Source organism: Pristis pectinata, chromosome 3, assembly GCF_009764475.1.
Source record: "Pristis pectinata isolate sPriPec2 chromosome 3, sPriPec2.1.pri, whole genome shotgun sequence".
Lineage (NCBI taxonomy): Eukaryota > Metazoa > Chordata > Chondrichthyes > Rhinopristiformes > Pristidae > Pristis > Pristis pectinata.
The window spans coordinates 3,036,651-3,138,929 of record NC_067407.1 but is presented as its reverse complement, the minus strand read 5'-3'; the positions used below and the strand labels follow the sequence as shown (position 1 = coordinate 3,138,929).

Sequence of the window (102,279 nt, the reverse complement as noted above, 5' to 3'; positions counted from 1 at the left end):
GCCCCACGGCATCGGTGACGTCACGGCGACAGCCTGTCAATCAGCGCTCCCGGGCACCGCCGGGGATGCGGGAGGAGTTGACACGCACTCTTCGAAACTCCCAGCGCCAAGTTTTAAATGTCGCCAAACTGGGAAGCAGACCATGCAAAGTTGCAAATGCACATTCTAGCTCGGGTCAGGCATCGGGACAGACAGATCTAATTTAAGCTCACAGCCTTAAACACAGCAGTAAAGCTATCAGGGATGCCAAGAGACAATACCAACTCAAAATAGAGTCCCTGACCAGCCGCCAGTTATGGCAGGGCTTACAATCCATAACAAGCTACAAGACGAAGTCGGGCTGCATAGCTAACAACAGTGCATCCCTTCCTGATGAACTTAACGCATTCTATGCGCGTTTTGAACAAAAAGGAAGTTGATTGTCACCATCCACCCTGACAGCCACCAACGCAGCTGAACCTGTGATCACAGTGGAGGACGTAAGATCAGTCTTCTGGAGAGTGAACACGAGGAAAGCACCTGGCCCAGATGGTGTCCTGGGCCGCGTGCTCAGATCTTGTGCTGATCAGCTGGCAGTAGTATTTGCGGACATATTCAACCTCTCCCTGCTTCAAGCTCAGGTTCCCTCCTGTTTTAAGACCACTATCATCCCGGTACCAAAGAAAAGCAAGGTAACATGCCTCAATGACTACCGACCAGTGGCTCTGACATCCACCATCATGAAGTGCTTTGAGAGGTTGGTCATGGCACACATCAGCTCCAGCCTACCAGACAACCTGGACCCATTGCAATTCACCTATCGCCGAAACAGGTCTACAGCGGATGCCATCTCCCTGGCCCTACACTCAGCTCTGGAACATCTGGACAGTAAAGACATCTAGGTTAGACTATTGTTTATTGACTACAGCTCTGCCTTCAATACAATAATACCAAGCAAGCTTGTCACCAAACTCTGAGACCTAGGACTCAACATCTTCCTCTGTAACTGGATCCTTGACTTTCTAACAAACAGACCGCAATCAGTGAGGATAGGCAGCAATTCCTCCGGCACGATTATTCTCAACACTGGTGCCCCACAAGGCTGCGTCCTCAGCCCGCTACTCTACTCCCTATACACTCATGACTGTGTGGCCAGATTCTGCTCTAACTCCATCCACAAATTTGCAGATGATACCACCATTGTAGGCCGTATCTCAAACAGTGATGAGTCAGAGTACAGGAAGGAGATAGAGAGCTTAGTGGAATGGTGTCATGACAAAAACCTTTCCCTCAATGTCAACAAAACTAAAGAGCTGGTCATTGACTTCAGGAAAGGGGGTGGTGTACATGCACCTGTCTACATCAATGGTGCTGAGGTCGAGAGGGTTGACAGCTTCAAGTTCCTGGGGGTGAACTCACCAACAACCTGTCCTGGACAAACCACGTGGATGCCACGGCCAAGAAAGCTCACCAGCACCTCTACTTCCTCAGGAGGCTAAAGAAATTTGGTTTGTCCCCTTTGACTCTCACCAACTTTTACCGATGCATCATAGAAAGCATCCTATCAGGATGTATCATGGCTTGGTACAGCAACTGCTCTGCCCAAGACCGCAAGAAGCTGCAGAGAGTTGTGGACACAGCCCAGCGCATTACGGACACCAAGTCTCCCCTCCTTGGACTCTGTCTTTACCTCTCGTTGTCTTGGTGAAGCAGCCAGCATAATCAAAGACCCCACCCACCCGGGACATTCTCTCTTCTCTCCTCTTCCATCAGGTAGAAGATACAGGAGTCTGAGGGCACGTACCGCCAGACTTAAGGACAGCTTCTACCCCACTGTGATAAGACTATTGAATGGTTCCCTTATACGATGAGATGGACTCTGACCTCACGATCTACCTTGTTGTGACCTTGCACCTTATTGCACTGCACTTTCTCTGTAGCTGTGACACTTTACTGTTATTGTTTTTACCTGTACTACATCAATGCACTCTGTACTAACTCAATGTAACTGCACTGTGTAATGAATTGACCTGTACGATCAGTTTATAAGACAAGCTTTTCACTGTACCTTGGTACAAGTGACAATAATAAACCAATACCAATACCACTACTGTGGGGGTGATGGAAACAGAATTGACTGGGTCTATAGCTTTAAGGAGAGGTTGCACAAACTTGGGTTGTTTTCTCTGGAGCGATGGAGGCTGAGGGGAGACCTGATAGAAGTTTATACAAATTATGAGAGGCACAGATAGAGTAGACAGTCAGGGTCTTTTTCCCAGGGTAGAAATGTCAAATACTAAGGTGCTTTAAGGATAGAGGAGGAAAGGTTAAAGGAAATACATAAGGTATGTTTCCTTACACAGAAAGTGGCAGGTGTTTGGTAGCGATAGTGGCATCTAAGAGGCATTTACACAGGCCCATGAATGTACAGGGAATGGAGGGATGTGTATCGTGCAGGCAGGTGAGATCAGTTTAATTTGGCATCGTGGTCGGCACAACATGGTGGGCCGAAGGGCCTGTTCCTGTGCTGTACTGTTCTGTGTTCTATGCTCTGCTGGAACAGCTTTGCTTTAAGTTGAGAGGGGGGAGTTTAAAGGAGATTTACGAGGTGTGTTTTTTTACACAGCGAGTGGTGGGTGCTGCCAGGGGTGGTGGTGGAGGCAGATACAATAGCAGCGGTTAAGAGGCTTTTACATAGGCACATGAACAGGCAGGGAATGGAGGGATACGGACTGTGTGCAGCCAGATGGGATTAGTTTGGACTGGCATTATGGTCAGTACAGACATTGTGGGCCGAAGGGCCTGTTCCTGTGCTGTACCCTTTGTTCAGGTCATTTAGTAGAGAGATTGGAACTTCAAAGAAAATAATTGACAAGGATGCGTGTGACTGGGACTGAATCAATTGCCTACAGGGTGCAGTCATGAAATTGATGGGCTGAATGTTCTCCTTTTACGTTGTAGCAATTCACAATTAGTATTTCAACATATTGTTTTGCATTTTCTTGCAACTTTCAACCCAGCCCTCTCCAAATGTTCTGAGAGGAACTGATGGGCTGGAGACCAAGAGGCTCTTTCCCCAGCTGAAGAGCCTGGAACTCAGGGAGAGATTCTCAGCAGGTTGTCAGTCATGTTTTAAAATTCATTTGTGGGTGTGGGCTTCACAGGCTGAGCCAGCATTTAATTGCCCCTCCCTAGTTGCCCTTGAGAAGGTGGGAGGGAGCTGCCTTCTTGAACCACTGCAGTCCTGGAGGTGTGGGTGTACCCACCGTGGTGTTAGGACTGAGATGTGGAGAAATCGCTCACTCAGAAGGTTCGGAATCCAGGGGGAAGGTGGTAGAAGCAAATACAACAGCAACGTTTGAGGCATTTAGCCGGGCACATGAATGGACAGGGAAATGGGATATAGATCAGGTGCAGGCAGATGGGATTAGTTCAGATTCAGCTTGGTTTACTGTCATATACACCAGGGTGCAATGAAATTACTTGCTCACTTGAAGTTTTGATTGGCAGCATAGTGGTCACGGACAGCAGGGGGTGAAGAGCCATTTCCTGTGCTGTACTGTCCATGTTCTTTTGGAACTCTCTACCCAAGAGACCTGCAGACTCTTGGTTGCTGAGTATATCTTCAAGGCTGACGTTGGTAGGTTGAAGTCACACAGCGTGCAAACAGGACCTTTGGCCCACTGAGTCTGCACCGACCATCAGGATGAATACTATTTTATTCCCTCCACGTTCCCATCAACCCTTCCCCCCCCCCACCCAACAGATTCTACTCCTCACCAACATACAATCAGTGGCCAATTAACTGACCATCTCGCACGGATGTGGGAAAAAAAACGCTGCCTCAAGTAGGCAACATCAACCATCAAAGATCCCCACCATCCGGGCCGTGCCATCTTCTCGCAGCTCCCATTGGGCAGGAGGTACAGAAACCTGAAGTCCCCACACCACCAGGTTCAGGAACAGCTACTTCCCTTCGAACATTCGGTTCTTGAACCAACCGGCACAACCCTAATCACTGCAGTTTAGCAACACTAGGGCCAGTTTGATCACTTTGCACGAAAATGGACTTTGTATTTTTTGTTCCAATTGTGTTCTTTCTTGTAAAAATAGTGATTAATGTATGTTTTTCTTGTGAATGCTGCTTATCTGATGCTCTGAGCCTGTGATGCTGCTGCAGGTAAGTTTTTCATTGCACCTGTGCACACATGCAAGAAGCAATATGTTGGCAAACTAATATATACGACTAGATTAACCAATGCAATATACACCTGCAGTAAAGGTCACTTTAAAAGTCTGTTTAGAAACTTTTATTTCAAACCTCCGGACTGGAACGCCCCGTCTCCGGAGTCTGCGCGGAGCGCGTGCGCGCCCTCCCGAGGGCTGTGATTGGCTGAAAGTCACCCCGGCCGGTCGCCGGCTCCTAGCAACGCCCCTGGAAACGGAGGACGCCGGAAGGGAGCGAGGGGCAACAGAGCGGGGCGGCGGCGGCGGGGTCAGGATGAATGTAAGTGTCCCGGGGACACCGGCCCCCCGTGTCCGGCCGTCCCCGCCATGGGGGTGGAGGGGGATGAGGAAGGAGGGGAGGAGGATGAGGTGGGAGGGGAGGGGAGGGGAGGAGGATGAGGTGGGAGGGGAGGGGAGGAGGATGAGGTGGGAGGGGAGGGGAGGAGGATGAGGTGGGAGGGGAGAGGAGGAGGATGAGGTGGGAGGGGAGGGGAGGGGGGTGAGGTGGGGGTGGAGGGGAGGGGAGGGGGGTGAGGTGGAGGGGAGGGGAGGGGGGTGAGGTGGAGGGGAGGGGAGGGGGGTGAGGTGGAGGGGAGGGGGGTGAGGTGGGGGGGGAGGGGAGGGGAGGGGGGTGAGGTGGAGGGGAGGGGGGTGGGGGTGGAGGGGAGGGGGGTGGGGGGGGAGGGGAGGGGGGTGAGGGGGGGAGGGGAGGGGGGTGAGGTGGGGGGGGAGGGGAGGGGAGGGGGGTGAGGTGGAGGGGAGGGGGGTGGGGGGGGAGGGGAGGGGGGTGAGGTGGGGGGGGAGGGGAGAGGAGGGGGGGGGAGGGGGGTGAGGTGGGGGGGAGGGGAGGGGGGTGAGGTGGGGGGGGAGGGGAGGGGGGTGAGGTGGGGGGGGGGGGAGGGGAGGGGGGTGAGGTGGGGGGGGAGGGGAGGGGAGGGGGGTGAGGTGGGGGGGGAGGGGAGGGGAGGGGGTGAGGTGGGGGGGAGGGGAGGGGGGTGGGGGGGAGGGGAGGGGAGGGGGGTGAGGTGGGGGGGAGGGGAGGGGGGTGAGGTGGGGGGGAGGGGAGGGGAGGGGGGTGAGGTGGGGGGGGAGGGGAGGGGAGGGGGGTGAGGTGGGGGGGAGGGGAGGGGAGGGGGGTGAGGTGGGGGGAGGGGAGGGGGGTGAGGTGGGGGGGGAGGGGAGGGGAGGGGGGTGAGGTGGGGGGGGAGGGGGGTGAGGTGGGGGGAGGGGAGGGGGATGAGGTGGGGGGGGAGGGGAGGGGGATGAGGTGGGAGGGGAGGGGGATGAGGTGGGGGGAGGGGAGGGGGATGAGGTGGGAGGGGAGGGGAGGGGGATGAGGTGGGGGGGAGGGGAGGGGGATGAGGTGGGGGGAGGGGAGGTGGGGAGGGGAGGGGGATGAGGTGGGGGGAGGGGAGGGGGATGAGGTGGGGGGAGGGGAGGTGGGGAGGGGAGGGGGATGAGGTGGGGGGAGGGGAGGTGGGGAGGGGAGGGGGATGAGGTGGGGGGAGGGGGAGGGGAGGGGGATGAGGTGGGGGAGGGGGGAGGGGAGGGGGATGAGGTGGGGGGGAGGGGAGGGGGATGAGGTGGGGAGGGAGGGGAATGTGGGGGGAGGGATGAGGGGGAGGGGAGGGGGAATGGGGATGAGGTGGGAGGGTGGATGAGGGGAAGAGGTTGGGAGAAGAGGGGAGGGAGGATGAGGGGAGGACGAGGGGAGGGAGGATGAGGGGAGATGGGGGACAGGGAGGGGGATGAGGGGGGATGGGGGAGGGGTAGGAAGGGGTGGGGTGGGGATTAGGGGGCAGGGGGAGGGAAGAGGAGTGGGCGAGGGGTAGGGGAAGAGGGGAAGGGGAGGACTAGGGGGAAGGGGAAGGGATGCGGTTCATTCCAAGGGTTTAAGTGACGCCACTGCCAGACAGCCCAATGGCTCTGTGGCCGGGTCTCCCTGCACTCCGGGATCAGATCCAATGTCAGGCAGGAGGCCGGCACTGGATGTGACCTGCAGTGTCTCTCTCATTCCCTTCACGACAGCCTTGACATCCACTGAAGGAGCCTTGGTTATAGTTACTGCTGCAATGTGGGAAGCGAGACAGCCAGGTGGTCCACAAAATGTAATAATGGCCGCATAATCCGTTTTCATTTTGGCCTTTTTAGGACATAGAACATAGAACATTACAGCACAGCACAGGCCCTTCGGCCCACGGTGTTGTGCCGACATTTTATCCTGCTCTAAGATCTACCTAACCCTTCTCTCCCACATAGCCCCCCCATTTCTCTATCATTCATGTGTCTCTTAAATGTCCCTAATGTATCTGCCCCAACAACCTCTGCCGGCAGTGCGTTCCATGCACCCACCACTCTCTGTGGGGAAAGAAAAGCTTACCTTTGACATCCCCCTTGTATAGAGTGAGCCCTAGCTCACTCAACCTATCTTCATAATACATGCTCTCCAATCCAGGCAGCATCCTGGTAAATCTCCTCTGCACCCTCTCTAAAACTTCCACATCCTTCCTATAATGAAGCGACCAGAACCGAACACACATCGGGGTTTATAAGATTGAGAGGCATAGACAGAGTTGACAGCTGGTATCTTTTTCCCAGGGTCGAAATATCTAATACCAGAGGGCATGCATTTAAAGTGAGAGGGGGAAAGTTCAAAGGAGATGTGCGGGGCAAGTTTTTTACACAGAGAGGAGCAGGTGCCTGGAATGTGCTGCCGGGGGTGGAGGCAGATACGATAGAGGGGTTTAAGAGGCTCTTAGATAAGCATTGGTATTGGTTTATTATTGACACATGTACCGAGGTACAGTGAAAAACTTGTCTTGCATACTGATTGTACAGGTCAATTCATTACACAGTGCAATTACATTGAGTTAGTACAGAGTGCATTGATGTAGTACAGGTAAAAACAATAACAGTACAGAGTAAAGTGTCACAGCTACAGAGAAAGTGCAGTGCAATAAGGTGCAAGGTCACAACAAGGTAGATCGTGAGGTCAGAGTCCATCTTATTGTTCAATAGTCTTATCACAGTGGGGTAGAAGCTGTCCTTAAGTCTGGTGGTACGTGCCCTCAGGCTCCTGTATCTTCTCCCTGATGGAAGAGGAGAGAAAGGAGAATGACCCAGGTGGGTGGGGTCTTTGATTATGCTGGCTGCTTCACCAAGGCAGCGAGAGGTAAAGACAGAGTCCAAGGAGGGGAGGCTGGTGTCCGTGATGCGCTGGGCTGTGTCCACAACTCTCTGCAGTTTCTTGCAGTCCCGGGCAGAGCAGTTGCCGTACCAAGCCGTGATACATCCAGATAGGATGCTTTCTATGGTGCATCGATAAAAGTTGGTGAGAGTCAAAGGGGACATACCAAATTTCTTTAGCCTCTGAGGAAGTAGAGGTGCTGGTGAGCTTTCTTGGCCATGGCATCCACGTGATTTGACCAGGACAGGCTGTTGGTGATGTTCACTCCCAGGGACTTGAAGCTCTCAACCCTCTCGACCTCAGCATCATTGATGTCGACAGGTGCATGTACACCGCCCCCTTTCCTGAAGTCAATGCCCAGCTCTTTTGTTTTGTTGACATTGAGGGAAAGGTTGTTGTCATGACACCATTCCACTAAGCGCTCTCTCTCCTTCCTGTATTCCAACTCATCACTGTTTGAGATACGGTCTACAACGGTGGTATCATCTGCAAACTTGTGGATGGAGTTAGAGCAGAATCTGACCACACAATCATGAGTGTATAGGGAGTAGAGTAGAGGGCTGAGGACGCAGCCTTGTGGGGCACCAGTGTTGAGAATAATTGTGCCGGAGGTATTGCTGCCTATCCTCATTGATTGCAGTCTGTTTGTTAGAAAGTCAAGGATCCAGTTACAGAGGGAGGTGTTGAGTCCTAGGTCTCGGAGTTTGGTGACGGGCTTGCTTGGAATTATTGTATTGAAGGCACATAAATGTGCGGGAAATGGAAGGATATGGACATTGTGTAGGCAGAAAGGATTAGTTTAGTTGGCCATTTGATTACTAATTTAGTTAGTTCAGCACAATATTGTGGGCCGAAGGGCCTGTTCCTGTGCTGTACTATTCTATGTTCTATGATTAAGCCAGAGTATGGTGGGATTTGCAGTTGAGGGCAAAGAGATTTGGCAGATATCAAGATAATGGGATAAACGTACTGTGGTGCAACAAACAATCTGCTGGAGGAACTCAGCGGGCTGGGCAGCGTTTGTGGGGGGAAAAGGGATTGCTGAAGTTTTGGGTCAAAACCCTGCATCAAGACTGAGAGTGGAGAGGGGAGATGGCCGGAATAGAGAGGAGAGGGGAAGGGGTGGGGAAGGATTCTGAGGTGATTGGTGGACTGAGGAAGGGTGTAAGGTGACAGGCAGGTGGTGCCAGGTAAGGGAGGGGAGCGGGGGTGGAGTTGGGAGACAGTGGCAGGTGGATGATAGATGGAGGCAGACAGAGAGAGAGGGAAAAGGGAAAAACACAGACGTAGCGGGGAGTGGGAAGAGGAAGACGGCTGTTGCAGGGAGATAAGGTGGAACACAAGGAGTTACCAGTGCTGGACTTGGTCCACTAAAGGAGGGGAGAATGGGAACCATTGGGGGAGACATGTATTGGCAGATGGAACCAGGTGGGGGGGGGGGGGGAGACCTGTGTGTCATGGGTGGATGGAACCAGCAGGGGATGAAGAAGGGTTAAAGGGGGGTGTGGGAAAGGGGACAAAATGGGAGGATCAGAGGAGGGGGGAGAAACGTATCGTGGTGTCAGACTTACCACCTCCCGCCTTAGAAGCAAGTCAACACTGTGGAAGTTCTCTGTGCTGTTAATAGTAAACCTTTCCACTGCGTGAAGAAGGGAAGAGGGAGGAAACCGGAATTATCCAAATTAATGAACAGGAAAATTCCGATAATCCGCTGTCTGTCTGTTCACTTCCCAGGGTCCCAGTTCCTCTGCTCTCTCTCAATCCCCAGGACCCTGGTTCCCTCCTCCCTCGAAACTCTCTGGTTCTGTATCCCACACTCAATTGGAACGCACCAGGACCTTGTTACCTGGTTCACTGGAAGCTTTATTATTCTACTTTGTAACATTGGAAGAGAACACTCAATTAGAAGTGCTAGAGTATTAATGGAAATAACATCCAATTGTCTGGAAAATCTGCCCATCCAGCATCACCAAAGTGCTGAGCTTGCCGGATTACCAGAGTTTTACCATCGTTTTACACAAATGAAAACCATAATAGAAAATTCTGAAGCCTGTTGATAATCTCCCTATTGGTATCGGTTTATTATTGCCACTTGTACTGAGGTACAGTGAAAAGCTTGTCTTGCATACCGATCGTACAGGTCAAGTCATTACACAGTGCAGTTACATTGGGTTAGTACAGAGTGAATTGAAGTAGTACAGAGTGAATTGAAGTAGTACAGGTAAAAACAATAACAGTACAGAGTAAAGTGTCACAGTTACAGAGAGTGCAGTGCAGGTAGACAATAAGGTTCAAGGTCACAACAAGGTAGTTCATGAGCTCATCGTACTAGGGAACCGTTCAATAGTCTTATAACAGTGGGATAGAAGCTGTCCTTGAGCCTGGTCGTACGTGCTTTCAGGCTTTTGTATCTTCTACCTGATGGGAGAGGAGAGAAGAGAGAATGACCCGGATGGGTGGGGTTTTTGATTATGCTAGCTGCTTCACCAAGACAACGAGAGGTAAAGAGGGGAGGCTAGTTTCTGTGATGCACTGGGCTGTGTCCACAACTCTCTGCAGTTTCTTGCGGTCCTGAGCAGAGCAGTTACCGTACCAAGCCGTGATGCATCCAGTTAGGATGCTTTCTGTGGTGCATTGATAAAAGTTGGTGAGTGTCAAAGGGGACAAACCAAATTTCTTTAGCCTCCTGAGGAAGTAGAGGCGCTGGTGAGCTTTCTTGGCCATGGCATCTACGTGATTTGACCAGGACAGGCTATTGGTGATGTTCACTCCCAGGAACTTGAAGCTCTCAACCCTCTCGACCTCAGCACCGTTGATGCAGACCGGTGCATGTAGTTGTAGTGTATATATTGATGTTCAGGTTAGGGGATGAGCTTGTGGAGTCCTGTGTGTGGCAGTGTCGATCCCATTAGCCCGATTACTGCTGTATCTCTCTGCTCCCAACTGCAAATAGAATGGAAGGACCAGCCATTGATGATAGGTTTTGTCGTTTGATCGGTGCTTTACTCATAGCCAGGATTTGCTATATTGACCAACACACAAGATGCTGGAAGAACTCAGCGGGTCAGGCGGCATCTGTGGAGGGAAATGGACAGTCGATATTTCAGGTTGAGACCCTTCATCTGGACTTAGAAGAAGGGTCTCAAGTTCAGACCAGATGAAGGGTCTCGATCCAAAGCATTAACTGTCCATTTCCCTCCCTGGATGCTGCCTGACCTGCTGAATTCCTCCAGCATCTTGTGTGTGGCTCCAGATTCCAGCATCTTCAGTCTCTTAGAGTCATAGAGCAATACAGCATGGATACAGGCCCTTCAGCCCAACCAGTCCATGCCGACCACAGTGCCCACCCAGCTAGTCCCAATTTCCTGCGCTCGGCCCATATCCCTCCAAGCCCGCCCCTCCATGTACCTATCCAAGTGCTTCTTAAATGATACTATTGTACCTGCCTCACCCACTTCCTCTGGCAGCTCGTTCCATACACTCACCACCCTCTACGTGAGAAAGTTGTCCCTCAGGTCCCTTTTAAATCTTTCCCCTCTCACCCTAAGCCTATGCCCTTGTGTCTCCAATTGGGTATACTGACGACTGACTCCATAATGATTGATGTTTGTCCCTATTACTGCGATTACCAGCACCATCACGTTTTATCCTTGCACTCCACGTTTGGTCTCTAACTTGCACTGCATCTGTTCCCACAGCCTGAAGTGAAGAAAAACGACTCTCTAATTTTGAGGCCTTCAACAGCCAAAGATCTGAAAGCACTCATGAAACATGCGGAGAGACCGAGATCCAAAACATCATTAAAATCAGCAAGGAAAGCCAAATCTGCCGGTGAGTTCACTGAGGTAATGCCAGTGAAATGGATCTTCCCTCTAATTATACAGAAACAAAGGGGCAAAGATCAAGGGAATTCCACAGTCCTTGGATTGGCTGGAGCACAGATTCACGAATGATACCAGGAATATATGGGCTGGATTATAAGAATAGTTCACGAGTTTCTTTTGTACATCTTTAGGCAGCAGAGTGTACAGCTGATAGAGCCACTGCCTCACAGCTCCAGCGACTCACGTCTCTGTGCGGAGTTTGCACGTTCTCCCTGTGACTGTGTCGGTTTCCCGCGGGTGCTCCGGTTTCCTCCCACATCCCTATTCGGTTCTTGAACCAACCAGGACAATCATACCTCAGTACGGCAATACTATGGCCACTTTGATCACTTTGCACTACGATGGACTTTAGAACCTAGAGCAATACACCAGGGATACAGGCCCTTCAGCCCAACCAGTCTGTGCTGACCACAGTGCCCACACAAGTAGTCCCAATTTCCTGCATTCAGCCCATATCCCTCTAAGCCCTGCCCCTCTATGTACCTATCCAAGTGCTTCCTAAATGATACTAATAGACTTTTTTTGTTCTAGTTGTGTTTTTTCTTGTAAAAATTGTGTATAATTTATGTTTAATTCATGTTTTTCTTGTGAATGCTGCTTATCTGATGCTCTGTGGCTGTGATGCTGCTGCAAGTAAGTTCTTCATTGCACCTGTGCACACATGGATTTGTGCAGATGACAATAAATCCGACTTGGATTTGACTAGTCGGTCATCATAAATTGTTCCCAGTGTGTGGGTGAGGGGTAGAATCTGGGGGGAGTTGATGGGAGTGTGGGGAGAATAAAATGGGATCAGTGTAGGGTTGGTGTAAATGGTTGGTTGATGGTCAGTGTGGACTTAATGGGTCAATGCCGTGTGACTAAAGAGGACTAAATGGATATCCAGTGAGGTGCTTAAGATATTCAAAGAACTAGGAAGGAGAGAGAGAACAAACCTGCTTGCTGTAGTCACTGGTGGCTACAAACCCAAAGAGCAGAACCAGTTCATTCAGTGAGGGTATGAGCAGGACCCCACCCAAGAGAGAGCTCAAACCTGCCACACTCTCCTTGACAGAACTGTTGAGATAAGATCATTGCTGATCCTGCGTCTGTACTGAAGGAGCACCACACTGTGGGAGGGGTGGTACTGAGGGAGGGTCACACTGTGGCAGGGGTAGTACTGAGGGACTGTCACCTTGTGGGAGGGGCGGTACTGAGTGCACTCTCCCATTGAACTGAAGATGTGATTGTATAAATCCAAAGGTGCAGTTGTGTAGAATGTTGGGTGGTAGAAGAGTGTGGTTTTCATCTTGAGCGGTGGGCTGGAGCAGTTTTCTTCTTAGAAGGACTCTGTTCTGCCAGGTGTTGAAGTCTGTGTTCCGAGCGCTGTGGGAGGGACGGCGCTGGTGTTTCATCATATGGACTGACCTCTTATCTGGAGAGGACTCCCACCTCTCCTTTCTCTACACTGCTCCTTTATGGGACTAATTACTGGTGTGCCCTGCTGGTTGTGTCATTGTTTATCACACCAGTAGTGTTTTGTGATTACTGACTGCGTAGTGCCTTGTCACGGCGGCTGTAAAAGCTCTAAGATGGCGGGGCATTGGTCCTACGCAGCAGTTGCAGCTCCTGGAGGCATAGCTCCTGCGAAGTCGTCACCTTTCAATCTGTTGTCTTTGTAAAATGCTGTGCGCAGTTCTGTGCCTCCGTCAGTCGGTCTGGATGGTGGTTTCCAGGCCATGTCCGAGGCTGTGTGGGGGGTGGGGGTGCGAGGCGAGTGTTGTTGCGCTTACCTAGATGTTTGGTAGAATTGTGTTCTTTTTGCGGTCTGTGATGGAAGTTAATTTGTAGTGTGTGTGATATGGAATGAAGGCATACTAATTGTATAAAGAAAATAAGAGTGGTACTGAGGGAGTGTCCCACTGTGGAAGGGGCGGTACTGATGGTCTGCCAGCTGGACACGCCGTAGCAGTCCGTCTTGCCGGCGGAGGTCTCTCTACACGGGAGTCCTCCCGCTGTACGTCGGGGACCTGGGGTGGAGGGTGTTGCACCGGGCCGTGCCGTGCAACCATTTTCTGAGCCGGTTCATCGACACCCTGGCCGCCTGTCACTCCTGCGGCCGGGACGAGACGGTGAACCACGCGTACGCGGAGTGCGAGAGGTTGCAGCCCCTTTTTGCGTATCTGAGGGGGCTGCTGCTGAAGTTCTCGCTGCACTTCAGCCCGACGCCGTTGGTTTACGGGCACCTGGTGCGGCGCGGGGCGGGTCACGCGGGGGATCTCCTGGTGGGTCTCCTGCTGGGCCTGGCCAAGCTGGCCATCCATGAGACGCGGCGGTGGGCGGCCGAGGATTCCGGCAGGTCGGCCTGCCTGCCCGTCTTCCGTGCTTACGTGCATGCACGGGTGTCTTTGGAATGGGAGCACGCGGTCTCCATGGGCACCCTGGCTGAGTTCCGCGCTCGGTGGGCCCCTCGGGATTGCGTGCGTCATGGACAGTTCCAATGCGATTTTGATCTGAAGTGTTGTGTGTTGCGGTAGCGGGTGTAGTGTTATATGTGTTTCGCAGGTATTGGTTTGCTTAGTTGTTTCTTTCTGTATTAGCTGTACTGTATTTGATATTGGTTGGTTCTTGTAGTGCTTTTAGCGAATAAACGTTTTGTAAAAAAAAGGGGTGGTACTGATGGTCTGCCGGCCGGACACGCCGAGGCGGTCTGTCTTGCCAGTGGGTGGCGAGGGGGGGTCCCCAGTGGAGGTCTCTCTACGTGGGAGTCCTCCCGCTGTACATTGGGGACCTGGGGTGGAGGGTGTTGCACCGGGCCGTGCCGTGCAACCATTTTCTGAGCCGGTTCATCGATGCCCTAGCCGCCTGTCACTTCTGCAGCCGGGAGGAGACAGTGTACCACGCATACGCGGAGTGCGAGAGTTTGCAGCCCCTCTTTGCATATCTGAAGGGGCTGCTGCTCAAGTTCTGGCTGCACTTCAGCCCGACACTGCTGATCTACGGTCACCCGGTGTGGCGCGGGGCGGGTCACACGGAGGATCTCCTGGTGGGTCTTCTGCTGGGCCTGGCCATCCACGGGATGCAGCAGCGGGTGGCCGAGGGTTCTGGCCCGTCAGCCTGCCTGCCCGTCTTCTGTGCTTACGTGTGCACGCGGGTGTCTTTGGAGAGGGAGCACGCGGTCTCCGCGGGCACTCATGTTGAGTTCTGCGCTCGGTGGGCCCCTCGACATCGCGTGTGTCGTGAACAGTATGAACGTGGTTCTTGTTTGAAGTGTGCATGTTGCTTTAACGGGTGTAGTGTTGAGTGTGTGTTTCATTAGTATTCGTTTGCATTCTCTACTGTAGTATGTTGTTGCTTCGTTTCTTCTTTACTGTATTAGATGTCGTACATTGACACTGGTTGTCCTAAGTAAAAGAAAAAGGGGCAGTACTGAGGGAGGGTCGCACTGTGGGAGGGGTGGTACTGAGAAGACATTAGATTCATGCCCACCTGCTTTCTGTACTCCACATTAAAGATTGCAGAACCCGTTTTGAGGAAGAGCGAGGAGCACTGAGCAGCTGGCATCCCATGACCAATACTCACCACTAAACACAGGGGAAGTGACCACTTTCACGTTGCTAGTCGAGATACTTGTGTTATTTGTGTGTTTATTGTTTGCCAAATTTCAACAGTGGCTGCACCTCATTGGCTGGAGACATTGCAACATCTGGGAAGGCACTTTGTTAATGAAAGTTTTCAGTCCAACCCAGCTGCCAGTTCCAGGAACAGGGTTGTGTTCAGTCATTCTCCCGCTATGTACCCATCTGAAATTAACCTCCATCAATTAAGTGGCAGGTTTTGAAGTAAAATGAAGACAAATGTAAATTCTGGGCTCTGTAATACTCACAGGCACTGGAAATAATCCAGAGCAAAAAGCATTTTGGCTCTGCCACTACCAACACAATGCACCTGCCCCCCTCTCTCCTGGTCTTATCAATGCATCATAGAACAAAGAGCATAGAAGATAACACAGAACAGTACAACACAGGAACAGGCCCTTCGGCCCACAATGTCTGTTCCGACCATGATGCCAATTTAAACTAATCCCATCTGCCTGCACATGGTCCATATCCCTCCATTGCCTGCCTGATCGTGTGCCTGTCTAAAAGCCTGTTGTATCTGCTTCCACCACCTCCCCTGGCAGCACGTTCCAGGCACTCACTGCTCTCCGTGTAAAAACAAAGATTGCTTTATAATCTCCTTTAAACTTCCCCCTCTTGCCTGAAGGCTGGGCCCTCTGGTATTTGACGTGTCCACCCTGGGGAAAAAGCCTCAATCATTGTTCTCACATTCACAGCTAGGTGGCAGGTTCTTCAAGCAAATCTGGGCTCCTGTTCCTTCATGACCAGCCACAAGAAGATCTCTGCTGAAGTATACCTGGGGATCTCATTCTCTCGTGATCTGAGGAATCACCATATGTTGTGGAAATTTCCACCAAGCCTCCAGCTCATCCCCAACCACCCCAACCACCAAGGTCACAGATTGGTCACAGTATAAGATCTTTATTAGTCACATGTACATTGAAACACACAGTGAAATACATCTTTTTGCGTAGAGTGTTCTGGGGGCAGCCCGCAAGTGTCGCCACACTTCTGGCGCCAACGTAGCGTGCCCACAACTTCCTAACCTTTGGAATGTGGGAGGAAACCGGAGCACCCGGAGGAAACCCACGCAGACACAGGGAGAATGTACAAACTCCTTGCAGACAGCAGTTGGAGTTGAACCCAGTTCGCCAGTATTCCAGCCAGGCCAATTTCATTGGCTCAATGAGCGTTCCCACTGACAGGAGCCAACCCTAAGTATTAGAGGGAGGAAGGATCCTGTGGCTGTTCGAGCTGCAGTGGTAATGCTGGTTGCTTTGAGACATCCTGGCTGGTGTCAATGGTAATTGGTTAATTATTGTCACATGTGGAAAGTTTATGTATACATGCTATCCAGACAAATCATTCCATACATCAGTACATTGAGACAGGACTAAAGGAAAACAGACTGCAGAATCTAGTGTTACAGTTACAGAGAAAGTGCAGTGCAGGTAGACTATAAGGTGCAAGGGCCATGACAAGGTAGATTGAGAGGTCTAGAGTCTTTCTTTATCGTACAAAAGATTCATTCTAGAGTCTTATAACAGCGGGATAGAAGCTGTCCTTGAACCTGGTGGTATGTGTTCTCAAGCTTTTGTATCTTCTGCCCAGAGGGAGGAGAGGGAATAACTGGGGTGAGAGGGGTCCTTGATTATGTTAAACTATTTCCCGAGGCAGTGGAAAGTGTAGATGGAATCAATGGAGGGGGGGCTGGTTTCCGTGATGTGCTGGGCTGTGTCTACAACGCTCTGCAGTTTCTTGCAGTCATGGGCAGAGCAGTTGCCGTACCAAGCCGTGATGCATCCGGATAGGATGCTTTCTGTGGTGCATCTGTGAAGATTGGTGAGGGTCACTGGGGACATGCTGAATTTCCTTAACCTTCTGAGGAAGTCGAGGCACTGGTGTGTTTTTTTGGCTGTGGTGGCTACATGGCTGGACCATGGATAACCATTCCTCCCACAATCCCATTCCTTCACTTACCTTTTCCATAAGAGTAGAAGGGATTGGATCCAGACGATGCCATTTGGCCCCTCGAGTCTGTCCACAGATTCCTGCCTGATCCCCAGATTCTCCAAGTTTTTTCCAATATTTCCTAACGATGTAAGAGGCCATTTGGCCCATCAAGTCTATGCGGGATGTCAGAACAATTCCATTTCCTTAGCCATTCTCCCACACATGGTCATTGACTCTCCTCGGATTTTCCCTCCTACCACACCTGCACACGGAGTCACACAGCATGGAAACAGGCCCTGATAAGACAACTGAACGGTTCCCTTATACAATGAGGTGGACTATGACCTCACCATCTACCTTGTTGCGACCTTGCACCTCATTGCACTACACTTTCTCTGTAGCTGTGACACTTTACTCTGTACTGTTATTGTTCTTACCTGTACTACATCAATGCACTCTGTACTAACCCAATGTAACTGCACTGTGTAATGAATTGACCTGTACGATCGGTATGCAAGACAAGTTTTTCACTGTCCCTCGGTACAAGTGACAATAATAAACCAACACCAATACCCTTCGGTCCAACTCGTCCATGCTGACCAAGGTGCCTACCTGAGCTAGTCTCATTTGACTCACATCCCTCTAAACCTTTCCTATCAATGAACCTGTCTAAATGTCTTTTTAACATTGTAATTGTACCTGCCTCCACCACTCCCTCTGGCACCTCGTTCCACACACCCACCACCCTCTGTGTTCTATATTCTACATCCCCCAGCAGAGCGAGGAAGTGATTACTGTCCTTAGGAGAACTGAGTATCTCCATTATCCACAGCATATCTTTCCCATGGAGAAGGATAGTTGGAGTTATGGCTGGGTTGACCCAGGAGCTTTCTGCTCCCACTGCTTTTACACCGATGTGATTCTGGCCAACAACCCCGATCTGTGGCATAGTGAGCAGTGGAGGATGGACTTCAACATGGTCTCATCCTTTCTACCAGGACTGAAACCCATTGAATTCTAGTCCCGGCGCAGTTCCCATGTTACTGCCACTGTGAATTGATCCATTGCAGCTTAATTTGTACTCTGCAATTTGGTTTTCTCTGGAATTAGTCTGAAACTCTGGGTTACTCATCCTGAGGTTCAGCTGCATTTAATTTGGAAGGTGCTTAGAAGAGAAGCGATTTTCTAGGCTGTCCCTGGGTTACAAATGCCCAACTTATGGACACCCCTACATACAAATGAGATCCTATAATATTATTACATTCAAAAGTCCGATGTATGTTCGTTTCTATGAACGGTACAACCAGTTTCCTCTCACTGTCTCCACTTTTAGTAATTGGTAAATTAAACTAAATTGGTAAGTTGGTTTATTATTGTCACTTGTAACAAGGTACAGTGAAAAACTTGTCTTGCATACCGTTCGTACAGATCAATTCATTACACAGTGCATTGAGGTAGTACAAGGGAAAACAATAACAGAATGCAGAATAGAGTGTAACAGCTACAGAAAGTGCAGTGCAGGCAGACAATAAAGTGCAAGGTCATAACGAGGTAGATTGTGAGGTCAAGGGTCCATATCGCTCTAGGAAATCATTCAATAATCTTATAACAGTGGGATAGAAGCTGTCCTTGAGCCTGGTCGTATGTGCTTTCAGGCTTTTGTATCTCCTGCCCAATGGGAGGAGGGAGAAGAGAGAATGTTCGTGGTGGGTGGGGGTCTTTGATTATGTTAGCTGCTTTACCAAGGCAGTGAAAAGTGTAGACAGAGTCCATGGAGGGGAGGCTGGTTTCCGTGATGTGCTGAGCTGTGTCCACAGCTCTCTGCAGTTTCTTGCGGTCCCGGGCAGAGCAGTTGCCATAATAAGTCTTATGTGCTTTTGATGCCATTCATTACAATACCGTGATGGTATGGTTACCATATCATGGACAAAATGGACTTAAAGACATCCATAAAAATGGAACTGGTTCTTTACCACAAAACAATAGATACCACAAAAGATCTCTGTCTTTGTTTACAGTGTTCACCGAGGCAGTGGTTCCTCTCTTCCTCACCTCCAAGACTCAAGAAATCTTTCATTGTGTGATTGACCACGATGTCACCCAGGAGAAACCATACAAGCTCATTAAAAAGGAGTTCATTATAGATGACATGAAGACCAGGGCAGCTGTGTCTGATTTCCATCCATACAAGCACCCGATCATGGTTGGTACTGAGTTGAATCCTGGCATTGTTGAACCACAGGGTGGTGTAACTAGAGGGTATGCAACATTTCCAATTGTCACTCAACTGCTCATCAGTGACATAATGTTTATAACTGTCCAAAATACCACACAGTGTTCAGTCCTGTCATAATCTAGACTGTCTGGGGTGGGTTTGATTTACTCGTTCTTTGAAAGTATCAGTGTTGCATCAACCATATTACATCACTATAGAGTCAAGTCTTCCATCAGTATCATGGGAAGTAAATACCCATCCACGTATCACCCACTGGTGGTTAATGGAGTACGTCGGTTTTGTGGTTACGTCACTGTACAAGTAATCCAGAGGTTTCGATGAATAAGACGCTGGTTCCAATCCCACCATGGCAACTGAGGAATTTAAATTCAGACTGCAGTCCCTTCTGTGGTGATCTTAAAGCTACCCAGATTGTCATAAAAACCTACCTAGTTTTCTGATGTCCTTTAGGCAAGGAGGCTTGTCTAAAGGCCAGTGACCTGGAGCAATGTAGTTGATTCTGACTGGCCGAGCAAACCTTTCACATCAAGGGTAATAATGCTGGCTTTGCTGACGATGTTTACAACCTGTCATTGAATAAAAGAATAAATTTCTCAAAGCCTTTATAAATGCACCAAGATTAAATTTAGCAGATGACTGAGCAGAAGCATTGAATACTATGAAATAGAAACTGGAATGTTTTTCCTGTCGATGTATGTACTTTCATGTATCTTTCTAGGAATTTTACTGAACTATTAAAACTGCTTTAATACTAATTATTCCGTCAACCCAGGACTACCAAGGAGATGAACTTCTAGTCGTCTATGATGTCAATTCCACGTACGGACAGAATTTCTATCTTGCACTAAATGAGATGATGAAGGAGATAATCTTACAGGTAAATTAATCTTATTACTTAGGAACAGAAGGAAGAAATTTAACTCTCCATGTCTTTCAATGAGATAATGTGTGATCTGTGATAACACACTCCAGATATTCTGGTTCCATCTGGTTCTGTAAAATTAACTAGGAAAGGCTTACTGACATTAAATTATTAATTAAGTCCAGATTTGCAGGTTTGCAAGTAGGCTTCAGCTTTAGAGGGGCATTTGATTAAAAACTGTTATCTGGTTCCTGTATTCGACTGCTTCAGAGAGAGAGAGAGAGAGAGAGAGAGAGAGAGAGAGATCCACTGTCCACCACCTCGTGTGTCAGCTAGTGTTCCCTAACTCCACTCCGGGATGGGATAGCTTGGATATTATTGCAGAACCTGTCCTATACACCAAAAACAGTTTCTCGCTCTCTACCCTATAAATTCTTTCAGAGTAATAAATAGAGGCAAAGACTGCAAAAGCAGAAAGGGTCATGTTGAGCTGTCATACAGGACTCTGTGGATGCTCAGTCAGTGGGGTATGTCATAGAGTAACATGGCACAGAAACAGACCCTTCGGCCCAACTCTCCATACTGAGCATTGTGCCCACCTGAGTTGTTCCAATGCATTTGGCCCATATCCCCCTGAACCTTTCCTGTCCATATACTTGTCCAAATGTCTTTGGCTTTGGACAAATAACACCCCATCTCTCAAAAATAAGACAAGACAAGATCTTTATTAGCCACATGTACATTGAAACACACAGCGAAATGCATCTTTTGCGTGGTGTTCTAGGGGCAGCTCACAAGTGTTGCCACGCTTCTGGCACCAGCATAGCATGCCCACAACTTCCTAACCCGTACGTCTTTGGAATGTGGGAGGAAACCAGAGCACCCGGAGGAAACCCACGCAGACACGGGGAGAACGTACAAACTCCTTACAGACAGCAGCCGGAATTGAACCCAGGTCACTGGTGCTGTAATAGTGCTACACTAACCGCTACACTACCACGCCTGCCCAGGAAAAGGGAATAACGCAATGATATCAATATGGCTGAGAGCAATAGGCTTCGGGACTTGGAAGGAAAGTGGGAGTCAGGCAGGAACATGGATGAGGTGGGTGGTCTGCTGTGATCCTGGTGGTGTGCTGCAGTGACTGTGTGCATTGCTGTCCTCGTTTAGGAATGAGCAGACAGCCCTCTCTTCTCTCAACTTGACTGAAAACAGATGGAGACACAAGAGACGGCAGATGCTGGAACCTGGAGCAACACACAATTTGCTGGAGGAGCTCAGCCGGTCGGGCAGCATCTGTGGAGGGGAAAAGGAATTGTCAACGTTTCAGTCGAATCCCTGCATCAGGGCTCATCGACAGTTCCTTTCCTCCAACAGATGCTGCTTGACCTGCTGAGTTCCTCCAGCAGATTGTTTGTTGCTGTACTTTGGTCTGCCTGAAACCTGTTGGTCTTCCAGTGTAAGGAGATGTCTGTAAGTGAATGCTGTCAACCTGCACATTCCAGGGTGCAGGAATCCATGCTGAGGGTCGCACTGAAGCTTGGTGCAGCCACTGCAAAGGCTCTGTGGGGGAGGACCACAGTCTAGGGTCCTACCACTGGACACTGAGGGGCTGGGTCCTGTGTAACACCCTCTCAACACTTCCCAGGTGTGTATAAGGAGGAAACCTGAGTGGTGTTTGCACGTTGTGAGAGAATGTATGGAATTGATGGTCAACAAATGTGGAGAAAGACTTGTCCTGATCAGATTTACTGGACAATCATAGAGTCATACAGCACAGAAACATTCCCTGTGCCCATCACATCCATGCTAGCCCATCTAACCACACTGAGAAAAAGACTGTCTACCCTATCTGTTCCTCTCATAATTTTATAAACTTCTATCAGGTCTCCCCTCAGCCTCCAATGCAACAGAGAAAACAACCCAAGTCTGAGGGGAAAAAAAAGAAAATGGACAAGTTATTTGGTCTTTTCCATTTCTGCAGATTCCAATGCAAAAGATAAAATCCAAGCTTCAGAACATTCCAGATTCAATTACCGGTACATAATTAATTACCAGGGCTACATTGATCTGTTGCATCCTCAACCTGAGGAGGACATGTCGAGGAGGTGTACCTGAGGGTGTGTATATGTGTTGGCCAATCCAGAGGCCTGGATGAATGACAGTAAGAGATAAGTTTGAATCCAATCACATCCACTGAGAATTTCAAATTCAGTTAAGTAAATAAATCTGAAAACAATCATTAATGGCAACTAGGAAATGAGTGGATTGTCATTAAAGTCCAGCAGACGTTGCCAGGACTTGTGGGACTGAGTTACGGAGAGAGGTTGAGCAGGTTGGGACTTTACCAGTCCTGATGAAGGTCTCAGCACGAAATGTCAACTGTTTATTTCCCTCCATGGATGCTGCCTGACTTGCTGAGTTCCTCCAGCACTTTTTGTGTGATGCTCCAGATTCCAACATCTGCAGAATCTCTTGTGTCTTGGGACTTTTTTCACTGGAGAATGAGGGGTGATCTTATAGAGTTGTATAAGATCATGAGGGGCATAGATAGGGTGAATGCATTCAGTCTTTTTCCCAGGGTTGGGGAATCAAGAACGAGAGGTCTCAGGTTTAAGGTGAGAGGGGAGAGATTTAATATGAACCTGAGGGGCAAATTTTTCACCCAGAGGGATGAGCTGCCAGAGGAAGTGGTTGAGGCAGGTACATTAACAACATTTAAAAGGTATTTGGACAGGTACATGGATAGGAAAGGTTTAGAGGGATATGGGGCAAAGTTTAGATGGGAACCTTGGTCAGCATGGTCCAGTTGGGCTGAAGGGCCTGTTTCCATGCTGTATGGCCCTATGACTCTATGACTCTGTGATTCTATTCATTTCCTCAAGAGAAGGAAATCTACCATCCTTACTTCATCCAGCCCATGTGTAACCACAGCCCCACAGTAATATAGTTAAAAGCCCTTTAAATATGCCCTTCATGTCAGTTGAAAATGAGAGGTGGAGAATTACCCGTCCTTTATGGATTAGTTGGATCTATGATTGAACAGCTGGACAGTATCAGATGCCTCATCAGCTCCAAGAGACGATAGCTTTGAACGAATGCATCCATGAGGGGAGACGTTATAGAAATGTTTAAAATTATGAGAGGCATAGATAAGGTGGATGGTAACAGTCCTTTCCCCAGGGTAGGGGAGTCCAGAACTAGGGGGCATAGGTTTAGGGTAAGGGAGGAAAGATTTAAAAGGGACCTGAGGGGTAACTTTTTCCCACAGATGGAACGAGGTGCCAGTGGGTGAGGCAGGTACAACAGTATCATTTAAGAAGCACTTGGATGGGTACATGGAGGGGCGGGGCTTGGAGGGATATGGGCCGAACGCAGGAAATTGGGACTAGGTGGGTGGGCACCGTGGTCGGCATGGACTGGTTGGGCCGAAGGGCCTGTATCTGTGCTGTATTGCTCTATGACTCTATATCCCAAGAATAAATAAAAAGAAAATAATTTGTCAACCTGAGTTTCCTTAACTACTTGAATAGCCTGGTGAACCTCTTCTGCACCCACTCCAAAGATTGCGCCCCTGGTCCTAAAGTCGGGGAAACTTCCTCCTGCGTCTGTCAAGCACTTTAAGAATGTTGTATGTTTTGAGGAGATCTCCTTTCATCCTTCTAAGCTTGAGAAAGCACAGGTACAGTCTACCCAACTGCTCCTCATACAGCAAGGCCACACATCTGCGCTGCACTGTCTCTGTGGCACCCGGTAGAGTGTAGGAAGGATCCTGGAGCAGTTACAGTCCTTGAACAGAGTTATATCACAGCTGATTGCAGCTCAATTCCATGTGGCTGAGTTAGAACCTAGAACAATTACGGCACAATTCAGGCCCTTCGGCCCACACAGCTGTGCTGAACATGTCCCTACCCTAGAAATTACTAGGCTTACCCATAGCCCTCTATTTTACTCAGCTCCATGTACCTATCCAACAGTCTCTTGAAAGACCCTATCGTATCAGCCTCCACCACCATTTCTGGCAGCCCATTCCACACACTCACCACTCTCTGAGTAATAAACTTACCCCGACATCTCCTCTATACCTACTCCCCAGCACCTTAAACCTATGTCCTCTTGTGGCCACCAATTCAGACCTGAGGAAAAGCCTCTGACTATCTATCCTATCAATACCTCTCATCATCTTATACACCTCAATCAGGTCCCCCTTCATCCTCCGTCTCTCCAAGGAGAAAAAGCACAGTTCCCTCAACCTGCTTTCATAAGGCATGCTCCGCATTCCAGGCAGCATCCTTGTAAATCTCCTCTGCACCCTCTCTATGGCTTCCACATCTTTCCTGGAGTGGAAATATTACAAGAATGAGGAAGTCTTGTTACAGGTGTGTTCCGTCCTGGTGTGACTGCACCTGGAGTATCGTGGACAGTCTGGTCTCCTTGCCTGGGAATGGACGTAATTGCCACAGAGACAGTGCAGCGAAGATGTGGTGGGTTTGCTGTATGAGGAGTTGTTGTTGGGTAGACTGGACCTGTGCTGTCTCGAGCTTAGAAGGATGAAAGGAGATCTCCTCAAAGCATACAACGTTCTTAAAGTGCTTGACAGATGCAGGAGGAAGTTTCCCCCACTTACGAACCAGGGGCGCAATCTTTGGAGTAGGTGCAGAAGAGGTTCACCAGGCTGTTGCCTGGATTAGAGAGTATTAGCCAGAGGGAGAGGTTGGACAAACTTGGGTTGTTTTCTCTGGTGTGTTGGAGGCTGAGGGGAGACCTGATCGAAGTACATAAAACTATGAGAGGCATACATAGGGTAGACAAACAGAGTCTTTTTCCCAGGGTAGAAGTGTTGAAAACTAGAGGACACAACTTTAAGGTGAGAAGGGGAAAGTTTAAAAGGAGATGTACAAGAAAAGTTTTTTTACGCGGAGGGTTGTAGGTGCCTGGAATGCGCTGCCAGGGGAGGCGGTGAAAGCAGATACGACAGCAATGTTTAAGATGCATTTAGACAGGGAATGGAGGGATAGGGAGATGTGCAGTTTAATTTGGCATCATGGTCAGCACAGACATTATGGGCCGAAGGGCCTGTTCCTGTGTTGTGCTGTACTGTTCTCTGCTCTATGCATCTCAGAATAAGGGGTGGGCCATTTGGGATTGATATGAAGAGAAGTGTCTGACTGAGAGTGATGAATCTTTGGAATTCTTTATCCCGGAGGGCTGAGGAAGCATTCATTATGTTCAATTAAATCAGAGGTGGATAGATTTCTGGGGATTACAGAGAATAGTATTGGAAATGGGGGTTCAACCATGACCTTGATGAATGGTGGAGCAGGTTCAGAGTGCCGAATGGCCACATCCTGCTCCTAATTCCACCCCTTTTCATCCCCTTCCCAAACATGATCCCATCAATTCTGACATTGTTCATAACCGCCATCCCACCACCTCCTTCTCCCCCAGTGTCCCAGCACTGACACTTTGGGGGACACTGGTCTCTGATGAACCTGCTCCTGTCACCAAACTCCTCTTGTTAAAAAGGCCACTCGGCCCATCCATTCTGCCCCACCATTCACAGAGACCATGGCTGATCTGCCCCAGGCCTCCTCTCGTCTTCTGTGCCAGATCCCTGTAGCTTTCAGCTGATGGGAATATGGGGAGAATGAAATGAGTTAGGGTAGGATTGGTGTAAAAATGTGTGCTTGATGGCCAGTGTGGAATCAAAGTCAAAGTCAAAGCCAGGTTTATTGCCACGTTTGGGTCATTGGTCCATATGGTCTAGCGTCCCATATGGTCTAGCGGTTAGGATTCCTAGTTTTCACCCAGGCAGCCCGGGTTGGACTCCCAGTATGGGAATTACAATTTGGACAGGCACAGTAGTGTAGCGGTTAGCGTAACGCTTTACAGCGCCAGCGACCCAGGTTCAAATCCGGCCACTGTCTGTAAGGAGTTTGTACGTTCTCCCCGTGTCTGCGTGGGTTTCCTCCGGGTGCTTCGGTTTCCTCCCACATTCCAAAGACGTATGGGTTAGGAAGTTGTGGGCATGCTATGTTGGCGCCGGAAACGTGGCGACACTTGCGGGCTGCCCCCAGAACACTACGCAAAAGATGCATTGCACTGTGTGTTTCGATGTACATGTGACTAATAAAGAAATCTTACCTGATGTGCACAGGTACATGTATGCACAGGTGCAATGGAAAACCTTTTTTTCTCTCTCCTTACCTGTGACCTATCCCCCGGTGGATCTGCTCTCCCCTCCTCCCCCACACCTGCCCATCACTGTCTCTTACCTGCATCTCCCTATCACCACCCTGTGCCCACCCCGCCTCCCCTCTTTTGTCCACCTATCACTGCTCTGCTTTTCCCTCCTATACATTGGGCTTCCCCTTTTCCTATCTTCAGTCCTGAAGAAGGGTCCTGACCCGAAACATTGACCGCCTGCTTTTCTCCATGGATGCTGCCTGGCCTGCTGAGTTCCTCCAGCATCATTGTGTTTCTCATTAATGAAAAACTTACTTGCAGCAGCATCACAGCACAGAGCATCAGATAAGCAGCATTCACAAGAAAAACATAAATTAAACATAAATCATACACAATTTCTACCAGAAAGAACACATTTAGAACAAAAAAAGTAACTTTTAATGCAAAATGATCAATGTGGTTATAGGGTTGCTAAACTGTAGTGATTAGGGTTGCGCTGGTTGGTTCAAGAACCGAATGGTTGAAGGGAAGTAGCTGTTCCTGAACCTGGTGGTGTGGGACTTCAGGCTTCTGTACCTCCTGCCCGATGGGAGCTGTGAGAAGATGGCACGGCCCGGATGGTGGGGATCTTTGATGATGGATGTTGCCTTCTTGAGGCAGCACCTCCGGTAGATACTCCCGATGGTGGGGAGGGATGTCCTCCTGATGTATTGGGCAGAGTCCACTACTCTCTGCAGCTTCTTGTGTTCCTGCACATTTGAATTGCCGTCCCAGACCGTGATGCAACAGGTCAGGACACTCAGTAGGCCGCAGAGCCTGTTTACATGCTGTATCTCTCTGACTCCATCTCCCGATCTTTCAAAAGGATGCAAGTATTTTAAAAAAAAAATTAGTAACCTGAAAGGAATTGATTCCAAATCTTTGTTTCTTTTTTCTTTCAGTCTGTTGAACCAAACCAGGATCAAAGTACAGCCAAAGATTTTGAGGTCGTCGGTGAAATTAAAAGAAAGACCTGGATCCATCTGGGTAGTGGCGTTGAAATTGAACAAGAAAAGTTTGAGGAAGCACCAACCAAGGTCAAAGCTTACATTGATGTGCATGTCTACTGGGATGGAGATTGGTCAGTCTGTACTGACCATTAAAGTGGTCTGCTCTTTTGTTATTTTGGCCAATTTCCAACCTCATTCTCTGCATCAGTACAAGCCCTCATTGCACTTGGACGACAGGGTTAGGTCATCTGTTTAACTCCTTGACTCAAAGGTTTGTATTCTTGCCTCTGAATCAACAGGTTGTAGGTTCAAGTCTCACTCCAGGGACTTGGTATAAAAATCTAGGCTGATGCTCTAGTGTAGTAGAAAGAGAGTACTGCACTGGTAATTGGCAATTGGTTCATTACTGTCACGTGTACCGAGATACAGTGAAAAGCTTTTGTGTGCGTGCCATCCAGACAGATCATTCCATACATAAGTGCATCAAGGTAGTAAACAGAATACAGAATATAGTGTTACTGTTACAGAGAAAGTGCATTGCAAGTAGGCAATAATGTGCAAGGGCCACAATGTGGTAGATTGAGAGCTCAAGAGTTTATCTTTTGGCCTATGAGAGTCTGATAACAATGGGATAGAGGCTGTCCTCGAGCCTGGTGGGACATGCTTTCAGGCTTTTGTATCTTCTGCCCAACGACAAGGGGGAGAAGAGAGTATGTCCGGGGTGGGTGGGGTCTTTGATTATGTTGGCTGCTTTACCGAGGCAGTGGGAAGTGTAGACAGAGTCCGTGGAGGGGAGGCTGGTTTGCATGATGGATTGTGAATGTCAGATCTACATCTAGAAAGAAAAGCAGCAATATGAATCAGAATCAGATTTGTTATCACTGAAATATGAAGTGAAATTTGTTGTTTTGTGGCAGCAGTACAGTGCAAGACACAGACCATAACATGGACTCTTGACCTCATAATCTACCCCGTTATGGCCTTGCACCTTATTGTCTGCCTGCACTGCACTTTCTCTGTAACTGTAACACTTTATTCTACATTCTGTTATTGTTTTACCGTGTACTACCTCAATGCACTGTGTAACGAATTGATCTGTATGAACGGTGTACAAGACAAGTTTTTCACTGTGCCTCATGACATGTGACAATAATAAATCAATTCCAATTCCAAGTTACTATAAATTACAAAAATAAATAGTGCAAAAAAGAATAACGAGGTAGTGTTCATGGGTTCATGGACCGTTCAGAAATCTGATGGCGGAGGGGAAGAAGCTGTTCCTGAATCATTGAGTGTGGGTCTTCAGGCTCCTGTACCTCCTCCCTGATAGTAGTAACGAGAAGAGGGCATGTCCTGGGTGGTGAGGGTCCTTAGTGATGGATGCCACCTTCTTGAGACACCGCCTCCCCACCATTGAGGACATCTTTAAGAGGGTTGTGCCCGTGATGGATATTTGTGCAGCCTACAACATCCTTTCATGTTGTTACAGATGAAATTCATGATATCCTGTGTCCGAAGGCAGTTTGGGGCGCCGCTGACTCTGTCCGATCGCAACGATGCTGAAACCAAGGACAGCTACGTGGAGTGTGCGTCCTATCAGGATAAGAGTTTCAGCATCAAGAAGCTGGAGAGGGATATTGGTATACAGGCCGTGTCAACGTCACAGGAAGGCAGCACGCAGACAAAATGGTGAGCTGTCACATGATGTTAACTAGTGCGTGGCGAGCCATAAATCGCACACTGTGGAATGCAGACCGAACCGCAGTGGGGATGTGCATTCTACTGATTGGAGAGTCAGTAACCAAGATAACCTGGGGCAGGTACAGGGTAACTCGTACAGTAACCAAGGTAACATGAAGCAGGTGCAGGGTAACTGACACAGTAACCAAAGTAACCTGGGGCAGGTACAGAGTAACTGATACAGGAAACAGAGGGTTGGGGAGTTTGGTGGAAGGTTTAATCCAGTGAGCTATTGCAGTCTCAACTGAACTGGCTACAAAACTAAGGAAAACACATCTGATGCTGCGGGGAGAATACGGAGGAGATGTATGGGAGTTGTACCAAGGGTGAGGGTTTTCGGTTATGTGGAGAGACTGGACACGTTGGTGTTCTTGGAGTGATGTAATAGCGGCTTTTGAAATCACATGAGTTTTCGAAGGAGTAAATCTGAGTGAGTTTCCAAGATCAGGGGAGCAGAGGACGCGGAGTGTAGGGGGTGGTCAGAAGAACCTGGGGGAGAGGAGGAGAACGTTCCCGCACTGAGTTGCCGGGATCTGGGACCCGCTGACTGAAAGGGTGGTGGGAGCGGATTCAACAGAAACTTGCAAAATAGGTTTTTATTGGGCTGTCGGGAGTATCTACAGGAGGTGCTGCCTCAAGAAGGCAACATCCATCATCAAAGATCCCCACCATCTGGGCCGTGCCATCTTCTCACAGCTCCCATCAGGCAGGAGGTACAGAAGCCTGAAGTCCCAATCCACCAGGTTCAGGAACAGCTACTTCCCTTCAACCATTCGGTTCTTGAAACAACTGGCACAACCCTAATCACTGGAGTTTAGCAACACTGTGACCACTCTGATCACTTTGCACCAAAATTCACCTTGTTTTGGTTTTGACTTTATTTTTTTGGTTCTAATTGTATTCTTTCTTGTGCAATTCTTGTATAATTTATGTTTAACTTATGTTTATCTTGTGAATGTTGTGCCTCTATGTGCCTGTGATGCTGCTGCAAGTAAGTTTTTCATTGCACCTGTGCACACATGGACTTGTGCAGATGACAATAAACTTGGCGAATGTATTAATTCAGAGGATGTCACCAGCAAGGTCTACGTTTATCTCCCATCACTCCTTCTCCCTGAACTGAGTGGCTCCCTGGGCCATTTCAGAAGGTGACCAATTGTTGACACTTTGACAGAGGTGGAACGGGCACAATGGACCGAATGGCCTCCTCCTGTTCAATAGTTTCACAAGATAGAGTGGTGAATGCTGCTAGGAGTTCGGTTTGAGCTTTCTCGTTGTTAAAGCTGTTATCCATCGCTTTCCCAGGACCTACCCAAGGAATGCATGCACCCAGTACACCCCCAGAGAGTTCACCACGGAGGAGAAGGAGCGGCTCATGGAATCTGAAGTCCTCGCCAACTTCATCAACTCAGTGGCCTCAAGGTTCCTCTCTTTCTTCTTTGTTCATAGGCAGTGGAAATCATCAGTATTCATTGCCATCCCTAACTGCCCCCAACCTGACTTGCTGGGGCATTTCAGAGGGCAGCTAAGTGTTAACCAGATAGAGTTTGGAGTCACATATAAAATTGGTAAATAAGTTTATTATGGTCACATGTACTGGGGCACAGTGGAAAAATTTTGTTTTGCATGCCGTCCGTACAGATCATTTCATCACATCAGTGCATTGAGGTCGTACAAGGGAAAACAGTAACAGAATGCAGAATAAAGTGTTACAGTCACAGAGAAAGCGCAGTGCAGGCAGACAATAAGGTGCAAAGGCCATGATGAGGTAGATTGGGAGATCAAGAGTCCATCTTATCGTACTAGAGGACCGTTCAATAGTCTTATAACAGCAGGATAGAAGCTGTCCTTGAGCCTGGTGGTACGTGCTTTCAGGCTTTTGTATCTTCTGCCCGATGGGAGGGGGGAGAAGAGAGAATGTCCGGGGTGGGTGGGGCCTTTGATTATATTGGCTGCTTTACCAAGGCAGTGAGAAGTGTAGACAGACTATAAAGCAGATAAACCATATATACCAGACCGAGTAATGACATTGGTGAACCAGATGGGTTTTTAATGACAATCCTGGTTAACATTAAAAGCTTTAATTTTAATTACTGCTGTATTTAATTTAATAATTTTAAATTCCCCAGCTGCTATGCTAGGGTTGGAAATTACATGATCTTACTTCAAGATACTAGTCCAGTAACTTGACTACTGTATTGCTATTGCCTGAAGATACAGGTTATGCATTGGTTGACCATTGGGTCAGGGTGTATTGTCAGAGATTTCATCTCCAGGCCTTGTTAACAACTACCCCTCTTGCTTCTCTCTGTCTCCCACACTATCTGTAGTACAGGAATGAGCAAATACAATTTCCCAGTGGTTTATCTCCCAAGTTTTTACTTGCAGCTGTTCCCAGGGGAATAACATTTTATTCCTGGGGAATCACTGGACATCTGACAGCCCCATTGGCATAATGTAGAGGATATATTGGTCTTGAGAGGAAGGCAGCAAAGACCCCCAGAGTTTTCCCAAGGTTCCAAGGGTTCGGCTCTGAAGCCAGGCTTGAGTTCCTCAACACTGGAGAACACAACAGGAAAGTTTGACTCAGATGTTGAGAATTTTGAGAAGAATTCTTCGGGTAAATGGGGAGGTGATTTTCCCCACTGGAGGGGGAGTCCAGGGCAATTGTGTGCAGTTGTGGTTCCAGGCTGTAGGAAGGGTGTGATCAAGTTACAGAGGGTGCAGATATTCACAGGGACGTTTCCTGGACTGGAGGGCTTGAGTTATAAGGAGAGACTGGATAGACTGGGACTGTTTTCCCTGGAGTGAAGGAGGCTAGGGGTTTATAAAATCATGAGGGGCATCGATACAGTGGATGGTTACAGTCTTTCTCCCAGAGTAGAGGAGTCTAAAGCTGGAGGACGTAGGTTTAAGATGAGAGGGGGAAGATTTAAAGGGAACCTGAGGGGGAAGTTTTTCACCCAGAGTGTGGTGGGTGTATGAAACGAGCTGCCAGAGGAAGTGGCAGAGGTGGGTACAATTACATTTAAAAGACACTCGGACAGGTTCATGGATAGGGAAGGTTTCGAGGGATCTGAGCCAAACACAGGCAAATTGGTTTACCATAGATAGGCATCTTGGTCAGCATGGACGGGTTGGGCCAATGAGCCTGTTTCTGTGCTGTATGTTCTATGAATCTATGACAAAGTGATGTAACAAAACCAGAATTAAGCTGTTTCTGAGGAAATACTTCCTCACTTAAACCATTAGTACTGAGGGAGTGTCATACTGTGAGAGGGGCAGCAGAACATAGAACATTACAGCATAGTACAGGCCCTTTGGTCCACGATGTTGTGCCGACGTTTTATCCTGCTCTAAGATCCATCTAACCCTTCCCTCCCACATAGCCCTCCATTTCTCTATCATTCATGTGCCTATCTCTTCAATGTCCCTAATGTATCTACCCCCACCACCTCTGCTGGCAGTACCACCCACCACTCTCTGTGTAAAAACCTTACCTCTGACATCCCCCCATATCCTCCTCCAATCACCTTAGAATTATGTCCCCTCGTGTTAGCCTTTGTTGTCCTGGGATAAAGTCTCTGACTGTCCACTCGATCTATGCCTCTTATCATCTTGTACATCTCTATCAAGTCATCTCTCATCCTCCTCTCCAAAGAGAAAAGCCCAAGCTCACTCAACCTTTCCTCATAAGACATGCTCTCCAATCCAGGCAACATCCTGGTAAATCTCCTCTGCACCTTCTCTAAAGCTTCCACATCCTTCCTGTAATGAGATGACCAGAACTGAACACAATACTTCAAGTGTGGTCTAGCCAGAGTTCCATAGAGCTGCAACATTACCTCACGGGTACTGAGGGAGGGTCACACTGTGGGAGGGGCGGTATTGACGGCCACCTGTCACTTCTGTGGCCAGGAGGAGACGGTGTACCACGTGTATGCGGAGTGCGAGTTCCCTCTTTGAGTATCTGCAGGGGCTGCTGCTTAAGTTCTGGTTACACTTCAGCCCGGCGCTGATGGTTTATGGGCACCTGGTGCGGCGCGGGGAGGGGCGCGCGGCGTATCTCCTGGTGGGTCTCCTGCTGGGCCTGGCCAAGCTGGCCATCCACGGGATGCAGCGGCGGGCAACCGAGGGTTCCGGCAGGTCGGCCTGCCTGCCCGTCTTCCGCGCTTACGTGCACGCACGGGTGTCATTGGAAAGGGAGCACGCGGTCTCCTCAGGCGCCCTGGCCGAGTTCCGCGCTCAGTGGGCCCCTCAGGGGATCGCGTGTGTGGTGGACGTGACGGATGCGATTCTGGTGTGAAGTGTCGTGCGTTTTGCGGTTGCGGGCGTAGTGTTGCGCGGGTATTGGTTTTGGCCGGGTTGTGTCTTCTGTACTCGATGTAGCATCTTTGCTGTTGGTTGTTTTTGTAGTGTTTTTTAACAAATAAACATTTTGTAAAAAAAAAGGGGCGGTATTGACGGCCACCTGTCACTTCTGTGGCCAGGAGGAGACGGTGTACCATGCGTACGCGGAGTGCGAGAGGTTGCAGCCCCTCTTCGAGTACCTGCGGGGGCTGCTGCTTAAGTTCTGGTTGCACTTCAGCCCGGCGCTGGTGGTTTACGGGTACCCGGTGCGGCGCGGGGAGGGGCGCGCGTCGGATCTCCTAGTGGGTCTCCTGCTGGGCCTGGCCAAGCTGGCCATCCACGGGATGCGGCGGTGGGCGGCTGAGGGTACTGGCCGGTCGGCCTGCCTGCCCATCTTCCACGCTTACGTGCGTGCGCAGGTGTCTTTGGAACGGGAGCACGTGGTCTCCTCGGGCGCCCTGGCTGAGTTCCGCACTCAGTGGGCTCCTCAAGAGATCGTGTGCGTCATGGACGATACCAATACGATTTTGATATGAAATATTGAGTGTTGCAGTACCAGGCATAGTGACGTGTGTGTGCTTTCACGGGTGTTAGTTTACAATAATCTCTGAAGTTATGTAGTTGATTAGATGATCCTTTCTGTATTAGATGTATACATTTGTTATTTGTAGTCTTTTGTAGTGCTTTTAACTAATAAATGTTTTATATAAAAAAAAGGGGCGGTATTGAGGGTGGGTCACTGTGGGAGGGCGGTACTGAGGGAGCATCACACTGTGGGAGGGCGGTACTGAGGGAGCATCACACTGTGGGAAGGCGGTACTGAGGGAGCATCACACTGTGGGAGGGCAGTACTGAGGGAGCATCACACTGTGGGAGGGCGGTACTGAGGGAGCATCACACTGTGGGAAGGCGGTACTGAGGGAGCATCACACTGTGGGAGGGCAGTACTGAGGGATCATCACACTGTGGGAGTGGCAGGACTGAGGGAACAGCACACTGTGGGAAGGGCGGTACTGACATTACTACCCTACGGAAAAGACCCTGACTGTCTACCCTACCTTTGCCTCTCATAAATTTATAAACCTCCATCAGGTCTCCCCTCAGCCTCCAATGCTCCAGAGAAGACAACCCAAGTGTGTCCAACCTCTCCCTATAGCGAATACTCTATAGTCCAGGCAGCATCCTGGTGAACCTCTTCTGCACCCTCTCCAAAGCCTCCATGTCCCTCCTGTAATGGGGTGACCAGAAATGCACACAATGCAGCATAACTAAAACTCTATACAACTTAGGGTGTTTATGGTGGTGGATAGGGTGCCAGTTAAACAGGTTATTTTCCCTGGATGGTGCTGAGCTTCTTCAGTGTCGAAACTGCACTCATCCAGGTAAGTTCCATCACAGGTCCTTGTGTCTTGTAGATGGTGGAGGTGTCAGTAGGTGAGTCACTCACCGCAGGGTCCCCAGCCTCTGACCCGCCTCTGCAGCCACTATATTTATGTGGCTGGTCCAGATTAGATCATAGCAAAATATCCCATCCTCAAGGAAATACACCCTCAGTCTGGGCAACCTGTCCACAGAATTTAACCCTTCAGAGATGCTGCTGAATCTGCACAGTTGCAGCTCCAGCATCCAGGCCAGGCATCCATCCTGGGTGTAGCGCAGGGAGCCTGAGGTCCCGCCGCAGACTGTTAATGCCAGGGGTGCTGTGTGTTGATGACAGGTTTGAGTCAGCTCTGCAGCAAAATGAGATCATGGATGTCTTTTACGACGACTGGAAGGAGCTCTCAGAGGAGGACAGCACCTTTGGGGGAAAAACGGACGGCCACTTGAAGGAGTACCAGTCATTCACCGACCTACAGAAGAGCCAGGGGAGGCGGATCAGCCACATCGAGTGGCACCCAGCAATCCTTGGTGAGGGCCATCCCACAGAAAGCACTGTACACATGGAGGTAGTCGCGGTACTGTAGGAGGGTCACACTGTGGGAGGGGCAGTACTGAGGGAGGGTCATGCTGTGGCAGGGGCGGTACCGAGGGAGGGTCACACTGTGGGGGTGGTGATACTGAGGGAGTGTCACGCTGTGGGAGGGGCAGTACTGATTGCAGCCCCCCTTTGCGTATCTGAAGGGGCTGCTGCTCAAGTTCTGGCTGCACTTCAGCCCAATGCTGTTGGTCTACGGTCACCCGGTGCGGCGCAGGGCTGGGCGCGCGGAGGATCTCCTGGTGGGTCTCCTGCTGGGCCTGGCCAAGCTGGCCATCCACGGGACGCAGCAGTGGGCGGCCGAGGGTACTGGCTGGTCTGCCTGCCTGCCCATCTTCTGCGCTTACGTGCGCGTGCGGGTGTGTTTAGAGAGGGAGCACGTGGTCTCCGCGGGCACCCTAGCTGAGTTCTGCGCTCGGTGGGCACCTCAGGGGATCGCGTGTGTCGTGGACGGTACAAACGCGATTCTTATTTGAAGTGTTACGTGTCGCATTAATGGGTGTAGCGTCGCGTGTGTGTTTTGTTAGTATTAGTTTGCATTGTCTACTGTAGTATGTCGTTGCTTAGTTTCTTTTCTGTATTAGATGTCGTGTATTGACACTGGTTGTCTTTTGTAGTGCTTTTAGCGAATAAATGTTTATATTTAAAAAAAGAAGGGGCGGTACTGAGGGAGGGGCACACTGTGGGAGGGGCAATAATCCATTGCATGGTGTATTGACCCCTCCCTGTGGCATTGCAATGAGCCAGGTCTGGGGGATAAATTGAAACAGATCCAAAGGTTGCTCCCATTTTGAAAGTGTCAAACCTTTGTTTTGGAGTTGTTCATAGCAGTTTTATCTGCAACTTTTCAGCTAAGCTCAGAAATCCCCCTCTTTTTTTCCCCAGGGCTGGTGGCTGTGTCCGTTGTGGATGTCATTACAATGGAGGACCGGATAAACTCAACCAACAGATCACTCCGCAGTCACTCCTACATCCTCTTCTGGAATTTCAGTGACCCAATCCACCCACAGGTACCTGAAGATCTTTAGAACAATACTCGTGAAGTACCTGTCCAAAGCCTGTGGCCAATGGCCTTTCATCAGATCTGAAGCATTAACCCCGCTTCTCTTTCCACAGAAGCCGCCTGACCTGCTGAGAGTTTCCAGGGTGGTTTGATTTCAATTCCAGCATTTGTGCTTATTTTGCTTTTCGACTAATAGAGTCACAGAGTTGTACAGGATAGATACAGGCCCTTCAGCCCAATGCATCTATACTGACCACCATGCCTATCTACATTAATCCCACTTGCCTGCATCAATTCCACCTCCCTCTGTGCCCTGCTCATTCAAGTACCTGTCCAGATAGCTCTTAAATGTTGTTTCTGTTCCTGCCTCCTCCACCTCCTCTGGCAGCTCGTTCCAGACACCAGCTACTCTGTGAAAAATCTACCCCTCAGATTCCTTTTAAACCTTCTCCCTCTCACCTTCAATTGATGTTCTCTAGTTTTAGACACCCCCCCCCCCCCCCCCCGTGGGAAACAGACTCTTGGCTATCGGTCTATGCCTCTTATAATGTTATAAACCTCTATCACGTCACCCCTCAGCCTCCTTCGCTCCAGGGTAAACAGTCCCAGCCTATCTAATCTCCCCTGATAACTCAAGCCTCCAATCCAGGTAACATCTTCGTAAATCTGCACCTTCTCCAGCTTAGTCACATCATTCACGTAATGTGGTGAGTAGAACTGCACACGTGCCCAACCAACACTGTAACATGACGTCCAAATTCTTTATACTCAATGTCTCAGCCGATGAAGGCAAGCATGCCATACACCTTCCTCACCACCCTGCCTACCTGTGTTGCCATTTTTGGGGAACTATGTACTTGTACCCTGAGGTCTTTCTGTTCTACAACACTCCTCAGGGCCCTGCAATTCACTGTGTATCTCCTGCCCTGGTTTAACTCCCCAAAATGAATCACTTCACACTTGCCTGCGTTAAGTTCCATCTGCCTCCCTTGCCTACTTACCCAGTTGGTCCAGATCTTGTTGTAACTTTGATTGCCAAATTGTTCCCAGTATTTAATTGTCAAGGGGACGTAACTCGAGCTGCAGGACACTGGAACTACAATCCTTCAGCTGTGCTCTTCAGATGGATGAGCTTTGCTGGGGTTATTCAGCAAGTCAGGCAACACTGCAGAGAGAGAAATAGTGTGAACGTTTCAGGGCAATGACTCATCAACTGGACCATGATGATAGGCTGTCAACCAGAAACGTTATCTCTGTTACCCTGCTTGACCTGCTGAATATTTCCAGTATTATGTGGTTTTGCTTCAGATTTTCATGAGTATTTTTTTCCCTTTTGTTGATCTTTTGCAATTGAACCACTAGATGGGGACACAGCTGCATCCTGATACTGTCTTGATGCAGGAATTCGACCTGACATGTTGACAATTCCTCCCCGCTCCCCCCCCCCCCCGCCCACAGATGCTGCTTGACCCACTGAGTTCCTCCAGCAGATTGTGTGTTGCAAACCCCGAAATGGGGTTCAGTGTATTTACACAGCAGAATACTTCCCGATGTTTACAGGGAAAGGCCAGGGACACAACCGGTGGCTCAGCTGGATGTGACAGTGATGGCTACGCATCTGGATGTCCCCCTTAGCCCTCATCAATTTTTACAGATGCACCACAGAAAGCATCCTATCTGGATGCATCACGGCTTGGTGTGGCAACTGCTCTGCCTGAGACTGCAAGAAACTGCAGAGAGTTGTGGATGCACCTCAGCACGGAAACCAGCCTCCCTTCCTTGGACTCTGTCTACACTTCTCACTGCCTCGGTAAAGCAGCCAACATAATCAAAGACCCCACCCACCCCAGACATTCTCTCTTCTCCCCCCTCCCATTGAGCAGAAGATACAAAAGCCTGAAAGCACGTACCACCAGGCTCAAGGACAGCTTCTATCCTGCTGTTATAAGACTACTGAATGGTCCCCTGGTACGATGATGGACTCTCGACCTCACAATCGACCTCGTTATGACCTTGCACCTTATTGTCTGCCTACACTGCAATTTCTCTGCAGCTGTAACACTTTATTCTGCATTCTGTTATTCCTTTTCCCTTGTACTACCTCAGTGCACTGATGTGGTGAAATGATCCATATGGATGGCATGGAAAACAAAGTTTTTCACTGGACCTTGGTACACGTGACAATAATAAACCAATTTCCCAATTTCACTCCATCACTGAAATTGGGTTTCATTGTCCCTCATTCTTCTCAATGCTGCTCCTCTCCACAACCCCTTGAGGGAGTGAGATCAGAACCTTGTGTGCTGTCTTTAGCTCAGCTCACTGGTTAGACTCAGTGTGGGCTTGTGCCTGAAAGATATTCAACTCTCTCAACCTTATACGTGTGGGCAGTTTGATCCCCCTAAAAGGGCAAGCCTCCCCCTGAAAGATCACTGCAAAGTAATAAACCCAAAGTGCAAGAGTGGCAATTTACCCACTGTCCTTACACAGGTATCTGAAGAATAGAACTGGTACACATCCCATTGTCAAATCCAGAGCATGCCCAGGATTACGAATGCACTGAATTAAAGCTGAGGTAAAGGGAAAGCAGGAGTCAAACTGAAGAGGACAATTGCCCCGATGTCTGAAAACAGGAACTTGATCCTGACCCCTATCCCCACCTCCAATCCCCAACCCCAAACAATATTCCTACCCCAACTCTAACCCAAACCCCAACCCTATTTGGAGTGCATGCAAATAGTACCAGCAGATGGACTTTGGACACCCACCCTCACACTAACCCTCACCTTCCCCGTGTTTTTCAGATAATGCTAGAAGCTCCAGATGACATCTACTGCTTTCAGTTTTGTCCCACAGACACCAACATCGTGGCGGGCAGCTGCATGAATGGCCAGGTACTGACAGACCTGTGAGTGAGTTACGAAGGCTCAGCCTTTCACCAGAACATAGTTATTTTTTTAAAAGTGGAATGTATCACTAAGGTGACTGGTGTTTAAGGACACAATTGGCTGTAAGAGACCTGGATTGGCTGTGGATCAATGTGTTCCACTATTGACTGCCAGGGTTCCAGCTCCCTTTACTGATGACACCTCGACTTTCAAGGTCTTATTGTTTTCTGCTCCCCTCTTGGCCTTGTCCTCCTCCCTGCAACCCTCTCTGCTCCCCCAGTTCTGGCCTCTTTACCATTCCCGATATTAACCTCTTCTCCACCGTCGGGGACTCCTCCGTAAACACAAAGTATAGAGGCAGAAGTGAGCCAATCGGCCCCTTGTGCCTGCTCCACAGTTCAACGCTTTAGTCCTGATGCCGGGTGTCGACCCAAGATGTCAACAGTTTCTTTCCCCCCACAGATGCTGCTCGACCCGGAGTTCCCCCAGCAGATTGTTTGGAGTTAATGAATGTCGTTTCCTCTATTAACCCCATAACACCACCTCAGACAATATCTTTTTCTCTCCCTCTCAACCTGCACTAATGTCGTTATGTTTATTTTGTTATGTAAGTTATCTATAACATCTTACGTAAGTTTATCTTATGTTTGTCATGTCTGTAATAAATCTTCATGGCATTCGTTCCCTGTGAGCATAAATCTGAACTTGATATCCCTGTATATTCAAACAGCTATCAATGTCTGTCTTCTTATACTTGCAACAACTACCAAGAAGGCCACTCGGTCCATCAGCTCCATGCCAGCTCCCAGGGTGACAACCTTATCCGTCCGATCCCACTCTGTTTATTTCTCTTTACCCCTTCAGCTTGTCCTCTCTCACACACACCTATCGACTTCCCTCTGGTTCTTTGTCCGGTAACCTTCACTGAGGGCTGATGTACAAACTTTGGGATGTGGGGGGAAACTGGGGCTGGGATTGAACCTGGGTCCCTGGAGCTGTGAAGCAGGAACACTAACCGCCACACCACTGTGCAACCAGGGCCTCTTGGACAAACAGCGCCAAAGATTCACCATCCTCTTTGGGAAGAAAAATGTCATCTCTAATAAAAACTGAAAATGCCAGAAACACCTATCAGGTCAAAGTCAAAGTCGAGTTCATTGTCATCTGCACAAGTCAATGTGTGCACAGGTGCAATGAAAAACTTACTTGCAGCAGCATCACAGGCACAGAGCATCAGATAGGCAGCATTCACAAGAAAAACATAAATAAATTAAATATAAATTATACACAATTTTTACTAGAAAGAACACAATTAGAACAAAAAAAAAGTCTATTTTATTACCAAGTGATCAAAGTGGTCACAGTGTTGTTAAACTGCAGTGATTAGAGTTTTGCCAGCTGGTTCAAGAATCGAATGGCTGAAGGGAAGTAGCTGTTCTTGAACCTCATGGTGTGGGACTTCAGGCTTCTGTACCTCCTGCCCGATGGGAGCTGCGAGAAGATGGCACGGCCCGGATGGTGGGGATCTTTGATGATGGATGTTGCCTTCTTGAGGCAGCGCCTCCTGTAGATACTCCCGATGGTGGGGAGGGATGTGCCCGTGATGTACTGGGCAGAGTGCACTACTCTCTGCAGCTTCTTGCATTCCTGCGCATTGGAATTACCGTCCCAGACCGTGATGCAACCTGTCAGGATACTTTCAACAGGCAGCATCTGAGGAGAGGGAAACAGGGTTAATCTTTCGGGTCTGAGATCCTTCGTCAGAACTCCCCCCCAGTTTTAACTGAAGGTCTTTGACCTGAAATATTAGTTGTTTCTCTCTCTACAGATGCTGCTCAACTGCCAAGTGTTTCCTGCATTTTCATTTTTTATTTCAGATTTCCAGTGTGTACGGTTTTTGTTAACTTCCCATTTCTGTCCTGATGGTTGACCCCTCATTTTGAGACAGTGATTCCTGCTTCTCAGCCAGAGGAAACTTGATCCCTGCATCTACCCCAGAAGGTCCATAGAAAAGTTCCACCTCCTTTAACATGTTCCTCCCTGACCTAGGGCAGAGGTTTAAAGTGAGAGGGGAAAAATTTAAAGGAAACCTGAGGGGCAAGTTTTTCACAAAAAGTGTGCTGGGTACATGGAACGAACTGCCAGAGGAAGTGGCAGAGGTGGCTATGATAAAAGTGGACTCTTGATCTCCCATTCTACCTCGTCATGGCCCTTGCACCTTATTGTCTGCCTGCACTGCACTTTCTCTGTAACTGCAACACTCTATTCTGCATTCTGTTTTCCTTTTGTACTACCTCGATGTACATGTGAATGGTGGAAATATCTGGATGGCATGCAGACAAAGCTTTTCACTGTTTCTTGGTACATGTGACAATAATAAACCAACTGCCAATTACAATTACAATGTGTGAAAGACATTTGGACAGGTACATGGAAAGGATATGGGCAAATGGGACTAGCTGAGATTGACATCTTGGTCAGCATGGACAAGTTGGGCCAAAGGGCCTCTTTCCACGGTGTATACCTACAACCAGGGTTTTTGGGCCACAGGACAACCAGCCTGATTATAATCACTTGGCAATGCTCCTGTGAATCCCCCGGGATGGTGTGTACCAGGTTGAGGGGGTTGCATGGCAGGTTCCCATGATTACTGATGTTTGCTCTCTATCACTGAGCAGGTGGTGCTGTGGGATATCAGCGAGTTCACGGAGAGACTGCAGGGCTACCTTCCAGCCGCAAAGCCAGAAACCCACACATCAAACCTCCTGGTGAGTAAAGGTGGAAGCCACAAAACAAAATAACCTGAGATCGAGAGAGGGAGGTTTGGAAGGTGAGAGAGAGGGGCCATGTTCCACCATGGGGAGCGAGGGACAACTGCCCACCACAGGGAGAGAGGGGGGCCACGTCCCACCACGGGGAGAGAGGGGGGGCCACGTCCCACCACGGGGAGAGAGGGGGGGCCACGTCCCACCACGGGGAGAGGGGGGGGCCACGTCCCACCACGGGGAGAGGGGGGGGCCACGTCCCACCACGGGGAGAGAGGGGGGGCCACGTCCCACCACGGGGAGAGAGGGGGAGCCACGTCCCACCACGGGGAGAAGGGGGGGCCACGTCCCGCCACAGGAAGAGGGGGGCCACGTCCCGCCACAGGAAGAGGGGGGCCACGTCCCACCACAGGAAGAGGGGGGCCACGTCCCACCACAGGGAGAGGGAGGCCACGTTCCACCACAGGGAGCGAGGGGCCGTGTCCCACCATGTCCCACCTGAAGAATAAAAACAAGGCACAAAAATCAAAACACTGCAGATGCTGGAAATCTGAAATAAAAAGAGGAAATGCTGGGAACGCTGAGCAGGTCAGGCAGTGTCTGTGGAGAGAGGAACAGTTAATGTTTTAGCTCCAGGACCCTTCATCAGAATCGATAAAGAGAGAAAACAAGTTAGTTTCAGTAGGAGAGAAGGTAGGGGAGGAATGGATAGAATAAAGAGATGTTGGGGGACAGGGAGAGTTTGTACAAGTCTTTCCATGAATATTGGGCAGTTGTGCTCAAGTGAGATTAGCTCGGCGGCACTGTCCGTTTAATGGATCAGCTGAGGGTGTTAACTTGGTGACAGACTTCTCCTAACGTCAGTTCAAAATGCTTCCAAATTGTTCCAGTTAAAATCTGTCACCGAGTCAATCAGTCATACAGCACAGGCCCTTCGGCCCACTGACATAGACTGACCATCGAACATCCATTTTCACCAGAACCTCAGAATCAGGTTTATTATCTCTGACTTATATGTCATGAAATTTGTTGTTTTGTAGCAGTAGGATAGTGCAAAGACATTAAATTACTATGTATTACCAAATAAGTAATGCAAAAGGAAAAGGAATAACAAGCTAATTCATGGGTTCATGGACTGTTCAGAAATCTGATGGAGGAGGGGAAGAAGCTGTTCCTGAATCGTTGAGCATGAGTCCTGTACCTCCTGATGGCAGTAACAAGAAGAGGGCATGTCCCGGGTGGTGAGGGTTCTCAGTGATGGATGCGGCCTTCTTGAGGCACCGCCTCTTGAAGGTGTCCTCGATGGTGGGGAGGGTTGTGCCCGTGATGGAGCTGGCTGAGTCTACAACCCTCTGTAGCCTCTTGTGATCCTGTGCATTAGAGCCTCCATACCAGGTGGTGATGCAACCAGTCAGAATGCTCTCCACTGTACATCTGTAGAAATTTGCAAGAGTCTTTGGTGACATACCAAACCTCCTCAAACTCCTAACAAAGTAGAGCCGCTGGCATGCCTTCTTCGTGATTGCATTGTGATTGTGACTGGAACAATTTGGAAATTTTCTGAACTAATGTTAGAGAAGTCTATCACCAAGTCAATGCCCTCAGCTGTTACCGTTAACCAGACGGTGCCCAGGGAGCTAACCTCACTCAAGCTCAGCTGCCCAATGTTTGTGGAAAGACTTGTACAGATCCTTAACATCTCTGCCGTGCCAGGTTGTCTTCCAGTGGTGAACCCACCTCTCCCCTAGTGTGTGGGCAAGGGGTAGAATCTGGGGGAAGTTGATGGGAATGTGGGGAGAATAAAATGGGATCTGTGTTAGTGTAAATGAGTGTTTGATGGTCGGCATGGACTGATGGGCCGAAGGGCCTGTTTTCATGGTGTGTGACTCTGTGACTCTCAGGTAGATTTAAGGGGAAGCTGGATAAGTGTACAGAGGGAGAAAAGAGAGAGGGATCAGGTGGTGTGGGGAGATGGAGGAAACACCAGCACAGTACAGATGGGCCAAATGGCCCATTTCTATACCGTACGTACCTGCCATTTCATGCCTAGCCTGAATTCGGAGGGACAGAAGTCTTTCCTTTCCTCAGGATGGGCTGGATTCAGCCTCAAATACTGGACCTGAAAGCACAAATAGATGCCCCATCGTTCGCCAAAGTTCAGCTGGATTGTACTTAAAAAGCTTTGCCCGGAGTGGATTTTTGAGTAATAAACTCCAATCTTCCCTGCACACAGCAAGACCAAATGATATATTGAACATCTATAAGATAAGATAAGACCTTTATTAGTCACATGTACAGGTACATCGAAACACACAATGAAATGCATCTTTGCGTAGAGTGTTCTGGGGGCAGCCCGCAAGTGTCGCCACGCTTCCGGTGCCAACATAGCACGCCCACAACTTCCTAACCCGTACGTCTTTGGAATGTGGGAGGAAACCGGAGCACCCGGAGGCACATGGGGAGAATGTACAAACTCCTGACAGCGGAGGGAATTGAACCCGGGTCGCTGGTGCTGTAATAGCGTTACACTAATCGCTACCATAGAACAATACAGCACAATACAGGCCCTTCGGCCCACCATGTTGTGCTGACCTTCAAACCACACCGAAGACGATCTAACCCCTTTCTCCCACATATCCCTCTATCTTAAATTCCTCCATATGCTTATCTAACAATCTCTTGAACTTGACCAATGTATCAGCCTCCACCACCACCCCAGGCAGCGCATTCCATGCACCCACCACTCTCCGGGTGAAAAACCTCCCTCTGACGTCGCCCTTGAACTTCCCACCCATTACCTTAAAGCCGTGCCCTCTTGTATTGTGCATTGGTGCCCTGGGAAAGAGGCGCTGGCTGTCCACTCTATCTATTCCTCTTAATATTTTGTACACCTCTATCATGTCTCCTCTCATCCTCCTTCTCTCCAATGAGTAAAGCCCTAGCTCCTTTAGTCTCCCCTCATAAACCATACTCTCTAATCCAGGCAGCAGCTGCACTACTGTATCCATCTTGTGTGGATTTACAGTGAATCGGTCTGTACTCCCAGAAGGAGAACCCTCCGAGGACATCTCATCCCGTCTCTGCCAGATTGGCCAAGTTCTTATTCATCCAGTTAACCATACTAGATTCTCATTTCACTTTCCCAGAGTGAGTTGGCCCAAACTCCAGCTTCAGGGACACTCTCGTAAGCCTTGGCCTGTTTCTCCTCAAGAAATGAGCAAGGCAGATGTTAGTAAATGCAGACATTAGTGAAGCAGTTCCAACTGATTCCCCCAAGCCAATGAAAACAGAAAATGGAATGGGAACTCTGGGCTAGAATCACTACACAGCCAAAACAGCAGCTAAACCATTCAGAATCATCACTGGAGTTGAGCACGTCTGCCAGACTTGGAGCAGAAGTCTCTCAGATCTTCAGTCTGGTTGGATGCAGCCCCCAAGACCAGAGGTGAAAGCACCGATCACTAAACTGTTCTCTCACCTCGCAAGCGCCTCATCCTATCATGCATCTGTCCCTTGATCCTCTCCACCTCCCCCCTTCCTAATGTGACTCTAAGCTTGCTTCACCTTGAATGTTGCCCCAGTTATAGAGTCATAGAACGTAGAAAACCTACAGTACAATTCAGGCCCTTTGGCCCACAAAGCTGTGCCGAGCATGTCCCTACCTCAGAAAATATTAGGCTTACACATAACCCTCTATTTTTCTCAGCTCCATGTACCCATCCAAAAGATTCTTAAAAGACCCTGTCGTATCTGCCTCCACCACCATTGCTGGCAGCCCATTTCACACACTCACCACTCTCTGAGTAAAAAACTTACCCCTGACATCTCCTCTGTACCGACTCCCCTGCACCTCAAACCTCTGTCCTCTTGTGGAAACCATTTCAGCCCTGGGGAAAAGCCTCTGACTATCTACCCGATCAATGCATCTCATCATCTTATACACCTCTATCAGGTCCCCCCTCATCCTCCGTCGCTCCAAGGAGAAAAGGCCGAGTTCCCTCAACCTGCTTTCATAAGGCATGCCCTGCAATCCAGGCAGCATCCTTGTAAATCTCCTCTGCACCATCTCTATGGCTTCCACATCCTTCCTGTAGTGAGATGACCAGAACTGAGCACAGTACTCCAAGTGGGGTCTGACCAGGGTCCTATATATCTGCAACAATACCTCTCGGCTCCTAAATTCGATTCCCCGATTGATGAAGGACAATACACCATATGCCTTCTTAACCACAGAGTCAACTTGCGCAGCCGCTTTGAGCGTCCTATGGACTCGGACCCCAAGATCCCTCTGATCCTCCACACTGCCAAGAGTCCTACCATTAATACTATACTCTGCCATCATATTTGACCTACCAAAATGAACCACTTATCTGGTTTGAACTGCACCTGCCACTTCTCAGCCCAACTTTGCATCCTATCTATGTCCCGCTGTAACCTCTGACAGCCTTCCAAACTATCCACAACACCCCCAACCTTTGTGTCATCCACAAACTTACTAACCCACCCCTCCACTTCCTCATCCAGGTCGTTTATAAAAATCACAAAGAGTAAGGGTCCCTGGACAGATCCCTGAGGTACACCACTGGTCACCGACCTCCATGCAGAATACGACCCTTCAACAACAACTCTTTGCCTTCTGTGGGCCAGCCAGTTCTGGATCCACACTGCAATGTCCCCTTGGATCCCATGCCTCCTTACTTTCTCAATAAGCCTTGCATGGGGTACCTTATCAAATGCCTTGCTGAAATCCATATACACTACATCTACTGCTCTCCCTTCATCGATGTGCTTAGTCACATCCTCAAAAAAATTCAATCAGGCTCGTAAGACAGGACCTGCCCTTGACAAAGCCATGCTGACTATTCCTAATCATATTATACCTCTTAAAGTGTTCATAAATCCTGCCTCTCAGGATCTTCTCCATCAGTTTACCAACCACTGAGGTAAGACTCACCGGTCTATAATTACCTGAGCTACCTCTACTCCCTTTCTTGAATAAGGGAACAACATCCGCAACACTCCAATCTTCTGGGACCTCTCCCGTCTCCATCGATGATACAAAGATCATTGCCAGAGGCTCTGCAATCTCCTCCCTCGCCTCCCACAGCAACCTGGGGTACATCTCATCTGGTCCCGGCGACTTATCCAACTTGATGCTTTCCAAAAGTTCTAGCACCTCCTCTTTCCTAATATCCATATGCTCAATCTTTTCAGCCCGCTGCAAGTCCCCACTATAATCCCCCAGATCTTTTTCCATAGTGAATACTGACGTAAAGTATTCATTAAGTACCTCCACTATTTCTTCCGGGTCCATACACACTTTTCCACTGCTGCACTTGATAGGCCCTATTCTTTCGCACCTTATGCTCTTGCTCTTCACATACTTGTAGAATGCCTTGGGGTTTTCCTTAATCCTGCCCGCCAAGGCCTTCTCATGTCCCCTTCCGGCTCTCCTAATCTTCTTCTTAAGCTCCTTCCTGTTAGCCTTATACTCTTCCAGATCTCTAACATCACCTAGCTCTCTGTACCTTTTGTAAGCTTTTCTTTTCTTTTTGACTTGATTTATTATAGCCTTTGTACACCATGGTTCCTGTATCCTCTCATGATTCCCCTGTCTCATTGGAACATGCCTATGTAGAACTCCACACAAATATCCCCTGAATATTTGCCACATTTCTTCCGTACCTTTCCCGAGAACATCTGTTCCCAATTTAAGCTTCCAATTTCCTACCTGAGAGCCTCATAATTCCCTTTACTCCAAGTAAACACCTTTCTAGTCCGTCTGCTCCTATCTCTCTCCAGTGCTATCATAAAGGAGATAGAATTATGATCACTATCTCCAAAATGCTCTCCCACTGAGAGATCTGACATCTGACCAGGTTCATTTCCCAATACCAAATCAAGCACAGCCTCTCCTCTTGTAGGCCTATCTACATATTGTGTCAAGAATCCTTCCTGAACACACTTAACAAACTCCACCCCATCTACACCCCTCACTGTATGGAGTCCTAGAATCATACAGCACAGAAACGGGCCCTTCAGCCCAACTGGTCCATGCCGACCAAAATTCCCATCTAAGCTAGTCCCATTTACCCATGTTTGGCCCATATCTCTCTAAACGTTTCCCATCCATGGACCTGTCCAAGTGCCTTTTAAATGTTGTTGAAGTACCTGCCTCACTCACTTCCTCTGACAGCTCGTTCCATATATGGACCAACCTCTGTGTGAAGAAGTTGCCCCTCAGGTCCCTTTTAAATCTTTCCCCTCTCACCTTAAACCCATACCCTCTAGTTCTTGATTCCCCAACTCTGGAAAAAGGACTGTGCACATTCACCCTCTCTATGCCCTTCGTGATTTTATACACCTCCGTAAGGTTCATTCTCCTATGCTCCAATGAATAAAGTCCCAACCTGCTCAACCTCTCTCCATAACTCAGCCCCTCAAGTCCCAGCAACATCCTGATGAATCTCCTCTGCGCTCTTTCCAGCTTAATGGCATCTTTCCTACAGCAGGGTGACCAAAACTGAACACAGTGTTCCAAATGTGGCCTCACCAACATCTTGTACAACTGCAACGTAACATCCCAACTTCTATACTCAATGCCCTGACTGATGAAGGCCTGTGTGCCAAGTACTTCTGTCTACCTGTGACACCACTTTCAGGGAACGATGTACTCCTAGGTCCCTGTGTTCTGCAACACTCCCCAGGGCCCTACCTTTCACTGTAAATGACCTGCTCTCATTTGTCTTCCCAAAATGCAACTCCTCTCACTTATCCGTATTAAACTCCATTTGCCGTTCCTTGGCCCACTCACCCAGCTGATCAAGATCCCTCTAAGTCCCAATAACCACCTTCACTGTCAATAACACCACCTTTCTGATGAAGGGTCTTTGACCTTAAAAGTCAACTCTGTTTCTCTCTCTCCACAGATGCTGCCTGACCTGCTGAGTGTTTCCAGCATTTTCTGTATTTGTTTGCACTCTTGCTTACTAGACATTTGGGTAGTGGACATTAAGGTAAAGCTTGTTCCTGGTGTTTCATTTTTCAGCCTGAGTTGGATCCTGCACCTCCTTGCGAAGTCCCCATTGCTCATTACTGTGCAGTGTCGTCAATAGAAAACAGGCACAAATCCCTGATTACTGACCTGTGCTGGCTACCAGACCACTTTGAGGTAAGGAACTATCTCTTCCAAAACAGTTTCTCAATTCAATCATTGGTTGTAGTAATCAACTGGGCATTGGGTATAGAAGTTGGTATGTTATATCACAGTTGTATATGTTGAACGGTCATCATTTATCACCCACGCCCTCCTGGTCATTGAGAAGTTGGGGGTGAGCCACTTTCTTGAACCACTGCAATCCTTCTGGTGAAGGTGCTCCATAGTGCTGTTGAGGTGGGAGTTCCAGGATTTAGACACAAATTTCCAAGTTAGGTTGAATTGGAATTGGGTAGGGAACCTGCACCTGTGCCTTCTGTAATGGTCAAGGTTGTGGGTTTGAGAAAGAGGCAGAGGAGGTACAGGAGTCTGGAGACCCACACCTCAAGGTTCAACGACAGCTTTTTCCCCACTGCCCTCAGGTTCTTGAACCCACCTGAAAAACCCTAATTCTACTTCCCACTATATTGCCCTCAACTTGCACTGATGTCATTCTGTATATTTTTGTCTATTTTGTCATATCATTTATGTATAATTTATAATAATTTGTGGCGAGACACCGTCCACTCAAGCGAACTGGCTCGGCGGTCAGGGTGCGCGTCATCGGAGCAGCAAGGCCCAAGATGGCACTGGGCCTTCGTCTTCCCCGAGCGATGGGGGAGAACCCACGCGCGCGAAAAGTTTTGATGACATAGTACGTACATCATTTTTGTTTTCGGAGGGCGGGAACCGTGCTGCTTAAAAGGCCCGCGCAAGGCGGGTAAATAAATCAGTCTTGTTCTACAGCTTGCAGACTCGTGTCTTTAGTCTCGCATCGCGGTAGCAGCCGCTACATTGGTGACCCCGACAGTCCAAATGGATTTTGGACCCACACAATGACCGACAACGTAACAGCCAACATAGTGGTACTCAAGCTGCCCACCTTTTGGACGCTTCAGCCCCACGTGTGGTTTGACCAGGCCGAAGCCTAGTTCTAACTGCGGTAGATCACCTCGGGCTCCACACGGTGCTACCACATGGTCAGCCCCCTGGACCAGAAGACAGCCGCCCAGGTCGGAGACTTCATCCAGTCTCCTCCGGAGGAAGATAAGTACCCAGCTTTCAAGGCCCTCCTCATTCGGACCTTCGGCCTCTCCCGTCACAAGCGTGCCACCCGCCTGCTTCATCTCAATGGCCTGGGGGACAGATCTCCATCAGCCCTGATGAACGGGATGCTGGCCTTGGCTGAGGGACACAAGCCCTGCCTGATGTTCAAGCAGGCCTTCCTCAAACAGCTGCCCGACGACATTCATCTGCTGTTGGCTGATGCCGACTTCAGCAACCCACGTGAGGTAGCCACCTGGGCAGATGTCCTGTGGAAGGCCAAATGCGAGAGCGGTTCATCCGTCAGCCAAATCGCCAGACCGCGTGCCCAACACCTACCTAAAGCAGTCCCAGCAACCGAGTGACCACACCCCAGAAACACAGACGACAACACTGGCAACCAGCTGTGTTTCTACCATCAGAGGTGGGGCGCAGAGGCCCGTTGATGCCGCGCACCCTGCAAGTTTCAGGGAAACGCCAGGGCCAGTCGCTGCTGATGGCTATGGCGGCTTGCCGCCAACACAGCCTCCGTATTCATTTGGGACAAGCAGTCCAGACGTCGTTTTCTTGTCAATACTGGAGCAGAGGTCAGTGTTTTGCCTCCCACCGGCTGCGACACTCGCAGCCGGCAACAGGGGCCCACCCTCAAAGCCGCAAACGGCACAATGATACAAACTTTCGGTACCCATACAGTTCAATTACAATTCAGCGACAGCCGTTTTACCTGGACCTTTACCCTTGCCGCCGTCGCCCAGCCACTCCTGGGAGCCGACTTCCTCCAGGCCCACAGCCTGTTAGTCGACCTACGAGGGAAACAGCTAGTGCACTCCAGAACCTTCCAAACTTACTCTCTGGCAGAAGCCAGCCTACCAGCCCTGTGCCTGGACTCCGTTTCCCTGTCTGGCAACGAGTTCACTAAGCTCTTAGCCGAGTTCCCATCGGTCCTGGCACGGAAGTTCACGAATTCGATGCCCAAACACGGGGTGCAACACCACATCACTACGACAGGGCCACCCCTTCACGCCCGAGCACAACTACTACCTCTCGACAAGCTCCGCCTGGCGAAGGAGGAGTTCCACCGCATGGAGGCGCTGGGGGATCGTTCGCAGGTCAGACAGCCCCTGGGCCTCCCCCCTGCACATGGTCCCCAAAGCCACCGGCGGGTGGAGGCCCTGCGGCGACTACCGCAGGCTGAACTACGCCACCACCCCAGACCACTACCCCGTCCCTCATATCCAGGACTTTGTGGCAAACCTGCACAGGGCCCACATCTTCTCCAAGGTGGACCACCAAATCCCGGTCCACCCTGACGACATCCCCAAAACTGCGCTCATCACTCCGTTCGGCCTCTTCGAATTCCTTCGAATGCCGTTCGGCCTTAAGAACGCCGCGCAGACCTTCCAGCGACTGATGGACGCGGTAGGCCGCAAGCTGGACTTCATGTTCATTTATTTAGATGACATTCTCATCGCCAGCCGTAACCACCAAGAACACCTTTCCCACCTCCGCCGACTGTACTCCCGCCTCAGTGATTTCTGCCTCACTATCAACCTGACCAAGTGCCAATTCGGCCTTGACTCTATTGATTTTCTCAGCCACAGAATCACCAGGGAGGGAGCAACACCCCTACCCGCCAAGGTAGACGCTATCCGCCATTTTGCCCGTCCCAACACAGTCAAAGCCCTGCAGGAGTTCGTTGGGATGGTCAACTTTTACCATCGTTTCATCCCTGCAGAAGCCCGTATCGTGCTCCTTTTGTCTCACTGATGTCTGGCAAGGGCAAGGACATCGCCTGGAACGACGAGGCTGCGGCTGCCTTCGTTAAGGCCAAAGAAACCTAAATTTGGCCAACGGACCCTCCTGTACGATGTTGCAACAGGTCAGTCCCGCCCTGCAGCCTGACGGAAACGTATTTTCGACTTGGTACACGGGTTGGCGCACCCGTCCATCAGATCGACTGTCCGACTAGTCGCCAACAAGTTCGTCTGGCACGGCCTGCACAAACAGGTCAGTGGGTGGGCCAAGACTTGTCCGCACTTCCAGACTCAAAAATCCAATGACACACCAAGGTCCCGCCACAGCAGTTCGAGCCTACCCATAGAAGATTCGACCACATTCACATCGACCTCATTGGTCCCCTGCCTGTTTCAAGAGGAGTGCGGTACCTCCTTACCATCATGGACCGGTTCACGAGGTGGCCAGAGGCAACCCCTCTTTCAGACATCATGACCGATTCCTGCGCCCGGGCGCTGCTCACAACTTGGGTCTCATGTTTTGGTGTTCCGGCTCACATCACTTCAGACAGAGGCGCCCAGTTTACCTCCAGCCTAGGAACGCAGCTGCACATCACCATGGCCTACCACCCTCAGTCAAACGGGTTGGTCGGGTCGCGCGTCATTGGAGCGGCGAGGCCCAAGATGACGTTGGGCCTTCGTCTTCCCGGAGCGACAGGGAAAACCCGCACGCGGGAAAAGTTTTGATGACATAGCGCATATGTTATTTCTGTTTTCAGAGGGCGAGAACTGTGCTGCTTAAAAGGCCCGCACAAGGCGGGTAAATAAATCAGTCTTGTTCTACAGCTTGCAGACTCGTGTCTTTATTCTCACATCACAGTCGCAGCCGCTACAAACTTAAGTTTATGTAATTTATGTTTGTCCTGTTTGTAATGTACTGAGCTGCTACTGCAAAAAGCTCATTTTCATGGCCTTTATACCCTGGGTATGTGTGCCCATGACAATAAACTTGAAGGAACTTGAGCCTTCAAATGCAAGTAGGTATCTTGCTCTTTTCTTTTCCAGCTTGCAAGTTATTTCGATAGAAAATACTTCACCATTTAACCAATATCCCGTCCGCACTTAGAGGATCCCAGGATTATTGCCCACATCTAATTACTCCCGAGAAGGTTGAGGTGAACCACATTCTGGTAAAAATTGTCCCATAAGCAGCAATAAAGGAATGGAGATATATTTCCAAGTCAAGATGGGAAGGGAATTTGAAGCTGGAGGGGTTTATGCAATTTTGGGCGGTCCATGGTGAGCATGTCTATGTTAGAGAGAGAAATGTTGTAGAAGCCATGATCAGTATCAATCTCCAAGACTACAGACACCACCTACAGAGTTCTCTATATGTCAGAACCTTCCTCAGGATAAAATATGTTTATTATTGTCACATGTACCGAGATACAGTGAACTTTTGCTTTGCATGCCATCCATACAGATCATTTCACAACATCAGTGCATTGAGATAGTACAAAGGGAAAAACAATAACAGAATGTAGAATACAGTGTCATAACTACAGAGAAAGTGCAGTGCAGGCAGACAATAAGGTGCAAGGGCCATGACGGTGTAGATTGTGAGGTCAAGAGTTCATCTTTATCGTACAAGAGGTCTTATAACAGTGGGATAGAAGCTGTCCTTGAGCCTGGTGGTACGTTTTCAGGCTTTTATATCTTCTGCCTGATGGGAGAGGGGAGAAGAGAGAATGTCCGGGGTGGGACGGTCTTTGATTATGTTGGCTGCTTTACCGAGGCAGCGAGAAGTGTAGACAGAGTCCATGGAGGGGAGGCTGGTTTCCGTGATGTGCTGAGCTGTGTCCACAACTCTCTGCAGTTTCTTGTTAGATTTTATAAGGTTCTTTTTTTAAGTTGTTTTATAAGTTTTTAATCGGGAATAGTGGGGGCTGGACTGCGCAGGCGTGTGACATCGGCAGGTAAGGCGCGGGCAGTTTAAAAAGCAAACCGCCATATCCAGCCAGCAGTGTCAGAGCGGGCAGCGGAGTGAGAGGGAGCAGAGTGGTCAGGCTTTGGTTCAAGGGGCTTAGGCGCAAAGGGGCGAGGCAGGTGAGTAGCTGGTAGGTAGGTAAAGGTAAGGTTTTACCTGTTATCTGTTATAAATTTTTAAGTAGAAAAACTAGGGGGAGAAAGAATTAGTTCAGATGGAGGACATGGTGGTGTGCTGCAGCTGCTTGATGTGGGAGCTCGTGGACCTTGCTGTGGTCCACGGTGGCCACATCTGCAGTAAGTGCTTGAGGCTGGAGGAACTTCGGCTCACAATCGATGAGCTGGAGTTGCAGCTTCAAACATTGCGCAGCATCAGGGAGGGGGAGAGTTATGTAGATACTGTACATCAGGAGATGGTCACCCCCCCCCCCCCACCTTAGAGCAGGTACTACTGGAGTCCAGGAAGCAGATAGAAGGGTGACTGTCAGGGTAGAGAAAAGGAAAAAGAAAACGAACAGGCGGACAGAGCAGAGGACCCTGGAGGCTGTTCCCCTCAGTAACAGGTTTTCCGCTTTGGAGACTGTTGAGGGAGATGACCTGCCGGGGCCTAGCAGCAGTGGCCAGGTCTATGGCACTGGGACCGGTCCTGCTGCTCAGAAGGGAAGGGAGGAGAAGAGGAAGGCAGTAGTGATAGGGGACTCGATAGTCAGGGAGACAGATAGGAGGTTCTGTGGCAGTGAGCATGAATCCCAGATGGTATGTTGCCTCCCAGGTGCCAGGGTCCGGGATGTCACTGATCGGGTCCACAGGATTCTAGAGCGGGAGGGAGAACAGCCAGAAGTTGTGGTTCATGTTGGTACCAACGACATAGGTGGGAAGAAGGATGAGGTCCTGAGAAGTGAGTTTAGGGAGCTCGGCAGAAGGCTGAAGAACAGGACCTCAAGGGTAGCGATCTCGGGATTGCTGCCAGTGCCACGCGATAGTGAAGGGAGGAATAGGAGGGGATGGCAAATAAATGTGTGGCTGAGAAGTTGGTGCAGGAGGGAGGGTTTTAAATTTTTGGATCATTGGGATCTTTTCTGGGGAAGGTGGGATCTGTGCAGAGAGGACGGGTTACACCCGAACCTGAGGGGGGCCAATATCCTTGCGGCCAGGTTTTCTAGGGTGGTTCAGGAGGGTTTAAACTAGTTTGCGAGGGGGAAGGGAACTGGAGGAGTAGGTCAGAGGAAGAAGGGGATGGGGAAAAGTCAGATGTGACAGGTAGAGAGGCTTTGAGGAAGGAGAAGCAGAGCACAGGCTATAAAAGTAGAAAGGTGGATGGGCTAAAGTGCATTTACTTGAATGCGAGAAGCATCAGGAATAAGGGTGATGAACTGAGAGCTTGGATAAGTACATGGGACTACAATATTGTGGCTATTACAGAGACATGGCTGACACCAGGGCAGGAATGGATATTAAATATTCCTGGTTTTCAGTGTTTTAAAAGGGATAGGGAGGTGGGGAGAAGAGGAGGAGGGGTGAGATACTGGTCAGGGACACTGTTACAGCTGCAGAAAGGGTGGATAATGTAGAAGGATCCTCTCTAGAGTCAATTGGGCAGAAGTTAGGAACAAGAAAGGAGCAGTTACCCTCCTGGGAGTATTCTATAGGCCCCCTGGTAGCAGCAGGGATACTAAGGAGCAGATTGGGAGGCAGTTTTTGGAGAGATGCGAAAATAACAGGGTTATTATCGTGGGAGACTTCAACTTTCTAAATATTGATTGGCACCTACTTAGTGCCTAGGGCTTAGGCGGGGCGCAGTTTGTTAAGTGTGTCCAGGACTGATTCCTGACACAGTATGTTGACAGGACAACTAGAGGGGATGCCATATTAGATCTAGTTTTAGGTAATGAACAGGGACAGGTGAGAGATCTATCGGTGGGTGAGCATTTGGGGGACAGTGACCACTGCTCCATAACCTTTAGAATTGTCATGGACAGGGATAGGAGCAAAGAGGACGGGAAGATATTTAATTGGGGAAAGGCGAATCATGAGGCTATAAGTCAAGAACTTGGGAGTGTAAATTGGGATGACATTTTTGAAGGGAAATGTACTATGGAGATGTGGTCGATGTTCAGGGATCTTTTGCAGGATGTTAGAGATAAATTTGTCCTGGTGAGGCAGAGAAGGAATGGCAGGGTGAAGGAACCATGGGCGACAAGAGAGGTGGAACAACTAGTTAGGAAGAAGAAGGCAGCATACATAAGGTGTAAGCAGCAAGGATCAGACAGGGCTCGTGAGGAATATAGAGTAGTAAGGAAGAAACTTAAGAAAGGGCTGAGGAAAGTGAGAAGGGGACATGAAAAGGCTTTAGCGAGTAGGGTTAAGGAGAACCCCAAGGCTTTTTTCTCATACATAAAGAGCAGAAGGATGGCTAGAGTAAAGGTAGGTCCGATTAAAGACCAAGGTGGGGGGATGTGCCTGGAAGCTGTGGAAGTGGGTGAGGTTCTCAATGAATACTTCTCTTCAGTATTCACCAAGGAGAGGGGTCTTGATGACGCTGAGGACAGTGTTGGTGAGGGTAATGTTCTAGAGTATGTAGATATTAAGAGAGAGGATGTGTTGGAGCTGTTAGAAAATATTAGGACAGATAAGTCCCCGGGGCCTGACGGAATATTGTCCAGGCTGTTTCGTGAGGCGAGGGAGGAGATTGTTGAACTGTTGGTTAGGAACCTTGAGTCCTCGTTGTCCACGGGATGGTACCGGAGGATTGGAGGGTGGCGAATGTTGTCCCCTTACAGGTCGGTGAGCCTTACATCTGTGGTGGGTAAGCTGTTAGAAAGGATTCTAAAAGATAGGATCTATGAGCATTTAGAGAATCATGGACTGATTAGGGACAGCCAGCATGGCTTTGTGAAGGGAAGATCTTGCCTCACAAGCCTGATAGGGTTCTTTGAGGAAGTGACCAGGAAGATTGATGAGGGTAGTGCAGTGGATGTGGTCTACATGGATTTTAGTAAGGCATTTGACAAGGTTCCACATGGTAGGCTTCTTCAGAAGGTCAGAGGCCAAGGGATCCAGGGACGCTTGGCCGTGTGGATTCAGAATTGGCTTGCCTGTAGAAAGCAGAGGGTTATGGTAGAGGGAGTGCATTCGGATTGGAGGGCTGTGACTAGTGGTGTCCCACAGGGATCGGTTCTGGGACCTCTACTTTTTGTGATATTTATTAACGACTTAGATGAGGGGGTGGAAGGGTGGGTTAGCAAGTTTGCAGATGACACAAAGATCGGTGGTGTTGTGGATAGTGTGGAGGGCTGTCAAAGCTTGCAGAGGGATATTGATAGGATGCAGAGCTGGGCTGACAAGTGGCAGATGGAGTTCAATCCAGAGAAGTGTGAGGTAGTGCACTTTGGAGGGACAAACTCCAAGGCGGAGTACAAGGTAAATGGCAGGATTCTGGGCAGTGTGGAGGAGCAGAGGGATCTTGGGGTTCATATCCACAGATCACTGAAAGTCGCCTCACAGGTGGATAGGGTAGTTAAGAAAGCTTATGGGATGTTAGCTTTCATAAGTCGTGGGATCGAGTTTAAGAGCCGCAAAGTGATGATGCAGCTTTACAAAACTCTGGTTAGACCACACTTAGAGTACTGTGTCCAGTTTTGGTAACCTCATTATAGGAAGGATGTGGAGGCATTAGAAAGGGTTTCAGAGGAGATTTACCAGGATGCTGCCTGGATTAGAGAGTATGGATTATGAGGAGAGACTAAGGGAGCTAGGGCTTTACTCATTGGAGAGAAGGAGGATGAGGGGAGACGTGATAGAGGTGTACAAGATATTGAGAGGAATAGATAGAGTGGACAGCCAGAAACTCTTTCCCAGGGCACCAATGCTCAATACAAGAGGGCATGGCTTTAAGGTAATGGGTGGGAAGTTCAAGGGAGATGTCAGAGGGAGGTTTTTCACCCAGAGAGTGGCTGGTGCATGGAATGCGCTGCCTGGGGTGGTGGTGGAGGCTGATACATTGGACAAGTTCAAGAGATTGTTAGATAAGCATATGGAGGAATTTAAGATAGAGGGATATGTGGGAGGAAGGGGTTAGATAGTCTTAGGTGTGGTTTGAAGGTCAGCACAACATGGTGGGCCGAAGGGCCTGTATTGTGCTGTATTGTTCGATGGTTCTTGTGGTCATGGGCAGAGCAGTTACCATACCAAGCCGTGATGCATCCAGATAGAATGCTCTCTATGGTGCATCTATAAAAATAGGTGAGGGTCAAAGGGGACATGCCGAATTTCCTTAGCCTTCTCAGGAAGTAGAGGCGCTGGTGAGCTTTCTTGGCCATTGTGTCTACATGGCTGGTCCACGATAGGCTATTGGTGATGCTTATACCTAGGAAGCTGAAGCTCTCAACCATCTCCACCTCAGCACCGTTGATACAGACAGGGCATGAAGTCAATGACCAGCCCTCTTGTTTTGTTGACGCTGAGGGAGAGGTGACAAATTGCATGTATTTTTTAAATAGTGGAAGATTGAAAGGTGTTGGTGTTCAGCTGAACCTGGGTGTCCCAGTGATAATTAAGAAATAATCGTTTGAATATAATTTCTCCAGCTGTGGGACTCGCAACTCATTTCAAGAGATGAATTCTGAACTCGGGCTGCTTGAACAGCAATCTGCCCATGTTTACACAAAATGTCCTCTCATATCAAGACACTATTGGAAACGCCAGTTGAAGCACAAAGTACTAATCTTCAATTCCAACAACCCATCCCGGATTGTATGATAAGGATCTGGTTAGAGCACATTTCCAAACGATGCTCTTGCTTTCTGGTGGGACATGGTTTAGGTTCAGGTTTTTTATTCATCCCTAATTACCCAAGAAGATGGAGGAAAGAGCAGAGGAATGCACCCCATCTGGAGCTTTGTGCGCAGTTTTGGTCACCTTATCTGAGGAGGATGTTCTTACACACAGGAGAGCGATGAACTAATCCCTGGGACGAGAGCACTGAGGTAGGAGGAGAGATTGGGCTGGTTGGGCTTGTATTCACTGGAGTTTCGAAGAAAGGGAGGGGACCTTATAGAAACATTTTAACAGGACTGGACAGACCAGATACCGAGAGATGTTCCTGAGGTGAAGAGTCTAAAGCTGCTTCTCATTGGTTCAGGCAACAAAACACAGAATTTAGAACGAAAAGCAGGAGAAATGTCAGAATCAGAATCAAGCATCATCACTGACTTAGATGACATGAAATTTATTGTTTTGTGGCAGCAGTACAGTGCAAAGATGTAAAATTACTACTACTATAAGTTACAAAATTAAATAGAGCAAAAAACAAGGTGGTGTTCATGGGTTCAAGGACCGTTCAGAAATCTGATGGCGGAGGGGAAGAAGCTGTTCCTGAATCGTTGAGTGTGGGTCTTCAGGCTCCTGTACCTCCTCCCCGATGAAAGTAACAAGAAGAGGGCATGTCCCAGATGGTGAGGGTCCTTAGTGATGGATGCTGCCGCCTTGAGGCACCACCTCTTGAAGATGTCCCAGAGGGTGGTGAGTGTGTGGAATCCTCTCCCAGGGGGCAGTGGAGACCAGGTCAAGAAGGAGCTGGATATATTAGTTAAGGCCAAAGGGATTAAGGGATATGGGGAGAAAATGGGAACAGGTACTAAATCAGCTGATCAGCCGTGATCCTGTTGAACGTTATAGCAGGCCGGAAGGACCGAATGGCCTCTTCCTGCTCCTGTTTTCCATATTGTTTCCCTTGCATTACTTAATTAATAATTTCCTTTTTTTTTCAAGTTAACAAAGTTTGGGGTCCCATGTGAGAACATAGATGGGATGTGTGTCCAGCTTGTCACATGTTCTCCAGACTGGTAGGTATATATTTGTGTGTTACTATTTATCAGATCCTCATCAAACATTCACCTCAAGTGCTTTAAGTCAAAAGCTTTTCATTATTACATAAAGTTGTTTCCCCTCCCTCCGTCCTTTATCCCGGCCCCCTCCCCACTTCCCACCTTGCCCAAGTCCTCTTCCCCGGTCACCTGCCATAGAACACAGAACAGTACAGCACAGGAACAGGCCCTTCAGCCCACCATGTCTATGTCGACTGTGATGCCAAATTAAAGTAATCTCTTCTGCCTGCACATGATCCATATCTCTCCATTCCCTGCATATTCATGTGTCTATCCAACAGCCTCTTAAACACCACTATTGTATCTGCTTCCCCCACCACCCCTGGCAGCCCGTTCCAGGCACCCACCGCTCTCTGTTTTAAAAAAACTTGCTGCATACATCCCCTTCAAACTTTCCCCTCTCACTTTAAATGCATGTCCTCTAGTATTTGACATTTCTACCCTGGGAAAAAGACTCTGTCTACCCTGTCTGTGCCTCTCATAATTTTATAAAACTTCTATCAGGTCTCCCCTCAGCCTCCGACGCTCCAGAGAAAACTGCCCAAGTTTGTCCAACCTCTCCTTGTAGCTCATGCCCTCTAATCCAGGCAGCATCCTGGTGAACCTCCTCTGCACCCTCTCCAAAGCCTCCACATCCTTCCTGTAATGGGGCGACCAGAACTGCACACAATGCCCCAAGTGCGGCCTAACCAAAGTTTTATACAGCTGCAACGTGACTTTCTTACTCTTATACTCAATGCCCTGACCGATAAAGGCAAGTATGCCGTACGCCATCTTTACCACCCTATCTACTTGTGGGCCACTGTTACCCCTTTTCCCCATTGGCTGTGGAGTTATAGTTACAAGGATTAGAAGATGCTTGGGTTGTCGGAACTGCCTTATGTCCATCAGGCAAGAAGTATTGGGCAGGCACGGTAGTGTAGCGGTTAGCGTAATGCTATTACAGCGCCAGCAACCCGGGTTCAATTCCGGCTGCTGTCTGTAAGGAGTTTGTACGTTCTCCCCGTGTCTGTGTGGGTTTCCTCCGGGTGCTCTGGTTTCCTCCCACATTCCAAAGATGTACGGGTTAGGAAGTTGTGGGCATGCTATGTTGGCGCCGGAAGAGTGGCGACACTTGCGGGCTGCCCCCAGAACACTCTACGCAAAAGATGCATTTCACTGTGTGTTTCAATGTACATGTGACTAATAAAGAGATCTTACCTTATCTTATTGTGTATACAATTTTGGTCACACTGTTATAGGAAAGATGTTATTAAACTAGAAAGAGCACAGAAAAGATTTACCAGGATGTTGCCTGGACCTGGGGGCCTGACTTACAAGGAGAAAGATATGTCGTCTAGGACTTTATTCCCTAGGAGATTGAGGGGTGACCTGTTAGCGGTATAAAAGATCATGAGTGGCATAGAGAAGGTGAAAACACATAGGAGACACACACAGTTCTGATGAAGGGTCTCAGCCTGAAACATCGACTGTTCATTTCCCTCCATAGATGCTGCCTGACCTGCTGAGTTCCTCCAGCATTTTGTGTGTGTTGTTGGTGACAGCACACAGTCTTTTTCCCAGGGAGGGGGTGCTAAAAACAAGAGGGCAGAGGTTTAAGATCAGAGGTGAGAGATTTAAAAGGGACATCAGGGGCAGCTTCTTCACACAAAGGGTGGTGCGTATTTGGAATGAGCTGCCAGAAATAGTGGTTGAGGCGGGCACATTAGCAACATTTAAAAGCCATCTCGATAAGTTCATGGATAGGAGAGGTTTAGAGGGCTGTGGGCCAAACACGGGCAGCTGGGACTAGCTCACTGGGCAACACAGTCGGCATGGACAAGTTGGGCCGAAGGGCCTGTTTCCGTGCTGTATGACTCTATGACTGGATCTTATTTACTTCAGGATGGGTAGAAAGACCTTCTTTCTACAAATTTCAAATCTCTCTCTACCATTCCCAAAGGTCCCTTTTCCACTGCCTTGCTATACCAGTGGGAATTTCTGATGCATCAGTATTGCAACTTCTCTGAGAGACAGACGTCTGAAGCTCACACTATTGCTCCCCCACAGCACCATACTGTTCTGGGATATCCGACACCCAAAATCCACCGCCCTGTCAATGCAAGATAAACGGAAAATGGAGAAGGAACTCCAGAATCCTGAGGGAGTGCCCAACACCTTCAAACATCTGGATCTCCACTGGAAGCCAATGCATAAGGTAGGACCAACATGCCCCATCTGGAGGGGAAGGGCAAGACCTTTGGAAGTAGCTCGGCTGAACTCCAGGCTTCTAGATACAAACTCTTACTGCAGGGTAATTGGTTTATTACTGTCACATGTACCAAAATACAGTGAAAAATGTTGTTTTTCCAGACAGATAACATCCATACAGATCATTTCAAAACATGTACACTGAGGTACTACAAAGGTAAAGCAATATCAGAATGCAGAATAAAGTGTTACAGTTACAGAGAAAGTGCAGTGCAGGCAGTCAATAAGGTGCAAGGGCCACGATGAGGTAGGTTGGGAGATCAAGAGTTCATCTTTATTGTACTAGGGAACCATTCAGTAGTCTTATAACAGCAGGATAGAAGCTGTCCTCGAGCCTGGTGGGACGTGCTTTCAGGCTTTTGTATCTTCTGCCCGATGGGAGAAGGGAGAAGAGAGAATGTCCGGGATTGGTGGGGTCGCATTATTATGTTGGCTGCTCATTGCTCAGCGGGCAACTCTCCTTCCACCCTCAGAAGGTTATGAGTTCAACTCCCACTGCAGAGCACAGAACTCCAGTTGTCCCCTGTGGCATCGAGGGGGTTCTGTAGACCTTTCTGACAAGGTGCTAATCCTGAGGCCTGACTGCCCTCTCTGGCAGCACAATATGGCAGTGGAGGAGGGGAGATCTCCCTGTGTCATCGGGCGGGCATTGCCTCTCTGGTCATTATCCACTTGGACACTGGGTGGGTGGGAATGGGGATTGGCCATGTTCTTATGAAATGGTGGGGCAGTTTGAAGGGGCTGAGTGACCTACTCCTCCTCGTAAATCGTTACTGGGTCATTCCTCCAGTGACGTCACCTCAACAACTTGCCTGAGGTTGTGAAATGAATGTCCTTTTCGTTTTGTGTTGCAGCAGAGATTCATGAGACTTTACTGTTGGGTGTGTACCGTACAGAGACGTGGTTGGTGGAACATTAGATTTTTTAAGATATCTTTATTAGTCATATGTACATCAAAACACATAATGAAATGCATCTTTTGCACAGAGTGTTCTGGGGGCAGCCCGCAAATGTCGACACGCTTCCAGCACCAATGTAGAATCATAGAACATAGAACAGTACAGCACAATACAGGCCCTTCAGCCTACAATGTTGTGCCGACCTTTAAAACTCGCCTAAGACTATCTAACTCCTTCCTCCCACATATCCCTCTATTTTAAATTCCTCCATATGCTTATCTAGTAATCTCTTGAATTTGACCAATGTACCTGCCGCCACCACCGCCCCAGGCAGTGCATTCCATGCCCCAACCACTCTCTGGGTAAAAAAAACCTTCCTGGGATATTTCCCTTGAACTTCCCACCCATTACTTTAAAGGCATGCCCTCTTGTATTGAGCATTGGTGCCCTGGGAAAGAGGCATTGGCTGTCCACTCTATCTATTCCTTAATATTTTGTACACCTCTATCATGTCTCCCCAGAGTTTTGTAGAGCTGCATCATTACCTCGCAGCTCTTAAACTCGATCCCACGACTTATGAATGCTAATACCCCATAAGCTTTCTTACCTACCCTACATCCTAACCCACAACTTCCTAACCTGTATGTCTTTGGAACGTGGGAGGAAACCGGAGCACCCAGAGGAAACCCACGCAGACATGGGGAGAACGTACAAACTCCTTACAGACAGCGGCCAGAATTGAACCCGGGTCGCCGGCGCTGTAATAGTTACGCTAACCGCTACAAGACTTCGGACCAGCCATCCGTCTGCTGAGGGGCCCTTGTGTAAACGAAGCACTTCCCCCTCCCCGATTTTAACTGTACAGTAGATCTCCCTCCACACAGCCCTCCTTGAAAGCCAACAATCTCGGTATAATCCCCACAGATGCTGGTCAATCTGCTGAGCTCCTCCAGCAGATTGTTTCTTGCAGCCTGTGTATGACATTTCCCCAGTCAGCCTCTGGGTTTGTGATGCACGAACCAGGAGCAGGCCACTCAGCCCCTCAAGTCTGTCCCTGCCATTCCATAAATCACGACTGATCTGATGGTGACCTCAGCTCTGGATTCCCATATACCCCCAGTAACATCCCCGCCCCCCTCATTGGTATTGGTTTATTATTGTCACTTGTACTGAGGTACAGTGAAAAGCTTGTCTTACAAACAGATTGTACAGGTCAATTCATTACACAGTGCAGTTACATTGAGTCAGTACAGAGTGCATTGATGTAGTACAGGTAAAAACAATAACAGTACAGAGTAAAGTGTCACAGCTACAGAGAAAATGCAGTGCACTAAGGTGCAAGGTCACAGCAAGGTAGATCGTGAGGTCATAGTCCATCTCATTATATAAGGGAACTGTTCAATAGTCTTATCACAGTGGGGTAGAAGCTGTCCTTAAGTCTGGTGATACGTGCCCTCAGGCTCCTGTATCTTCTACCCAATGGAAGAGGAGGGAAGAGAGAATGACCCGGGTGGGTGGGGTCTTTGATTATGCTGGCTGCTTCACCAAGACAACGAGACGTCAAGACAGAGTCCAAGGAGGGGAGCCTGGTTTCCGTGATGCGCTGGGCTGTGTCCACAACTCTCTGCAGTTTCTTGAAGTCTTGGGCAGAGCAGTTGCCGTACCAAGCCGTGATGCATCCAGATAGGATGCTTTCTATGGTGCATCAGTAAAAGTTGGTGAGAGTCAAAGGGGACAAACAAATTTCTCATCAATCAAGGATAAATTTACCTCTGGCTTTGCAGAGACTCTGCTTCCCCCACCCTTTGAGGAAGTAGGTTCCAAAGACAAGACCTTCTGAGAGGGAAAAAGATTCACCTCATTTGGCTTAAATGGGTGGTCCCTTATTTTCAACGAGTGACCATGGGTGCCAAGGTGAAGAAGGTGCACTGGCCACTTTGTGGGAAGGAATTGCATGGATGAAGCCGCTTTTCCCATGTATAACGTTGGGGACACTGGACCCAGTGAATATCCAGTGTAACGAGCTGTGTTAATTTGCATTAATCTCAATTAATTTGGTTCTAACGTCATGAACAAAACCAGAGGTCATGTGTTTAAGGTGATCCAGAGGGGTAGCTGGGAATCGTGATCCGTCACTCTCCACCTAGAAGGGCAGTGGAAGCAGATGCAACTGGATGGAGACAAAATGTACAGGGTTAGAGGGACATGGGCCAAATGCAGGCAAATGGGACTAGCTCAGGTAGACACTTGGTCAGCACAAATGAGTTGGGCTGAAGGGCCTGTTTCCATGCTGTATAACTCTATGACCCAAGGTTCTGGATGCAGACTAGGGGGCAGTCAGTGAGTGGGATAGATGAGCAATGCTAAATGCCCTCCCTCTGTGCTGCATTGTTCAAAGTCAAAGTCGAGTTTATTGTCATCTGCACAAGTCCATGTGTGCACGGGTGCAATGAAAAACTTACTTGCGGCAGCATCACAGGCACAGAGCATCAGATAAGCAGCATTCACAAGAAAAACATAAACATAAATTATACACAATGTTTACAAGAAAGAACACAAGTAGAACAAAAAAAAGTCAAAGTCCATTTTAGTGCAAAGTGATCAGAGTGGTCATAGTGTTGCTAAACTGCAGTGATTAGGGTTTTGCCAGTTGGTTCAAGAACCGAATGGTTGAAGGGAAGTAGCTGTTCCTGAACCTGGTGGTGTGGGGTATGATTCTCGCTTGGGGTGCGAGAGGTCCCGGGTTCAAATCCCGGACGAGCCCCCAATTTTGTCACAAACCAGCAACAAAAGAAACACACTGAGCATGATTCAGTGTTAAAAACTATTTTATTAATCACTACTTATGATAATACGTAAAATAAAAGTAATAATGTTAGTATGTTAGAATTCAAGAATGTTAAACCTCGAACGTTAACCCCAAAACTAAACTCTTCGTGTGTGTGTGTGACAAAGTCCAAAACTCCCAGTTCCTGAATGGTTCTTAAAGTTCAGTTCCGCAAGCCATAAGGTGAAACATGAGCAAGGGCTTCTTCAACAACCACCGTTGTCTGAAGATAAGATGTAGATGTAGAAAAACATAGAGAGAGTACATACGAAATCCAAATGTTCCACGATGGAACCCAAACGACACTTCAGTGTTTACTCGGTAGTGACTTCCTCACCCCGAAAAGCATCCGAACCGTGGTCGTCCACACACAAATACCTGTTTCCTTCTACAGGTCAGCAACAAAGTGAACTCCACCGGATTACTTCCAACTTCCATACATGGATTTCAGTGGCAGACACAGTTATTGTTTCTCATCCATCGATAGAGAAAACAAGCAGGCTGGTGTCTCTCTCCCTTCTCTCTCTCTCTCTCTCCTTCTTCTTCTGCCTTCTTCAACAACGTCATTACGTCCTTTATCTTCTATTGACGTAAGCACGCCCCACACACACACACACACTCTCTAAAAGGGACTTTCACTGAGTCCGTAACAGTTGCTAAACTGCAGTGATTAGGGTTTTGCCAGTTGGTTCAAGAACCGAATGGTTGAAGGGAAGTAGCTGTTCCTGAACCTGGTGGTGTGGGGACTTCAGGCTTCTGTACCTCCTGCCCGATGGTAGCTGTGAGAAGGTGGCACAGCCCGGATGGTGGGGATCTTTGATGATGGATGTGGCCTTGAGGCATCACCTCCTGTAGATACTACTGATGATGGGGTGGAATGTGCCCCTGATATTGTTGGGCAGAGTCCACATTCTATGATTCTGTGACTATGACTCTCTCTTCCTGTCTCTCCAACAGGTGACACTACCTAAGATTGAAGGCAGTGGAGAATACAGCCCAATCCGAATCAGCATGAGAGAGAAGTGCACCAACAGGATAAACGGTACGGTTACACCTCCCACCCCCTGAGTAAAACAAACTCTGGGTTCGGCACAGGTTCCTCAGGGTACGTTTTATCTCAAGGAATACATCTGAGTTCTTGTCACATCTAATGATTTTGCTATTGAAGGATATAAGGGATGGCCATAGGGGGTGATTCACAGATGGGCACCTCCAGTATTATGTTGGGCAGTCCCCAGCAATGGAGGATGGCTTGCTTCCATTTCTGTGGGTCCTGACGAGGCCACTGTGGGAACCTCAGACTTGGCCACAGATGGGGCAGGAAGTGGTTCAAGTCAGAGTCATACAGCACGGAAACAGGCCCTTCGGCCCAACTCGTCCACGCCGACTGTGTTGCCCAGTGAGCTGGTCCCATCTGCCCGTGTTTGGCCCATAGCCCTCTAAACCTCTCCTATCCATGGACTTATCTAGATGGATTTTAAATGTTGCTAATGTGTCCACCTCAACCACTATTTCTGGCAGCTCATTCCAAATACGCACCACCCTTTGTGTGAAGAAGCTGCCCCTGATGTCCCTATTAAATCTCTCGCCTCTGATCTTAAATCTATGCCCTCTAGTTTTTAGCACCCCCTCCCTGGGAAAATAGACTGTGTGTTTTCACCCTGTCCATACCCCTCATGATCTTATACACCTCTATCAGGTCTCCTCACAATCTCCTACGTCCCAGGGAATAAAGTCCTCATCTACACAACCTCTCCTTGTAACTCAGTCCCCCAAGTCCAGGCAACATCCTGGTAAATCTTTTCTGCGCTCTTTCTAGTTTAATAACATATTTCCTATAACAGGGCGACGAAAACTATACACAATACTCCAAGTGCAACCTCACCAACATGTTATTCAACTGCAACATAACTTTCCAACTTCCATATTCATGAAGGCCAGTGTGCCAAACGCTGCCTTCACCACCCTGTCCACCTGTGATGCCACTTTCAGCAAAATATACACTTGTACTCCTAGGTCCCTCTGGTCCACAACACTCCCCGGGGTCGTAGCTGGGTGGATAGTTTGTAAGGTGATACCTGCTTTCCACTGCTTACCGTGGGATTCTGTGAGCTCCCAATACATGGACTCGAGGTTCCCAGCACCTTGCGAATGCTTCTTCTCCACTTTGTGTGGTCTTGGGCCAGAGATTAGCAGGGGTCAGGGAACATGGTGTTTCTTCAAGGAGGAATTGAGCACTTCCTTGGATCTATTCCTCTGTCCGTGTTCTAATCAGAGCTCAGAATAGAGTTCCTGTTTCAGAATCTGGTGTCAGGCACAAGGCTGCACCGTTACATTAGGGTCTGTCCAATGTCGTTGGTTGAATGTAACCAGGGCCTCAGTGAGGGAGATGTTGTCCATAGATCAAACCCCTATTAGAGTGCACTTTAACAGGTGGGACAGACAAACACTCCCTCATAATTTCATGGTCCTATCACTGGCAGGTTGTGTCTAGAAGATCAAATTATGGCGATAGAGCAAAGGCATGAATTCTGTACCAAATGCAAATAGGTAATAAACAAAGCTTCATTCATTCCTTTGTAGCAGGCGTGTTGACAAATGGTTGGTTTTCCTGCCCATGGTTTGGCAACACAGTGCTGATGAGTCTATCGCAACTGCATTGGATTTGGTCCACTTTTCAATGTCACTCTTATAAACAAAATACCAGCCATTACCTGTCCCCATCCAATCCTGGTGCCAGACCCTCAACACTGCATCAGGTACTGGGAATGCTCAGCAGGTCAGGCAGCATCTGTGGAGAGAGAAGCAACAGATCTGACCTGCATTTGTCAGCTTTTACGTATCCTCCTTGTTCTCTGTCTCTCTCTCTCTGTCTCTCCCTCACTCCCTGTCTCTCCCTCTCCCTGTCTCTCCCTCTCCTGCTCTCTCTCCATCCCTCCCCCCCCCCCCCCCCCGAGCTGGGGCTTTTCTCTTTGGAGCGACGGAGAATGAGACGAGACTTGATAGAGGTGGATAGGATTATGAGACACAGACAGAGTGGACAACCAACACCTTTTCCCCAGGGCGGCAATGGTCAATACCAGAGGTCACCCGTTTAAGCTGTGTGAGGGAAGTTCAGTGGAGATGTCAGGGGTAGGTTTTTTACACAGAGAGTGGTGGGTACCTGGACCCACTACCAGGGGTGGTGGTAGAGGCTGATACGATAGGGGCATTTAAGAGACTCTTAGATAGGCATGTGGACGAAAGAAAAATAGAGGGTTATGGGAGGTGAAGTAGAGAGGGGGATAGATAGAGTGTGCATAAGGTTTATATCGGTCAGCACAACATCATGGGCCGAAGGGCCTGTACTGTGTTGTTCTGTTCTATGTTCTCTGTAACTTCAAACTAACTTGTTTTTCTTTCTTTGCCAGTTCTGACAAAGGGTCATCAACCTTAACTCTGCTTCTCTCTCCACAGAAGCTGCCTTACCTGCTGAGTGTTTCCAGCATTTGAAATAAAAACTGAAAATGCTGGAAACACTCAGCAGGTCAGGCAGCGCCTGTGGAGAGAGAAACACAGTTAATATTTCAGGTCCGTTCTCAGAACTCAACAGTAAATGAACATTAAAAAAAACTACTGATGCTGGACTTCTGAAATAAAACCATAAAACGCCGAAATGTTAACTGCTCCCCTTCCCACAGCTGCTACCTGACCTGTTGAGTGTTTCCAGCATTTTCAGTTTTTATTTCAGATTTTCAACATCTGCAGCATTTTGATTTTCCTAAACATTGCACTTGCTGTTAAGTGAGGGAACCTTTATTTTGGTCAAAAAAGAGTAAATATGAGTTTTATTTAAATCATGAAAAACAAAAAATTGTAAAAATCTGAAGAGCCTTTGATGCAGATCAGTAAAATGTATACCTTGCTACAACAATAAATAGAGTCATAGAGTTATACAGCACGGAAACAGGCCCTTTGGCCCATCTGGTCAATGACGACCAAGATGTCCCATCCTAGTGAGTCCCATTTGCCAGTGTTTGGCCCACAACCTTCCAAACCTTTCCAATCCAATCCATGTACCTGTCCAACTGTCTTTTAAAAGTTGTTATTGTACCTGCCTCAACAACTTCCTCTGGCAGCTCATTCCACATAGATACCACCCTTTGTGTAAAAAAAGTTGCCCCTCAGGTTCCTATTAAATCTCTCCCTCTCACCTTAAACCTGTGCCCTCTAGTTCTTGATTCCCCAACCTTGGGAAAAAGACTGAGTGCAGTCACGCTATCTATGCCCCTTGATTTTATACACCTCTATAAGATCACCTCTCAGTCTCCTACACCCTAAGGAATAAAGTCCTAGACTGTCCAACCTCTCCCTATAACTCAGTCCCTCAAGTCCTGGTAAAATCCTTCTAAGTCTTTTCTGCGCTCTTTCCAGTTTAATAACATCTTTCCTATAGCAGGGCGACCAAAACTGAACACAATACTCAAAGTGCAGCCTCACCAGTGTCCTGTACAACCGCATTGTAACCACCCAACTTTTATAAATGCCCTGACTTATGAAGGCCAGCGTGCCAAAAGCCTTCTTCACAACATTAAATACATGTGACTCTACTTTCAGTGAGGCATATACCTATATTCCAAGGGCCCTCTGTTCTACAACACTCGCCAGCACCCTGCCCATCACTGTGAAGGTCCTGTATTTGACTTTCCAAAATACAACACGTCACACGTATCCGAATTAAACTCCATTTGTCATTCCTCAGCCCACTTACTCAGCTGATCAAGATCCCCCGTAATGGCTAATGAGATCTTAGTTTTAATAATTAGAGAACAGGGCTATAAAGAGGAATCTAGCCTAAAGCTCTGGGAAACATCTGGCACACGGTGCACACCTGGGCTGTATCAGGGAAGGGACATAGTGTCCTTGGGGGGAGTGCAGTCCCCAGTGTTGGGGCTACAAGGGCTGAATTACAAGGAACCATAGAACATAGGACAGTACAGCACAATACAGGCCCTTCGGCCCACAATGTTGTGCCAACCTTTAAACCTCGCCTAAGACTATCTGACCCCTTCCTCCCACATATCCCTCTATTTTAAATTCCTCCATATGCTTATCTAGTAATCTCTTGAATTTGACCAATGTACCTGCCTCCACCACCGCCCCAGGCAGCGCATTCCATGTCCTAACCACTCTCTGGATAAAAAACCTTCCTCTGATATCTCCCTTGAACTTCCCACCCATTACTTTAAGCATTAGTGCCCTGGGAAAGAGGCGCTGGCTGTCTACTCTACCTAGTCCTCTTAATATTTTGTACACCTCTACCATGTCTCCCCTCATCCTCCTCCTCTCCAAAGAATAAAGCCCTAGCTCCCTTAGCCTCTCATAATCCATACAAGGAAGGAGTAAATAAAAAGGTCTTGTCATCCTAGCAATGTCTCACATCTTGGGTTCGATCCCGACCTCTGGCACTGTCTGTGTGGAGTTTGCACGTTCTCCCTGTGACCGCGTGGGTTTCCCCTGGGTGCTCCGGTTTCCTCCTACATCCCAACGATGTGCGGGTCGGTGGGTTAATTGGCTGCTGTAAATTGCCCCCAGTGTGTGGGTGAGGGGTAGAATCTGGGGGGAGTTGATGGGAATGTGGGGAGAGTGAAATGGGATCAGTGTAGGGTTGGTGTAAATGGGTGGTTGATGGTCAGAATGGACTCGATGGGCCGAAGGTCCTGTTTCTGTGCTGTGTGACTCTATGAGTCTATGAAGGTAGATGGTTGATTGACATGTTTGGGGCTTTGAAAGAAATTGATAGCATGGGTGAAGATAAGGCAACGTATCCTTAAGATTGGAGGCGGGCCATTTGGGAGAGAGACTGGGAAAGAAATCTTCAGCAAGGAGTTCTGGGGATGGTCAACAAATCAGATCTGTGGAGGGAGAGAGACACAGAGTTACTGCTTCCATCTGAGCTGGGAAACGTTTGAAATAATTTTCAGGTTGCAGAGGGGAGGGGTGTGAGTGGGTGGGTTCAGAGAGAAGCAGAGGAAAGGTCTGAGAGACGGTGGAGACTGAACGACACTGAAGGTTGATGGTCACGGCCAATCCAAACTGTGATCCCGCCGAACTGATGGATTCCATGGACCAGGCCTTCACTGCAATGGATCATCTGAACTGTTCCCATACCTACTCCTGGGGTCTCTGACTTCCCCTCTGTCACTCCTGGGGTCTCCCCCTCCCTCCCTGTCACTCCTGGGGTTTGCAGCCTCTCTCTCAGCCTATCCCTTGGTCTGCCTCTGCCCAGCCAATCCCAGCCTGAGACACCAGCCAATCACCTCTCTGCATTGGAGCAATGGACTGAATGCCCATTGGGTGAAAAAACAATGTTTACTGAGGTAAAACATTCCACAGATACACCTTATGGCGTCATTGAAATGTCTTAAAGTAATTACATAGTTTAAACTATTTCCCCCACCCAGAAACAACTGGACCACCTGACTTTGCAAATTACCCCCAATTAAAACAAAAGTGTTTATTTCATTCTTTCGTCTTTATCTTGTCCCAACTCAGCCACAACTGTTTGAAGTTTAGCCAGTAATTTATTCAGGGGCTTGGTAATACTGCAAGGTGACTCAAGTCTAAGGGTAGGATCAATAGAAAATAATTAGACGAGATTCCTGAAGGAATGTTAGAAATGCAAACCAAAAATATTCTATATGCTCATATAGCACAGAAACAGGCCCTTCAGCCCAACCGGTCCATGCCAGCCAAGATTCCTTGCTAAGCTTGTCCTATTTGCCCATGTTTGGCCCATACCCCTCTAAACCTTTCCTATCCATGTACCTGTCCAGGTACCTTTTAAATATTATTAATGTACCTGCCTCATCCACTTCCTCTGGCAGCTCGTTCCATATAAAGTCCCAACCTACTCAGCCTTTCTCCATAACTCAGTCTTTCAGGTCCCAGCAACAACCTCGTAGATCTCCTCTGAACTTTTTCCACCTTAATGGCATCTTTCCTTTTGCAGAGTGAGCAAAACTGAACATAATATTCCAAATGCTGCCTCACCAACATCTTGTACAACTGCAATATAACATCTCAACTTCTATACTCACTGCCCTGACTGATGAAGGCCAGCAAGCTAAAAGCCTTCTTCACCACCTTCTCTACCTGTGACACCACTTTCAGGGAAACATGTACCTGTACTCCAAGGTCCCTCTGTTCTACAACACTCCCCGGGGCCCTACCGTTCACTGTGAAAGTCCTGCCCTTGTTTGTCTTCCCAAAATGCATCACTTTGCACTTATCCAAATTAAACTCCATTTGCCATTCCTTGGCCCACTTGCCCAGCTGATCAAGATCCCTCTGTAAGTCCTGATCAGCACCTTCATTGTCAATGACACCACCTGTTCCCATTGGTTTATTTGAATTGAATTGGTTTGTTATTGTCATATGTATCGAGGTACAGTGAAAAAGTTGTTTTGCATGCCATCCGTACAGATCATTTCATCACATCAGTGCATTGAGGTAGTACAAGGGAAAACAATAACAGGATGCAGAATAAAGTGTCACAGTTACAGAGAAGGTGCAGTGCAGGCAGACAATAAGGTGCAAGGTCATAATGAGGTAGATTGTGAAGTCCAGCGTCCATCTTATCATACTAGGGGACTGTTGAAGAGTCTTATAACAGTGGGATAGAAGCTGTCCTTGAGCCTGGTGGTACGTGCTTTCAGGCTTTTGTATCTTCTGCCCAATGGGGGGGGGGGAGGGGGGAGAAGAGAGAATGTTTAGGGTGGGTGGGGTCTTTCATTATTTTGGCTGCTTTACCGAGGCAGTGAGAAGTGTAGACAGAGTCCATGGAGGGGAGGCTGGTTTCCGTGATGTGTCCACAACTCTCTGCAGTTTCTTGCGGTCACAGGCAGAGCAGTTGCCGTACCAAGCCGTGATGTATCCGGATAGGATGCTTTCTATGGTGCATCGATTAAAAAAATTGGTGAGGGTTAAAGGGGACATGCCAAATTTCTTTGCCTCCTGAGAAAGTAGAGGTATTGATGATCTATTTTAGTGTCATCTGCAAATTTACTAACCATGCCCTGTACATTCTCATCCAAATCATTGATATAGATAACAAGTAGCAATGGGCCCAGGAGTGACCCCTGGGCTGCTCCACTAGTTACAGGCCTCCAGTCGTTACTGAATGAAAGTATTGATTTCATTGTTGAGTCTAGAAGGCTGTAACGTTCCAGTAAGGAGATGAGGTGCTGTTCCTCATGCTCTAAGTTTATCTATGTTGGTGCAAGAGATGCAGAGTGGAGGGCAGAGTGCAACTGGGACGGAGGAAATGTGAAAATCCAGCCACTGCCAGCTCAATTAATGGTTTTAAATCTGATATTGCTAGGTTTTGGTTAGCAAGCAATATAAGAGTTTGGAACCAAGGTAGGTAGCTGGGTTTGGAATACAGATCAGCAACAGACTCACTGAATGCCAAATTTCTTCAGCCTTCTGAGGAAGTAGAGATGCTGATGAGCTTTCTTGGCCATGGTGTCAATGTGGTTGGACCAGGACAGGCTATTGGTGATGTTCACTCCTGGAAGCTCTCAACCATCTCGACCTCAGCACCGTTGATGTAAACAGGAGCATGTACACCGCCCCCTTTCCTGAAGTCAATGACCAGCTCTTTTGTTTTGCTGACATTGAGGGAAAGGTTGTTGTCATGACACCATGTTACTAAGCTCTCTCTCTCCTTCATCGTTATTTGAGATACAGCCCATTACAGTGGTACCTTCTGCAAACTTGTAAATGGAGTTAGAGCAGAATCTGGCCACGCAGTCATGAATGTATAGGTAGTAGAGTAGGGGGCTGAGGATGCAGCCTTGTGGGACACCAGTGTTGAGAATAATCGTGCTGGAGGTGTTGCTGCCTATCCTCACTGATTGCGGTCTGTTGGTCAGAAAGTCAAGGGTCCAGTTGTTGGGGGTATTGAGTCCCAGGACTCAGAGTTTGGAGGTGGGTTTGCTTGGAATTATAGTATTGAAGGCAGAGCTGTAGTCAATAAACAATAGTCTAACGTAGGTGTCTTGACTGTCCAGATGCTCCAGAGATGAGTGTCAGGCCAGGGAGATGGTGTCAACCATGGACCTGTTTCAGTGGTAGGTGAATTGCAGTGGGTCGAGGTTGTCTGGGAGGCTGGAGTTGATGCGTGCCATGACCAGCCTCTCGAAGCACTTCATGACGGTGGATGTCAGAGCCACCGGGTGGTAGTCATTAAGGAATATTACCTTGTTTTTCTTGGGTACCAGGATGGTAGTGGTCTTCTTAAAACAGGTGTGAACCTCAGATTGAAGCAGAGAGAGGTTAAAAATATCTGCAAATACCCCCACCAGCTGATCTACACAGGATCTAAGGACACAGCCAGGGACACCATCTGGGCCAAATACTTACCGTGGGTTCAGTCTCTGGAAGACAGATCTTGCATTGTGGGTTCAGGTGCATTGGAGGCTGTCAGGGTGGGTGGTGACATTCCGATCCCCTTCTGTTCAAAACGTGCATTGCATGGACACAGGAGTAAAGAAATCTCACTGCAGTTGTACAGGAGACACAAGACTGCCAATGCTGTAACCGGGAGCAACAAACAGAGAGAAAGATGAGAAGATAAAAGAAGATTTCTTTATCAGTCACATGTAGATCGAAACACACAGTGAAATGCACCTTTTGCGTAGAGTGTTCATGGGGGCAGCCCGCAAGTGTCGCCACTGTTACGGACTCAGTGAAAGTCCCTTTAAGATAGAGTGTGTGTGTGGGGCGTGCTTACGTCAATAGAAGATAAAGGACGTAATGACGTTGTTGAAGAAGCAGAAAGAGAGAGAGAGAAGGGAGAGAGACACCAGCCTGCTAGTTTTCTCTATCGATGGATGAGAAACTATAACTGTGTCTGCCACTGAAATCCATGTATGGAAGTTGGAAGTAATCCGGTGGAGTTCACTTTGTTGCTGACCTGTAGAAAGAAACAGGTATTTGTGTGTGAACGACCACGATTCGGATGCTTTTCGGGGTGAGGGAGTCACTACCGAGTAAACACTGGAGTGTCGTTTGGGTTCCATTGTGGAACATTTGGATTTCGTATTTACTTTCTCTGTTTCTCTACATCTACGTCATATCTTCTGACAACGGTGGTTGTTGAAGAAGCCCTTGCTCATGTTTCACCTTATGGTTTGCGGAACTGAACTTTAAGAACCATTCCGGAACTGGGAGTTTTGGACTTTGCCACACACACCCACGAAGAGTTTAGTTTTGGGGTTAACGTTCGAGGTTTAACATTTTTGAATTCTAACATACTAACATTTTTACTTTTATTTTATGTATTATCATAAGTAGTGATTAATAAAATAGTTTTTAACACTGAATCATGCTCAGTGTGTTTCTTTTGTTGCTGGTTCGTTACACCACGCTTCTGGCGCCAACATAGCACGCCCACAACTTCCTAACCTGTACGTCTTTGGAATGTGGGAGGAAACCGGAGCACCCGGAGGAAACCCACACAGACACGGGGAGAACGTACAAACTCCTTACAGACAGTGAAGAAAAGAGGGGAAGTAATTGGTTAACCATTGTCACATGTTCCAAGATACAGTGAAAAGCTTTGTCTGCGTGCCACCCAGACTTGCTACTAAGAAATACGAAAAGAAGATAAACTGTAGAGCTCTGTGATTCCATGTAAATATATTTACTGAATGCATTCAGGAGACATACTGAAGTGTCTACAGATCAAGACTTGTCCAAAACCTCTGCACAGCCAGCTGGAAGGACTGAATAACTCACTCCTGTTCCCACTATGGTCTCAGATAGGATTGTGTAGAATTCAGAATTTCAAAAAGTTGTGGTAATTCCCTTTTTAAAAAATAGTTAATTTTAATCACTTGTGCTTCCAAAAGAAAATCCTGTGATGTACACAATGATGAATGGTTGTCCTCTCCACAGAGAAAGCCCAACTCCACCTCTTGAAGGGCAAAGGGGAAAACACAGAATACAGCACCAAGGATGTTCCTTCAGCCAGAGATCTGACCAACCTGACGGACATCAACACCTTCCTCTTCATTGGTTCCGAGGTAAGTAAGTCTGAGCTTTCTTGTTCTGGGACTCAAGTTAGGCCAAGTGATTGTATTAGTGAAAAAGATTATCATTTCCACAGCACCTTCCACGTTCCTTGTAAATCATCTCAAGGAACTCTATGGCCAATGAAATGCTTTAGCAATGTAATGGAACATACTGGGTACAAATGCAAGAAAATAGGTGTAGGGGAAAGCCACTCAGCCCCTCAAGCCTCCCCCATGGAGTCAAACAGCAGGAAAACAGGCCCTTTGGCCCATTAAGTCCATGCCGACCATCGACCACCCATTTCCACCAATCCTACACTGATCCCATGCAATCTCCCCACATTCCCATCAACTGCCCCCACATTCTACACCTCACCCACACACTGGGGACAATTTACAGCAGACCTGCACGTCTCTGAAACCGGATCACCCGGGGGAAACCCGCACGGTCACAGGGAGAACGTGCAAACTCCACACAGACAGCGCCGGAGGTTGGGATCGAACCTGGGTCTCTGGAGCTGTGAGGCTGTGCCTCCCATCACTATGCCCCCTGCTGGTTTGTACACAAAAAACTAAAAAAAAAACAGGTTGCAGTGTTGATCGAGGGATAATTGATTTGGTGACAGGGGGGCAGAGGGTGGTGGAAGGTGCTTCTCTGATGGGAGTCCGTGACCAGTGGTGTACGGCAGGGATCGGTGCTGGGACCCTTGTTTATGATGTGTATTAACGATGTTGATATTGGTATTGGTTTATTATTGTCACTTGTACCGAGGTACAGTAAAAAGCTTGTTTTATAAACCGATCGTACGGGTCAATTCATTACACAGTGCAGTTACATTGGGTTAGTACAGAGTGCATTGAGGTAGTACAGGTAAAAACAATAACAGTACAGAGTAAAGTGTCACAGCTACAGAGAAAGTGCAGTGCAATAAGGTGCAAGGTCACAACAAGGTAAATCGTGAGGTCAGAGTCCATCTCATTGTATAAGGGAACCGTTCAATAGTCTTATCACAGTGGGGTAGAATTGTCCTTAAGTCTGGTGGTACGTGCCCTCAGGCTCCTGTATCTTCTACCCGATGGAAGAGGAGAGAAGAGAGAATGTCCCAGGTGGGTTGGGTCTTTGATTATGCTGGCTGCTTCACCAAGACAACGAGAGGTAAAGACAGCGTCCAAGGAGGGGAGGCTGGTGTCCGTGACGTGCTGAGCTGTGTCCACAACTCTCTGCAGTTTCTTGCGGTCCTGGGCAGAGCAGTTGCTGTACCAAGCCGTGATACATTCAGATAGGATGCCTTCTATGGTGCATCGGTAAAAGTTGGTGAGAGTCAAAGGGGACAAACAGAATTTCTTTAGCCTCCTGAGGAAGTAGAGGCGCTGGTGAGCTTTCTTGGCCATGAATGTAGTGATGTGGATGTGAGTGTAGGAAGTATGGTAGTAAGTCTGTGGATGACGCAAAAGTTGGTGGTGTTGTGGACAGGGAGGAAGATTGTCTTTGGCTAAAGCAGGATACAGATCAGATGGAAAGTTGGGTGGAGTGTTGGCAGATAGAATCTCATCCCAACAAGTGTGACTGATGCAAATTGAGAAGTCAAATAGGGCTGGGACATGTACAGTAAGTGGTAGGCTGCCAAGGAATGTTGTTACACACAGGGAGTTCACGTCCATTGTTCCCCGGAAGTGGTAACACAGGTCGATGGGGTGGGGGAGGAGGCAGATGGTGCAGAGACATAAGAGACAGCAGATGCTAGAATCTGGATCAACAATCTGCTAGAGGAGCTCAGCGGGTCGAGCAGCGTCTGTCGGGGTTGGGGGGGGTGGGGGGAGGAATTGTCAACGTTTCAGGTCAAGACCCTGAATCAGGACTGAGGGCAGAGAGGGGAGATGGGTGGTATAGAGAGGAGAAGGGGTGTGGTGAGACAGGAGCCTGAGGTGATTGGTGGACGGAGGACGGGTGAGGGATGACAGGCAGGTGGTTCCGGGGAGGGGAGGGGAGGGGGTGGAGTTGGGAGACTGGCAGATGGATGATAGATGGAGGTAGAGAGACAGAGAGAGAGAGACAGAGACAGAGAGGAAAAAGGGGGAAAAACAGACAGAACAAGGTGGGGGGAGAGGAGTGTGGAGATAGCTGCTGGACGGAGATCAGCAGGAACACTAAAGGGCTGCCAGGGTTGGACTTGGAGGTGAGAATGGGAACCATTCGAGGAGAAGGGAGAGGTGAACGACAGTTGGAACCAGATGGGAGTTGGTGGGGTGGGAACCTATGGGTGAAGTGGGTGGATGGAGCCAGGAGGTGGTAGAGGACAAAGATGGGTGAAGTGAGGCTGGGAAGGGGGACAAGAAAGGGGAGGACCAGAGGATTGGACAGAGAGGGGAAAATAGGAGAGGTATATGGCATGGAATGTAAGAATTGGGATGTCATGTTGCAATTTTATAAAACACTGGTTGGGCCAGTGGAGCATTGGGTGCAGCTCTGGTCACCGCACTGAAGGAAGGGTGTGGTTGCAATGGAGAGAGTGCAGAGGGGATTCACCAGGGTGGTGCCTGGTTTGGAGGCTTTTAGTTTTGGGGAGAGATTGGATGCTGGACTTGTTTTCCCTGGAGCAGACGAGGCTGAGGGGTGACCTAATAGAGTTGTATGGAGAGGGTGAGTAGCCAGAATCTTTTTCCCAAGGTAAGGGTGTCAAAAACAAGAGGGCCTGGGTTTAAGGCGACAGGAAGAGGAGTTTTAAAGGAGATCTGAGGGGTACATGTTTTGACACCGAGAGGAGTCGATACCTGAAACTCACTGCCAAAGGAGGTGGTGGAATCAGTCTAAGAGGCATTTAGTCAGGACGAATAAGCAGGGCATAGAAGGGGACAGACATGTGGGTAACTGGGATCATGGTGTATAGGCACAACAGTCAGCATGGACATGATGGGCTGAAGGGCCTATTTCATTGCTGCACAACTGTATAAGTATCGGTCCCAGGGAGATCGTCCCCCAGGGTAGATGATACTTCAGTAAGTGACTCGTCAGAAAGAAATCACCTTCATCAATGAAACAGTCCCCCAGTACTGTGCAGGTGTGTCAGCTGACATGTATGGAGCCTTGGTCTCTGCACTGGGACTTGGCTGGAACCCTGGGACTGAGGAGAGAGAAGGGAGCAGGGCAGCTGTGTCCTGTTCTCAATTGTCACAGAATCCAGTTGTGTGCTACTGTTGACTAATTACAGCAACCAGCATCTATCAATTGGTTCCCGACAGTTCTGAAGAGGACATAGGTCTGAGAACAGGAGGGAAAGTCTGTGCCACGATGGAGAGATAAGAGAGAAAAAGGATGATGGTCCCAGGTGAAAGGGACCTGTCAGTAGGACAGGTAAAAAGTGTAGTGGTTAGTGTAACATTATTACGGCGCCAGAGACCCAGGTTCAATTCCGGCCACTGTCTGTAAGGAGTTTGTACATTCTCCCCATGTCTGCATGGGTTTCCTCCGGGTGCTCCGGTTTCCTCCCACATTCCAAAGACGTACGGGTTAGGAAGTTGTGGGCGTGCTATGTTGGCACCGGAAGCGTGGCGACACTTGCGGGCTACCCCCAGAATACTCTACGCAAAAGATGCATTTCACTGTGTGTTTCGATGTACATGTGATTAATAAGGTGATGTTATCAAAACCTGTGACCGGCAAGGTTGCCTGAAAGTGCTTGAGCTCAGTGTTGTCCAGAAGGTTGTAATTCTCCAGCTGAAGTTGCTTTCATTGAGTTTTATTCCTTTCCTCCAGGATGGAGAAATTATTTACGTAGATTGGCAAGTGGAGAAGGACGTGGACACTGGAAAAATGACCAGTAAGTGAACGACTTCTGATCCTTTTGTGAAATCGCCATGGGAAGTAATCATTTTGTGTCCAGCTTGGTGGTAAGTTTCTACAGAAAGAAACTGTGACTGCGCTTCTCAAATGTACTCATTCACAAGCTGTGGATGTTAGCAACGCCAGTAGTTATTGTCCATCCCCAACCGCCCCATCGTGAATCAATTATATTGGTGGATTTCAAGTCACATACAGACCAGGGTGCAGGCGAGAGGATGATAGATGGCTCCCCTGAAGGTGATCAGATGGGTCTTTACAACAACCTGGTGGATTCGTTGTCATAGTTATTGAGACTTTTTTTAATTCTGGATGTATTTAATGACTTGAATTTTAAGTTCTCCGTTGCTATGCTGGGATTTGAACTCGTGTCTAGAGATTATTGGTCCACAGTTCTAGCTGCTGGTCAAGTAAGTTGACCACCACACTACTGTATCCCTGAGAGGGCCTTGTTTGTTGTGAAGCACTTTGAGGAGGGTGTGAAAGATGCGTCTAAACTCCAAGTCTTTCATTTTATCTTATCTTATGGTGCTAAATAAGGCCTATGACCTGTGACCCATGATGTCAAAGAAAGAGAGAGAGACAGATGAAGGAACAGCGATACACTATTCTACCATGGACTGTCTTCAAGTTCTTTGCAAACCATTGTAGGGTTTCTCCAGTGACCTCCGGCGCTGTCTGTGTGGAGTTTGCACGTTCTCCCTGTGACCACGTGGGTTTTCCCTGGGTGCTCCGGTTTCCTCCCACATCCCAGAGACGTGCGGGTCGGTGGGTTAATTGCCTGCTGTAAATTGTCCCCAGTGTGTGGGTGAGGGGTGGAATCTGGAGGGAGTTAAGATAAGATAAGGTTTCTTTATTAGTCACATGTGCATTGAAACACACAGTGAAATGCATCTTTTGCGTAGAGTGTTCTGGGGGCAGCCCGCAAGTGTCGCCACGCTTCCGGTGCCAACATAGCACGCCCACAACTTCCTAACCCGTACATCTTTGGAATGTGAGAGGAAACCGGAGCACCCGGAGGGAACCCACGCAGACACGGGGAGAACATACAAACTCCTTACAGACAGTGGCCGGAATTGAACCCAGGTCGCTGGTGCTGTAAAGCATTACGCTAACCACTACACTACTGTGCCTGTAGTTGGTGGGAATGTGGGGAGGATAAAATGAGATCAGTGTAGGATTGGTGTCAATGGGTGGGTGATGGTTGACATGGACTTGGTATTGGTTTATTATTGTCATGTGTACCGAGATACAGTGCAAAGCTCTTGTGTATATGCTATCCAGACAGACATGGGCATCACGGTAGTGTAGTGGTTAGCATAACGCTATTACAGCGCCAGCGATCTGTGTTCAATTCCGGCTGCTGTCTGTAAGGAGTTTGTATGTTCTCCTCGTGACTGCGTGACTCCCCGTGAGCCTGGTGCTTTCAGGCTTTTGTATCTTCCGCCCAATGGGAGGGGAGAGAAGAGAGAATGTCCGGGGTGGGTGGGGTCTCTGATTGGCTGCTTTCCCAAGGTAGTGGGTTTGGCTGAGGGGCCTGCTATCGTCCCCAGTACGATAAGATGGACTCTTGACTTCAAAATCTACCTTGTTATGGCCTTGCACCTTATTGTCTGCCTGCACTGCCTTTCTCTGTAGCTGTGACACTTTATTCTGCATTCTGTTACTGTTTTCCCTTGTACTACCTCAGTGCACTGCGATGAAATGATCTGTATGGATGGAATGCAAAACAAAGTTTTTCACTTTAGCTCGGTACATGTGACAATAATAAACCGATTTACCAATTTATCTGTTCTGTGCTGCCTGACTCGAGGACTATTTTTTAATCCTTGTCACAGCTGTGACACAGGTTAATATAACAGCCAATCGGTTTTGTATTCAGTCAACCCTGGTGAGGGAATCGAACCCCAGATCTCCTCAGTCCAATGCAAAGCTGACACCCTCAGTCTGGAAGTTTAACCTCCCTCCCCTTTCTCCAGCCATTAACGGAGACTGCGTGTTTCCAGCAAGTTCTCATCCAGAAACAAAATATTGCTGGAAATTCTCCTTGTCTGGAAGTGTTGAATGTCCATCTGGCAACATCCTCCTCCACTGTAAAGGAATTGGCGATTTCAGTTGAAGCTGGAGTTCAGAGATTTTTAGCAGACTCCCGACCCCAGTTGCTCCCTCCGCGAGTACCTGGTCTCAGATGTCAGACCCAGGGTTGATGCTGAATTTGGTGCACTTAACGAGCAGCTGTTTGGAAGTTTACAGCAGTGTGTTGGCACGTGTCATGTTTCAACCAGTCTCACACAGACATTGAGAGAAAGCAGCCAGTCAGCACATAAATCAAACCCCCTGCAAGCTTTAACTTTATACGTTAGCTTGTGGCTGGCATGCTGTATTTGTTTCATCTTTGAGCAGCTGGGACACACTTGCTGAGCTGTTTAATCACCTTGTGTGATAATTTGCTGCTGTGTTTACTTGTGAGAGAATTTGTCACCCGCAGCTGAATCAATCATAGAGTCATACAGCACGGAAACAGGCCCTTCAGCCCAACTGCTCCATGCTGACCAAAATGCCCATCCAAACTAGTCCCATTTGCCATAACCTTCTAAACCTTCCGATTCCATGTACCTGTCCAACTGTCTTTTATAAGTTGTTATTGTACCTGCCTCGACCACTTCCTCTGACAACTCATTCCACATAGATACCTCGCTCTGTGTAAGAAAAAAAGTTGCCCCTCAGGTTCCTATTAACTCTCTCCCCTCTCACCTTAAACCTGTGCCCTCTAGTTCTTGATCCCCCAACCCTGGGAAAAAGACTGCGTACCTTCACCCTATCTATACCCCTCATGATTTTATACACCTCTATAAGATCACCTCTCAGTCTCCTACACTTTAAGGAATAAAGTCCTAGCCTGTCCAACCTCTCCCTATAACTCAGTCCTGGCAACATCCTTGTAAATCTGATCAGTTTAATAACATCTTTCCTATAGCAAGGCAACCAAAACTGAACACACTACTCCAAGAGTCACCAGTATCTAATACAACTGCACCATAACCTCCCGACTTTTATACTCAGTGCCCTGACTGATGAAGGTCAGCGTGCCAAAAGCCTTCTTCACCGCCCTGTCTACCTGTGACTCCACTTTCAGTGAACCATGTACTTCAAAGTCCCTGAAAAAGCTGATATTGGTCATTGGTTTATTGTTGTCACATGTACCGAGATACAATGAAAGGCTTTTGTCTGCGTGCCATCCAGACAGATCATTCCGTACATAAGTACAGCAAGGTAGTAAAGAGAAAACAATGCAGAATATGGTGTTCCAGTTACAGAGAGAGTGCACTGCAGGGAGGCAAATAAAGTGCAAGGGCCACGTCGAGGTAGATTGGGATTTCAGAGTTCAATGAGAGGTCCATTCAAGAGTCTGATAAAAGCGAGAAAGAAGCTGCCTTTGGGTCTGCTGGTACGTGCTCTCAGGCTTTTGTAGCTGCTCCCAGTAATTGCTCCCAGTCTAGTTTTGCCAATTCCTGCCATGATAGAACAACCCTGCATTCTTCGGAGGTTAGGGGAACGTGGGGTGACCTTACTGGAATATCTCCAATCCTGAAGGGACAAGACAGGGGAGATGTGAAGATGTTTCCACCAGTGGGAGAGTCTGGAACGAGGGGACACAGTTACAGGATTAGGGGGCGGACATTTAAGACTGAGGTGTGTAGGGACTTCTCACAGAGGGAGGGGAATCTGTGGGATTCTCTGCCCCAAAGGGTGTGGAGACTGGATCACTGGGGGGATTTAAAGAGCAGGGAGGTAAATGTCTGAGAGATCAGGGAATTGAGGGTGATGGGGAACTAGCACAGAAGAGGAGGTGAGGCCTGGGGCAGATCAGCCATGGTCACATTGAATAGTGGGACAGGATTGAGGGGCCGAGGGGCCTCCTCCCGCTCTTGTTTTCTTGTGTTTTGCTCTTTACTGATAAAGCTTCTGGTGTACATTCCTGTTACAGCCCCGAAACCCACCCACTGCCACGCTGTTCACGACGGACCTGTGAATACAGTGCAACGGTCGCCGTTTTTTGGGGATATCATTCTGACTGTGGGAGGATGGACAATTGCAATTTGGAAGGAAGGTGTTACTGTGAGTAATTGTACATTAAGCTGCTCACTGACTCAAAGCCAATTTCAAGTGTTCTCCGCACACCCAAACATTTCTCACTTCCCAACACTTCAACTCCTAATCTTTGTCACTGCCAGGATTCAGCCATCGAGTGCTCCCATACCTGTGGTCTTGCACCTTACAGCGGTGTCTCAATACTCCATAGGTGCTGTACTTAGGGAAGTCAAATGTAAGGGGAAAGTGTAAAGTTATTGGCAAGACCCTTAACAGCATTGATGTACAGAAGGATCTTGGGGTCCAAGTCCATAGCCCACTGAAATTGGCCACACAAGTAGATAGGGTGGTAAGGAAGGTGTATGGCATGCTTACCTTTATACTCAGGGCACTGAGTATAAGAGTCAGGAAGTCATGTTGTAGCTGTATAAAACTTTGGTTAGGTCGCACTTGGAGTATTGTGTGCAATTCTGGTCACCCCATTACAGGAAGGGACTGGAGGCTTTGGAGAGGGTGCAGAAGAGGTTCACCAGGATGCTGCCTGGATTAGAGGGTATGAGCTGTAAGGAGATGTTGGACAGACTTGGGTTGTTTCCTCTGGAGGGTCGGAGGCTGAGGGGAGATCCGATAGAAGTTTAGAAAATTATGAGAGGCGTAGGTAGGGTAGGCAGTCAGTCTTTTTCCCAGGGTGGAAATGTCAAATACTGGAAGACATGCATTTAAGGCGAGAGGGGGAAGGTTTAAAGGAGATGTGCGGGGCAGGTTTTTCTCACACAGCGAGTGGTGGGTGCCTGGAATAGACCACCGGGGGAAGTGGTGGAAGCAGATACGATAGTGGCGTGTAAGGGGCTTTTAGACAGACACATGAATATGCAGGGAACGGAGGGATGTGGGTCACGTGCAGGTAGAAGAGATTTAGTTTAATTTGGCATCGTGTCCGGCACAGACGTAGTGGACCGAAGGGCCTGTTCCTGTGCTGTACTGTTCTGTTCTATGTCCACACCACTGGAGAGTGTCAACAACAGCCCAACACACCACATCGCCTTCCACTACAACTGCCAACCCATCTCCTACCTCGCATCCACACACATGGACTAACTGTAACCCCACCCGTTCCATCCTCCCACACACCCATCACCCCCCACTCCCAGTATACATCCTTCTCCATACCCAGCCATTCCTCTCCCCACCGCTTCCCATCCTCCCCCTTCCAAAGCCCCTCTCCCCAACTTCCAGCCTTCACCTCACTAGCCACCTCCAAACCTGATCTACTAACCCAACCGGTGCTAAGCAGCCTGACTATCCGGAGGGAGACTCACCACCATCTTCTCAAGGTCCCGCACAGTAGGCTGGTGCAGAAGGTTAAGGCACATGGGTCCAACATTGGCCGGGTGATCGGAGGCAGAGGGGAGTGGTCAAGGGGTGTCTTTCTGGCTGGGAATCCATAACCAATGGTGTAGCATGGGGATCGGTGCTGGCACCTTTGTCGTTTACCATATATATATATATATATATATATATATATATATATATATATAAATGATTTGGATGAGAATATGGGTGGACTGTTTAGTAAATTTGATGACAACTCTGAAGTTGGTGGAGTTGTAGATGATAAAGCAGGTTGTGTAAGGATACAGAGAGACATGGGTCAGTTGGAAAGTTGGGTGGAGAAGTGGGGTGTGAGGTAGTGCATTTTGCGTTGTGTAATACTGGCCGGACATGTACAGTGAATGGCAGGGGCCTCAGGACGGCTAGTGTACAGAAAGACCTTGGAGTGCAAGTTCATAGCTCCCTGAAAATGGTGACACAGGTGGGTAGGGTAGTGAAGGAGGCGTTCAGCACGCTTGCCTTCATAGACTGAGGTACTGAGTGCAAGAGCTGGGATGTCACATTACAGCTGTACACAACATTGGTCAGGCCACATTTGGACCATGGTGTACAGTTCTGGTCACTGCACTACAGGCAGGGTGTGGCAGCAATGGAGAGAGTGCAGAAGAGATTCACCGGGATGTTGCCTGGAATGGAGGGCTGTAGTTATAAGGAGAGATTGGATTCTCACTGGAACATAGGTGGCTGAGGGATGACCTTATAGAGGTTTATAAAATGATGAGGGGTATGGATGGTCAGAGTCTCTTTCCCAGGGCAGAGGAGTGTAAAAGTGGAGGGCACAGGTTTAAGGTGAGAGGGGAGGAGATCTGAGGGACAAGCTTTTCACCCAGAGGTTGTTGGGTGTCTGGAACGAGCTGCCAGGGGAGGTGGTGGAGGCAGGTACAATTAAAACACATAAAAGACATGTTGGACAGGTACTTGGATGGGAAAGGTGCAGTGGGATATGGGCCTAGTGTGGACAAATGGGGTTAATGTAGCTGGGCATCATGGTCAGCATGGACAAGATGGGCCGAAGGGCCCGTTTCTGTGCTGTTCAGTTCTGTGATTCTGCGCCCATTACTGAGACCAGCTTTCAGACCAGATTGATGTAATTATTTGAATTGAACTCCCCCAGCTGCGGTGGTGAGATTCGAACTCATTTCTCTGTGTCCGTGGTCCAGACCTGGGGCCGCTGATCCAGTTATTGAACCACTGTGCTACTGTACCCTTCTGATCAGTGTGGTTCACGAGCAGAATTCCTTTCCCAAATGCCCCTCATCCAGGAACCCTGATCCCAGCCAGCACCAGCCTGGGGGTCTATTGGCCATGAGATACTATGTGAGAAATGAAGGGAGCCGTTTGGCCCATCTGGTGTGTGGCAGACTAAAATCAGGTCTCCAGGTTAATCCCACAGCCCAGCTCTCTCACCGTGACCCAGTAAAGTTTCATGAAGTTACATCATGTGATTAAGTGACTTTGAAGCCCTCTGCCTCCCCCTGCCTCCCAGACCTGTCTCCTGGTGAAATATTTCCCCACTGCCCTCTCTACCAATTCCCCTCCCAGTGAGTTGTCCACTTTGCCGTCCACCGTATCCAGGGCTCTGATACTTCCATGTACCTTAACTCTGGAATCTCTGGATGCAGTTAGCCTTTTATCAACAGGTTGGTTTCCCATCTGTTTAAAAGATGAAGCTGTGTTAAAACTGAGGGGTTTAAGATGATCAGTGTGATGGAGAAGATGCTGAGAGGAACTGTGGAGGGTTTGGGCTGTGGAGGAGATGGCCTCGCAGCAGACCAGCCTGTCCGTGGGTGATGAGAAGATCTTCTCCATGCTGAGGGTGACGGGTGAAAGTCAAAACACTGCAGATGCTGGAAATCTGAAATAAAACCAGATGGTGCTGGAAACACTCAGCAGTCCAGGCAGCATCTGTGGAGAGGGATTCAGTTGCGATGAAGGGTCTTTGGCCTGAAACATCGACTGTTTCTCTTTCTGTGGATGCTGCCTGACCTGATGAGTGTTTCAGCATTGTCAGTTTTTGTCTGAGGGCTGTGGGAATTGGAAGCTACCCCCTCTGATAGGCCGGCGGGGGTGGAGGGGAACAGGCTCGTGTGGATGAATAACATCTTGTTCCCACATGGCAGGCAAACGCTGAGGGGGTTAGACAGTGGGTTGGAGAGGAGTGTAAAGGCGCAAAATCAAACTGCTGGAGGGACTCAGCAGGTCAGGCAGCATCTGTGGAGGTAGAGGGATGGTCAATATTTCGAGTCAACATCGTGCGTCCATCCTGGTCATAGAGTCATACAGCACGGAAACAGGCCCTTAGGGCCAACCGGTCCATGCCGACCAACATTCCAATCTAAACTAGTCCCATTTGCCTACGTTTGTCCCATATCCCTCTAAACCTTTCCTATCCATGGACCTGTCCAAGTACCTTTTAAATGTTGTTAATGTACCTGCCTCACTCACTTCCTCTGGCAGCTCGTTCCATGTACTGACCACCCTCTGGGTGAAAAAGTTGCCCCTCAGGGTTCAATTAAATCTCTCCCCTCTCACCCTAAACCTATGCCCTCTAGTTCTTGACTCCCCAACCCTGGGAAAAAGACTGAGTGCATTCACCCTATCCATGCCCCTCATGATTTTATACACCTCTATAAGATCACCCCTCATTCTCCTACACTCCAATGAAAAAAGTCCCAACCTGCTCAACCTCTCTCCATAACTCAGTCCCTCAAGTCCCAGCAACTTTCTCGTAAATCTCCTCTGCACTCTTTGCAGCTTAATGACATCCTTCCAACAGCAGGGTGACCAAAACTGAACACAATACACCAAGTGTGGCCTCCCCAATGTCTTGTACCTGGTGTAGGACCTCAACCCCAAATGTCAAGCATCCCTTAAGACTCCACAGATGCTGCCTGACCTGCGGAGCTAGTTATAGGGTTATACAGCACAGAAACAGGCCCTTCGGCCTATCTTGTCCATGCCGAGTTCTTCTTCTTCCAGCAGTTTGTTCTTGCTCCAGATTCCAGCATCTTGTATCTCCACAGCAGAAAGGACTTTGAGCTCAGACACAGTTTTAGTTGAGAAGTTTATGGAGTTAAGAAAGTCTTGCATTTGTGTAGAAGATTTCACATCTCATCTTGGACATCACAAAGCACGCAGCAACAATGATACATTGGCTGGTTCGGAAGACAGGGTAAGGAGGACGTGTGCCTTTTGAACTTTTGAACAAGAGGAGAGTCTCCATCCGTTTGTGTGGGAAATGGGCAGACAACTGCTGTGTTACTGGGAACGGAGGGTCCAACTTCCAGCGGTAGTGTTAACGCTGGCTCTGGCTGGGGCTGTAATAGAATCCACCTGTTGTGCTTCACAGCTCGGACCCCTCCTGCACTCCGCCTGCAGGGACAGGCGATGCACCACGGGACACTGGTCCCTCTCCAGACCTGGGGTCTTTGTCATCGGGAAAGAAGACGGCAACATTGACATCTGGGATTTACTGGAAAAGACGCACGAGCCCTCCCAGATGCAGAACATCTCTTCTGTCCCGATCAGTTGTATGAAACCCTGCATTGTATCACGTGAGTATCCGATGGGCTGGTGCAAACCGGCTGGTGCTCTGTCATGGAGAGACAGTACAGAAACAGGCCCTTTGGCCCACCGAGTCCGTGCCGACCATCAATCACGCATTTGCACTGATCCCATGGAGACACCAGAGACTGCAGATGCTGGAATGTGGAGCAACAAACTATCTGCTGGAGGAACTCAGCGGGTCGAGCAGCATCTGTGGGGGTGGGGGTGGGGGGTTGGTGGAGGAATTGTCCATGTTTTGGATCAAAACCCTGCATCAGGACATCCCACTGCCCCACAGCTCCAGAGACCCGGGTTCGACCCCGACCTCCGGCACTGTCTGTGTGGAGTTTGCACGTTCTCCATGACCACGTGGGTTTCCCTCGGGTGCTCCGGTTTCCTCCCACATCCCAAAGACTTGCGGGTCGGTGGGTTAATTGGCGGCTGTAAATTGCCCCCAGTGTGTGGGTGAGGGGTAGAGTCTGGGGGGAGTTGACGGGAATGTGGGGAGAGTGAAATGGGATCAGTGTAGGGTTGGTGTCAATGGGTGGTTGGGGGTCGGCACGGACTCGTGCTGTGCCTCACTGTGACCCTGAGACTGCAGGGGGCAGTGTTTGTAGAGAAGGTCCATCGACCGGGGGACAGACAGCTCACTGCCGGTCTGTTACTCACACGGGCTCTGGCTGGTCACTGAGGTGTGATGGGGAATCACCTGAAGCAGTTCCAGGAGAGAACTGGTTCCTCCAGGACTGTGGAGAGGTGACACAGACTGAGGTTCGGAGACAAATGCAGTTAAATTTTGGAATTTTGGACATCTGAGCAAGGGGTTGCATTAACCGAGGGGAAGGGTGGGGGTCACATATCAGCCATGATCTCATCGGTTGGCAGAAGATGCTGAAGGAACTGGTGGGTTTTCTCCTGTTCTTGTTCCTGTGACCATTGTGTAGCTCGATCAAGGCCCTGCCTCAGGCACGAGGGGCCCAATGGACTCCTCCATGACCAACAGATGTCATGTTAGTAACATGCAATCCCCTTCCTACAACCGTGAATTCCTGACTTCATCAGGTCGGAATTGTCTGTGGAACGTGACCACAGGCACAATGGGCGCACGAGACCCTCGTGCAAATCGACACCGTGCTGTGGCTCAGTGGGTTCTCAGAACACAAGCAGCCAGGACGTGGTGATTGTGGATTGGAACCAAAGCAAAGTCTCGTCAACAGCTGGAGTTTCTGCTGTGTTGCCAGCCTAACACGGAAGCTGGTGGAGTTGTGGAGGGTGAGGAAGTCAAAGGATACAGCAGGATATAGACCATTTGGAGATATGGACAGACACAAGAGGTTCTGCAGACTCTGGAATCTGGAGCAACACACAAAGTGCTGGAGGAACTCAGCAGGTCGGGCAGCATCCGTGGAGGGAAATAAACAGTCGACGTTTTGGGCCGAGGCCCTTCATCAGGACTGGATGGGAAGAGGGCAGAAGCCAGAATAAGGTGGGGGGAGGGGGAGGAGCAGAGGCCGGCGGGTGACGGGTGAGTCCGGGTGAGGGGGGAAGGTGGGTGGGTGGGGGGAGGGGAGATGGGAGACGCTGAGAGGTGATGGGCAGAAGAGGCAAAGGGCTGAAGAAGAAGGAATCCGGTGGGAAGGGGCAGTGGACCCTGGAATAAAGGAAGGAGGTGGGGAAGGGATGGGCAGGACATGAGGGTGGGGGATGGGGAAAGAGGAGGGGGAGGGGCCACCGGAACGAGGGAAGACAGAGGGGGAGTGGGGGGAAGAAGAGGGGAGAGGTCACTGGAAGTTAGAGAAATCGATGTTGAGGCTGTCATGTTGTTCGTCTCCCTCTGTAGATGCTGCCTGACCTGCTGAGTTCCTCCAGCACTTTGTGGGAGAAATGGCAGATGGAGTTCAAGCCAGGCAAGCGTGAGATGTTGCACTTTGTGTGGACAAATGTAAGAGAAAGGTACACAGTAAATGGCAGGACCCTTAGGAGCATCGATGTGCAGAAGGGTCTTGGGATACAAGTCCATAGCTCCCTGGAAGTGACAACACAAGCAGATAGGCTGGTGAAGAAGGCTTACAGCAGGCTTGCCTTCATTGATCAAGGCACTAAGTATAAAAGTTGGCAAGTTATGTTGCAGCTGTGTAAAACTTTGGTCAGGCCACATTTGGAGCATTGTGTGCAGTTCTGGTCACCCCATTACAGGAAGGATGTGGAGGCTTTGGAGAGGGTGCAGAAGAGGTTCACCAGGATTGGAGTGTACTAGCCATAAGGAGAGGTTGGACAAACTTGGGTTGTTTTCTTTGGAGCGTCAAAGGCTGAGGGGAGACCTGATAGAAGTTTATAAAATTATGGGAGGCACAGATAGGGTAAGTAGTCAGGGTCTTTTCTCCAGAGTGGAACTGTCAAATACTAGAGGCCACAGGCTTAAGGTGGGAGGGGGAAAGTTTAAAGGAGATGTGTGGGGCAAGTTTTTTACACAGAGAGCGGTGGGTGCCTGGGAACAGGCTGCCGGGGTGGGGATGGAGGCACATTTGATGGGAATGTTTAAGAGGCTGTTAGACAGACACATGAACAGGCAGGGAATGGAGGAATATGGACCATGTGCAGGCAGATGGGGTTAGGCATCATGGTGGGCACAGACATGGTGGGCCGAAGGGCCTGTTCCTGTGCTGTACTGTACTGTGTTCTATGTTAACCTCAACAGAAAAGCAGCACCTACTGGCAGTGTCTGATGACTTTGGAACCCTGCACATTCTGGAGGTGCCCTGGTCCCTGAGACATCCGTTTAACCAGGAGGTGAGTAACGGGATTGTGTTTCAGCTTCGTCACTTGTGGGTCCTTGCAAGCTCCGAGTTCTTCCCCGAATCCCGTCTGTCGCTCAGCTGAACCTGCTGTTCAGGAGAAACCTCCGGCGGGGATAAGCTCACCCCATTCCCACCCACCCGCAGCACCAGCTATCCACAGAACACACAGTAAGGGGAGGAGTAGGCTGTTTGGCCCCTTAAACCTGTCCCACCATTCCATATGATCCTCTGTTGTAGGTCCACTTTTCCCCAAATCCATCGTCAATCAGAGACCATGAATATACATCTGGGCCCCCTCAGCTTTCACGAGGACAGAGTTCCAATGATTCACCGAGAAGTTTCTCCTGACCTCGGTGCCTAATGGGTAACTCCTCGCTCTGACAGTTTGGCCCCAGCTTTGCCCTGACCCTGGTTCTCAACCTCTCTCCTGTCCGTCCTGTCCTCGTGCCCCACAGACAACTTGTACAGTCAACTTCAGGGAAATGGAGGGTGTAAAACATTCGTCCCCTCCTGCTGCCAGCCCAGAACTGTCCAACAACCCCAGGATGTCCCAGGGTGCCATACCGCCAATGAAGGGGGCTTTTAACGTGACATCACTCCACTGATGTCAGAAAGAATGCAGAGAAGATTTACGAGGATGTTGCCAGGACTGGAGGGCCTGAGTTACAGGGAGAGGTTGGCCGGGCTAGGACTTCATTCCTTGGAACATAGGAGAATGAGGGGCGACCTTATAGAAGTGTTTAAAATTATGAGAGGCCTAGATAAGGTGGACGGTAACAGTCTTTTCCCCAGGGTAGGGGAGTCCAGAACTAGGAGGCATAGGTTTAGGGTGAGAGGGAAAGAAAGGACCTGAGGGGCAAATTTTGTCACACAGAGGGAAATGGAACGAGCTGTCAGAGGAAGTGGGTGAGGCAGGTACAACAGTATCATTTAAGAAGCACTTGGATAGGTACATGGAGGGTGGGGCTTGGAGGGATATGGGCCGAATGCAGGAAATTGGGACTAGCTGGGTGGGCACCGTGGTCGGCATGGACTGGTTGGGCCGAAGGGCCTGTATCCGTGCTGTGTTGCTCTATGACTAAACATGGCAGCCAACTGATGTACTGCAAGATCCTACAAAGAGCAGTGTGAAGGTGACCAGACTTGCTTTCAGTGAAGTGAGTCAAGCCTGAAGACATGGGACTGACGAACCCTGTTCTCCTTCAGACACTGTGATCCAGTTATTCACACTCACCATGCGCATGGCTTCAGTGTGATGTCTAAACCCAGGAATTCTCTCCCTGACCGCACTGAGGGAGCTCCTTCACCAGAAGGAATTTAGCAGCTGAAACCCCGGCTTCTGAAGGGGCAGTTCAGGATGGCAAATAGGCAACAAACGCTGGCCTTTCCAGCGGTCCTCAGACCCAATGAACTCACCCGAACAAAAGTTGCTCAAACCGATACCCGTTGCCTTTTGCAGAAGTCCATCGTTGAAGGTTACTTCGACAGAGAGGTAAAGCGACTGGGTTACTTTGAAACGAGAAAAATGTTGAGAGCTGAAATGATCGAAAAGCAAGATCAAAAGAAGCAGGTGAGCAAGGTGACATTCCGCTGGAATCACGAGAGATGGCAGGCACTGGAGTCCGGAGCAAAAACGAGCTGCTGGAGGAACTCAACGGGTCAGGCAGCATCTGCGAAGGGAAATGGACTGTTGACATTTTGGGCTGAGACCCTTCATCTGGACTGAAAGAGCAGAGGGGAGAGAGCTGGTATAACGAGGCGAGGGGGAGGGAAGGGGCAGGAGCTGGCAGGTGATGGGTGGATCCAGGTGAGGAGGGGTGACGGGCAGATGGAGGAGGGGAGAGTGGAGACGGTGACAGGGGCCGGGAGGCGAGAGGTGGAGGCGACACAGGGCTGCAGATGGTGGGATCTGATAGGAGAAGTTGGAGCATGGAACCGAGGTGGGGAGGGCAGATGGGAACAGTGGGGAGAGAGGGGAAAGAAAGGGTATGACCAGGGGCTGGAGTAGGAGAAACTGGGTGGATCAGGAGGAGAGAGAGAGGGACAGAGGGGAAGCAGGTTCCCTGAAGTTGGAGAACTCAGTGTTCATGCCGTTGGGTTGCAGACTGCCCAGGCGGGATATGAGGGGCTGTTCCTTTGGCTGAAGACTCATTCCTGTCTCAGCTGCATGACTTTAACTTTGGAATCAAGCACATCTGGCTGACTGTGGAAATCTGTTTCAAATCTGACAGGCCACATCTGTTTTCCTTCAGTGCTCCACAGTGCCAGGTTTTATGGACACTGCTGTAACTCACTCTGAGGGAGTGCACGGAGTCAGCTGTAGTCAGCTCAATGGGTAACGATGGCTCTACCTACCCTGCTAATGCAGTACTTCCTCCGTGGGAATCTTTACCAGGGATCTGCAAGCCTTTAAGCCCCACGTTGAAAATGATTTGTGCTGTGTGTTCACCGAGTCCTGGCCTCCTCATCAGTCCCGAACTCCCTCCCCAACAGCACGTTGGGAGCACATTCACCAAGACTGCAGTGGTTCAAGGAGGCAGCTCACCTCCATCTTCTCCGGAGCTTTGAGACAAAGTTGTCCAGGTCCCAAACAAATATGGTCACAGAGGCACACCAGTGGGTGTTTGTGCCTTTGTAGAATCGGGAGATAATGGAGAACAATTGGTAGGGGGTTGGAGGGGGTTATAAATTGGTAAGTTGGTTTATTGTTGCCACATGTGCTGGGATTGCATGCCATCCATACAGATCAATTCGTTACCCAGTGTATTGAGGTTATTGTACTAGGGGACCGTTCAATTGTCTTATAACAGCAGGATAGAAGCTGTCCTTGAGCCTGGTGGGACGTGCTTTCAGGCTTTTGTATCTTCTGCCCGATGGGAGGGGGGAGAAGAGAGAATGTCAGGGGTGGGAGAGGATTATGTTGGCTGCTTTACTCAGGCAATGAGAATGGAAGCAGATGTTATTCCGATTGACACCCCATGACACTTTTAATTCACTTTTCTTTGGTTACACAGTAGTATAATAAATTTTGCAAGGAATCTTGTGAGTTTAAAGTGGTGTGTGAATAGGGGTCCGGTGGTTTTTAAGGGAGAATGGGGAACATCAGCCGGTGGGTCGCTCACCAACCGTCGGGGTTCCTGAATATTCAGGTAGTGAACTATCAGAGTTTTACTGTGTGAGAACATAGGAAAATGGGAGCAGGGACAAGCCAATCTCTGTCAGTTACTGTGGCTGATCGACCTCAGGCATCAGTTACCTGCTCCATTCTTTCTCGATTCCCTTAATATCCAGGAATCTCGGCATCAGTTCTGAATGAAGTGACTGAGCCTCCACTGGCCTCTGTGGTCGAGATTTCCAAAGCTTCACCATCCACTTTCTCCTCATCTCAGTTCTAAACGTCCTCCCCCACTAACTCCGAGACTGTGACCCCTCAGTCCAAGACTCCCCCTGTGGAGCCTTCCATGGGTACCCGATGTAATACCTTGTTAACAAGACACAATTGGCAGGTTGTGCAGTTTATCGAGAGGGTTGTGGCAATATCTGCTTGAAAACTCAGTAGGTGATGGAACACTCAGCAAAGAAAGAAACCGGTGTGACATTTCAGGTCCCTGATCTTCCCGCTTCTCTCTCCACAGATGCTGCCTGACCTGCTGAGTGTTTCTGGCAATCTCTGCCTTTATTTCAGATTCTCAGTTTCTGCAGTATTTTGCTTTGGTATAAATGGCCTCGCCAGACAATTTTGGAAAGGATTGGGGTGAGGTGATCTGGGGTAAGATCAAAATGGAATATAAAGAGCATGACGCTGCTGACGGCTTTCACAACACTTGTGTTGCATTTTAGGCACCTCCGGTCATAGAGGCAAAGACAGCAGAACAGATAGAGGAGGAATTGAAGAAGGAGTATGCTGTTTATCTAACGGATGAGAAGAAAGCCATCTTTGCCCAACTTGGGAAGATCTGAAAATCTTTGAACCTGTATATTTAAAAAAATAAAATTTGATAAAAGACTGTCAGATCCATGTTAGAAACGTCAGCAACCAAGCTTGAAGAAGGCCGACTGATGTCAACGTCTCTGCACACGCCAAGAAGCTGACAGAATTAGCACTCAGAGGATGTGGGTGAGTGGAGGGAGCTCAGTATGTTAAAGGTAAACCGCCTTTGTCCTGTTCCATGTTTCACTGATGGGGCTTTAAAAAGGTGTTTGGCAAATGCCTCATGACAGACTTGTTAGCAAAATTATTAAAGTACAAATGGATTGGATTGGTTTGTTATTGTCACGTGTACCAAGATACAGTGAAAAGCTTTTGTTTGCACGCCATCCAGACAGATCAGTCCGTACCTAAGTACAATGAGGCAGTAAAAAGAAAAACAGGATGCAGAATATAGTGTTACTGTTACAGAGAAGGTGAAGTGCAGGTAGACATAAAGTGCAAGGGCCACGATAAGGTAGATTGGGAGATCAAGAGTTCATCTTCTGGCATACAAGAGGTCCGTTCAAGAGTATTATAACAGTGGGATAGAAGCTGTCCTTGAGTCTGGTGGTATGTAGTTTCAGGTTTTTGTATCTTCTGCATGATGGGAGTGGGGAGAAGAGAGAATGTTCGGGGTGGGAGGGGTCCTTGATTATGTTGGCTGCTTTCTTGAGGCAGTGGGAAGTGTAGACAGAGTCCATGGTGGGGAGGCTGGTTTCCGTGATGTACTGAGCTGTGTCCTCAACTCTGCACTTTCCTGAGTAACATGTAAAGTGGTTAAGAGATGAAAACGGAGAGTGGTGTAAATAGTTGTTTATCAGACAGCAGGGGCAGACAATGACTGGTGTTCTCTCTGCCAGGGGTCACTTTGGGACTGTATTATGATTGGGCTTAACCCTAATCTGAATACTTTAATAAATCTTAATGACCAAGGTATAACTTTCAAAGTTTGCATATGATCTGAAGCTTCCTCACCCTAACCCTATCACTAATCCTAATGCTTTATTTTACAATTCCCTAATGACATAGTCTGGTGTTCAAGGACATAATTTCAAAGTCTGCAGACGATTCCAAGTTCAGGAGCAGTGAGGAGGATGACTGAGGTCTTTGCAAGGACAGATCAGTGAAATGGGCAGACCCGTGGTGGATGCAGTTTAACAGAGGAGAGAGCCAGTATAAAGAGGGGAGGGGGGAAGGGGTGGGGCAAGATCCGGCAGGTGATGGGTGGATCCAGGTGAGGAGGGGTGATGGGCAGATGGAGGAGGGGAGGGTGGGAACGGCGACAGAGGCCGGGAGGCGAGAGGTGGGGGTGACACAGGGCTGCAGATGGTGGGATCTGATAGGAGAGGAGGGTGGATGGAACCAAGTGAGGGAGGTGAGGAGGGCAGATGGGAACAGTGGGGGGGAGGGGACCCAGTGGGAGGGGTGAGTGGGTGGTGGGCGGATGGAGCGGGTGGTGGAGGGGAAAGAATCAGGGTGATGGGGGGGTGGGACGGGTGTCAGAGGACCTGGGAGGAGAGAGAAAAGGGACAGAGGGGGAGCAGGTTCCCTGAAATTGGAGAATTCAATGTCCATGCCATCAGGTTGGATTTTAAAGTGAGTTCCCATCAAATAATTTATCAAGTTTTTTGACTAACTTTATTCCCAATGGCATTAAGGAAGTTTGGGCGGTAAATGCAAGGAATACAATATGTAATCTCACTCATGATTCCCACATGTGGATGGGACCAGTCCTGCTGAACTGCAGCAGGACTGGATCAGCAACTGCCTGCTATGAATTAGTGTGGAGGTGTTCCTTGGTTATATAACGTCTCACAGCCAGCTCCGTTACTGTCATGACCTGTAGGTTCCAGCTGGAGAGGCACATTAGTGAGTTAATACTTCGTAATGAAATACAGGACCCTACAGAGCTCAAGTCTCAACAGGGCTTCCACTGTGAACTATCCAAGCGTGTCAGGGAGTGCGCCAAACCTCGGGAGCCACAACCCCAGCTTCAGAATGTTCCTAATGAAAACCAGGCCTCCACACATAGAACGTAAAACTCTACAGCACAGTACAGGCCCTTCGGCCCACGGCGTTGTGCCGACATTTTATCCTGCTCTAAGATCTTCCCTCCCATATAGCCCTCCATTTCTCTATCATTCATGTGTCTATCAAAGACTATCTTAAATGTCCTTAATGTATCTGGCCCCACAACCTCTGCCGGCAGTGCGTTCCACGCACCCACCACTCTCTGTGTTAAAAAAAAACTTACCCCTGACATCCCCCTTATACCTTCCTCCAATCACCTTAAAATTATGTCCCCTTATGTTAGCCATTGTCGCCCTGGGAAAAAGTCTCTGACTGTCCACTCGATCTATGTCTCTTATCATCTTGTACACCTCTATCAAGTCACCTCTCGTTCTCCTCCTCTCCAAAGAGAAAAGCCCGAGCTCGCTCAACCACGGTGGGACCTTCCCCTCAGTCACAGCTTCCCCGAGTTCTTCATGTTGGAACTCCAGCCTGATAAAGAACAAAGACAATTTGCATTTGCGTAGCATCCTTTCTGTGTGTCCCAACGTGCATCACAGCCTGTAGTACTGTGGGAAATGAGGCAGCCAATGTCTGCACAGCAAGCTCCCACACTGATTGGGAGCAGGTACTGATACTGGAGGGATAATTAATGCCCAGGATATGGGTGAAAATTCCTCTGCTTTTCCTGGGCATAGTGGTGATGGGATCTGTTGTTTCAGTTGAGAGAGCAAGTGGGGCATTAGTTCAAGTCTCATCCAAGGCAAATTGTGCAGCAAAGCTCACAAAACTGCCGTCCAGCTATTTGCAAATCCCAATGATTCATCATCTGGTTCACAGGGTGACGTTCACTGCGCTTCCTCTCAACACAATGGGTCCCTGCTACCACCACTCCCTATAAACACACCAGGTTCACTGGAAAGTTAGTTATAATTCTCTGCAACAGCTTTAAAAATGTGAATTAGAAGTGTGTTGGAGTATTAGTGGGACTAACTTCCAATAGTCCAGAAAATCTGCCAGTCTGGAACCTCCAGAGTACTGAGGGTGCCGGATTATCAGAGTTTACTGTCCCTCTGGCTGTACCGTGATCCCTCAACACTGCACTGGAATGCAGGTTTAGGATTTTATGTCCTAATCTCTTTGTGGGTCATGGATGATTGAGTGGGTCACGGATGATGATTTGGGGGGGGTGGGTGGGGAGGAGGAAACGATTGAGATGGCTTTATCTAAAAGTCAAAATTGAGTTTATTGTCATCTGCACAAGTCCATGTGTGCACAGGTGCAATGAAAAACTTACTTGCAGCAGCATCACAGGCACAGAGCATCAGATAAGCAGTGTTCACAGGAAAAACATAAATAATACACAATTTTTACAAGAAAAAGCATAAGCAGAACAAAAAAAGTCCATTTTAGTGCAAAATGATCAGAGTGGTCATAGTGTTGGTAAACTGCAGTGATTAGGGTTATGCCGGTTGGTTCAAGAACTGAATGGTTGAAGGGAAGTAGCTGTTCCTGAACCTGGCGGTGTGGGACTTCAGGCTTCTGTACCTCCTGCCTGATGGGAGCTGCGAGAAGATGGCACGGCCCGGATGGTGGGGATCTTTGATGATGGATGTGGCCTTCATGAGGCAGCACCTCCTGTAGATACTCCCGATGGTGGGGAGGGATGTGCCCGTGATGTATTGGGCAGAGTCCACTACTCTCTGCAGCTTCTTAAATTCCTGCGCGTTCGAATTGCCGTCCCAGACCGTGATGCAACCAGTCAGGACACTTTCAACAGTACATCTGTAGAAGTTTTTTTAAAGTGTTCGGTGACAAGCCGAACCTCCTTCACCTCCTCAGAAAGTAAAGACACTGGCGCACCTTCCTTATGATTGCATCTACGTGCTGGGCCCAGGACAGGTCATCTGATGTGTTAACGCCCAGGAATTTAAAGCTGCTGACTCTCTCCACCGCCGATCCCCCAGTGTAGACGGGCGCATGTTTGCCCTCCTTCCCCTTCCTGAATGATGAAAAGAATGAAGGGGGAAAGGGGGTAGAGGAGCTAGGGGGTGGGGAAGGTGGGAAGGAGCACACCATGGGTCTGAGCCAGCCTAACATCAATTACATTCAGCTCCATCATTAACCCCTCTGATTAAAGAAGATTGATCACACTCAGGACCTGATTCCACTCCAAGTACAACATTACAATGGCCAGTCTTTACCTGTATTTTGTCCAATGAACTGCAGTGGTAAAATTAGTCCAAACACCAACCTGGTTCTAATTAGCAACCTGTCTCTGAACTGCTGAGCCTCGGCAGTGTTTCACCTCCACAGGGCTCTGTTCCCACTTTGTATCTGAACCATAAAGGTGTCTGAAGACTCACCAGCCACTGACTTGACTGTCAATAATATCGCACCACTGACCCAAACAACAGTGTTGAGACTCTCTGTAGACCCCCAATGCCAACCTGAAATGGTTGCCACAAGAGGACACAGGTTTAAGGTGCTGGGGAGTAGGTACAGAGGAGATGTCAGGGGTAAGTTTTTTACTCAGAGAGTGGTGAGTGTGTGGAATGGGCTGCCGGCAACGGTGGTGGAGGCGGATACGATAGGGTCTTTTAAGAGACTTTTGGATAGGTACATGGAGCTTAGAAAAATAGAGGGCTATGGGTAAGCCTAGTAATTTCTAAGGTAGGGACGTGTTCGGCACAGCTTTGTGGGCCGAAGGGCCTGAATTGTGCTGTAGGTTTTCTATGTTCTATGTCACCCGTCCCTCACCCAAGACCACTCATTAACCAAAGCCCACACTCAAGACCACTGCTCTACAGGAACCGCTGATGACAGACTATTACGTGCTTTCCCTTTTTAAACACCCAGTCAGCATGGGTCCAGTTGGATGACCACTTCCAGGTTCCCCATCTACCACGGGAAGTAGAAACAGAAAATGCTGGAAACACTCAGCAGGTCAGGCAGCATCTGTAGAGAGAGAGAGACAGAGCCATAGCACAGGTCTGATGAAGAATCTTGAACCTGAAACATTAACCATTTCTCTCTCCACAGACATACCTGACCTGTTGAGTGTTTCCACATTTTCTATTTTTTTTGATGCATAGTTATAATGGGAGCCACTCCCAAGTTAGCTGTTATACATCCTCAGCAGAAACGGCACACTTCAGAAAGAAGCTTCAAATATACAAGGGTGTTGCTATAAAAGTCAACAGTTTTGACTATTGAACTTCGGATAAACTGCAAAACAAAAGAACATACACTTACCAAAGCCCACACTCTGAAGACGTCAAGGCTCTCTGTACCTGCAATGCACTTCCCTGTAGCTGTGACACTTTGCTCTGTATTCTGTTATTATTTTTACCCTGTACTACCTCAATGCACTGTGTAATGAATTGATCTGTACGAACGGTATGCAAGACAAGTTTTTCACTGTACCTCAGTACAAGTGACAATAATAAACCAATTTACCAATACAAATATCAAAGGTCAAACAATAACAGAATGCAGAATAAAGTGTCAGTTACAGAGAAAGCACAGTGCAGGCAGACAATAAGGTGTAAGGTCATAACGAGGTAGATTGTGAGGTCAAGAGTCCACCTTATCGTACTAAGGAACCGTTCAATAGTCTTATGACAGCAGGATAGACTCTGTCCTTGAGCCCAGTGGTACGTGCTTTCAGGCTTTTGTATCTCCTGCCCGATGGGAGGGGGGAGAACAGAGAATGACGCGGGTGGGTGGGGTCTTTGATTATGCTGACTGCTTCACCAAGGCAGCGAGAGGTATGGACAGAGTCCATGGAGGAGAGGCTGGTTTTGGTGATGTGCTGAGCTGTGTCCACAACTCTCTGCAATTTCTTGTGGTCCTGGGCAGAGCAGTTGCCATACCAAGCCGTAATGCATCCAGATAGGATGCCTTCTATGGAGCATCTGTAAAAGTTGGTGAG

At 48.7% G+C, this 102,279-nt stretch overlaps 1 protein-coding gene across 1 annotated transcript; it reads left to right on the top strand.

Annotated features, from left to right (window-relative positions):
• The first annotated feature begins 11,107 nt into the window (after nt 1-11,107).
• dnai3 (dynein axonemal intermediate chain 3) lies at nt 11,108-96,600 on the top strand. Its single transcript, XM_052013159.1, has 21 exons — nt 11,108-11,224; nt 18,848-19,032; nt 19,838-19,942; nt 27,055-27,189; nt 28,592-28,791; nt 30,148-30,264; nt 34,910-35,100; nt 36,053-36,177; nt 38,975-39,064; nt 41,737-41,826; nt 48,872-48,994; nt 59,551-59,624; nt 61,716-61,863; nt 66,600-66,684; nt 76,584-76,711; nt 80,454-80,517; nt 84,526-84,656; nt 89,371-89,575; nt 92,266-92,357; nt 93,825-93,935; nt 96,206-96,600. Exons 1-21 carry the CDS (start codon nt 11,158-11,160, stop codon nt 96,323-96,325), a joined length of 2,586 nt encoding a protein of 861 aa, XP_051869119.1. The 5' UTR covers nt 11,108-11,157; the 3' UTR covers nt 96,326-96,600.
• The last annotated feature ends 5,679 nt before the right edge of the window (nt 96,601-102,279 follow it).

Bases quoted from the DNA above. Each gene is read 5' to 3' on its own strand.
- dnai3 (XM_052013159.1), top strand. From the start codon at position 11,158: ATGAAACATGCGGAGAGACCGAGATCCAAAACATCATTAAAATCAGCA. The intron at 35,101-36,052 runs GTGAGGGCCATC...TTTTTTCCCCAG, and splicing joins GTGGCACCCAGCAATCCTTG to GGCTGGTGGCTGTGTCCGTT. The intron at 36,178-38,974 runs GTACCTGAAGAT...CGTGTTTTTCAG, and splicing joins GTGACCCAATCCACCCACAG to ATAATGCTAGAAGCTCCAGA.